This window comes from Cavia porcellus, unplaced genomic scaffold (assembly GCF_034190915.1).
Source record: "Cavia porcellus strain 051 isolate PalLab524CR breed Dunkin Hartley unplaced genomic scaffold, mCavPor4.1 scaffold_33, whole genome shotgun sequence".
Lineage (NCBI taxonomy): Eukaryota > Metazoa > Chordata > Mammalia > Rodentia > Caviidae > Cavia > Cavia porcellus.
Window position 1 is genome coordinate 25,427,926 of NW_026947516.1, and position 144,179 is coordinate 25,572,104.

At 42.5% G+C, this 144,179-nt stretch overlaps 3 protein-coding genes and 1 pseudogene across 5 annotated transcripts; 2 read left to right on the plus strand and 2 right to left on the minus strand.

The window, feature by feature from the left end:
* The first annotated feature begins 18,624 nt into the window (after positions 1-18,624).
* On the plus strand, positions 18,625-42,334 carry Prdx4 (peroxiredoxin 4). 2 transcript variants are annotated; one of them, XM_003466424.5, is made up of 8 exons: positions 18,625-18,942; positions 22,408-22,525; positions 24,450-24,566; positions 30,025-30,147; positions 31,773-31,903; positions 40,439-40,473; positions 41,983-42,029; positions 42,223-42,334. In XM_003466424.5, the coding sequence occupies exons 1-8, from the start codon at positions 18,705-18,707 to the stop codon at positions 42,224-42,226; spliced, it is 813 nt and encodes a 270-aa protein (XP_003466472.2). In that variant the 5' UTR covers positions 18,625-18,704; the 3' UTR covers positions 42,227-42,334. The 2 variants fall into 2 exon arrangements, with proteins under 2 accessions (XP_003466472.2, XP_005002253.1); XM_005002196.4 differs by lacking the exon at positions 41,983-42,029 and having other exon boundaries at positions 18,626-18,942.
* A 6,700-nt stretch (positions 42,335-49,034) lies between these two features.
* On the minus strand, positions 49,035-78,256 carry Acot9 (acyl-CoA thioesterase 9). Of its 2 annotated transcripts, XM_003466405.5 has the most exons (16): positions 78,066-78,256; positions 73,662-73,759; positions 72,688-72,714; positions 71,632-71,677; positions 68,926-69,096; positions 68,644-68,681; positions 63,864-63,947; positions 63,265-63,368; positions 58,102-58,175; positions 52,071-52,138; positions 51,382-51,493; positions 51,137-51,227; positions 50,875-50,960; positions 50,170-50,257; positions 49,874-50,024; positions 49,035-49,341 (listed from the first exon to the last, which is right to left on the minus strand). In XM_003466405.5, exons 1-16 carry the CDS (start codon positions 78,083-78,085, stop codon positions 49,253-49,255), a joined length of 1,347 nt encoding a protein of 448 aa, XP_003466453.1. In that variant the 5' UTR covers positions 78,086-78,256; the 3' UTR covers positions 49,035-49,252. The 2 variants fall into 2 exon arrangements, with proteins under 2 accessions (XP_003466453.1, XP_003466452.1); XM_003466404.5 differs by lacking the exon at positions 72,688-72,714.
* Positions 78,257-87,362: 9,106 nt separating this feature from the next.
* LOC100723712 (small ribosomal subunit protein eS1-like) lies at positions 87,363-88,709 on the minus strand (annotated as a pseudogene).
* Positions 88,710-99,852: 11,143 nt separating this feature from the next.
* On the plus strand, positions 99,853-102,746 carry Sat1 (spermidine/spermine N1-acetyltransferase 1). Its single transcript, XM_003466406.5, has 6 exons — positions 99,853-100,098; positions 100,261-100,312; positions 100,398-100,481; positions 101,866-101,967; positions 102,060-102,100; positions 102,226-102,746. The coding sequence occupies exons 1-6, from the start codon at positions 100,033-100,035 to the stop codon at positions 102,394-102,396; spliced, it is 516 nt and encodes a 171-aa protein (XP_003466454.1). The 5' UTR covers positions 99,853-100,032; the 3' UTR covers positions 102,397-102,746.
* Positions 102,747-144,179: the final 41,433 nt, after the last annotated feature.

Below are 144,179 nucleotides of genomic sequence, written 5' to 3' on the forward strand. Positions count from 1 at the left end.
GGGGAGAACTTCCAGTGTCTCCTGAAATCTAGGCCATGTTGGAACTTAGAACCTTGGGAACATAAGCAAGCAGCTTGCCTCCCTGGTTAGCAGTTGCAGTATGAAAGACTGCAGTGCAGCCCTTCCAGGGGGATATCCACGAGTGTGTCCTTAGATCACTGCCATGTTGGAACTTAGGGTCCTGGGAAACCAAGCAAGCAACAACTCACTTCCCCGCTATTTGGCTGTGGTGTGGCAGACTGCAGTCCTTCCAGGAGGAGATCCACCAGTGTCTCTGGAGATCTGTGCCATGTTGGACCTGAGGGCCCTGGGAGCCCAGGCAAGCAGCTGGCCTCCCTGGCAAGTGGCTTCAATGTGTCTGTCTGTAGCCCTTCCAGGGGGAGAACGACCAGTGTCTCCTGAGATACCAGCCATGTTACAACTTAGAACACTGGGACCCCAAGCAAGCAGCCCAATTCCCTGTTAAGCAGCTACGGTGTGGCAGACTGTGACCCTTCCAGGTTGAGAACCACTAATGTCTCCTGAGATCCAGTCTATGATGTAATTTAGGATCCTAGGAAACCAAGGAGCAGCTCACATCCCTGGTAAGCGGCAGTGGTGTAGGAGACTGTGGCCCTTCCAGAGGGAGAACCACCAGTGTCTCCTGATATCTGAACCTTGATGGAACTTAGGACCCTGGGAAACAAAGCAAGCAACTCCCCTCCCTTGTAAACGTCGGAGATGTGGCAGACTGCAGCCCTTCCAGGAGGAGACACACCAGTGACTCCTGAAAACCATGCCATGTTGAAACCGAAGACACTGGGAAACCAAGTGAACCGCTTAGTTCCTTGGTAGTGGATGCGTTGTGCCAGGCTGTGGGCCTTCCAAAGGGAGAACCATGAATATCTCCTGAGATCCGTGCCATGTTGCAACTTAGGACCCTGGGAAACCAAGCAAGCAGCTCACCTCTCCAGTAGCTGGGAGCAGAATAGGAGACTGTGGCCCTTCCCGGGGGAGTACCACCAGTGTCTGCTGATATCTGGGCCTTGCTTGAACTTAGGAGCCTGGGAAGCCAAGCAGGCAGCTCGCCTCCCTGGTAACTGGTGATGGTGAGGGAGACTACGGCCCTTACAGGGGGAGAACCACCAGTGGCTCCTGACATTGGTGCCATGTTAGAAATGGGGACCCTGGGAAAACAAGTGAGCAGCTCGCCTCCCAGGGAATTGGCTGGGGTGTAGCAGACTATATCCCATCCAGGGGGAGAACCACAAGTGTCTTCTGAGATCCTCGCCATGTGGGAACTTATGATCCTGGGAAACCAAGCAAGAGGATTGCCTCCCTGGTAAGTGGCACGACTGTGGTAGACGAAGGCAACTCCAAGGAGAGAAGGAGCAGTGTCTCCTAGCATCCATGCCATGTTTTATAACATAGAACCCGGGTAAATCAAGCAAATCGCTCACCTCCCTGGTAAGCGGCATTAGGGTGGCAGACGGAGGCCCTCAGGGGTAGAGCCACCACTTTTCTCCTGAGATCCACATCACATGGGAACATATTACCCTGAGAAAGCAACCAAGCAGCTGGCCTCCCCAGTCAGTGGCTGTGGTGTGGCAGTCTTTAGCCCTACCAAGTGAGACGTACCAGTGTCACCTGAGATCTGAACATGTAGGAACTTAGAACCACAGGAAACCAAGCAAGCAGCTCTCCTCCCTGGTAAGTGTTTGGGGTGTGGCAGACTGCAGCGCTTCCAGGGGGAGAACCACCAGTGTCTCCTGAGATCCCCACCATGTGGGAACTTGGGACCCTGGGAAACTAAGCAAGCAGCTTGCTTCCCTAGTAACTGGCTGTGCTGTGACAGACTATGGCATCTCCAAGGGGAGAATGAGCAGTGTCTCCTGAGACCCATGCCATGTTTTATAACTTAGGACGCTGGGAAACCAAGCAAACAGCTCACCTCCCTGGTAAGCCACATCAGTGTGGCAGCCTGCAGCCTTTCCAGGAGGAGATCCCCCAGTGTCTCAGATCTGCACCATGTTGGATCTTTGGGTCCTTGGAAACCAAGCAAGCAGCTAGCCTCCCTTCTATGTGGCTAAGGTGTGGCACACTGTGGCCCTTCCAGGGGGAGATCCACCAGTGTTTCCTTAGATCCCTGCCACGTTAGAACATGGGTCCCTGGGAAATCAAGCAAGCATCTGGCCTCCTTGGTAAGTGCCTATGGTGTGGCAGACTTTGGCCCTTTCAGGGCAAGAACCACCATTGTCTCTTGATCCATGCCATGTTGGAACTTAAGACCATTGAAACATAGCAAGCAGCTCGTCTCCCTGGGAAACAGGGGCAGTGTGGCAGACTATTTCTATTCCACAAGGACATGCATGAGTATCTCCTGAGATCCATGCCATGTTGGAACTTAGGACGCTGAGAAACGAAGCAAGGAGCTCACCTCTCTGTTAAGGGGCAGTGGTGTTTCACACTGCGGCTCTTCCATAGGGACAACCACCACTGTCTCCTGAGATCCGTGCCATGTTACAACATAGGAAACTAAGAAACCAAGGAAGCAGCTCTTTTCCCTGGAGAGCATCAGACGTGTGTCAGACTGTAGACTTTCCAGGAGGAGATCCACCTGTATACCCTAACATCCGAGCCATGTTGGAAGTGAAGACCCTGAGAAAGCAAGCAGCAGCTCCCCTCTCTGCTAAATGGCTTCCGGGTGGCCCACTGTCGCCCTTCCAGGGTGAGAAACACCAGTGTCTCCTGAGATACCCCCAGGATGAACTTTGGACACTGGGCAACCAAGCAAGCAGCTCCCCTCTCTGGTGAGAGGTGGCAGTGTGGCATACTGGGACACTTCCAGGGGTAGAACGACCAGTGTCTCCTGAGATCGTTTCCATGTTGGATCTTAGGAACCTGGTAAACCAAGCAAGCAGCTCATCTTCTTGTTAAGCAGCTGCATTGTGGGAGACTGCCACCCTTCCAGGGGGGATCCAACAGTGTCTCCTGAAATCCCAGCCATGGTGGAACTTAGGACCATAGTAAACCAAGCAGGCAACTCGCCACCCTCATAAGCGAGGGTGGTGTGGCAGACTGTGGCCCTCCAAGGAGGTGCATTTCCAATTCCTCCTTAGATCCGTGGCATGTTGGAAATTAGAACCCTGGGAAATTCAAGCAAGCCACTCATCTTCCTGCTAAGTGGCTGTGGTGTGATAGTCAGAGACCCTTTAGCAAGAGACCCACCATTTTTCTCCTGAGATCCATGCCATATTGAAGCATAGGACACTGGGAAATCAAGCAAGCAGCTCATGCCCCTGGAAATTGGAGGCCATGTGGCAGACATCGGCCCTTCCAGGGGAAAAGCACCAGTGTCCTGAGATCTGTACCATGTTGCAACTTAGGTCACTGGGAATCGAAGCAAGCAGCTCACCTCTCTGTTAAGGGGCAGTGGTGTGTCAGACTGTGGCTCTTCCATAGGGAGAAACACCATTGTCTCCTGAGATACGTGCCATGCTACAACATAGGACCCTAAGAAACCAAGGAAGCAGCTCTTTTCCCTGGAAAGCATCAGATGTGTGACAGACTGCAGTCCTTCCAGGAGGAGATCCACCAGTGTCTCTGGAGATCTGTGCCATGTTGGACCTGAGGGCCCTGGGAACCCAAGCAAGCAGCTGGCCTCCCTGGCAAGTGGCTTCAATGTGTCTGTCTGTAGCCCTTCCAGGGGGAGAACGACCAGTGTCTCCTGAGATACCAGCCATGTTACAACTTAGAACACTGAGACACCAAGCAAGCAGCCCAATTCCCTGTTAAGCAGTTATGGTGTGGCAGACTGTGGCCCTTCCAGGTTGAGAACCACTAATGTCTCCTGAGATCCAGTCTATGATGTAATTTAGGATCCTAGGAAACCAAGGAGCAGCTCACATCCCTGGTAAGCGGCAGTGGTGTAGGAGACTGTGGCCCTTCCAGAGGGAGAACCACCAGTGTCTCCTGATATCTGAACCTTGATGGAACTTAGGACCCTGGGAAACAAAGCAAGCAACTCCCCTCCCTTGTAAACGTCGGAGATGTGGCAGACTGCAGCCCTTCCAGGAGGACACGCACCAGTGGCTCATGAAAGCCATGCCATGTTGGAACCTAGGACCCTGGTAAACCAGGCAAGCAGCTCACCTCCCTTTTAAGCAGATTTGGTGTGGCAGACTACAGCCCTTCGAGGGGGAGAACCACAAGAGTCTTCTGAGATCCATGTCTTGTTGGAACTTAGAACACTGTGAACCCCAGTAAGCAGCTTGCCTCCTTGGTAAGCAGTGGTGGTGTTCAAGACTGCAGTGCTTCCAGGATGAGATCCACCAGTTTCTCCTTAGATCTGTGCCATGTTGGAACTTAGGACCCTGTGAAAACAAGTAAACAGCTCGCTTCACTGGTAAGTTGCTGCTTTTTGGCCTTTCAAGGGGAGATTCACCAGTGTCTCCTGACATCCGGGCCAGGTTGGAACATAGGACCCAGGGAAACCAAGCAAGCAGCTTATCTCCCTGGTAAGTGGCAGGCATGTGGCAGACTGCAGGCCTTCCAGGGGAGAAGCACGAATGTCTCCTGAAAGTAATGCCTTGTTAGAACGTAGGACCCTGGGAAACCCAGCAAGCAGCTCCCCGCCCCGGTAAGCAGTGGTGCTTTGGCAGACTGCAGCCCTCCCAGGGGGAGAACCTCCAGTATGTCCAGAGATCACCGCATGTTGGAATTGAGGACCCTGGGGAACCAAGCAAGCAGCTCACTTCCCTGGTAATCAGCAGCCATGTAGCAGACTGCAGCCGCTCCAGGGCGATATCCACCAGTGTCTCCTGAGATCCAGTCCGTGATGTAATTTAGGACCCTGTGAAACCCAGCAGGCAGCTTGTCTCCCTGGTAAGCGACAGCCAAGTGGGTGACTGCAGCCCTTCCAGGGTGAGAACCACCAGTGTCTCCTGATATGTGCACCTAGTTGGAACTTAAGACCCTGGAAAACCAAGGAAGTAGCTCGCCTCCTTGGTAAGCAGCTGCAGTGTGACAGACTGCAGCCCTTCCAGGGAGAGTACCACCAGTGTCTCCTAAGATGCATGTTTTGTTGGAACTTAGTCTGCTGGGAAACTCAGTAAACGGCTTGGCTCCCTGGTAAGTGTCTAAGTTGTGGCACACTATGGCCTTTCCAGGGGGAGATCCACCAGTGTCTCCTGACATCTGTGTCACCTGAGATCCGAACTGTGGCTAAGGTGTGGTACACTGTGGCCCTTCGAGGGGAAGATCCACCAGTGTTGCCTTAGATCCCTGCCACGTTGGAACATGGGTCGCTGGGAAATGGAGCAAGCATCTGGCCTCCTTGGTAAGTGCCTATGGTGTGGCAAGAACCACCATTGTCTCCCGATCCATGCCATGTTGGAACTTAGAACCATTGAAAACATAGCAAGCAGCTCTCCCTCCGAAACAGGGGCAGTGTGGCACACTATTTCTATTGCACAAGGACATGCATGAGTAACTTCTGAGATCCATGCAATGTTGGAACTTAGGACCCTGGGAAACAAAGCAAGCAACTCCCCTCCATTGTAAACGTCGGAGGTGTGCCCCACTGCAGCCCTTCCAGGAGGAGACGCACCAGTGGCTCCTGAAAGCCATGCCATGTTGGAACCTAGGACCCTGGGAAACCAAGCAAGCAGCTCACCTCCCTTTTAAGCAGATTTGGTGGGGCAGATTGCAGCCCTTCGAGGGAGAAAACCACAAGAGTCTCCTGAGATCCATGTCTTGTTGGAACTTAGAGTAATGTGAAACCCAGTAAGCAGCTTGCCTCCTTGGTAAGCAGTGGTGGTGTTCAAGACTGCAGTGCTTCCAGGATGAGATCCACCAGTTTCTCCTTAGATCCGTGCCAGGTTGGAACTTAGGACCCTGAGAAACCCAGCAAACAGCTCAACTCCCTGGTAAGTGGCAGCACTGTGGCAGACTGCGGCCCTACCAGAGGGTGAACCTCCTGTGTCTCCTAGGACGCATGCCATGTTGGAAATTAGGACCTGGGAAACCAAGCAAGCAGCTCATCTCTTGGTAAGCATCGGCAGTGTGGCAGACTGTGGCCCTTCCAAGGGGAGACCCACCAGTATCTCCTGAGATGCATGCTAGGTTGGAATTTAGGATTCTGGGAAACCAAGCAAGCAGCTCACCTCCCTGGTAGGCAGCAGTTATGCTGCAGTCTGAGGACCTTCTAAGGGGAGAAGCACCAGTCTCCTGAGATCTGCACCATGTTGGAACTTAGGACCCTGGGTAAACAAGCAAGCAGCTCGCCTCCCTTTTAAGCAGATTTGGTGGGGCAGACTACAGCCCTTCGAGGGGGAAAACCACAAGAGTCTTCTGAGATCCATGTCTTGTTGGAACTTAGAACACTGTGAACCCCAGTAAGCAGCTTGCCTCCTTGGTAAGCAGTGGTGGTGTTCAAGACTGCAGTGCTTCCAGGATGAGATCCACCAGTTTCTCCTTAGATCCGTGCCATGTTGGAACTTAGGAACCTGTGAAAACAAGTAAACAGCTCACTTCACTGGTAAGTTGCTGCTTTTTGGCCTTTCAAGGGGAGATCCACCAGTGTCTCCTGACATCCGCGCCACGTTGGAACATAGGGCCCTGGGAAACCAAGCAAGCAGGTCATCTCTTTGGTAAATGGCAGCCATGTGGTAGACTGTGGCCCTTCCTGGGGAGAACCAACAGTGTTCCTGAAAACCGGGCCATGCTGGAACTTAGAACCCTGGGAAACCAAGCAAGCAGCTTATCTCCCTGGTAAGTGGCAGGCATGTGGCAGACTGCAGGCCTTCCAGGGGAGAAGCACGAATGTCTCCTGAAAGCAATGCCTTGTTGGAACTTAGGACCCTGGGAAACCCAGCAAGCAGCTCCCCGCCCCGGTAAGCAGTGGTGCTTTGGCAGACTGCAGCCCTCCCAGGGGGAGAACCTCCAGTATGTCCAGAGATCACCGCATGTTGGAATTGAGGACCCTGGGGAACCAAGCAAGCAGCTCACTTCCCTGGTAATCAGCAGCCATGTAGCAGACTGCAGCCGCTCCAGGGCGATATCCACCAGTGTCTCCTGAGATCCAGTCCGTGATGTAATTTAGGACCCTGTGAAACCCAGCAAGCAGCTTGTCTCCCTGGTAAGCGACAGCCAAGTGGGTGACTGCAGCCCTTCCAGGGTGAGAAACACCAGTGTCTCCTGATATGTGCACCTTGTTGGAACTTAAGACCCTGGGAAACCAAGGAGGTAGCTCGCCTACCTGGTAAGCAGCTGCAGTGGGACAGACTGCAGCCCTTCCAGGGAGCGTACCAACAGTGTCTCCTGAGATCCATGTTTTGTTGGAACTTAGTCCACTGGGAAACTCAGTAAACAGCTTGGCTCCCTGGTAAGTGTCTGAGTTGTGGCACACTGTGGCCTTTCCAGGGGGAGATCCACCAGTGTCTCCTGACATCTGTGGTATGTTGGAACTTTGGACCCTAGGAAACCCAACAAGCATCTCCCCTCACTGTTAAGAGGCTGTAGCATGGCAGACTGTGGCCCTTCCAGGGGAAGAATCACCAGTGTCTCCTGAGATCCCTGCCATGTTGGAACTTAGGGCGCTGGGAAATCAAGCAAGTAGCTTTTCTCCCTGGTCAGTGGTGGTATCATGGCAGTCTGCGGCCCATCCCTGGGTGAGAACCACCAGGGTCTCCTAAGATCCACACCATGTTGGAACTTTGGATGCTGGGAAATCAAGCAATCAGTTTGCCTCCCTGGTTAGTGGTGGCAGTGTGACAGACTATGGCTCTCCCAGTGGGAGAACCACCAGTGTATCCTGAGATCCACGCCATGTTGGAACTTAGGACCCTGGGAAACGAAGCAAACCACTCTCCTCCCTGGTAAGCAGGATTCATTTGGCAGACTATGGCCCTTCCAGGGTGAGAACCACCAGTGTCTCCTGAGATCCATGCCAAGCTGGAACTTCGTACCCAGGGAAACAACAAAGCAGCTCAATTGCATGGTAAGCGGCAGCGGTGTTGCAGATTATGGCACTTCGAGAGGGAAAATCACCGTTGTCTCCTAAGATGCATGCCATGTTGGAACATGGGACCCTGGGAAACCAAGGAAGCAGCTCATCTCCCTGGTAAGTGGTGGCCATTTGTCAGACTGCGGCCCTTCCAGGAGATCCATCTGTGTATCTAGAAATCCATGACATTTTGGAAATTAGGACCCCGAGAAACCAAGCAAGCAGCTGGCCTTCCTGCTACGTGGCATTGGTATGGCCCACTGTGCCCCTTCAGGGGAGAGATCCACGAGTGTATCGTGAGATTCACACCATGTTGGAACTTAGGAAACTTGGAAAAATTGCAAGCAGCTTGCCTCCCTGGTAAGTGGGGGTGGTGGGACACACTGCAGCCCTTCCAGGGGGAGATCCACTAGTGTCTCCTATGATACAGGCCACGTTTGAAATTAGGACCCTGGGAAATCAAGCAAGCGGCTCACCTCCCTGGTAAGTGGCGACAGTGTGACAGACTGGCCCTTCCAAGGGGAGAACCACCAGTGTCTCCTGAGATCCTCACCATGTGGGAACTTGGGACCCTGGGAAACTAAGCAAGCAGCTTGCCTCCCTGTTAAGTGGTGGCGGTGTGGCACACTGCTGCCCTTCCATGGGGAGAACCACCAGTCTCCTGAAATCCATATGATGTTGGATCTTGGAAACCAGGGAAACCAAGCAAGCAGCTTATCTCCATGGTAAATGGCAGCCGTGTGGCAGACTGCAGCCCTTCCAGGAGCAGTTCCAACAGTTTCTCCTGAGAACCATGCCATGTTGGAACTTAGGAACCTTGCAAACCATGCAAGCAGCTTGCCTCCCAGGTAAGCAGGAACAGTGGGCACACTATAGCCCTTCCAGGGGGAGAACTGCCAGTGTCTCCTGAAATGCAGGCCATGTTGGAACTTAGAACCTTGGGAACATAAGCAAGCAGCTCGCCTCCCTGGTTAGCAGTGGCAGTGTGAAAGACTGCAGCCCTTCCAGGGGGATATCCACCAGTGTCTCCTGAGATCCCTGCCGTGTTGGAACTTAGGGCGCTGGGAAATCAAGCAAGTAGCTTTTCTCCCTGGTCAGTGGTGGTGTCGTGGCAGTCTGCGGCCCATCCCTGGGTGAGAACCAGCAGTGTCTCCTAAGATCCACACCATGTTGGAACTTTGGATGCTGGGAAATCAAGCAATCAGTTTGCCTCCCTGGTTAGTGGCGGCAGTGTGGCAGACTATGGCTCTCCCAGTGGGAGGACCACCAGTGTATCCTGAGATCCATGCCATGTTGGAACTCAGGACCCTGGGAAAGGAAGCAAACCACTCTCCACCCTGGTAAGCAGGATTCATTTGGCAGACTATGGCCCTTCCAGGGTGAGAACCCCCAGTGTCTCCTGAAATCCTTCCCATGTTGGAATTTAGGACCCTGGGAAACTAAGCAACCAGCCTGCTTCCTTGCTAAGCAGTAGTGAACCTACGGGTGCTCGGCCTAGTGTCAAACACCCCCAGTTCCCCTAGCCCCTTCTCCTGTCTCCCGGTAGCAATTGGGAACCAGATATCTGAGCATCTCTCGAGAGGTTGACCTCAAATAAGAGAATTTTCCTGGGAGAGAGCAAATAAGAGAATTTTCCTTCTGCCATCTTTTGAAGGCATATATTTTTATTACTGTTTTGCTGGATTCTGATTAATGGTACTGCTCTTTTAACTATTCTGTTTTGATAAGTTCTATAATGTTGTATGTTTCATTTTATTTTGATATACGTGATTGAAATAACAACTATTTGTAAAGAAAGCAAAATATTCTCTGATACCTGTTACTGTTTAAAAAAAAAAACAAAGAAAAAGGAAAGTGAAACAAACTGAGAAAAAATTTTCTCTGATACCCACAGTTCAGTGGTAGCGTCCAAGTCAAAGCCCAGATCTGTGCTGGGTAAACCTGCCAAGTCTGCGGTAGGATTAGTGCTGGGTCTGCAGCTGATCTTTACCTCCAGATGTGGGAGCTAGAACCAACACTCAGCCGGCGGCTTCCTGGATGGTCTTTCTGTGTCTCCTTACACTGATGGTCTCAGCATTCCTCTCCCAGTTGCTGCAGTGCACTCAGACAAAGACAGCCTGAGGTTACGCTCAGTCCCCTGTATAGTTAGGCTCCCTGGGACCTTGTGCAGCCTCTTCTGCTCCACACCCCTGGCTCCTCTCATGTTCTGTCACAGGGCAGTGGAGAGGAATGATGACCCTCCACACACTCCTTGTCCCTCAGCATCTAAGGCTGCTTGCACCGCTGGTCACAGGGTGGGAGGTGTACTGACTTCCCAGCCCAAGGCTGCTTAAATTCTGCTTCCTCAGTCTGTGTCCCTCTCTCCCACAGGTTGAGTTGGTCACAGGGCAGGAGGGGCCATGTTGTTCCACTCACTGCCCTCATCGCTGCTGCTGTGGTCCCTAACTATTGTTGCTAGAGGTTCCCATTAGCATTCATGGCACATACATAAAAACAAAAACAAAAAAATGGCCGCCTGTCTAAGAAGAAGCAGCTTCCTGGTCCCTTGCCCTGTGTATGTTGGCAAAATGTGCTGCCAGGCTGCAGTGTCTTCTGTTTGGAGGAAGGCAAAAGAGGCAAAGAGCCTTATGTCCCAGATCTACGCTGTGTGGCTTGAGTTAGCTGCTCTATTTCAGTCCGTCAGCTTTTTGGAAGTTTCCCCAATGGCAGGCCTGCTCCATGCAGGCCGGAGAACCACAAGCAGCCCTGTGGGCTGGATATTCACTTTATAAAGTCTTATGCTTGTTTTGTTTGGTCTCCAAGTCTCTTATTTCACACTGACTTTGGCTTCAAGATATCTGTCCTTCCCCTTCTTCTGTGCTTTTAGCTAATTTTCTCTAAGTATCTCCAACATGGTTCCTCCTCTATTCAGCCATGTTGAAAAAACTGAAGCTTATTTTAGGAGTAGGGCTTATATTACAAACATCCTGAAAAATCACACTAAGCCTTATTTTCCAGCTAGGTCCTATTTTTGGGAAGATATGGTAGCAATCTGATGTCTCTTTAGGAAGTTTAAAATATGATCATAAAAGAATCAAATCAGGGGGCTGGGGGTTTAGCTCAGCGGCATAAGCACCTGCCTTGCAAGCAAGCGGTCGTGAGTTCGATCCCCAGTACCAATAAAAATGAAAAAGACAAAAAAAAAAAAAAAAGAATCAAATCAGGATTTCCTCTGGTCCCAGATCCAATGCAACTTTGCCAATCATGCTGGCATGTATTGTTCTCTACATGTGCCTCCCTCCCCACATTAAGAGTGGTGGTCAAGGGACAAGGAGACAAAGACAGGAAAGGTAGAAAAGTTATCATACCCATCCTATTATCTATATACATACTCATCGCTAGCAGGATGACAAAACGCCAGAAAAGTTCCAATTTGAAGTAGGCGGAAATTCTTAGTATTCAGGAGCGTAGGGCTTTGAATGACATAGTACAGCAGACTCCTAACTGCCTGAGAGTGAGATCAAAATGATTAATTAAGAGTAAAGAAATGTTTAGCAGATCTTCTACCATTTCCTCCTATACCTGGAAAGACTAGATGGTTAAGGCACTTTTCATGTGTATGCAGAAGAAAATTAGGTTCTCTTTATGTTCACCAAAGGAAGGCTCAAACAGCTGCTGCCGATGACCTCTTCTGGAAAAAAGTTCACCTTTTAAAAAGCATCTTTCTTCTCTCCAATAATTATGAGGCAACAATAGCAAAGAAAAGTACCCCAAAAAAGAAATCAAGAAGGGGAAGCCAAAAAAAGAATCGATATGTATTATGTACACAACAATGAATGTAATCATTATGTACTGCAAGCATGTACTAATAAAATGTTAAAAATAAAAAAGAACCCAAACTGGATGCAGTTTACAAATTTATAATCTTAACATTCTGAGATATTGAGGTAAGAGGATTGCAAGACCAAGCCCAACCCAAAACATTTAGTGAGTTAACAAGAAATTGTCCCAAAATAAAAGGAATAGAAATGTACAGGGACTGTGTGAAGGCCTTAGTGAGACAGGAAGAGAAGGAAAGAAGGAGAAGGGAAAGAAAGTGAAGGGAAACGAGAAAGGTAGGAGGGAGGGAGGGAGGGAGGTAGGGAAGGAAGAAATCCTTCTGAGAAGACTCAGCAAATGTGGAGTGATAGCTTCTGAAACAGGAGATGATAACATCCCGCTTCCCAGCTATGATGCTCAAATGAGAGCATCCCACTTATGCCTGCAGGGTCTCACCTATATTTTTTTCTGTAGAATGCTAGAACCTCAGCAGCCTTCACTAGAAAGAAGTTAAACTCAGCCTATATTTCTAGCAGTTGGTATATGGTTATTTAAATATGAAAGAAAAAAGCCCCTTGAAAAACCCACTAGCCTTAAGTCCCTTGTTTGAAGTTGAGAAGGAAGCTCATCCTGGAGATGGTCCTCCAAGAACAAGGAAGAGACTAGCTCAAGGCAGTTACATACGTGGCGAGGTCCGTGCCACGAGGTCTGTGCTCAGAGAAGAGCAGCATGAAGAGACACTGGCTGTCTCTCCTCTCTGTGCTCTTGACTGCCTAGTTTTCTCTCCTGATCCTCCTGTTTCCTCCATTTTTCTTGATTTTCTCCTGTTTTCAAAATTCTCCTGCCTCCTTCTTTCTCTTCTTCCTCCTTTTCTTATCCATTTTCCCAAGGAACATCTACGAAGAATGCAATGATTCTCTGACTTAGAATGGGGCTCCAATGGTATAAGGCCATGTTCCTATGGAAAAACCTGGACTCATGGAGTTCTATCGCAATCCATTTCCCCATTCTCATCTTCCTCATGTACAATTTCATATAGTACTTATGCTTGCAAATGCTCTGGGTCTTGGGTATGTCCTACTTCCCTTCAATAACCAGATTCTCATTAATATTCCCAGTACTTATTTATTGATAATAAAGTACATGCCAGATACTTTGTTGCTAAAAATACTACTGTGAGCCAAAGAGAAATGGTGCCTTCCATTATTAAGTTCTTACCTTAATGAATATCTATCACATAATCATAAAAATATATAATTACTAACTTTGATATCCACTATAAAGGAAACAGACATGCAAAAATAACCAAATTCCCACACTTTACAAAAGAAACCCAAAATTCTCACCCACCACTAATCCAAAGACAGAGCGTTACAATAAGTGTAGAGCAACAGGGAACCGGAACACTGAACATCTGAACTCTAAGCCAGGCTCTACAGATTTCTACCTTAGTGCCCTTTTCTAGGCTTAAATTTCCTCCTTGCTCTAACTTATTCATGTTACACATTCCTTGGATCTCATCCAGATCCTAGGGTTTGCTTCATCCCTACCAATGTCAAGATTTCTATCTTATTCCCAGACATGGTGGCACACACCTGTAATCCTGGCGCTTGGGAGACTGAGGCAGGAAGGTGGGAAGCTTAGGGCCACCCTGGCCTACATAGTGGGTTCAGGAGTGAATTCAATGCCAGTCTGAGCTATATAGCATATTCTTCTCAAAAAAAAAGGAAAAAGATTTCCTCCTTATTTTTTTCTCACATCTAGGATGCTCATCTCCCTTCTTGAAACAAATGTCTTCTTCGCCTTGTTATACCCACCTTTTCTTCAGAACTCAAGAGTCACTTCCTCAGGAATACCTTCCCTGATCATTCACTCACCCACCCAGGCTAACGCCTGTGTTCTGTGCTCAGACACCTGCAGTTCCCTTCACTGCACTTACCAGTTTTCATTTCTCCATTTATGTGAGCACTGGTTTCAGAGCTAAAAGCACCACTGGAAGTATAGCTTGAAAATTGCAGGAATGTGTTGATTTTATTACTGTTGCCTCCAAATTGCAGTATCTAGCATATCGCACATGCTTAAAAAGTATTCTTGAAGTTAGGTAATTAGGACTAGGGTCCTTTTTTAGCAGCTACGTCTCTATGAGGGTGACCAGGTGCACCATGAAAGGATGACTCTCAAACAAGAGCAAACAGAGCAATGACAATGTTAGTAGCAGTAGGGAACATGGGTGAGGAAGACATTCAAGCATGGGTGGATCTTGTAGGAGCCACAGCATCGCATCCCCCTCGATGCCTGTGTAAACATGCACAGGACCCGCCTGACAGAGATACCTCTGATTTTTAAAACATTAAAGATTCTTAAATGTTTACATTTTTAAACATTAATTGTAGAAAACTACATATCTATGGCTTGTGAAATACACTTGAGAAAGGCTGATCACTCAGTGCTCTCATTTACTCTAACAAATGTAAATTAAGGTGGAAATTATGCTTGAAATTTGCAGGCCAGGGATATAGCTCAGTGGCACAGTGCCTGCCTGGCAGGTGCAGAGTCCTGAGTGTCATTCTTGGTACAAAATAAAAAAAGAAGAAGTGACATTTGGCTTTCTCTTATCTCCCCCCACTACCAAACCTGCCTACATATATACAAATTATAAAGCAATAAAACTACCCATGTTGGTCTAAGGGCTACTTTCAACACTTAAAACAATCAGAACAACTGATTAATGTTTTATGAGCCTTTGCTGACCACCTACATCATCCACACTCCTTTGAACTCCTACTTTTAAAACTGATTCTGATATTATCTAATACAAATGAGTAACAATGTTTTTTGCCAGGAACTGTACTTTTACTTTTACTGTAGCTTTACTTTTAAGGGCCTAAAATAGTAATAAAGGCGGGTTTGGTGGTGCACACCTGTAATGCCAGCACTTGGAAGGCTGAGGCAGGAGGATCCCCATGAGTTCAAGGCTAGCCTTGCTTACATAGTGAGTTCAAGGCTAGCCAGAACTATATAGTAAGACCATGTCTCAAAAAGCAAAAACACTAATAAACATTCATTAAACTTAGAGTTTCATATGGGTCACAAATTTAGAAATGGCCAGGGAGGGGGCTCTAGCCCCAAGCCTTTCGTGAGCTGCCAATGCAAGCTACAGTTACCAGAACCACCTGGAGCTGGAAGTCCTGCTTCCAAGATGGTACATTTACAAGGCTGGCAAAGCAGTACCGATAGTTCAGGGGAGGCCTCCATTTCTTTCTACATCGGCCTCAGAAAGGCTGTTTGAATGTCCTCATAACTTGGTGGAGGGCTTCTAGAATGAGGGACAAGTGTTGCAATATCATGACCTCAACAAAATGGTAAAAAATAATCTTTAGAAAGCATGGCTGATATCCCCTGCAAGTTAAGGATTATAGAAACTAGCAGTGGTGCACATGTTAATTTTTTATGATAAAAGATATTAATGTACAAATTGTTTTTTCTAAACTAAAACCTCAGTATTCAGATTTAATTGTAATGTTGGCACTTTGCAACAAATAAGTAGATTTTGGGTTGCAGTTTGGCCACACGTTCTTTAAAAGGTTTGCCATCTCTAGACTAGTGTTTGACTCCCACAGGAAAATCCAGAGGCCGGGGCTGAGGCTAAAACCTCTCTTGCCAAAAGAAACAATAAAATAGCAGTTTTATATTGATGGAATCAGGTTTTATATTTACCCTGTCATTTCAGTTTTACAACACAAGCAAAGTATTGCCTTCCATCTGCAGAAACAAAAACGGAGACTCTAAAAGGTTAAACACATTTCTCAACGCGTTAGTGTTAATAGTATAAAAGCTCAGATTCGAACCTACAGATGCTGACCCCCAAACCTATGTTCTTAACCGCCATTTGTGTTGATTATTTTTTGCTTGTTCTGCTGTTGTTGCTTTGGCTTTTTGAGACAGGGTCTCACTATGTAGTTCAGGCAGGACTTGAGCTCACTTTGTAGCCCAGGTTGGTCTCGAACTTGCAACAATCCTCCTGTCTCAGCCTCCTGAGTACTAGGATTACAAGCGTGTGCCAGCCTGGCTCATTTGTGGTGATTCTTAACTGTATTTGCCCACTGGTGAAACTAATAACAACCAAGGACCTGTGGGGTTGTGCTCTCTGTCTTTTTAAACTCCCTAAGTGTGCCTAAGGTGCACCCTGGGTTTAAAAGCACTCCTCTGTGTGACAGTTTTGTGTTATTAACATGAGTGTTTCAAACTGGATGGCAAGTATCTAGAGGGCAGGGGTCTCACCCCCACCCCCATGGATGTCACTGTGATGTCACAAAGTCTGCTCAAATTTCATTGGCTGAAAGGATTCACAGCAGGTGCCAGTCAGAGTGTCAGCAGCCAGGGTGCTCCAGTGGGCCTGAAGGGCACAGAGGTGGTGCCAGGGAGCTGGCCAACTTGGTCACTCTCCCCAGTGGGCAGGGGCTCCCTGGGGCCCATTTGGTGAGCAATCCCTGGTAACACCCGAGGCATCTCAGCTCGGCCCCAGGGCAAGTGGCGTAGAGACCTAGAGCTCTTCCCACACTTCCTTTCCCGGGCCAATCTCAGAAGCCAGTTCAGGGTCCAGAATTCAGGTTTGTGGCTGTCTATTCGCAGTCACCATGGATCACCGAAGCCGACCACGAAGCATAGGCCTGAGCCGAATCCCTGGGGCTCAGTCCCGAGCCACTCGGATCCCGATCCCCTTGCATGTGGAACAAGAGGCCAGGGAAGGAGAAGAATGGGAGCGAGAGCTGCCTCGCCAAAGACCTCCTCCAACCTACATAATCCCAGAAAGTGAAGAGCTGCAAGAAAGCGTTATGGGTAAGGTTCTGTTGTCCTTCCCTGAGTACAACGGGGTTGGCTTCATCCTTGGCCCCCAGAAAGCAGGGGCCGGGAAGCGGAAAGCAGAGAACGTAGTAGGCAGAAGCAGGGTGAGCATTGTTGGCAAAGGACAGATTTTCTATCTGCCTCGAAGGCTTATCACAAGAATTAAGGATATAACATATGAGAACAACTCGAAAGTGACAGAGGCTTCTTGGAACATTTGTAATCACTTCCGGGAGGCAGAAAGCCTGTCTCTTTCAACCCAGCTCTTTCAGGCGTGTGCTGTGTCTCTTCCCCCAACCCCCAAGTCCCAATGGTAGTCGATATGGGTGGCAGGTGGAGTAAATGTCGGAAGATGGAACAATGGTGTTCTGGCAAATGGGTTTTTCTGGGAACTTTTCAAGGTTTCTGTTGTATGTGCTTTTGGGGGTTTTGAGTGTTTTTGTTTTTATTGTTTTGTGGTTTGGGCCCTGGAGAATGAATCAAGCCTTGTGCACATGCGCTGTACCACTGAGCTGCGCTTTCAGACTCACAGGCTTTGACTTCTGCACGTACACACCTGAGACACGCTTATGTCTTCCAAGCTGCCTGTTTTCTCTGTAGTTTCTTTTTTTTTAAGCCAGTCAAATTTAGCAGTGGGGGGGTGGTAATTCTCTGTAGTTTCTATCTTGTGGGAAGAGAAGAAATGGTCTAGAGATACTGCCTTTCAGATTAAACTTTTTTTCTCAAATTTTCTCTAGACTGAACAGGATTACAAATGGAGAGGGGAATTGTGATACTGCTTACACAGAAAAGAAGAATAAATGTTTATTAAAGGAATAAAATGCAAGCCAGTAGTCTTTGGGAGACAATAGCGTGCAATGGGGCTTCTTTGTAGAAAGATGCGAGTCTATAACAGTGGTCAGGTACAGAGGCTAGAAGTGGATCACTTCAGTGGCAGGAAACCAGTCATGCACAAAGCTTTGTGAGAAAGGTGTGAGAGGAGGAGCACATCCAGCTGAGGGCTTGAAGCATCATAATACCCAGGGCACAGGCACTAAGTTAAGGAGGAAGGCAGGACTGCACAGAGGTGTTGGGGGACAGAGAAGGCCAAGGGTGATGGGATATTGTCAGGGGAATAACACTCTACTGGGAGAGTTTTCTGGGAACTTTGCAAGACTTGATTTTAAAAAGACACCCAAAATCGCCTGTTTGTTGTTGTCTGCTCTTACTTTTTTCCCAGATTTAAAAGAGCTACAACTAGAGAAGGGTCATGCCACGGTTTGCACCACTAAAAGGGGAAAAAATACTAAAATGTCTATTAAAGTTCTCAATGCTATCTTCCTATCTGAATTTTTGTAGCCCTTGACCACCTCTCCATACCTTGAGACCCACCCTCCCCACATTACCTTTCTTATCCTTCACTTCTCCCCTCTACTACCCTTCTTTTTCTCTAATATTCTCTTTTTACTTTCATGTTGTCTCTTTTCAATGCTTTTTCAAATCCCACATGAGAGAAAACATTCCCTATTTCACTTTGAGCCAGCATATTCGCTTAGTTTCAGTTCTATTTTGCTCTGGGTGCTGGGGATTGAACTCAGGGCCTTTGCACTGAGCTACAATCCAGTTCTTTATTTTATTTATTTATTTATTTATTTATTTATTTATTTATTTATTTTGAGACAGGATTTCGCGAAACTGCTAAATTGCCCAGGCAGTTTGAATTTTCCATCCTCCTGCTCCAGTCTCATAGGAAACTGGGATTACAGAGTGCACCACCACGCCCACTTTGGTTTGTTCTTGAGGAGATAATATGAACCCATTTTGTGAAAGAGATGGGCGTGGAGGGACAACAAGGATGATGGAATGGCTCCAGGGGATTAAGGATGCCTTTCCAAAATTGGGAAAGTTTGCCGAGATCGCGCTATGGGTACAGCGCAGGCGCAATCTGGGCAAAGAGGCGGGGCTAGCAGCCACTTGAGGGGGAGGAGCGGGGCGGAGCAAGTCTCGCGAGGCCGCGCCCTGGCTCGCGCGGGTGTAGTGCCAGAGGCGGGAGAAAACAGGCGCCCTGTGAGAGACGTGCGTGTGCGCTCGCGTGGTCATGGAGGCGCCACCACGGCCAGAAGCAGTGATGACTCCGGTCCTGGGCTGGAGCCGAAAACTGCTGCCACTGCTGGTCTTCCTGCTGCACGTTGGGGCTCTGCGGGGCTTGGAGACAGAAGAGAGGCCACGGACCCGCGAAGAGGAGTGCCACTTCTACGCGGGTGGACAAGTGTACCCGGGGGAGGTGTCCCGGGTATCCGTGGCAGACCACTCCCTGCACCTAAGCAAAGCCAAGAGTAGGTGGTGCCCTGCCGGGTGGGGGGAGCCTGGAAACACGTGGACACTGCTCTCTGAGGCTGTGAAGGTGGGGGGCTGGGTTGGGCCGGGCGTTCCCCCTGGGCTGCCTCCAGGCCTAGACCCTGCTTGCTTTTCCTAGAGGACTAGAGGATGGAGGTGGGGGAGGTGGGTTCCAGTTGTGAAGAAAACGATGGGTTCTACTGATCAGATTTTGGAAGAGTTAGTGGTTACCCCAAAAGCCACAAATGAGGCAAAGAAAGTGACCCTATCGGGATTGCAAGCATTGAGGGTGTTGTGCAAACAGAAACAACTTCCTGGAGCATCGTGAAGTGTCTTGCAGCACGTTCTCTTTTCCTCTTTTCCAATACTCTTTCGGGCAGGCATGCATTGAATGGCTGAATAATGATTCACAGAAAGTTTGATTAAACAGAAAAGTGTTGAAACAGTATGTTAAGTCAAATATTTCGTTTTTCTTTTCTTTCTTTTCCCCTGTTGATGTTGCTTTTTATAAAGAAGACTTATGAGCCATCCTCCCTAAAAGCTGAATAGTTCATTGGTATTTGTATTTCTGCAAATGGGTTATAGAATGTACTTTGGAGGGAAATGGGGGGGAGGAGGAAGGAGATTGGAAGTTAGCACATCTGGGTTGATGATAAATCCCGCAGCATATTTTTGTCCTGCCAGTTTGGCTTTTGATTATTTGCATTTCTGTCCAGTGTACAAAGCTACTGGCCACTTGCAGGAAGGACACGTCAGACTAAGTAGATAAGGAGAAAGCTGTGGCTTACTTCATCTGGACATTAAAGATAGCCAAAAAGAAGTGACCAGGAGAAGATACAAATAAAGACCATCCCCTTGATTGCTTTTGCCTAACCTACTTTTCCTACAGATCATTTGACATTCAGGTGTGTGCTTGGCTTTTATGGTAGTCACAGCACGTTTTGTGTCAGTATTCGATGGAGAAAGTAATGCTTTTCCACTAGGAATCTCCAAAGATAGATGGGATGTGTTTCTAAAAGCTAAGGAGAGGTGGAAATGATGGAGAAAAAATGCCTTCTTAAACGTTCAATTTTAGAAAGCAGTCTTGTACTTCAAAAGTCAGTATTTCCCAGTCCCATTGTTTTTAGTTGCCTGGAAAAATATTTTGAAATACACTAGCCAGTTAAGTTTTTACTGATACTGTATGTATTTTCCATAGGAAACAAATTCACTCCAAAGTTGCTTATGTAGGCAAGTTATTATAATAGGTTTCCCTGTACCAGAAAACTTTTTCATTGAACTATTTTCTTTTTTTTTTTTTTTTAATCGGTACTGGAGATTGAACTCTCCACCGCCTGCTTGCAAGGCAGGTGCTTATGCTGCTGAGCTAAATCCCCAGCCCAGAAAACTTTTTCAAATGTTATGTATTTGCTATATCAGTGTCAATGTAGACTCATAAAATTAGAAACATAAGGCCTTTTATTCATAAAATGGAATATTATAAAGCCAATAAGGCTATGTTTTCAAATCATCTTTAGTAACATGAAAAACTTCATACTTTACCGTTTCCTTTAAGAAAATTTAAAAAAATAAATAAATTAGAAGGACAGGGACATGATCTTGGATGTTTAAAAAAGACTGGAAAATATCTAAGTATTAATAGTTTTTAATGTCAGGCATGGTGGCACATGCCTGTGATCTTAGCACTCAGGAGGCTGAAGCAGGCAGATTGCTAGGAATTGGAGGCCAGCCTGGGCTACATAGTGAGTTCAAGGCCAGCCTGAACTACCTAGCAAGACTCTGTCTCAAAAAATGGTAAATTGGTAGGTGTTATAAAGGGATTTAAATATTATTCTTTATATGTCTCTGCATTTACCAGAATCTGTGTTAATTAATATTAATTAATTTATATTCAGGACAATTTTTGTTTCTTTTTAATAGATAACATTGCTTTTGGAATTCCATTTATAGATCTTAGCAAAGTGACTGCAATTTTTAAGAACCAAAATTATGCCTAGGAAAGGTGGCACACGCCCGTAATCTCAATACATTGGAGGCTGAGGCAGGAGGATTGATGTGAGTTCCTGGCTAGCCTGAAATGCACAGTGAAACCCTGTCTCAAAAAGACAAAAAAAAAGAACCAAAATCTCCAAAGTCAATTTTTTGAACAAAATTTATTTCCTGGCATAATTTTCCCAATATATTAAAATCTTTAAGGTCTGTCATTGTTACAGATCATTAGAATTATTGTAACCTCTCATGGAGTAGCATTTAAGATATATATGTATGGTGTTTAATACCCTTCTGTCTAATTCTCCCTCCTGTCCTTTACCTAATCAGATAAGGATTATTTTTGAGTTAGGGGCAGACTCAGGATAAGTAATCACGTTATATATGAACTTCACAGAGAAATTCATTTTCAGTTTATTCCTTTTTGGAGTGACCACAAATGCTAGCTGTTATACAAAAGTATAAGTTATTTTCTAGTAACTGTAGTCAAACTTGGAAGCAAATATTGACTTCAGTGTATGTAATGGTTCTGAAATTATAAATGCATTAACAGCACAAAGCTATATTATTCTCAGAGGGTGTTGGCTAGAATTACAGTATGCCCTTACTAGAGAGTAGCACTAACTATTCAGTTTCCATCAGGTCATTTGAAACCTGTTCAAGGAGGAGGTCTCTTTTTTCTAAGCCCTTTAGGAAAATTATCCCATGGACTAGGAATGTATATTTGCACATTTTTTCCTCCTGTAGGGTAGCCGGTCTGAGGCAGGTCCTCCCTTGTGTACATGAGAAACTGGACAAACTAAATTAGTACATAGGGAAAACTGCCATTACAAACTCATTATTTAAAATATAGAAGTTGATAACTTGAGGCTGTATAATGAAGTATCCAACAGGTTTCCTGCAGGCATGGAGTGTAGGGGGTGAGCCTGGATAAGGAAGAGGGCGTTTTTACCCAAAATGAAATTGAGCGTGTCTTCTCCTTATGGACATCGGCAGCGAAGCCCCACTAGCTTCAGCTGCACTCGCTTTTTATCTGTAGAGAATATGCTCACAGATACTCTCATGCTGTGTTGTAGTTACAGCAGTTGTCCTGAAACATTGCATCTACTCACCATTATCTTAAGTAAGTCATTAGATCACTGCCAGATCCCGTAGTTTCAAAGTGTTAACAAAAGAACACACGAATTGCTGTATCACTAATTTAGGTTTTATAATATTTTGATGATTGCATTTCAGTGTAATTGCGTTCTGTAATTCTCTGTACAGTATTTTATGAATTCAGTAACATTTAAGTTGTCAGAAGTCTTTGAGCTTCACCAGCCTACCATTGAAATCTGAGGGTGTAGCTCAGTGGTAGTACATTTGTCTAGCATGCACAAGGCCATGGGTTCAATCCCTAGCACCACCAAAAAAAAGCTTCATGCCATCATCAATATTCACAGTATCACAGAACATCGTGTCTTTTTCTTTCTTAGTTTCCAAGCCAGCACCTTACTGGGAAGGAACAGCTGTAATAAATGGAGAATTCAAGGAGCTGAAATTAACTGATTATCGTGGGAAATACTTGGTTTTTTTCTTCTACCCACTTGATTTGTAAGTAATACATGTAAATAGCGGCTCATGAAACCGCATTCTTTTATCATTCATTATTCAATAACATCAAATGGTGAGAGATTTTTATTTAGCTGTTGATTCTTAAAAAGGCAAGCTGAAATAAGGAATTTGTTTTTTAAAAAAGATAGCATTTTAGATGGAGAGTGGAGTTGGCAGATAGGAAGGATTTGAGGTTAACAGAGTAAGAGATGAGAGAAAAAATCTTAGAGATTTCCCAGGACTTGGAATTAAGATGAAAAAGAGGGGTACTTGGAGAAAACCTTGAAGTGATGAGAGAAGCAGAAAACAAAAAAAAGTCAAGGGAGACAGTTAAAGAAAGATGGCCTCGGGCAGGTTGTGATGGTACATGTCTAGAATCCCAGCACTTGGGAGGCTGAGGCAGGAGGTTCACCACTGAGTTCAAAGCCAGCCTGAACTACACAGGGACATCTTGTCTCAAAAAAAAAAAAAAGTCCACAGTGCTAAGGCTATAAAGATTTCAAAATGGAAGAAAGGTTTTGATTTAACACATTTTGTTTAGAAAGTAACATTTTTAAGGCAGACTTGAAGTCCCTGTGCTAAATCTTTAGTGATATTTTCTATAAAATTTGATACTTTGTGAAAACAGCATTTTATAACATGTTGTAATACAGTGTCATTTATGTCACTGGATTAGAGATTTCTGATTAAAGAGGAAATAACTATGGCCATCTTAAAAGAGAGATCTTATAAATATTTCAATTAAATATTCAATTAGATAATTGAAATATTTCAATTAAAAATTACTAATAAAAACTCTTACTGTAGAGAAAAGATAACATCTACCATGTATTTCAGAGTCATAACCCATTGACCTCTGTCTCAGTACATTATACTTAAGATCTATGTGATTGTGCTTTCTGAGTTCAATCTTCAGTGTAAGAAAGAAGGAAGGGAAGGAAACAGAAGGGGAAGGGAGGAGAGAAAGAAACCTGCCTGATGTACAGTTATTTCTCAGCACTAGCTGTTCAACACAAAATCCCAGCCCGAGTGAGGAAGACCCATGCTTGCTAGACACTTAGGTATACTGGTAGTGGAGAAAAGTTCTTTTATTTCTTTAAAGTGTTTGTTGGAATTCAGTTTAAGGAGTCCCTACCAGGCGTTGAAAAATACCGCCCTACGTAATAGTTGTTAGACATGTGCTTCTGATAGCATGATGGTATTGGTATAAAACCCCTGCTACACAAGGTGGGAGAGGACCTATATTATGTAGGAGGGTTGGGAGATTCCTAGAGAACATCACCTTATTCCCAAAGCGTAGGTAGCATAGCTGGGCATGGTGATGCACACCTGTAATCCTAGGACTCAGAGGCTGGGGCAGGATTACCATGAGTTCAGAGCCAACCTGTACTACTGAACTGCAGAGCAAGATCCTGTATCAAAACAAGCAAAAAAAAATACAAGTTAGATGCATCTAGCTCAGAAGACTAATAGTACAGGAATATATAAAACAATAGGAAATGATGTAAATTTGTAAAGCCATAAAGCCAGTCAAAATGAGAAGGGAAGAGGAAGTAAAAAGAATTAAGATACGTTCTATGCATGTACCAACTCTCCATAATGAATGTAATCATTATGTACTACAAACATATACTAATAAAAAGATCAAAAAGTGCTAATAAAATTGGAATACGCCTATAAGAGAGAATATTGGTTGACCTCTGAGTTTATTATTGAGCTATAATTGGAAACTCTGTAATATACGTTTATTAAATATTTGATCAAATGACAGTCTTTTAAGACAATTTCATCTTGAGAAGCCCCATATATAAAATTGTTCTTAGGGTACATTTTTATATAGTAAAAGTGTTTGTAAAAAATTAAGTTGTTTGAACATTCAGCTGTATTCTTGTTTTAGAATATTGAACTTTTTTTTACCTTTCAGCACATTTGTGTGTCCAACTGAAATTATCGCCTTTGGTGATAGAATCGAAGAATTCAGAGCCATAAATACTGAAGTGGTAGCATGCTCTGTGGATTCACAGTTCACCCATTTGGCTTGGTCAGTATTTTACACTGAAATTTGTGTAAAAAATGGATATATTTCCTTCTAAATCATGGGCAGATAACTCAAATGTGATAATGCCATTTATCAGGCAGTTGGGGAATCGATTTATTTGAGAGCAATATAATGAGTTGCTAGATCAATATAGTTATGGTAAAAATGCTTAAATGTTTTATCCATCTTTTCAAAATTGGGAAGGATTAAATATAACAGATATGATTTCCACAACAAAAACTACTAGATTGTATGATTACTTTATTATGATCAATTGAATAACCTTTCTCTGGAGGAAAAAAATCTTTAAAATATACTATTTTCTGCTGTTCTTGGGAATGGTAAGTCAGACCCACAATACCTTGTATACTTTTCAAGAAAGAATAATTTTTAAAAGTAATTATTGGCCAGAGATTTAGTTCAGTGGCATAAATGCCTGCCTGGAAAGCGTGAGGTCATAAGTTCGATCCCTGTACCAAAAAAAAAAGTAATTCTTGTTTAATCATGAAAAGATTTTTCTACCTGCTTATAAAAAATTGCAAATCTGAATGACAAGAGATTATAGGACTTTATCACAGTCCTAGCGCCTGATTGAGTATTTTTGGCACTCAATCTGAAGCAGGACAGAGAAAATGAAAGAGATAAGGAGACAAAAGTGGAGGCCTTTAATTTGGGCATGGCAGAGCTTCACAAAGCAGGGAGTATAGAGGCTTTCAAATGAGAACAAAGAAATGGGACTACTTTTATCAGCTTTGGCTGGGGGAGGAGTTTGGGAAGTGGGCAACGTGACATATTAACCATTGATTTGAAGGAGCATCTGCCTGTGTAAAATAGGAGACAGAAAGATTTATTGGGGGTTAGAGGTGGAGGCTTCGGTGGTTGTGGAGTCTTAGAATTGGAGAAGGCTCAGTGCATGCGCAAAAAGGGAGTGGGAGGTTTATCTCTGGAATGAGAAGGAGAACATAGAAGTTACTCTTAGAGAGAATAAGAGTCAGTTCTCTGGGTCCAGTACCAAGTTGGGAGGATGTAGCTAAACTCCAGGCTAGCAGAACCTATCAAGGCATTTCTCACTGTCTGACTGAGCAAGATTTGAAAGTTGAAAAGGAAGTAAAAAGAATTGAGATGTGTTATGTACATAAATTAGCTCCCCACAGTGAATGTAATCATTATATACTACAAATGTAGTCAAAAAAAATTTTTCTCTCACTTTTTTTTTGTCTTATTCCTTTTTATCAGTTCCAGGGATCGAACTCACAACTGCCTGCTTACAAGGCAGGTGCTTATGCCGTTGAGCTAAATCCCCAGCCCCCCCCCCCAAAATTTTTTTAATTGATAAAAATGCTTCTAATGTTGGCAAAAATTTAAAGAATGGCATTTATACACAGCGCTTCAGCATTTCAGGAGAGTAGTTCAGCAAGGTGTATCAAAGTTTATATATATGTATGTAAGTTTTTATTGGTGTCCATAATTTTTTACTTATGATTTTGTGCATAATAATCATTCAGAATTCTTTTGGAGTTAAAGCTTAATGTTTAATTCATTAAAGTTATAAATTCAAAATAAATTTTTTCTATATAATTGTATATACATACATACACATATGTGAGTGTATATAAAAACTTTGATTTGTTAGGGAACTGCAATTTCACTTGCTTAAGAAATTAACTACTGGACAGGATGCAGCTCAGTGGTAGAGCACTTGCCTGACAGACACAAGGACCCAGAGTATAATCCCAAGCATCACATGCACACATGCACAAAAAAAAAAAAACTAATTCCCTTTTCTCAGTTTTCACCTGGCATGGTGGCACATACCTATAATGACAGCACTTTGGTAAGCTGAGACAACAGGATCTCAAGTTCAAGCCCAGCCTGGGAAACTTAGCAATTTAGCAAGAGTCTATGTCAAAATAAAAAGTAATCTATAAAAATTTTAGGAAAGACCCAACCCTAATACTCCTCAAACTCTTTAATGAAATTGAAAGGGAAAGAGTACCTACGAAGTCATTCCTGGAAGCTAGCATTACCCTGATTCCAAAACCAGAAAAGGACATAAACAAAAAAGAGAAGTATAGGCCAGTCTTTTTAATGAACACACACACACACACACACACACAAATCCTCAAGATACTGGCAAACAATGCAATGGATCATCAAAAAGTTCATACATCATGACTAAGTAGAATTCACCCCATGAATGGAGAGATACATAAGCATACACAAATCAGTAAATGTTGTAGATCACATAAATGGAAGCAAGAACAAAAATCACATGATCATCTCTGTAGATGCAGAAAACCCCTTGGTAAGGCCTGGCATTGTGATACAGTCCTATAATCCCAGCACTTGGGAGCCTGAGGCAGGAGGATCGCTGTAAGTTTGAGGCCAGCCTGGTTATAAAATGAGTTCAAAGTCAGCCTGAACTGCATAGTGAAGCCACGTTTCAGAAAGACCAAAAAAAAAAAAAAAAAAAAAAAAAAATGGCCCGGGATTTAGCTCAGCAGCATAAGCACCTGCCTGGCAAGTGTGAGGTCATGAATTCGATCCCTGGTACCAAAAACAAAAAGAAAAAGTCATTGATAAAATCTAACATCCATTCATGATAAAAACCCTGAAGAAAATAGATATAGAAAGACCTTATCTCAATCTGATAAAAGCCATTTAAGACAAACCTACTGCCAATATCATTAAATGGGGAGAAGCTAAAAGCTTACCCTCTAAAATCAGGAACAAGAATAAGATGTTCATAATCACCACTTCTGTTCAATATAGTTCTCAAAACATTAGCCAGAGCAATCACACAAGAGAAAGAAATTAAAGGGCTATGTATAGAAAAGGAAGACATTAAATTTTGGTTTGCAGATGACATGATCCTCTCCATACAAGACCCAAAACATTCCCCCAAAAGACTCCTAGAATCAAAAACCAAATTCAGTAGGTATTTTAGTTACTTTTTTCATTGCAGAGATAAAATACCTCACACCCAAAATTATGAGAGGAAAGTTTCATTTGGCTCACAGTTTATAGAGGGTTCAATCCATAATCAGCTGGTTCCAAGGCAGGGTGGCATATGGGAGACAGGCGTCAAAGAGGAGGTTACTATTGCTTAATTTCTTGATGATAGCCATTCTTTCGGACTATGGATTAAACCTTCTACAACTGTGGGCCAAATGAACCCTTTCTACCTTAACTTGGCATGTCGGGTATTTTGTCTCAGCAACAAGAAAAGTAACTAACACAGAATTTGGTACAGTCATTTGCTGTGACTATACCTGACCATGAGGTTTAGAAGCCTTTAGAGCTGGCTTGTGGGAAGGAGGAAGCATTAGGAAAGGATTGGAGATGCTGGCTGAAAAAGTGGAGCTGGAACCTCTTAGGTGGTACTTGATGGGAGATTCTGGTCAGAGCTTAGAAGACCAGAAGGCTGATAGAAATCTTGCTGGTAAGGACCAGGCCCAGGAGGCTTCTGCTGGGAAGAAGGACTGCATTGGTTGTTGGACTCCAGATGATGTGTGCTATGGGTTGACAGAAAGTTTGTGTGCAGTTTGCTCATGTCCAGACACTTTATCTGAGATTGAGATTAAGGGTGGCAAACTAATTAATTTGGCAAAAAAAAAAATTCAAGACAGTCTAAGGTTGAGGTGGTAACATGGCTATGATGGGAGATTTTAGCAAGATCTATGTTGAAAATCAAGAGTAAAGAGCTTAGCAGAATGCTTTAAAACACTGTGAATTTGGCCAGAAAGGAAGCATTAGTAAAATGTGGAATGCAAAGATAAAGCAGAGATTGCTAGGAAAAAAAGGAACCCTTCTGCATTGGTGGTGGGAATATAAACTTGTATAATCATTATGAAAATCAGTATGGAGACTGTTAAAAAAAACTAAAACAAGTTTCATTTGACCCAGCTATTCCTCTTCTAGATAGCTTCATGAAAAAAATTAAAGACACGTTGCAGTGATACATGCATACCCATGTTTATAGTGGCACAATTCACATTAGCTAAATCTTGGAAGCAGCCTAGATAACCATCAACATATGAATTGATAAGGAAAATGTATTTGTACATAATGAAGTACTGCTCTGCCATAAAAATAAATGACTCATTTATAGGAAAATAGATGCACTTCAAGGCCATAATGTTAAGAGAAATAAACCAGACACACAAGTTGAAATGTCACATGGTTTCTCTTATATGAAAAAACATGAGCTGGGAGAGTTCAAGGCCAGCCTGAACTGCATAGTGAAACTGTCTCAAAAAGACCAAAAAAAAAAAAAACCCAGTACCAAAAATAATAAAACAAAACAAAAACCCACCATAATATAAATATAGAGCTAATAAAAGATAGAGAGTAAGAAATAGCTAGACAGATGTTTTGCATATGGGAAAGGAACCAAGAGATAGAGATGAGGAAAGAATTATGGTGCGTTATATATATGTACCAATTCCCCATTAGAAATGTGATCATTACATAGTACACATATGTATTCCTTAAACAAAAAAAAGCAAAAAAAAGGCTGGAATGTAGCTCAATTTAAGGGACCTGGTTCCATCCCCTCCCCCAAAAAAGAGAATATCTCAGTTTTCAGACAAAAATTTCAAATATTTAATTCCAGTAAGATAAACTCATGAATGTTAAAAGTAACTTAATATACAAATATTGACTCATCAGTTTGTAATACAAAAAATATTAAAACTAGGCTTATTTGTATCACTACTACTATGATTCTAAATCTTCATAGCATTAAAATATGTCTACTAGGAAAACTGAGGTCATCTCAGATAATTTGGGATCACTTTCGAGAATCTGGGGCTTGGTTCTCAGCTAAGTAGGTTTCATATCCACCAAGACATCTGTGTACTTAGATGGCAGATCCAGGACTGCAGACAGCTAGGACAGCATTGCCCTGGTCTCTCCATCCTGTGTCAGTGCCCTCTTTGGGCCGAAGCCCACAAGTTCTGTGGCCTCAGTTTACAGAACACTTCATTCTGAGGATGATGACTAACTTTTTCCACCTCTTCCCAATTGCATTTCTTTGTCTCACTAAATATTAAAACGTCTCCGTTCATACCCTGCCTGTCTCTCAAGGCTTTGTCTTATGATCATGTTTCTGAAGTTGTAAGTTATGCTGTTGACAGTGTATATGTCAAGTCCTCGTCTGGGAATTAGACAGGCATACAAGGATGTCTCTATGCTAACAGTTTACTGTCTGTCAGTAGAGATACACAAAATACAGTATGTCCATTCATTAAAATGTATTTTCTGTACCAATATTTAGTGCGTGAAAGAGATGGACATATTGTTAAGTGGGTAAAAGAAAATCAGTCATAAGCAATTAGTCTGTCTGTGTTAGAGAAAGACTGTATATATGTGTATCCACATATGTGCAGAGGAAGATTGCTGGCTGTTTTAATGCACACTGTTTACTCAGTTTTGAGAGAAAGTGTTCTGTGTGTTACAGGATTAATACCCCTCGGAGACAGGGAGGACTGGGGTCGATAAAGATCCCACTTCTTTCAGACCTGAACCATCAGATCTCCAAGGACTATGGTGTATATCTGGAGGACGCAGGCCACACCCTGAGGTACTTTTCTGTGGTTTATATTACGAAAAACCCAAATACACTTACAGTCCTCTGGAACTGAATGCTATTTCTAAGTTAAAAGATACAAATTTTGATCAGGAAGTATTATTGCTTCACTTGGCAGAAATGTTGTAGATGAGAACATGACCAGTGAATGCCCTAAACAACACTATTAGAGCTGGAAGGCTATTTAGAAGTCTTTGACCAACTCTGTCTTTTTACAGATAAAAGAGACAGATTCCGAGCCAAGCATGGTGGTACACACCTATAATCCCAGCACTCAGTAGGCTGAGACAGGAGGATCACTTAAAAGTTTGAGGTCAGCCTGGGCTACATAGTGAGTTTAAGGCCAGCCTGAACTATGTAGTAAGACCCTCCCCCAAAACATGAAAATAATAATAGTCATACATACAAATAAATATATTTAGCAAGACTGTACCCGAGGAATGGGATAAATTAAAGCAAAATCTTTTTTAGTTGGGGGAAAGGTTGAGACAGGGTTTGCTATATAGTTCAAGATGGCCTTGAACTGACCGGGGAGCCCAGGCTGGCCTCAAACTCATGGCAATCCTCCTGCCTCAGCCTCCTGAGTGCTGGGATTATAAGTGTGTACTATCACACCTAGCTGAAGCAATATCTTAACTGGCAGATCTCACTGGGTTATTTGAGCTAACAAATGCCAACATAATTTTTTTTTTAAAAAAAAAGATAGTTTTAGACTAATAGAGTCATAATTTTGTTATGATTCCATTTCTCATTTACTCTGTGGGCCAGTAGTTTCTTTAAATGTTTCATGTGAAAGTGTCAGTATTTTAAATCCTGTTTTTATGACAGCTTTATTCAGATACAGTTCACATGCCATACAGTTCACTTACTTAAAGAATATAATTCAGTGGCTTTTGGTACATTCATGGAGTTGTGTAATCAACGCCAGAATTTTAGACCATTTTCATTATTATGGAAAGAGTAGTCCTCCTTCCCAACCCTTCCCTCAGCCCTAGGCAGCTGTTCGTCTCCTCTGAGCCTGTGTGATAGAGTGGCACCCTGCAGCACATGCGCTTTGGTTGTCAGCCTGCTCACTCAGCTGTGTTCAAGGCCTGTCTGTCCTGTGTCATGCTGCTGTTTCTCTCTTTTGTACCTGCCAGGTCCCTCAGGGTTTCTCATTTCATTAAGTGTTACGTGTTACTAGATTAGTTCCCAAAGAGTGAGGATATCACTAAAAGGACTGACACAGTTTTAAAATTTGGAATTATTTGAACATTGACCACATAAAATTAATACTGTTTTTAGTTATTTGAATCTTATTTGAATTAAGTTTCTCTTTCAAACCATTCTGATTTCCAAAGTAGTATACATAGGGTTTTTCAAGTCACATAATCTTAAGCAACTGTAAATATTACAGTATATTTCATAGCTAAAACCAATTTGAAAGCCACCTTTGCACAGGGATCATTCCAGATCCCACAGCCAATGGGGGCAGAGGGTACATGTGCTAATACACAGGAAGCCTGCTGTTGGTTCTATGTAGCATCCCTCCATGTGAATGGTATAGGGATTCACATTAACTAATACTTGTCTTAACTCAGAAGCAGTAGCCTCACATCTGCCATGCTTGTGTTTCACAGAGGCCTCTTCATCATTGATGACAAAGGAATCCTGAGGCAGATTACTCTGAATGACCTTCCTGTGGGCAGATCAGTGGACGAGACCCTACGTTTGGTTCAGGCGTTCCAGTACACCGACAAACATGGAGAAGGTACCCTACCACTTCATAGCATGGCAGATAGTAGAATAGTTAGTTTGGATTCTCATCCTGAAAGTTATTTGGAAGATTCTAGTCATTTGACTGTTTTCAATATTGGATCCTTTCAGCAAACCAAAGTATTACTTAAAAGTGCTTTCAACAGTATTTCACTATTGTGCTTTCTGGATAAGAAGCAGAAGTACTTAGTATTACATAGTCATTTTGGATAAGCTCAAAGAAAAAAGTCTGTGCTATAATTTTTCAAATCATGTTTCTATGAACTTATAATGTGCCAATACTAATGTAGGTTTCATTTGCCCATTTACATTACTGGATTTTGCTTTTTAAGTAATGGAACCTTTGTGGTTACTCAGTTTCACACTGGTAATCTATGAATTCATCCTTCCACTCCATGTTTTATCAGTAGCTAAAAGGAAACAGTGAAATTTTGCTAAAATAGAACATGTATATTCCTTTGAAAAACACAACTCAGCGCCTGAGACAGGGTGCATCCTGCAGTCTCTTGACAGAAGAGCGTTGTTATGGGTACAAAGTGCCGCAGGATAGGAGACGGGCTTAGGAAAGTTGGTGTAAATTCAGAGGAGTGGTTGCTGTGCCTCGCCTTTTCAGCTCACGAGATTATCACACTTCCTAGCTTTGCTGCAGAGGAATTCCACCTAGTTTCTCATATTGAAAATGTAAATAGCAAAACAATGGATAGATAAGAGGTAACAGGGAGATAGATCCTTCACCAAAAGAAAGGTGACTGAGAACCAGGGAGAAGAGGGGATAAAAAGAAGATTAAGATGTGTTATGGACGCATGACCCAGCCCGCGGGTCAATCCGCGGGGTAACCACCTGGAGGAGGAACGGGGATTAACAAAGACAGGGCAAGAGACAAAGAGAGACAGAGACAAGTTGAGGAAGTCCAATCAAGTCTCGTTTATTGAGAAAGTGGTCGCAGCTTTTATAGGGCAAGGGCGGGCCAGTGGGACAGGAAGAGGCTAATCAGGAGTATGGCAGGCCCTGTGAGGACAGTGCCTGTCTTGGGTCAAGAACCTCTTTACATGAACCCAGCTGGGCCTTACCCGTCATGGGCTTGCAGGACAGCAGTTGGTCCTGTGCCTGTCTTAGGCGGCCGGTGATGTAGCATGTATGTCCTAGTTGCCCATCTCTGGCTGCCTGTCCATTGCCCCAGGGCAGTTAGGCCACGTCATCATTTGGGCCACTCATGGGAATTCTTTCCTGGTAGGTTTGTTGATCTGCCATCTCCAGCTGGTGGTAGTGTACCTGAATTGGCTTTGCCATAAACGCCTCTATCCGGCTATTAACAAGTGTCATGATCCTCTGAAAAATACAAGGACCCACAGAGAGGAGAAGCAACAAGGCAGCTAGGGGCCCCAGGAGGGGCGCTAGGTAGGGGAAGAGCCCTCCCCAGAGTGTGGAGAAAGGGTTTAGAGGCCATCTGTTGTCTTTTCAATTTGAGCCACTCTTCAATTTCTTGAAGTTTTCCACGTACGATGCCGGATTGGTTAACATAGAAGCAACATTTTTTCTGTAAGGCAAGACAAATTCCCCCCTGTTCTGCAGTTAAAAGGTCTAGCCCTCGTCTGTTTTGGAGGACCACCTCTGCCAATGAATCTAGTTGATCTTGGAGGATCCGTAAGGTGGCGGACAAAGCCCGGACATCTTCTGACAGCTGGTTGGAGATCTCATTGTACTTATCTAGGGTGACACCCAATCCAGCTATACTGGTGGCCAGTGCCCCAGTGACACCCATTCCTATCAGAAGTGGGACAAGAGCCACCACTCATTTTTGGTGGCCAAAGATGTAGGTAAATTCTGGTATGGGTATAGGCTCTTGTCCAGGAATTATATCAATATCAGGCAAAATGGCAGCTAGCATACATATTCCTAACCAATTGGATGGGAGAAAAGGGTAAGCCAGATTGGCCCCACATATAAACACTTGTCCCGGGGGGGAAGAGGGGCATAAGGGATCAGTGTAATAGGCGGTTTGAGAGCAATTGGGGAACGTGAGGGGGCCCACATCAATGATGGATGAGTCATTTTTAAGGGATCCCTGGATACATGGGACAGATAAATTGGTCATTCCCACCAGCTGGACAGGAAATGGCTGAGCAGGTGTACAGGTAGGGGGGTCTCCTAGGGGGATAGGTGTTGAATTGGAGGGGATAGCTATTGGCATGGGGGTGCCTAGTGCCATGCATAGTCAGCAGTCTTTAGCCAAGTTAGGGTTAGAGATAAAATTAAGTACCTTTTGAGTGGCTAAAAGGATGGCATAAGTTTGTGGGTCTAGGTCCACTCCCCGAGGTTTGGGGAGTGCCAATGGGTGGTAATTGATCTTTGGGAATAAGCTATCATTTTTTGTAGTTGTTGATTGACAAACTCTTGTCTAATTTAATCTTGTGGGCCGCCTCCATCAGATACATGGATGGGAGCCTGTGTAGCGCAACACATGGATGCTCCTAGGCTACCAGTGCAGCCTGCCTGTTGATAATGGTGATGGGAAGACAAAGGAGGGCGGAGGGCCACTCCGGGTCAGGGTGGCTGTGAAATAGATCTGGTTATTTGGCCCTACGCATTTAGAAACTGTTGTATAGCAGGAGGAATGCATAGCCTCTTCATAGGAGGAGCAAGAGCAGTTTGGCCTGGCTTGTGGGTCAATTGGCACTACCTGGCACTTGGGATGACATTGCCAGAGCCCTTGGGAATACTGAGTGAGGTTTAGGTGGGCTAGCTTGCTACCACAATCGACCGAGAGGGGGCCCTGCTTTTGTTTTGAGGGCAGTCCCAGACAAAGTGTCCCAATTGGTCGCATTTAAAGCATGTACCATTATTTTTTGGGGGCAAGAAAAATTCGTTTGACCATGGCGGCCATGGCTAGGCCCTGGTGGTAGGCGGGACCTATGTCAGTGCACAGGCGTATGTAGCCAGATAGATCCTCTTTCTTTTTATGAGGCCAGATTGCAGCTTGGCAAGCTGATGTTGCATTTTCATAGGTTAATTGCTTAATTAGAGCCGTGTCAGTTTCTGTGCTGCCAAAAAGGTGTTCAGCTGCCTGTACAAGGCAGTCGATGAAATCAGAGAATGGCTCTTCTGGCTTTTGTCTAATTTGGGTGAGGGAGGAGGTTACATCACCCCCCCGGAGGGAAATTTTCTCCAAGCCCTGGTAGCGGCTGCATTAACTTGTGCAAGGAGACCAGGATCATATTCCATTTGGGCCTCTTTGGTGTTAAAATCCCCAGTTCCCATTAACATGGGAAGGGTCCAGGGGTGTTGTCTAGTGGCATTATCTCTAGCAATATTTTCACATTGTTCCATAAATTCAGACTTCCAGAGCAAATAATTGCCCCTGGAGAGAGTAGCTTTAGCTAAATCCCTCCATTCATTTGGAATGATCCAAACTTGGGTCATAGAATCTAAAACAGCAAGAGTGAAAGCAGCTGTAGGGCCGCCACTGTGAATGGCGTATGGGTCCTGATGACCTGTGGTGCTGGTGGCACAGCGCTGTCTTGCGGCTGTGCGGCACCATCTTGGGGAGGCACATTTGTCTCCGTCACCGGAAACGGCATTTTGGGGAGGGGCCCACCCTGATGTGGCGGAAGTGAGGCAAGCGCCATTTTAGAAGCTGGCGCCATCTTAGGGGTGGCGTCCAATTGGCCCGTTTGTAAAGTTTGGAGTTGCAGAATGAGTCTTTGTTTTTCTTGTTTTAATTGGAACTGTTGTTGCAAGTCATGAAACTCTGACTCTAAGTCGAGAAGCGCAGTAGAGGGGCCAGACAATTTGGGTGTCTCATCGTAGCGAGGGGGTGGTTTTATGGAAATGGGGGCTACAATAGGGTCCAAGTGATGTCGGCTAGCTTCTTCTGCTAATTGTTCCCAATCGACCTCTTGTAAAAGAGCGAGGTCAGGATAGAGAATTGTGGTGGGCCTCGGGTGATAGGGGCTTGGGTGGCGGCAAGCTGCCATCTTGGAGCCTTTTTAATATATCATTTGCCTCCTTGTCGGAGGGGCAAGAGACTTCAGATTTGTCTCCTGAGGGGAGCGGTGTTGGTACAGCAGAAGTGCACAGGGCGGCTTCACCGTGGGTGATTGTTTCATCAATTTGAGGGTCTCAGCAGTGCTGTATAAGTAGCTCCAAGATTAGGTTCCAGTAGGCAAAGGCCATAACCGGGACCTTTTCAGGGCCAAAGACTCAATAGTAGGAGACCAGAGAACATGGCGGACAGACAACAGCAACTACCAGAGGCTCTCTGAAAGGTTCGGCTCAGAGGCCAGAAATAATGCGGACTAGGGAGACACGAATCAGTAGAGATATGCTCTGCTGACTCAGGAACGAACTGGGCTGAGAGAATCCAACTTGGAATACAGTCCTGGCGCTAAAATAGGAACAGAAAAATCTCGGTGTGGAGGCTCGACTCCGCGCCATCGGAAACCGGTTTGGATTTCCCGCCGTGCGGCGGCCGGCTATCTCCACAGCGGCTCAGCAAGGAGAGACGCGCCGAGCTCTGGGAACGGGAGAACGGAGTCGAAAAAAAAAAGGACGGACAGAGGTGTACACGAAAACTGACTGGTGGCGAGGTGAGTGAGAATCTGACCCCCCACCACAGTTTGACTCTAGCGGAGATCTCTCTGGGCGCCATTCCCCTCTCGGACGGGATTGGAGAAAAGTGCCTGGCCTGAGTGACGCTGCTGGCGGACTCTCTAGGCTAGACTAGCCTAACCCAGATCCCAGAGCCGGACGATGGCCCGGAGGAGCGACTGACTTCCTCGTAGGCTGCCTCCTCCGACTCCCTGGTGCGCAGCGGTGGGCGGGAACAACTAGCCAGCGCAATTTGATCAGGCTGTGGCTGACAGGCAGGGAAGCCGGGCCTCCTTTGTAAGATTGCATTTTATAAGGAACAAAAAATATGGGGAAGGGAAGCAACAAAAAAAGCTCCTCGGCCCCCAATCCTGAGAAACAGGCAATAATGGACGCCGCACCAGTATACATTAAGCACCATATTGAGAGCCTCATAGACCAATTCAGGAATGAAGTTATCAATGATCTGAAGCTAGAAGTATGCAGAATAGTTAGAGAAATGCTAAACACCACCCAGGAAAAAACAGATGGTGGAATGGAAGAACAGAAAAAGAGGGGAGAATTGCTTGATGGAGAAAACAGAGAAAGCATTGAGTATGTGAAGCAGGTTCAAAGGGACTATCAAGAAATTAATAAGTCTATACAAGACTGGCATAACAGCTTGAAAGAAACTAAGGACAGACTATCTGAACTGGAGGGCAGACTTGAAATATGGGAGAATGAAATGAAAAACTTCTTAAAAATAACAAAGAAACAAACAGCAATAATACAAAGACAAGAAGATGATAAGAGGAGCCACCACTTAAGGATTAAGAACATAGAAGAAGAAGTAGGGACACAAACAAATGAATTACAAAAGCTACTCACAGAAATAATCCAGGAGAATTTTCCTAATTTAGCAAAAGGTAAAGATACTCAGCTGTATGAGGCATACAGGACCCCAGCTACCTACAACCCTAACAGAGAAACACCCAGGCATATAATAATAAAAATCCCAGAAATTCAATACAAGAACAGAATATTAAAAGCTGTAAGAGACAAGAAACAGATCACTTACAAAGGAACACCCATCAGAATTACAGCAGATTTCTCTTCACAAACCATCAAATCACGAAGAGCATGGGGGGAAATAATTCAAGCTTTGAAAGATAATAATCTCCAGCCAAGATTGAGATATCCTGCACAACTGTCCCTGGAAATTGATGGAAAAACGAGGTGCTTCCAGGATAAAGAGGAACTGGGGGAATTTGCAACCACCAATTCAACTCTACAGAAAGTATTGCAGGATATTCTAAAAAAAGAAAAATACAAAGAACCCAGAAATAGTGGCAGGGAGGCCACAACGAATGGAGCAGAGAACAAAATGAAGAAGACAAACTGACAGCTACTGACAGAAAAAGAGCTCAACAGAAATGAGACAGAGAAGATTGGATGATAGGAACAGCTATTTTTGAGAAAATGACATCTTAATAGGTAATGCTGATTCAGTACCATCTTGTTTTGAAGTCTCATCTAGCTTTTGTTCTTCTGTCTCCAATGGTCTAACCAGGTTGTATCTTATTGGATTTTGTTATGTACGTTAGTATAAGCAAAAACCTTTTAAAGACAAGGAGATTATACAGAGACCATTGTTCATTTTCTGTTAGTCAATTCCAAATACTCTATAATGCTGTCATTCTCTTAAATGGTTTTACATTGTTTTGATATACTTAATGCTACAGTATATGAAGTTGTACTCAAGGACTTCAGGGAGGGAGTCAATATGGTAACTATTTTTAAGTCGGAAATATCTGGTGGTGAAACACTATTCTGCTTAAAAGGTTATGTTTTGATCTGCCCTGTTTCGCTGTTATGCCCTCTTTTTCTTTTTCTCAATCTCCACTCCATTATATACTTTTTTATTGTTATCCATTTAATTAAAGGGAAAAATATAGCAGGATATAATATAGTAACCCACTTTGACTTTCTATTTTCTCGATTTGAAGCCCTGTATTACTCTCACCATCTTGTTTTTGACTGAGGTTCCTCTATTCTGTTTTGCTGAATAGTATCAGGTTCGAAAGTTTAGGCATCAGCTGAGAAGATAATGAGATTCATTATAACGCCCATTCTCGTTGACTTCTATCTACTTTTGAAGACCTACAATATCTCCAATGTTTTGGTTTTGTCGGTTTTATCCTTTACGGTTTTGTTCAATAGTATTACAACTAACGATATAGGCAATTCTATTAGAAATAGCGGGAGGCATTAGGGTAACCATTGTTGATCACCTTGTATTATGTTTTTATATTATCTATTATATCCACCCTTTTGACTTGACCGATTCTGTTCTGTCATGTCACATTTGGTTTTACTCTCTTCCAAAAAAGCAATAAGAACAGTGGGAGCAATGAAACCCAAAATGTGTAATAGTCACTGTACAAAAGAGAGGAAAAGAAAATGCTCTAAACTATATAACTGCATGTATATTTAAATGTATAAGACAGAAAATGATATCACAGAGTTCTAATGGATCATTGAACAGAACTGTTTGCAGTATCATTGCTGGAATGTCCACTCTACAAACTTTAATTCTGTGACTTGAACAATTATTTCTAAGATGGCAATATGTAATCTATTAACTAGTGATTTCCTACTGCGCATTTTTTTTCTTCCGTAAATCTGTATAACTTGTACCCTTCACTGTTTTTTTTTCTTTTCTTTTCTCCTTAAATAAAAATTTAAAAAAAAAAAAAAAAAAAAAAGACTCAATAGTAATCTTTTAATGCATCTCCTACTCTTTCCCATCTTTTTGCATCAATAGAACCCTCTAAAGGGAACCAAGGGCAAACCTTATGAATAAATTGAAAATATTGTAGTAAATCTTTTTCTTTAGCCTTAATCCCTCTTGTCTTTAACGCCTTACTTAGGCCTCCCATGAAAAGTTTGTGATCACTTAATGCTTGACCCATGCCAGAAAAAAAGGGGAAAGGATCACTGTCCACTTACCGTGACTCAAGTGGCATGGCAGGCTCCCACGTAATGTTGGTCACAAAACTCTTAGTTTCCTTTTTACGCGTGTGTCCCTGGACGGCTTATTCATTGGATCCTCTGTGCCAGGTGCCCCACGATGGGCGCCACTTGACCCAGTCCAAGGGTCAATCCACGGGGTAACCACCTGGAGGAGGAACAAGGATTAACAAGACAGGGCAAGAGACAAAGAGAGACAGAGACAAGTTGAGGAAGTCCAATCAAGCCTCGTTTATTAAGGAAGTGGTCACAGCTTTTATAGGGCAAGGGCGGGCCGATGGACAGGAAGAGGCTACGGGGTGATCTCTGATGGGTCATCGTCATGTCCATGTACATGATGTGAGCAGGAGAGGATTATGGTTGATGTAGGTGCACTATGTGCCCATATAAGGGAGAGGCAGGGAGACAGCAGCGGGGTGGTCGCGCAGCTCCCTATAGACGCATACTAGTTCTCCGTGAGGAATGTGAACATAATGTACTACAAACACCTACTAATAAAAATTTTTAAAATAAAAATATAACTAAACATAACTGGTAAAAGTAGAAATAGATTAGCTACCTACTAATCAGTTCCATGACTAAAATTTCCTCATGTGAACAAGCAAGTAACAGAAGTCAAGTGCTAGCCAAACATAATGATTTGGTACTGTGGGATGCTGAGGTAGGGTTGCAAGTTTGAGCCTAGCCTAGGCAATTTAGGGTGATTCTGTCTCTAATAAAAAGAAAGGATTTGGTACTTGTACATCAATGCAGAGGTCCTGGGTCCAGTCTTCAGTACCTCACCCAAAAAACAGACAAGTGCTGGATAGTCTGGAAATGTTATTAATATAGTCTGTTACTTTCAGTTTGATAGAGAAACAAAAGTACAAGAATTGCTAAAGAAAACTATATTCTGTTGTTAAACTGTCTTTTGTCCATTTTTGTTCCTTTTAGTCTGCCCTGCTGGCTGGAAACCTGGTAGTGAAACGGTAAGTCATATTGATTTTTCCATTAAGGGTATTGGCTAGAGCCCAAAATACAGTATGCTGACTTTAGGATAAGCTTTCCTTGTCATAGAATTGTCTTGATTTCATAAGTGAAGTAACATTGGTAAGCCATGGTCTTACAGTACAGACATTCTCTGAACTGGAGGAAAAATGTATGAAACTGGAGAGCACAGAACATGAGGTTTGGTGCTATGAATTTTAAGGCTAAGTATCCAGGGAAATACACTCTTCCAAAAGACAAAAACAAAGGGCAGAGTGGAGACTTGGGAGACTATTTTATGGAATATCATCTGATTTTATGATCCAAGAAAACAATCACAACCAAACTTTCCTATATGTAGTAAAAAGCTCTTAAGAAAATCTGGTTTAAATAACATTGAAACTAATAATTCTCTCCTTGTCATGTGAAGAAAGAAAGCATTGAAACAGGTACACTATTTTAGGGATGCCATATAATTTACAGACAAACTCAAAAGTGGTCTCTGGCCAAAATGTAACTTGGAAACACACTTAAACATCCTTAAGTTGCTATCTTCTAAACTTAAAAGTTTTGAGGCTGAAGATACAACTCAGTGGCACAGTGTTTGCCTGGAAAATGCAAAGTTCCTGAGTTCAATTACCATTACCGAATAAATAATTATTGCTTTAAAAATAAAATCAAGGCTGGGCGTGGTGGCTCACGCCTGTAATCCCAGCACTCGGGAGGCTGAGGCAGGAGGATTGTTGCAAGTTTAAGACCAGTCTGGGCTACAAAGTGAGCTCAAGGCCAGCTTGAACTGCATAGTGAGACCCTGTCTCAAAAAGACAACAAACAAACAAACAAACAAAAAAGACAAAACAAAAAAATAAATAAATAAAATCAAAAGTTTTTGCCGGTATGGTGGTGCACTTATAATCCAGCACTCAGGAAGCTGAGGCATGATGAACTCTGTGAGTTCGAAATCAGCCTGAGCTATATAGTTCAAGGCCAGAATAAACTGCATAGCAAGACCCTGACTCAATACGTTGTATATTAACTAGAAAGTAACATAATGTGAAGTCAAGTCATATTAAAAATGTTAGTTTAAGGTTTCTAAGGCTATGATGCTCTTAAAATGTTCTTTTAGTATATTCATTCACTAATTGTTAAAGGTAATATCATTTCTGAATTCTTGGTTTTGGGGTGGTTTTTTTTTTTTTTTTTTACTCCCAAGCAAGAGTAGGTGTTACTCCAAAGCTGCGTGTGGTGGTGATGCCTGTAATCCCAGCACTCAGAAGGCTGAGGCAGGAGGATTGTTGCAAGTTTGAGACCAGTCTGGGCTACAAAGTGAGCTCAAGGCCTGCCTGAACTGCATAGTGAGATCCCATCTCAAAAAGATAAAAAAAATTCATTTGCTGTCCCCTTAGTGAACATGGCACTCCCTTTTCAGGCCACCATGATTTAATCAGCAAATGATTTTCCATATACATTAACATCTGTAGCCTTGCTCTCAATGTGTTTGATTTAACCAGATCAAACCCGAAGATGCCATGAAAGCCTGGTGGCCAAGAGAAGAGCTGTAAGTAAATTTTGTGGTGCTTGAGTACAGATGTTAATTTATGAAAATTATTTGCATTTTGGGACCATTGAGATTAGTAGGTAGGACAAATGTATTTTTGTCACTAGATGGGCAGATAATGCCAGACTACTAGTGACACACTTTGATTTTTAAAATGAATAATTTGCTTTTGTCTTGCTTTTGTTTTTAACAGATAATTCCAGATCCAGCTGGAAAACTGAAGTATTTTGACAAGCAAAACTGAAAAATACTTCAGCAAGTTACAAGGCTTTAGGGTCCTCAATAAAAGAAGTCACTGCATTGTGTTACAGTAGTAATTTCTTGGAGAATATAAAAAAGCCCATATCACACTCCACAGATATTTCCTGTTAAAGGTAGACAAGAGCTGTCAGATTAGATCGAAGTGGGAATGACAGTAGTAACTGACACAAAATGCATGCCATGGGCCAGGTGTTGGGTTAAACAAGTTAGATGCGGTTCCATGTAATCCTCAAGCAGCTCTTGGGGTTCTCTGTTGTACAGATGAGGAAACTGATGCTCAGATAGCTAGCAAAGGTGAAAGAGGACTATGTAGACAAGCTCCTTCTAGTTTCTGAGCTCTTCACACCCTACTGTGATTCACCTCTCCATACATTTCAGGATGGCCATAGAGAATGGGTTTGATCGACTAGCTCACTGCTGTGTCATAACAAACCCCTCTGGGCCCTTTTCAGATTTACATATTTAACTGACACCAAATTTGTAAGTACCAGGTTGTGTGTTTTTCATTTAAGAAATAAAAAAGTGAGCCCCTAAGTACATAGCTAGCTCCTAACATAGGGCCATCCACAAAGTGGAACTCACAGAAAATCCCTCTCCCTGGAGAAGGCCATCACTAGAAGTGGCAGGGCATTAACACCTCTGTAATGAAATAATTGTGACATAGGGCAGGTGATCAGTAAGGCATCTGTGGGTGGACAGAGATGGAACTGCCATTTATATAACCTTTCTATAGCAAAGTATGTTCTAAATGCTAGTGTACAGTCAAGAATTTAGAAACCAACCTATTAGTAAAGTTGACTACTAGTACTCTTGATGTTTAAATGGGTTTATCATCATCTACTAATCAGTACATTGGAGTTGGAATCCTGTTCTCAGATTTCTGTCCCTTATGTCATATCCAGCCCACTGGAATTAAGGCAGGGCAGTGTCAATCTAATCTGTAGACTGATCTAGCAATAGGTCACTCCTAATCCCAGCATTGCACACTATAGATTCAGCCATCTCTGAAAAGTCCTATGACTGCATGAGGCTTTGAGGGCACATGGAGACATAAACCATAACCAAAGTTAAGAATTGAATCTGTAGTCTTGATTCATTAACTTCAACCACTGGCCATGTGCACATTTAGTCAGGATATGAGAAACAGGAATTGCCTGGGAGGCTGAAGCAGAGGGATTGAAAATTTGAACGTTGCCTGGAAAACTTAGACAATTTAGCAGGAACCCTGTCTCAAAAAAAAGAAAAAGCATTAAAAAGGGCCAGAGCCCAGCATGAAGGCCCTGGATAGGAAGGGCTCTCCCTAGTACTGAGGGGTGAGTGGGGGGAGGGGAGGAGACTTTGCATTAAAAGGAAGACTGCACCAAAACCCAAAGGCCACAAGATGGCAGCCAGCACAAGAAAATCAGTGACTTTGCACATTCTTGAAGCCCTTTGAGGCTAAACAAAAAGAAAATCAACTCTTAAATGGCTTTTTTAAAAAATCTAACTTCAAAAAAAGTAAAACTTAAAAATTCAAAACTAAGTACAACTTAGGTAGGCATCATAATCTGTACTGAACATACTCTAAACTGAATTTGTACTGAATTTTTTGACTGTCCAAGTTAGAAGAATCTTTTATACTGTCACCTAGTACATGCACCATGCCCATTCATAAAAAGTGGCACACAACTCTTATTATTACTACCTATGATGCTGCATTCTGATACTTTTTCATGTTCATACTCATTCATGTTCATTTTGACCCACTAGTTACTAATTTCAAAGCCATAATCTGAAAATACATCTTGCTCCATATATACATACATATATGTAAAATCATGTCTATACTCAAGATACAGTAATGCCTGATGTGTGTAATTTTCATCTTATTACCATTGTGGTTTTGTCCATTTGTTTTATTCATATACTATTCCCTCTATCAATGGCACACGATTTCTGCAACACAAACAAACTCTATCTTTTCTTTGGTCGCTAAAGTCTTTTCTTTCCAGTGTATTAATTCTTTCACATCTCTGGGTTAATGAGTAGTTTTCACAAGGATTTGTTTTGTCTACCTAAGTTACTAAATTGCCCAGGTTGGCTTGAACTTGCAATCCCCTGCCTCAGCCTCCCAGAGCACTGGAATTACAAGCATGTCACACCATACCCACATCCAAATCCCTATTTTTAATTCTTCTCTATTGTTACCTGTTTTACAGTAAATTCATTATTTGTTACCAAAGAAGAGGAAAGAAAATAAGGCCAATTCAGAGTCAACCACAAAAGATAGTGAAAGTTTTACTTTACAAGAAGATTAAATGGCAAAAATATTTTAGCCATCCTTCTCTATTATGCTTGAGACCCAACCACATTACATATATGTATGTGCATGTATATATAAATATACATATATAAATATATATGCATGAAGTAACACTACCCTAACAGCAGAGAAAATATGTAAGAAATGTGGCAAAAGGGCAGGATTCTAGACCTCGTTTGGGCCTAACCCACTTAGACAGAGGGTTGGCTTTGGGAAGCTACTTTTCCTCTCTAACCCTCAGGCTCCTCACCTGCAAAATGTAGGTGACCATGGTATTGACCTCAAAGAGCTACTGTAAGAGATAACAAACTATAATGTCATTAGCACAGTATCGATATAGTTAGAATCCAACACATTAGTCTTAGAGAAAGTCTTACTTGATGCCGATCACATTGTATAACTGATTTTTGTCAAGTCTGTGCCACTTTTTATTAGCATACAAGTTACCACAAAGTTCTGTAACTGAACAATCTCAAATTCCAGATATTTTCATACTCATATTCATAGTATTAAATTTTAGCTTGACACTGAAAGAAAAAACATGTATATGTGTATGTGTATGTATATAAAACTAAAAATATAGATAAGATAGTTATATTACTGATTTCTCTGAGTTCACTGAAGAGAAAGACTTATCCTGGTATTGTTGAAACAATTGAATGCAGATGTCCTGTGCCCTGGGTGAATGATTTGGGGATGACAATGTGCAATATATGTACCAGTGCTGCCCCCTGAAAATAAATAAATTAAGTAATGAAAAAAAATTTAACTTGGCAGCACTCAAGAAGCCGAGGCAGGAGGACTGCAGTACATTAAAGGCCAGCCTGGGCTATGCAGTGAGTTCTAGACAAGCCTGGACTACATGTGAGACCTTGCCTCAAAATGGTAAAAATAAATGAGAGAGAGAGAGAAGAAAACAGAAGACAGCAGAGAAAATGCAGGCACCTGTGGGAATATGGGATTCCTACAGAAAGACTAATAGCATCATGAGGACACATTAATGTACAAAACTATGTTTAATGCTAAAACCAACTTCTTTCACCCTCATAGTATAATCATTGAATCTAGTGCCTCCTAGGCAAGTGCTCTCTCACTGAATTACCACCCTAGACCCTTTGGTTTTTAAAATTTTGAGCCAGGGTCTCACTGAGTTCCCAGCTTGGCTTCAAACTGAAAATCTTCCTGCCTCAGCCTCCCAAGTAGCTAGGGTGACAGTTGTGCACCACCATGCCCCAGTTTAGTGGACCAAGTGCTCCTAAAGAAACCAGAGATAAACCAGGAGGCTGAGACAGGAGGATCCCAAGTTTAAGCCAAGTCTGGAAATTTTAGCAACACCCTGTCTCAACATTAAAAGGGCTGGGGATGTGGTTCAATGTGAAGGCCCAGGGTTCAATCCCCAGTTCGGGAGGAGTGACAAAGAGAACAACTGTCAGGCCTTTCATCTCAGATACTTGACAGTCTGACCCAGGGGAGCCCAACTTGGAGCCCAGCCCAGGCAACCGAGGGACTTTGCAAAATCTCATCTCCCAAAAAAAAAAAAAAAATTCTTTTAAAGGCACATGCTGGAGAAGTAGCTCATTGTAAAAGCTCAGGGTTTGTTCTGGGGTTTCAGAAAAACAGATTTCCTGAGCAGGGCTGACGTCAGAGGGGACAGGGCGGGGGCGGGGCGATTACCAGTGCTTTCGGAAGCCCTGAGGTCTAGCAGATCCGGCGCCATAGCAACACTAAGACGCATGCGCTGTGAGTCCTCGAGCGTGGCCTCCCCTCCCTCCCTCCAGCGCCCCACCCTGGAGGGAGAGCGGAGCAGAGCGTGGCCTTATGGGGCATCAACTTTGAATAATCCTATCTCCCCCCAGAAACACCAAGTCCAAAAGCACTGTATCTTCCTTGTCCAGCGGCAGTGCTTGAGCTGCTTGGACATCCCGGTGGAACCTGCCACCCTCCCTTGTAAGCCTCACAGCCAGGATGAAGGAATTAATGCTGTCCCTTCTGCTGCCTCCGATCGCTTGGAGGGCACAACTGCACATAGCCTGTCAAGATGGAACTGTAGGGGACAATTCCAAACCACTGTCTCAAGGAATGCAGATTCAGCCTCTGGGGAAGAAGCGGTCAGTCGGTCAGTTCCCCAGTTAAGTCATCCTGGGGGAGTGGGCAGGGTGGGTGAAGAGACGAAGTGCAGACTGGCGGAGAAGACAAAGCCAGTGACCAGTACAGAAGTTACTGGCCAAGGAGGAAGGAAGGAAGAAGCCAAGCAGGAGAAAGGCCACTCAAGATAGAACAGCTGCCAAAAGGGTGCCCAGGCCGGAAAGCTAATACTAAGGCTTCCTGTGAGGGGGGGATCTCAGCTTCTCATTTTGAATTCCAGAATCTGATGTAGTCACAACCTCATCACCAGACAAATGTGAGCACCAACAAAGAAATATTGAAGTCTAAGCAAGACCAAACTGCTGCGATAGTTAGATGTCCCGCATCTAGCTCTAACTGGAGGTCCTGCGCTAGAGAAGCTGAGCCTAGAGGCAAAATAGAGAGGAGGAACACGCTGTTATCAAGTATGACCCAGAAAGCTGGAAACATTAAGCAGCCGAGAAAGAAAAGAGAGCCTCAACACCTGATCAGAATGATAGTGCCAAAAGAAAAAGCCAAGCAGCTTCCTTTGAAGCACCACGGATCCATGCTTTTCTGCCAAAGAAGGGACATGTTCCCATTTTCCTCAGGTGCATGGGAAATAAGCCTACCCCCAAACTAATATATTCGGAGCATTTATTTTTTGAGCAACAGAAATAAGCAGACAATTTATTTGCAATCCAACTTCAGAAACAGATAAAGGTGCAAAGCCCTGGGTTCAATGCCCAGCACCACCAAAAAGAAAAACAAAAAGAGGGCGAGGATGTAGCCCAATGGAAAATCTTTAGTGAGGTGGTGGGTTCAATCACAAGTACCACAAACAAAACAAAACAAAACAAAACAAAACAAGAGGGCCCGCAGAGCTGGAGCTGGGAAGTAGGGCACTTGCCTAGCGGGCATGAGGCCTCAGGTTCCACCCCCAGCTCCCTTAAGGGAAGGAAAACCCACAAGAGAAAAATAGAAATGTACTGCAGGAGAGTTACACCACAGTACACTATGCCGTGGAACCTGAAACGCAACCACAAGTTTCTTTCCTTGGGGTATTTTTTATACTGACTTTTGTTTACAGACACGAAAACAAAAGTCCAACAGGTGAAGTTTGCCACGTCTTTCCTTGAACATTAAATCAGAAGCCAATGGTTTCATTTAGTGAAATTTCACTTAGAGACTACTGATCTTTTGCTTCATTAATATAAACGTTTAACAAGCAGAACTTTGTGTTGGTGCCTAATCATCCATCCTTTCAATGTAAAACTATGATTAACTAGCTAGAGCTAATTTTAGTTTACATTTGTCAATGTTTTGTGTCATTAAGATTTTTTTCTCCCAAATTTGTATCTGAGATTCTGTTAATCTTTGCATACTTGATGGCAGAAAGATAGATAGATAGATAGCTTGGGTAGTTGTGGGGACAACTGGGTGCTAAAATTTAGTGTCGCCAGGGCTGGGGATACAGTTCAGTGGCATAGCACCTGCCTGACAGGCACAGGGTCCTGAGTTCAATTCCTAATACAAAAATAAAACTTTAACTTCCCCTTTGGAAAAAAGTGATTGCCCTCTGTGGTAATATGAAGTATAATCAGGAACCAAATACATCTAAACCAGACTCTTCATAGAATCACTATCCATTTAAAAGCAATTTCACTTTGTTTTAGGACAGACACTATACTGTTTTGTTTTTTTTGTTTTTGAGACGGTCTCACTCTACAGTTCAGGATGGCCTTGAACTCACTATGTAGCCCAGGCTGACTTAAGTCTCACCCATCTACCTGCCTCTGCCTCCCAAGTGCTGGATTACAGGCGTGTCTTCATGGTATTTTTAGACCTAAAGCTTCCCACCAATGTTTATGGATGCCATATTTTATGTTGAATCCCTTTACCCCAATACTTTGTCTACCCTCTATTAAAAACAAAAACCAAGAAATGGAAGCAAAAATACAATCATGTAGGGTGAATGAGATTTTAGACGAAAAAGGGGAATTGGTTACCCAAACTGGGCATGGCAGCACTTGCCTGTATTGCAGCACTCTGGGAGGCAGAAGCAGGAGGATGGCAAGTTGGAGCCCAGGAAGAGCAACATAGCAAGACTGTCTCAAAAAGAAAACAAAAAAGACTGGGATGGAGCTCAGGGTGAAAGCCCTGGGTTCAACCCCTAGCTCTGCAAACAAAAGAAAAAAATGAAAAAAATGTTTCCCAAATGCCCTGGCAGGAAACCTTGTATAGTGACAGTTACAATATAAGTGAGAAGGGAATGTGTCCAACTGGGTGAAAGGGTATTCTGCCCTAGTTCCTCTAGTAGACAAGAGCAAGCTGACAGGTTCACAATGGAACAGCTCTGAACAGATTTATTATTGAGCAACACTGTCCCCTCAGCCCCACCGGGTCACGGTCTGATTCTGCTTCTCCAACCATCCTAAAAGCCAAATACTCTCTCCCAGAGGAGGACGAAAAGCAATGTAATGCTGACACATCCACTTGGCCTTCATCGCACATCAGTAGTCACTGTGGGTGGAGGCTGCTTCACAAGGGAGGTTTCCTAGGGATCCACAGGGTGCTCCTTCCTCAAGATCTCCAGAGCACTCATGGAGTTGAAATGCCGCTGCCCGTCTAAATACAACATGGACTCTGGAACACAAGAAAGATAACCCTGGAGAACTGTGCAGGCTTTGGAAAATCACATAAAGTTGACTATTTGGGGACAGCAGTGAACATGCGAAACTGGCAACAGGGATGCACTGTTGAGGCTCGGGGGTGCAGGATTCCCAGGGCAGCGGGATATACCTCCTTGTCCTTTTCCTCTGGCTAGACTGGTCCTGAACCAGGACCGATGCCCCTAACACTAGCCCTGCAGACACCAGTCAGGTTGGGCAGACAGCAATAGCAGCCCATCCCCCAGAGGGGTTTTTGGCTTTCAGAGCTGCAAAACCTCAAAAGCCAATTCTCCTAGAGACATATTCTCAGGCCAGCAAGCATAGGCAAGCTTCCTGTAGCGATTTAGAAAGAGGACTGGGGATGGAGCTCTCTGGGGAGCACTTGCCTGGCACATGCAAGGCCCTTGGTCTGATCTTCAATATAGTACTGACCCCCCACCAAAAAAGGAAAACATTTCTTTAGAATTTGTTCCCTTCATCAGAAAAACCCAATTATGGCCACTTACCTCCATATGTTTTGGGGAAAACCATGGGCACATCTTTTTCCGACATGAATGTAAAATGAAAGACATTGGTGGTTGTGTGCTCTTTACTCTGGAGAGAGGCCACTTCACTGTGTACTCTGACTTGAATGTAATTGTTGTGAGTAAAGCACACCTAAGATGACAGACAGCACTTAAGCAGCTCATTTGGGAGGGGGAAAAGGCAGTCATAAGAGAAACAGCAGCTTCAGAATGGAAACCCGTCTTCTACAGCCAAATGACAAAACTAAACAGTTTTTCATCTCCCATCACACACCTACCTGTGAGGACAGAAAGAGCAATGAGCCAACGTCAACAGGTTTCTGAAACATGATATCATCCACGGCTACCACAAATGCTCGGGAACCACTATTGAAAAGAGGCAGAATTTGGAAAGAAGTTCAAAATTTGGATGATCTCAATTTTTTCCCTAACATTCAACTGAGTCAAAACAGAAATAAACAAAGAATAAACTTAGAGAAGGGAGAAATGATCAGACCAGTGATGACTGGGGAAAGATGCTGCATGTGACCACACAGGGCCAAAATCACTATCTCTTTTTCCTTTCTTCACATTATCTCAGTGGGTTTCTCTTCTAAAACAGATGTCAGACCCAGCTGATATCAGTGTAGTATTCATTTAAAAAATATAGCCCTTTTCCTTCCTAGGGGTGTAGCTCCATGGGTACAGCACTTGCCTCGCATGCTCAAGTCCATGGGTTTAATCACTAGCACTGCAAAAATAAATAAATAAATAAATAAATTATGGTATTCTCAACACAGCCAGGCTGGTCCAAAATATTCCCTTTTTAGCAAAGTGGTACAAATTGCTCCTCAGAAGTTAAGACTGCCTTGGGGCTGGGGACTTAGCTCAGCAGCATAAGCGCCTGCCTTGCAAGCAGGCAGTCGTGAGTTCGATCCCTGGTACCGATAAAAAGGAAAAAGACAAAAAAAAAAGAAGTTAAGACTGCCTTAAATCTAACTCACCCGAAGCTACAAGCAGTAGCCCATGCCAGTTCATACGCTTTCCTCATCAGGAAACCACCAAAGATCCGATTGAAAATGTTTCGCTCCTAGAGGATATAAATAAGTACTGTTAAATACAAGTGAATGGCCACCTTTATACACAGAACAAAGGGATTAATACTACTACAAAAAAGAGGTCAGTTTAAAGGTACATCAGATCTCGGACGAATATTATGAAGGCAAAACTACCTATTCAGACGATCTTTTCACTCAATTCCATTACCTGAGGGTGGCAAACTTCCAAGCTCTTCAGCTTTGTAGTCTCCATCCACACTGCGCCAGGGGGCAAAACTCGACTCTGAAAACTTATAGTCCTGTACAAATGGAGATTAATTTTACCCCACTAATAGCAGGTTTCACCACCAAGAAAAAAACTTTTCAAACAACTCTCAATATATTCAGGCAAGTGTGGCTCTGGAGAAGGCCAAGGCTTCAGTGCTTTCCCCAACTCTCAGCATCCTAACTTACTTTGGGTCCAGTGTGCTAAGAAACATCTCGTGTATGGTGGTCCTCTCCTGGGCACTGGGAGCCACTTTCAGTAAGGAGGCAGAGCTGAGGGCAATCCTCCTTCCCTTGTTCACTGGGACACGAGAGAAGGAGCCATGAGTAGGAGGTCACACTACAACATAGGGCTTACCCTGGGGGGCCTTGGAGCCCAAAAAATCCCATGAGAAATTATGTATGCATCCAAGAAAGGGCTGCAGAGATCACCAAAAATTTCCGGTGAGGGGTTCAGGGTACACTTCAGTGGTAAGAGCCTGCCTAGGATGCGCAAGGCCTTGGGTTCCAGCCCCAGCACCACCACCCCAAAATTTCCCATGAGTCTTTGCTATCAGCTGGAAATGTGATTGGCCCAGTGTAAGATCACTTTGGTATCACACTCATCGAGAGACCTGACCAGCAGTTATCCATACAGACAATTCCCAGTTCAGTAAGAATGAGGAAACAATTGACTTAATAAATTTTGACCCTTAAGACTGTTCAAAACTATGAACTACAAAGAACAAAAATATGGTATTTTTTACTTCCAATAAATTTTCAGCATGAATAAGACATTTGACTAGTATGAAGAGTCCATATATAATCTTAAATAATCTCTTCTGAAGTGTAATTGATGTATTCTAAGATTTTCTTTTAGTATAAACAAATCAATATACATTCTCCTTGTCTAAAAAGCTCTTCCTCCTCTGGGGTTTCAGGGATGAGTTCATTTACAAATGCCGGCCTAAAAAATAAAAAGAATCCAGTTTAAGATAAGGTGAGTCATTTATCCAATAAAAATTGAAGATCAACAATTACTAGTTTTAAAATACTGTGTCATTTATTTGGGGTAATAATTCCTAGCTACCTTACACATAAACACTGGGACTATGGGAGCTTTCTGGTTATAGACATTATCTGTATGTTAGAAAGTTCACATTATAGGGGCTGGGGATTTAGCTAAGCGGCATAAGCGCCTGCCTTGCAAGCAGGCAGTCATGAGTTCAATCCCCGGTACCGATAAAAAGGAAAAAGACAAAAAAAAAAAAAAAAGAAAGTTCACATTATAAAAAATTTAAAAAATAAACAAGACACTGGTGCTTACCAAAAAGCCTAATCTGATCCTAATCATAAGAAAACAAATACTGCAAAGGTTGTATAACATTCTACAAGACAATTGGCTAGAACTCTTCAAAAATGTGAATGCCAAAACCAGGCATGGTGGGACATGCCTGTAATCTCAGCACTAGGGAGGCTAAGCAAAAAAAGTATCTCAAATTTAAGGCCAGCCTGGGGTGCACAGTGAATTCAAGGCCAACCTGAACTACATCATGAGATCTTTTCTCAAAAAAAAAAAGCCTTAAAAAAGAAAATCACAAGGGGATTCTTCTAAAGAAATATAAGCAAATATAATACAAGATCCTTGGCTGGCTCCTGAATCAGGGGAAAAAACTATAAAGGATATTTTAAGAACAACTGGTGACATCTGAATTGATCACACACTAGGTAATATAACTGATAATGTCATTTTTAAATTTCTTTGATATAATAAAGGAATTTAGGTTACACAGAATTACCCTGTTCTTAGAAGATATGTGTTGAACTATTAATGGGTGAAGCAATATCAAACTTAACTTACAAATGATTTTAAAAAACTGTGACTGTGTAAATTAATAAAAAACAACAGAGTCAGGCAAATGTAGTATAAAGTTAATGGGTGAACTGAGGTGAAGGAACATGAATTAGTTACATTAGTCTTTCTACTTTTCCATAAGCATCAAAAACTAAGGGAAAAGAGAACACTGTGACAGAATCCAAACGTCTGGCCAGGCATAGTAGCTCATGCCTAAAGTCTCAGCACTCAGGAGGCTGAGGCAGAAGGACTATGCCAGTTCAAGACCAGCCTGAACTGCATATTAAGATCCTGTCTCAAACAACCCAAAAATAATAAATTAGTAAAATATCTTTTTTAAAAAAGACTCCAAAGATCTGACTAAAGACTAGGGAATAGAAGCTGTGCTTGGTGGCACATGCCTATAATTCCAGTACTTGGGAGGCTGATACAGGAGGATCACTGTGAATTTGAAGCCTGCCTGAGCTACATAGTGAGTTCAAGGCCAGCCTGAACTTCATAGCGAGACTCTGTCTCAAAAAAAAAACAAAACAAAGAATAGTGGAAATAAAAGAACTTAGATGGTGGCTTGGAAAGCTGAACTGCATCACTTGGCAAAGAAGCCTGAAGCGGTGCCTCAGAGGTGGAAGAGGAGCTGCAGGCCAGCACTCAGCTGGGGCTGGAAGGAGGAACGAGAGAAGATTCCCTGTCCGCATCAGTATCATCAAGGTATTTGTCAGTCTTGACTTGGTTTTCTAAGCAAGCTTTGCATATTGCAGAAAAGAATTCTCATTGCTGACTCCTAAATCAAGTTGCTAACACTAGTGAGATTTCTCCTAGGCCGCAGATTCTGTCCTGTGCTAAGAGCAATTGGTAACACTCCCTCCCGCCCCAACCCAGCTCCACAGTTACTTGTGCTCAGTCTGGATGCCTTGGATATAACTGTTACTGGGAATCAATAACTCAATTTCAGAGAAAAAAAGAAAATATAAAGTCAAATAAGGTAAAGTCTATTTGGTAAAATTTCACTTGGAAATGACACATAAACTCAGGAGGTTTTTGTTTAACATACATCCTGGCCCTGTGCACTGAGAAGGCCTAGAGAAAAAGGACAAAATAAGAGCAGTAAATAGTTCCAGTACCCAGAGTTGGATCTCTATACCAGTTCCCACTAAAAGGAACCCCAGGGGTTCCTTGGGGGAAGTGGCTCATTCTAGGATTGGCAGGAAACGTGTACAATAAGCCTAAGGTACCTTGTCCTATTGGAAAGCAGATGTCAGAGATCAATGGGGACAGGTTCCAAGGACATGGGCGCCCCCACAGACAAAAGGTGGCACACTCTGAGCATCAAGAGCCATGACTATAACTTACTGAAATAAACCGTGGATTCACAGATACCTTTTCTAAAAAATGAAAGAAAGGTGGGAAACCATGTCACTAACTAATGAACCAATTCTTTATTCTGAAAACATATAAAGAAAGGGCAAAGCCAGAACAGTGATCTGGACTTTCGTTTATAAACCAAACGGCCCTAAATTGAAAAGGGAAAGATCCTTTTATATAATATCAGCTAACAAGTATAAAAGAAATGACAGAATAGGAGAGCTACATTATACACTCTAATGAAAATGGTTACAGCAATGATTACCCACAGACGTTAAAAGCCCTGGAACAAGACTGACGGGGAACTGGCTGGTCACAGACTAACAAAGTACATCCTATACTTATTGTGGATCACAGGAAGAAAAACTGAACTTCACAAGCTGTCACTACTTTTTTTGAGCCAGAGTCTCACTATATAGTTCAGGCTGGCGTTGAGCTCACTATGTAGACCAAGCTGGCCTCACACTCACAGTGATTCTCCTGCCTCAGCCTCCCAAGTGCTAGGATAACAGGTGTGCTCCATCACACCCAGAAAGTTGCCACTATTTGAATACACACATCAATCTTAGCATCACTGTGAGTGGGACAACATGTACCTTTTAAATGATATGATCGGACCTGAGATATGCACAATATCACCAATGTAGTACTCTTACCAATCTGCTGAATAGGAATCTAATACAAGGCTGAGGATCTGACTTAAGTTTACATGATACTCCAGGAATAGAAAATCAAGTTAAAAAAAACCATGAAGAGACAGTAAGACAAATTCAGAAAGTAGGGTATTATATGGGACAACTAACTCAGCCTTTTAATAAGCTAGTGATATGAAACACTAAGAAAGCAATAAGAAAATAAAACCATTCTGGATTAAAACAATTTAACATTTAAGTCTCCACAATCCAGTGAGTACACCAAAAGCCATTAAACTGCACACTTTCCATGGGTGAACTGTGTGACATGTGAATTATTTCCTAAGAAAGCAAACCAGATGTGGTGGTGCACGTCTATAATCCCAGCACTGGGGAGGAGGCCAAGGAAGGAAGATCACAGCTAGTTCAAGGCCAGTGTGAACTACATAGCGAGACCTTATCTTGCAAAAGAAAAAAACCAATAACATATCTCAATAAAGCAATTAATAACAAAAACAGGGCTGGAAATATAGTTCAGTGGCACAGGCACTTGTCAAGTGCAAGGTCCTAAGTTCAAGCCCCAGTACCACAACAAAACAAAGCAACAACTAAAATAACAATTTAAGAGACAAAATCAAACATAATGTATACCTTATTTGAATCCAGATTTGAATAAGTCATTAAAAATATATTTGGAAAAAACAATATAAACTGAAGATTAGAATATATTTATGGTTACTAGTATGTTTATTTGGCATGATAATGGAGCCTAGGATTTTGTCTTGACCCAAAGTCCCATGCTTGCTCTAGCACTGAGCTATGTCTCCAGTCAGTAATGTAATTGTTTAAGAAATACTGTGTTTGGCATCACATTACCTGACTTTATGACATACTACTGAGCCTTTGTAAGCAAAACAACAAACACAAGGGCCAATGGAAGAGGACAGAAACCCAGGAAGCAAACCTGCAGCCAACTGACTTTTGACAAATGTGCTCAAAAAAAATCATGTGGGAAAACTGGATATCCACATGCAGAAGCAGTAAACTAGAACCCACTCTCTCACCAATCACAAAAATCAACTCAAAATCAATAACAGATTGTTTTTGTGTTTTGGGGGTTTTTTTGAGGCAGGGTTTCACTATGCAGTTCAGGCTGGCCTTAACCTCACTATGTAGCCCAGGCTAGCCTTGAACTTGAGGCAATCCTCTTGTCTTAGCCTCCTAAGTGCTGGTATTACAGACGTGTGCTACCATGCTTAACTTTTTTCTCTCTTTTTTTTAACTCAAGGCTTTTGCATTGAGCTACATCCCTAGCCCTTTATAGTTTAATTTTAAGGCAGGGTTTCACTAAATTGCTAAATTTCTGGGCTTGAACTTGTAATCCAACTGCCTCAGCCCCCCCGCAGAGAGCTGAGATCACAGGTGTGTACCACCATCCTTAGCTGAGCAAAGATTTTATGGAAAATGCTCCCAAGAGGACAGAAAACAAAGCAACAACAGACAAATAGGACATCAAACTAAAAGCATCTGCACAGCAAAGGAAACAATCAATGGAATGCAGAGACAACCTACAGAGTACAAAGAAAGATTTGCGAACTATACACGTGACAAAAGGTTAATATCCAGAATACACAAGGAACTCAAAAACTTTTAACAAGCTGGGTGGGGCGGTAAACACCTGTGATCACAGATACTCAGGAAGATGAGGCAGGAGAATCTCAAGTTCAAGACTAGCCTTAAAAATTTAGTGAGCCTTTGTCTCAAAATAAAAAGGGCTGAAGATGTAGCTCAGTGGTAGAGTGTTTGTCTAACATACACAAAGCCCTAGGTTCAATCCCTAGGCAAAAACAACACGAAGACTTAACAAAATAGGAACCCATTTAAAAATGGGCAAATGATATGAATAGAAGAAATCTCAAAAGAAAAAATCCCAAAACTGGGCATGGTGATATACACCTATAATCCTGGTACTTGGGAGGCTGAGGCAGGAGGCTCACCTGGAGTTTTGAGGCCAGCCTGAGCTATACAATTAGTTTAGAGACAGCAAAAAAATACAAATCAAAACTACAAGAAGGTATATGCCTGTAATGTGAGATATTTAGAAGGCTAAGTAGAAAGATGGCAGCATGGGCAATTTAGTAGAACCTATCTCAAAAATAAAATGAAACAAGGTTATGGAGGTAGCTCAGTGGCAGAGCAATTGCTTAGCATGCCGAGGTCTTCGGTTCAATACCCACTACAAAAAAAAAAAATGCCATCAACGATATGGAGATAAAGGAACACGTATGCACTACTCCTAGGACTATAAATTCAGCTATTATAGAGAACATAATATATTTAAAAAAACAGATCTACCATGGAACTCATAGAGCTCACTTCTAGATTTACAGCCAAAGGAAATGGAGCCAGCGCAGCAGAGATACCTGCACACCCACATTTACTGTGGCACTATTCACAACAGCTATGACATGGAGTTAACATAGGAGCATGTCACTGTATGAACACATAAAGACAATGGGTATAAACACGAAGGAGTATGATCCAGCCATGAAGAATAAAATCCTGTTATTTGCAAGAAAATGGATGAAGCCAAAGGACATTATGTTCAGGAAAATGAGCAAGAAATAGAAAGACAAGAAGCTTAAAAAAAAAAAACAGTCGACTGAATGTACAACAGTGGTCACTAGAAATTGGAAAGGTTGGGTAGGAAGAGGGTGGGTAGATTATATATGTACAAAAATACTACACTGAACCCCACTTAATGTATACAATTAATTGGTGTTAATTAATAAATATATGCAAATACCTTCATTTGAAAAAGATGTCTACACTGAAGTATTTAGAGGTAAAATGGCATTATACCTGAAATCTGTTTCAAAATACTATTTCTTTTTTAAAAAAAATAGGTGAAGTAAATTTGGCAAAAATGTTAGTTAAAGCTATTAAGTCCAGGCAATGGGTATACAGAACTTCAGTGTTCTGTATTCCCATTCTGTATACTTCATTGAAACCAACTTCTCTTTGGTTTTACATAACTTTGAAATTATTCAAGATAAGGAATTATGAAAAAACAGCCATTACCCTTTATTGCCAGAATCACGAGCCACCATCACAAATGTTGCATCCAGAACAGGACAAAATTCATCACCATGCAACTAAAGAACAAAGGAAAGACAATGCAGATATAAGAAGTGCATTTATGGGGAAAACTCAGCACCTCTGACAGCAGGTGCACTCTGAGAAGGTTCCAGAACAGGGAGAGGAGGCTCACTCGCACTGATGGCCACCTGCTGAGAGTGCAGCACACACCAGGCAGCAAGGCGCTCCGAGGATGAAGACAACTCAAAACCCAAACGTGTGCGCCAAGGTCACACACAGACCTGTGTCACGGCCCCCAAAATCTGTCCACATCACATAGAACCTGGGCTTCTTTTGGGACCATCCTTTCTCCTGGTGGCACATTTACGCAGGTGACCTCAATACGGGGACACAGTGTCTTCAGGGAACTATGATGGCCAGTTACCAGCAAGTGTTTATGTCTCCTTAGCCAGGTCCATGAGAGCTCCCAGGACTCCCAAGAACAGGGAAGATCAGTAATGATCCTGTGGGTTAAATTCAATGTTTCCTTTGCATAGCCCTTTGAGGTTTTAGAGCGTTTAGCCCCATCACAAGCCTGTACCTCCTGCTGGGTGTGGTAACACGTTTGTAATCCCAGAACTCAGGAGGCTGATGAGGCAAGAGGATCACAACAAGTTCCAGGCAGCTGGGTCACCGCCGCCCCTGCCCTTGCAGTGGGAACAGTCTCACCAACCTTGACATGCTCTCCCTAGTCAAGCCTTTCTTTCCCCCTCCCTCCCACCAATTCTTCCTCTTTTTTTGATTCCAGGCCTTGGCCTCCATGCCTAGGAGTTCTTCCTTTCTGCCAGGACCTGGGCAACCCTTTAACAGGGCACACGAAGTGCCCAGGATTCCTCTCCAGTGTGCACCGATGCTGTCCCCCCACCTGTGCCTCCGCCCCGTGGCACAGCTAACAACCAAGAAGTGAGAGACACAGCAGGCTCAGCTCCCCACAGCCACATCTTGGCTGGACACCTTCCTCATGGGCTGCTGGCTTCCAGCCGTCCTCCTGCACAAAATGCCAACAGTGTCCCTACTGAAAAATACTACATAATAATATACCATAATCATTTAAGTGGCAGTCACCTGACTGCATGGTGAGTCTGTGTGGACAAAGACCATCTTTCTTCACAGCTGCATACCTAGAACTCAACACAAAGACTGGCACATAACAGCTAGTGGCTGTCTGCCAATGAATGAATGAGGCAGATCATCACGGAGCACTAGAGGGCAAACGCTGAAAGGAAGGAGCTGTATTTGCTCACTGCTATCTGCTAAGCACAGACTATGTGCCCAATGAACAGTTGCTAAGTGAATGTTAAATCAAAGATGGCAGGAAGTGGGCTGAATGACTCACACCCAGGTCCTGCTGGGAAAGAGTGTACAGTCTAGTGCCAGAGAAAAAGTAAGTTTCCACACAGCTCTGCAGGACAGAGGGGCAGGGGCTTGGACAGAGTTCAGACAGCAGGCCCAGGCAGCTCTCTGGGGAAGGAACAGGAACCATAAGCTGGGAGGCCTGGGAAGGGATAAAGCATGAAGTGATATGAAAGCACAGAGGGACTATGGCTATGCGGAGCCAGGGCACAGGGAATTTCAGGAAGAGGAAAAAGAATAAGCAGCGAGACTCACTTGCTCCCAATTTCTTTTTTTTTTTTTTCATTTTTTTTATCGGTACCAGGGATCGAACTCACGACTGCACACTTGCAAGGCAGGCACTTATGCCACTGAGCTAAGTCCCCAGCCCCCCCTTGCTCCCAATTTCAATTATGCTTCATTACAAGGAGCGTTCCCGAGTGCTGAGACTGGGAGTGTGAGGATGTGTAACTACTCCTGAGTATGCAGCTCGGCTGTGCGGGGCCAAGCTGGGGAGTAGACAGGAAGGCGAGGAAGGGCCTGGAAAGGTAGGTGGAACTGGCTTATGGAGTACCTGGGACCTGAACTAGTCAGAGAGGTTTTGATCTTAATCCACAGAGAACGGGCATAGAAGTTTTACAGGTTTTTTTTTTCTTTTCTTTTTGTGGTACTGGGAATTGAACCCAGGGAGCACTGAGCTCCACCCCTAACCCTTTTTCAATTTGTTTTTAATTCTGAGATACAGCCTCTCAAGTAGCTGGCTTTACAGCTGTGTGCCCCCGCAGCCCACTAAGGTTTTTGAAAAGGGAGTATGGGGATTCAAGATCAGCTTTGGCAGATTCATCTGGTAAAAATGGGTAAAGTCCACAGAGATCAGAGGCAGGCAGATGAATGGACAGACAAGGCACTCATGCAGGACGCTGTGAGGGCTTGAATAAAACACAGGGGCCACAGAGACAGGGAGGAGAGGGGTGTAGTGAGTGGCTACAGGTGGGTGACAGACTTCGAGGACTTGGCAGAGGGCTGCCTGGGGAAGGGAATAATTAAAGTCATCACAAAGGATTGGAGCTGGGGACAACGGAGGCTGGCAAGGGGAGACTTGGGCTCCGATGCTCGCAGTTTGAAAGGCACTCAACTTGAGGTTGAGACAGCACATCGAGGAGCAGAAAGTGAACAGGCAGGAAGGGGAATGTGAAGGTCAAGCTTAGAATGAAGATTTGGCGCTGCCTCAAAGGGGCTGCTAATAAATTCACATTATCATCAAGAGTGGTCAGTGTGTGGCACATACCATACCAGGTACTTCCTATGAATGGATTTGTCTTCATTTCACCCTTCCCACAGCCACCTAACATGGTACTCTATTTTCACCCTACACTTGGGAAACAGGCTCAGCGAGGGTAGGTAATTAACCACAGTTACAGAACCAAAAAGTGGCAGAGCCGGGAATAGAAGCCATGTCTACCCAAATCAGAGGAAGGGGGCTAATCTCCTGGCCATCTCTCTGGAGCAGACAAGATCACTCCAGTCACAATTTATTAATCAACTGGCAGGTGAGGAATGTAAATTTTTTTTTGTCTTTTTCATTTTTATCGGTACCGGGGATCGAACTCACGACTGCCTGCTTGCAAGGCAGGCGCTTATGCCGCTGAGCTAAATCTCCAGCCCCCGAGGAACGCAAATTTAAAAAAAAAAACTTTTACTTGTCTGATACTGATTTTCATGGGTTCTATCTCAATCATTCCTGTATCTTTTTTTCAACCTGTTTTTCCAATATTTAAATGGTCAAGATTCCTTAGAAGACAGGTCTCTAGCCGGGCAAGGTGACACACACCTATAACCCCTATAACTCGGGAAGCTGAGGCTAGAAGATTAATATGAGTTTGAGACCAGCCTGAGCTACATGATGAGTTCAAGGCCAGCCTGAAGCACATAGCAACATCCTCTCTCAAAAAATAAAGAGAGAAAGAGAAAGTAACTGAGCCAGTAATGTGCTCTGTGTAGCAATGAGCAAGCTCAGTATTAACTCAGAATACTTTTTAAAATCCAATCATAGAATTAACCCCAACAACTTCGCTACATTTTATTTTAAAACAGTATTACTAAAAAAAGACAAAAAATTAAACAGTATTACTGTCAGTTACATCAACATGAGAGGCGAAGGATTCACCTACTCTGATACAGTATAGAATTAAAAAATACTTTCACAAATAACTTTACCTCATGGCAAGTTTCAAGCTTTTTATGAAAGCAGAAAATTTTCTTCCACCAAAAGGTAAAATGCTTCATAACTCCCTGGGATAAAAAAAGGCATCTGAATGATGGGTCTTGGCATAACTGAATAAGTCATTCTTAAACAAGTTTTCCACAGTGAAGCCAGATGTGGTGACACATGCCTATAATCCCAGCACTTGGAAGGCTGAGGCAGGAGGATTGCTGCAAGTTCAAAACCATCTTGGGCTACAAAGTGAACCAGCCTAGGCTAAAGTGAGCCCAAGGCCAGCCTGAAATGCATAGCAAGACCCTGTCTCAAAAAGACAAAAAAAAAAGTTTTCCACAGTGAATCTTGGAATACTTTGAATATTTAATTTCTTAAAACAGATTTGGGAAAAAAAGAGTTAATCACTAGTTTAAAAAACAATATTTAATTTTTGTACTATTATTTTCTCTGGAGCACCTGTCAAATTTCATCATTTGTTTATAAAGTTATTCTTAGTTCTTCTCACTAGAGGAGCTTTTCCTGCCACCCAAACGACCGTTAAAGATTACATTGTAAGGGGCTGGGGATTTAGCTCAGCAGCATAAGCGCCTGCCTTGAAAGCAGGCAGTCGTGAGTTCAATCCCCGGTACCGATAAAAAGGAAAAAGAAAAAAAAAAAAAAGATTGCATTGTGCCCCCTGGTAAGATATGTAAAAGTCTAAACCCTCAGATACATGAATGAAAATGAGGCCTTTACAGTTCAGAGGAGGTCATATTGCAGTAGGCTGAGCCCCTGGATTAGGGGCTTCAGAAGACACATGGCCCTGCCAACACCTTAACTTTGAACTTAAAGCTACCCAACTGAGACAATAAATTTGTTATTTTTATGCCTCTGGTTGAGAGTACCTTGTGTACAGCATAGCAAGCGTAAGAAATTAGCAGTGATCAATCCTATTTCTGTGGTTATGGTTTAATTCCCGGGCATAGCCCAAGAGCCGCATGTGCCAACCAGGCTGTTAGGAGGTGCAGCCTGGTTGGAGGCAGGTCACTGGGAGTGTGGCCTGGAGGAAATAGCCTCACTCTAGCTCCACCCTTCTCTCACTGCTTCTTGGCCACCAAAACCTCAGCAGCATTCCTCCACCCAGGCCCTTCCACCATGCTGTTTCTGCCTTGGAACCGGCTGCCCAGGGACCAAACTGTAAGCCTAAATCAAATAAACCTTTCCTACTTTCAACTGTGGGTGCTGGGTATTGTGTCTTAGCAACTATGACTAAGACACATATCTCGCACAACTCAGACTTTGGTGAAATCCTCCTCGGGAAAACTAGAAATAAGCACCTTTAACATGGAGTTGTATATGATTAAAAAAAAACAAGTATTAAAAGATAAACATCAAGTATTGTGTCAGTCTTTGTCCAGGAGGAGGATGTTAACCTACCTTGACCTGAACATTCAATGATTTATCTAGAAGTGATGAGCTACATACCTGTCTCTGAACAGATATGTAAATAAACTTTTCTCCCACTGAGATTATCTGGTTGCGTGTGAGCAGCGGACAATATTCAGATGCATATATACCTGGAACATCTGCATCTTCACTTCCATGGATGTCTTCCCAACCCAGCTAACATGGCCACTGAACTTAATGTCCTGTTCTGGGCTTAAGCTCTTCTTACACATATCTGCAGAAGAGAAAATCAGTCTGTGTCCAAACCATAGCAAAAACTTTCTGTGCTGTAAATGGACAATATCACCCAAAAATTTGGCAAATTCCACTACATTTCTATCTTGGCTTCAAAATAAGATTACTTTTTTGACAAATAAAACAAATTTGCCATGTCATTTCAAAAAATGTAGACAGTGCAAAGACTATAAAAAATAAAACCAGAATCATGCAAAAGTCCTTCCACAGGGACTGGGGATTTAGCTGAGCGGCATAAGCGCCTGCCTTGCAAGCAAGCAGTCGTGAGTTCGATCCCTGGTACCGATAAAAAGGAAAAAGACAAAAAAAAAGTCCTTCCACATAATTACATCTTGATATAACACAATTCTAGATATTTTCACACACACCTACACATATACATTAAAATTTTCCATAAAGAGGAATGTTTCATCTAATCTCAATATCTTTTAATTACTAAAAATTCCAAGTATGCATAGAAATTGATATTGCTTACCAATCTTGTCCACCAGGGCCGTAACTATCGATAAAGGCGACATCTTAGTTGCATGGTTTTTGGTGTGCATGTAGCAAATAAGAACTGCAGGAAACCAGAATATCAAATAAGAGAACAAGCAAGATCATCTCTCAACATTTGAAATTTTCTCCCTGAAATCCATTTTAAAAATCTTGTCTTAAAGACCAATCCCTTTAACTTTGAAGACTTAACAACAACAACAAAAAAAAAAGACCAATCCCTGATAATTCACTAGTGATCTTCTCCTAGAAACGAGGACTTTTATAAACTGAAGTACTATAATCTGGAGATTCTACCATCTGACTGCTCTCTCAAACCAAAACCCAAAACCCAGGCCCACCATGTGGCTTGTCACCACCCCACAGAGACACAGGACTTCAATCAGACTAAGAATCTAGCATGAATCTGACAGTAAATGTTCAAGAAAGAGTAAATTCCAAGGACTCAGCTACCTGTCCTCCTCTTGACTCTTTCCTAATCATGAAGCAGTTGTATCTCTCCTTCCCAACACCACTCTGCGCTCCCACTCTGTTCTGTGGTACTCTGTGTCGTTTGCTCCATCTTAACAAACATTTATATGTGCCAATATGGTTCTATGCACATGGTTCATTCAAACTTAACATTTCTTCCTCCATAGTCCACTCGAATGTATATCATCTACCCACAAGACAGGGTATATGTTCAATAAACATTTGTTTAGTGACAGCAAATCTTTCCCTCCATGTACCTGCTAAAGGACACAGAAGTGAAAGGCAAGAAAGTCCAATCAAAAGCTTTTCTGAGCTGGGCATAGTGATGCACACCTGTAATCCTAGCACTCTGGGATAGAGGCAGGACAGTGCGGAGGTAGAATTGCAAGTTCAAGCCCAGCCTGAGACACCGAGCAACTTAGTGAGACCCTGTCTCAAAATAAAAGATGAAAACACATAGATATGTTGCTCAGTGTGAAGGTCTAGGTTCAGTCCCCAGTACCAAAAACATAAAAAAATAAAGCTTCTCTCATGCTTAGAAAAGAAATCACGTGAGTCTGAATTATAGCAGTAGTACTGGAAATAAGACTACTCAAGAACTAAGAAGAAAATAGATTCAGCAAGATTTAAAAAAAAAACCTGTCTTTCTTGCTTGGGTCAGCAAAAGGCAAAAATCATAAAGAATACAATAGGCCATTCCCAGTGTATTGACTTTTTTGCAGTTCATGCTAGGAATCAAACTTTTTTGCACATGCTAGGTAAAAACTCTGCCTCTGAGGTATACTCCCAGTCCAACATGCTGAATTGAAAAAGGGTAATGGTGTTTCCAAGTGAAAATATCCAATAGGCAAAAAGATAAACCAGGTGTGGTGGTGCATGCCTGTAATCCCAGCATGCAGGCTGAGGCAGGAGGAACATAAGTTTGAGGCCAGCCTAGCCTACATAGTGAGTTCAAGGCCAGCCTGAAATAAATACTGTACATAATGAGACCTTACTGAAAAAAAGCAATAGACGGGAGACAAACTGATTTTAACTTGGAAAAGCAGGCCAGAAAACACAGCTTCAAAAGTGACAGGGAACATTTCTGTAAAAGTTTATAAAATGGGGACAAAACAGAATAATACTGATTCCTTATGCTTCAGGCAAAAACAAAAAGTATTCAGCATACTGACAGCAACTGAAATGGTTAATATAATAAGTGTCTTAAGGAACGAGAACAGAATCAAGTCAATAGATAAAAGGGAGTGGCCATTCACAGGAGGCAGTGAGGAAAAGAGGGTAAGGGGAGCAGAGCTCGTGCACACAGGGACACCAAGGTAAACCCAAGTCAGGCAAACATACATGTGTGCATGTGTAACCTGTTAAAGCCAGTCATTTCTGAACAGGTTTATTTTTTTTTTTCTTGAGACAGGGTCTCGCTGTGCAGTTCAGGCTGGCCTTGAGCTCACTTTGTAGCCTAGGCTGGTCTCGAAATTGCAGCAATCCTCCTGCCTCAGCCTCCCGAATGCTGGGATTACAGGCGTGAGCCACCACACCCGGCATGAACAGGTTTATTTAATTTGGAGGAAAAGGTAGCTAGCATCAGCCTAACCATGGGCTCAAGGGAGCCGTTGAAGCCAGAGACTGATCACACGTGTGGGGCTAAAGCAAGGCCAGCCCTGAAAACACAGAGAGCCCAAAACCAGCCATCTAAACAAGCTGTTCCAGCTCCAAGAAGGCTAGGGTCCCTGTCAGCCAGCCAAACAAGTTGCTATGCAGCAGGGTTGAAACTGACATCTTCCTCTTGAGTGTATAACTCAACATGATACAGTAACTGAGCAGTTCCTTCTCTCCCATCAGGAGAGAAAGGGCTCCACCTGACCCCAGCTTTTGTCTCTTCCGTATTTTCTTATCCCCTTGCAGTCCTTCACCCCCAAAAACCTCAAGAGCCACATGGGTTGTGACACTCATGCCTGTATTGTAGAAGTTGTCAGAGTGTCTTGGAACCCTTGCCCAGCAGGCCAGCCCCAAAGCCGTGAGGTAGAAGCAGGCAAAGCACTCTGGAGCAGAGCAAGGAGGACATCTGTGCAACAGGGTGACAAGAACAGCCTAGCACACTGCAGCGTGAGCATAGCAGAGGGAGACCCCACCCAGGGCCCAAGAGAGGGCAGGGAGCAACTGTGAGGGGCGAGGGCTGGGAGCAGTGTCCAGGCAATAGCTGAAGCACTACAGAACTTGCTGGAGAACGGGACTGTAAATATTCAAGTGAGACTCCTGTGGCGTAGAGCTGGAATTGGAGCTACCAGTACAAAGCCAAGGTTTTCATACTGATGTAGAACAAGGAAGCAGGCAGATGGAAGTGTGCACACAGCTATCTAAATTCCCCAGCTCTTCCACCAAGAATGCAGGCGAACACTGACAGCCAGCAGCAGCAACCACTCCACAGATCTGGTCTCTTAAATATCGCTCTCCAGTGAAAAGAACCAGTTGGCTGAGTGGAGGACTAAGCTAGGGAAAGCACAAAAGGAGCCTAGAGGACCGGGGATTTAGCTCAGTGGTGTCACTGCAAGGTCATAAGTTTGATCCCTGGTACCAAAAAAAAAAGGAGCCTAGCGTATGCCACTGCCAGAAAGTGAAGAAGCACTTCACTTTGATGATGATAGGGCTGTATGAAAAAAAACAGAAGCTAGCTTGAGGCACTGAGATGGTACTGGGGTGATTTGAACATCCAAACATATGATAATAATATATGATCCACTCGTTAAAATAGCAACCAGTAGCTGGATGTGATGGTGCGTACCACTAATTCCGGCCCAGGCTACACAGCAAGTTCAAGGTCAGCCTGGACTACTTAGTAAGACCCTGTCAAAAGAGAGAGAGAAAGAGAGAGAGAGAGAGAGAGAGAGAGCGAAAGAAAGAAAGAAAGAAAAGCTGAGTCTACAATGATTTAAAAAGAGTAACCAAGCCAGGCATACTTGCTGCTCACACCTGTAATCCCAGCATTTTGGGAGGCTGAGACAGGAGGATCACAAATTTGAGCTCAGCCTGAGTTACTTACTGATCTTACTGATTCAGTGAGATTCTGTCTCCAAAACACAAAAGAGCTGGGGCTGTATTTCAGTGCAAAGCACTGGGGGAGAAAAGAAAGAAGGAAGGAAGGAAAAAAAGAAAAGGAAAAGGAAAAAGAGAAAGAAAGAAAGAAAGAAAGAAAGAAAGAAAGAAAGAAAGAAAGAAAGAGGAAAAAGAAAAAAGTTGAGGGGCTGGATATGAAGCTCAGCAGGCACACATCGGCGTAGCACACACAAGGCTCTGGGTCCAGCCCTCATCACGGCAAATAATAATACCAATAAAAAACAAAGTGTGATGAGGAGTGGGGCACTTGTAAGGTTTCACAGTACCTCCCTACGATGAATTTATGTATCACAAAGGGAGAAAGAATATAGAAATCTGGCACATATCACCTTCATCAAGTAACCAAAGTTTACATACTCAGTAATGGGATGAAGACAACTCATGCACCACTTGGTGGGAGGCAGTGAGTACAGCACAGCCCTTCCCTGCCCAAGATGAGGATTCAGAAGCTCAGCAGGACAAGGCAGCAAACGACTCCAAATAGAGGGACAATCCACCAAAGGGTTGTCCTGTGGCCTTTGAAAGTATCAAAATCATGAAAGTCAAGGAAAGATTAAGGACCTATGCCTAACATGACAGTTAAATGCAATTTGGGACTCTGAATAGGATCTTTGTGTGATAAAGGACTACTGGTGAAGCTGAGCGGAGTGTGAGGGGTTAGATGGTGTAACACATCAGTGTTGAGCTCCCGACTTTGACGTCACTACTATGTTTATATAGGAGAATGCCCTTCTTTATAGGAAATACACATTAAAATATTGGAGAGTGATGTGGCATCATGTCAGTAACTTACTCTCATGTGACAGGGAAAACAATTCTTTACATTTGCAACATTTCTGTAAGTTTAAGACTGACAAAATTATCAGAGAGCTGGGGGTATAACTTAGTGTAGAACACATGCTTAGCATGCATAAGGAGCTAGGTTCAATTCTCAGTACCCAAAATAAATTTTAAAAAAATAAAAATTTAAACTTATTCAGATTACAACTCCTTAAATAGGAATCTATATTTACAGAAAAAAAATTAAGACAATTTAAGGGTAATAGAAGTCTTTCTTTTTCTGTGCTTTTAGAATACCCTTGTTCGTGCAGCTTAAAGAATAAAAAGGACCTTTCCAATCACAGGTTTCAGTGTGTAACTAGATGTATTAGGAATACCATTAATAATAATACCAGTACCTCCTAAGCTGTCAAGATCCTCAAGAATCCTGCCAAACCTGTGAAATAAAGCAAACTGTGAATTAAGTGAAAATCATGAGGATATTTATCTAAAAATAAATCATGCACTTTGTGGTGAAGAAAATACCCTAAAATTGATCGCGGTGATGGTTGCATAACCCTCTGGATATACCAAAACCACACAGAATTGCACACTTTAAATAGGTGACTTGTATGGATTACATCTCAAAGTAGTTATTCAAATAAAAACAAATAACACAAGTAAAAACAGTGCCACATTACCTCACAGTGTTTTGGACTGTCAAATATTTCTCTCGTAATTCAGGCTCGCTGCCCAGAGGCAAGAGAACTTCAATATAACTGTCCTTCATTCTCCTAGGGGGCAGGTCTTCCTGGGACTTAGCCAAAAAACTGTGAAGTAACTTCCTTTCCTCCATCACCTTCACATGATCTCTGAGAAGAAAAAGAACTTCATAAAACAACAGCAGTGCTAGCCCACAAGTCTAGTGACCCCCAGGCCACTCAGACACCATCAGAGAGAGGAAAGAAGGGGTTTGGATCAACTCCATCTTCTGTTCCTTCCCTCTCTCTGACTGCCACTTGGTGACACTGAACATTTCTGATGACATTTCTTAGGGTTGCAGATAGGAAAAGCAGAAACGATATAGCTATTCCTGAATGGGCCATATACTCACTTTGATCAAAGAATAGTCAAAGAATAGGGTATTTAAAATCAAGTTTAAAAAACACAGAGATAGGCACAGTAATACGTAAAGAACGGCCTGGGGCTGGAGGTACAGCTCAGTGGCAGAGTACTTGCCTAGTGTGCACAGGGCCTTGGGTTCAACCCTCAGTGCAGCCAAACAAAAATGAACAAAACACAGCCTAGTTCCTGAACTCCATGTTCCTTGTTTCACCCTGACAATCCTTCTCTTTTTTTTTTTTTGTCTTTTTCCTTTTTACCCCGGTACCAGGGATCGAACTCATGACTGCCTGCTTGCAAGGCAGGAGCTTATGCCGCTGAGCTAAATCCCCAGCCCCGACACCCTGACAATCCTCAGAGTCTGTCCAGCTCACTTGTTCACTCCCTCCCCCTCCCCCTTGCTGTACTTCAGGAAAGAGAGGCAGAGGAGGAAGAGGGACCATATCCAAAGAAGTACCAGACTGTGCCGCTACACCCATTACCTATCTTTTTAAATTAAAGGCAGAATGAAAGGTGAAGGAGAGAACAATGAAAAGGAGACAGAAAGGAGACAGAAAGGAAAAGGGGAAGAAGGTGAAAGAGAAAAGAGAAACAAAGGGATAGGGATCTAAAATGGTGACAGTATCACTAAGATGTCTAAGCTTACTTTATGAAGTAGTATTCCCAGAAATGTTTAGCCTACCAAAAATACAATAGATAGATGGACAAGTTAAATGGTACCAGACAAATCCAAAATATGAAACACTGTCAAGACAAACTGCTTGGCCTCTTAAAAGGCAAACTCAATGGGGAAATGGGAGGAGAGAATTTTCAGTTGTTCCAGATTAGGCAGGATTAAAGAGTCATAACCACCAAATGCATCTATAAACCTATACTGGATTCTGATATTCTTTTATTTTTAGGTACCAAGGATCCAATACACGACCTCACACTTAGCAGGCAGGTGCTTATGCCACTGAGCTAAATTCCCAGCCCCCCAATCCTGATATTCTTTAAAAAGATATAGAAGACACTTTGGAAATAGCTGAGGAAATATAAATATGAATGAATAATATACACTTAGGAGATTAGTGTCAATCTCATTATATAAGAGAATACCTTATTCAGCAGATACATGAAGGCTGACTTTGTTATGTAAAAGAAAGTGTTTCTTTCTCTGTAAACACCACATTATTTCTCTGGTGTGAGAAACCAAAAGTGTAAATAAGAGCCAAAATGTATAACAGAAATTGTGAAATAGGAAGAAAATGTTCAAATGGGGAGGGGAACAAGGAAGACAGGCAGGGCAAAGGAAAGAAGGGAAAAGTAAAAAGAAAATAAGAAAAGAAGGCAAACATGGAAACAAAGCTTTTGTAAATGGGGAGGGCAGGAACGGTTAAAGAGAGGTCAGAGAAATGGGAAAAAAACAAGTTATATCATGTACAGGTACAAATTCTCTGATGAATGTGATGATTATATATATTTAAAATGCTCCAGTAAAATCTGATTGAAAAATATATAAATAAATAAATAAATGAAAGACTCCACTAAAAAAGAGATAAAAAGTGTGTCTTTACTGGAGATGCATGCTAAAGTGTCAGGATATCTATAATTTACCTAGAAATAGTTCAATGAATATGTGCATAATGGCAAATATGGCAAAGTGTTAACAAGTATTAAATTCAGTACCTAGATATGACGGTATCTAGATATTCGTTGTACTTTGCAGTAAATTGAAGTGTTTCATATAAAAGAGTTTAAAGTGTGTCATATAATTTGCATACCAACAATAGATTGTTGTATGTCTAGTTACTTGTCCACTCTCTTTTATCTCATTTGAGCCTCAAAATCCTGTGCACAAAGAAGGATATGATTTTGTTTTTCAGCCAAGAAACACTGAACAAAATAGAAATATGGGAAACCGGGGTGCAAGAGGTAATAAAGGTATCAAGTTACATAAAATAGAAAAAAAACAGGAGACTTGCGTTCAAATCCCAAACTCTGACTCTCAGTTTCAGCTTCATGTATAAAAACGAAAGAGGAACATAGGCTGTAAGCATGTCACAAGGTTTGTGATGAGAATCAGTGACGTAACACACCCCAGTGACTTTGAAAAATGCAGAACATGCGTAAATCATGGTATTTTCTGACAGCACTGTATCAATCAATACGTATATGGAAATGTTGCTCTTTTCTCCCATGGAAAAATAATCTCTCGACCCTCTCTCCAAACACAGTTATCCATGCCCCCAACTACTGCCCCAGCCAACACCTTGGGGCTGGCAAATGAACACGCGAGTGCATACCTCCAGTTTGTGGATGCGCCTACGATCTCTCGCAGTTTATCTCGAACTGCAACAAAAATAAAGTGGTCACTCTATAAAACAAAGACAGAAGAACTGGACTACTGCAGTGAGCTCAAGCTAAGAAAAATGATACAAGTGCTCAGATTTTAAGACTCATGCATTCTCATTTGTAACAAACAGCTCAGAAAAAGGATTGGGCCTCAGCTTCCGGAACACCCAAGATGGCTATAAAGCCTCCTTAGTGCAAATGGAATACCTTTTTGTCACCCACTGGAGTTTATCTAAATGAATAAAAAAGAATGTGCAATTATCCATTCAATGTGAGTGTTAGGAGTTGAGTCTGTTTTTTCTTTCTTTTTCAGCACTGGGGATGGAATGTAGGCCCCTGCACGTGCTAGGCAAGTCATCTGTCACCAGTTGTAAGCCCTGTTATGATGGAGATAGCGTGAACAGGATTTCCACCATTTTTTTTATAAAGTACTGGGGATTAAATCCAAGACCTTCATACCAACATACATCCCCAGCCCTTTTTGTTGTTTATTTTTAAACAGTGTCTCACTAAATTGCCTAGGCTGGCCTCAAACTTTTGGTCCTCCTGTTTCAGCCTCCCAAGCCACTGGGATGACTACTGTGTGCCACTGCACCCAGAATTTTTATGTTTTTATTCTGAGACAGGCTTCTACTAAACCCACAGTTAGGCTCCTCAGCTGATAGCGATCCTCCTGCCTCAGCCTCCCAGACTTCTGGAAATACAGATGTATACCACCACACCCAGCTCCTATCCATCTTTTTATAAGCAATATTAAATCGAGTTACTTGGCTTAGGGAGTAATCTTAATATCCAAATCCGAGTCTAATCATAATTGTTCTCTCATGTCTATACTACCCTAATTGTTAAAAGAGCTTAAGCTAAAAAAAAGACCTAAATAAACATAAGACAAAGAATACAATTTTAGTTAGTGCCCACTATGCAAGAGTGAATTAGCGTTAAACAAAATGCAAGCATTTAACAGAAAAATTGATACTAAAAAAGCTGATACTAATTACCACACACACCATGATTCACATGTATAGGTGAACATGCTATAAGAATAAAGGGAAAAACCAATTAGATAATCAGCAGTAATTCATGACTAAAAATAAACCTCACTATATTTCAACCAGTGTGTTACCTTCACATTTTTTTCCTAGCATTTCAAAATATATATTCCAGTCATGGGAAATTAACTATAGCTACCCTTATATGGTCCTATAACAACTAAATAATTAAAACAAAATATTGTTAGCTTAACATGCACTTCTATCCAAAATGGCTGACTTTTTATCAAACAATTGTGTATATACCACAAATACGGTGCACACCCGTAGTTAGTTACATCATAAAGAGGTGCAAAAAATAACCATTAGTAAATTATTCTTATTTCTACCTTTTCCTACTGTATGCCTTAAATAAAAGGATGGACACAAAATACTTCTAACTGTAAGACGACTACTGGTGCTTGTAGACATAAAATGATTGTGTGAGAAGAGAGGCTGGTATTTAGAACCAAGAAGGAAGTAGAATTTTAAATTTTATTTACATAGATACATACATACACACATATTTATTTGGATCCTTTAAAACGCCACGATTTTAATTATAGTGAATACTCCAAAATTGATAAAGCTAATCCATAATTTTTGTCTCTTAATAGCAAATGAAATCAACTTCAATTAAGTATAGATTAACAGAACCATGGACTAGAGTATTTAGCTGGTACAACCGACAGGCTCAGCTTTTCTCCATGCTGCATCCTTCCCTTCCAAACCTAAGCACAGGAAGCGGACGGCACTTTACTCAAAGAGCTCTCAGTTCCCAAGGCCCCAGAACAACAGCTCAGACTCTGAATGCGATTCCTCCCGAAGTTCCCCAGCTCTTAGGAGATAGGTAGGTTTCATTATCCCCAAAGCAGCATTCAATGACGCTCCCAACCCAAAGGAAAGCAGGACTTTGCAATACACAGGTATGAAAGGGAAACATCCATACTTGCCTTCCTGGATGTGGAAGTGTCCCTGTTTCCTGGGGTCCTGGGGTCCTTGAGTCAGTCCTCTGCCAGGAGGAAGCAGTCCCTTGCTCAAGGCACAAAGCCTATAAAACAAGACAGAACGCCCTTCAGGCTGACTCCCTGGGGATGCCGCAGACCAACGTCTCCTCCAGAGTATATGGGCATACCATCCCCTTATTAGACTGTCTTTTTTGTGTGTGGTGGTGGTGGTGATACTGGATACCAGGGACTGAACCCAGAACCTTCACACTGAGCTACATCCTCAGCCCTTTCCACTTCTGAGACAGGCTCTCACTAAATTTCCCAGACTGGGCTCAAACTTGCAATCCTCTTGCCTCAGCCTCCCAGAGTGCTGGGATTACAGGCATGTACTACCATGCGCAATAGTATGTCTTACACAAATCTGTAGTTGTTTCTCAAGGGCATATATATTGCATGTAAAAGTATTCCAAAAATTCATCTCTCCTCTAGAGTAAACATTACTTGAGAGCAGAGATCAATTATACAATTACCTATAAAAATAAACAAAAGATATGAACCAGGTTTAATGGATCTAATCTTGTTTTTTCTACTTTATGGGTTTCAGAAGTCTAGAACTGACTTAGTAAACAATTTGACAAATGAATTATGAACATTTAGTTTGTTTTTTATTATCACACCTCATTTCCTCAATAAACCAGATAACCCGATTATAAATTAACTATTTCTAAACACTGAATTAGCCCCTTGCAGATTCAAAGAAGTATTTATTAGACTTAAGCACACTTTTCCTACATTCCTAATAGATAGATAAAATAATAGTTATGTGCCAATCTACCCTCTCAAAATAAGTTGTTTAAGTTGAATTTGGTTCACTACTGCTTAAGTATTGACTCCTAAGCACACATCATCGTATCAGGTGGAACACACATATATTAGGCATTAACAGCCAGATCCGCGACAACAAGGCTAAAGAAAGCGAGGTACTGAGGGGGTCAGGAACTCCAAGTACTGTCCTTCATTGGAGCTCAAATTAATAGTAAATTCTTACTACTTAGTGCAGGGATAATGAGTAACCAACAACCAATTGCCTGGCTTCGTGGTGCACAGCTGTAATCCCTGCACTCAGGAAGCTGAGGCAGGAGGATCACCATGAGTTCCAGGCCAACCTAGGCTATAATAGTGTAATCCTTTCTCCAAAAACACAATCAATCAGAAAAAGTCGGTAAAAATATTTTGTAAAACCTCTGACTACTTTTAAGAGAATAAATCCTTACCTTCTACCACACCAATTAACCTAACTGCAAAGAATACAAAAAATGTGAGCCCTTGCTCAGTGGTAACTGAATTCTGTGGTCATCTGGTCATCTCACTGGGCTGTGACACAGTAGCTGCTGGTCCACTAGGATCAAAGTGCTCACTAGTGGGCTTTGGGTTTGGGTTATAGGTTTATTCTTCAAATGCATGGCTAACAAGCCACAATCTTACTTTGGCTTTATTTTTTTCATTTCTATACTTTTGTGCCTAGATTAACATTCAAGTCTTCTTGTTCTTAGCCTTCTAATTTGCATTTTCTTGAAATGGGATCTGAATTTTCTTTTTTCAAAATTTCTTTTTTTTTTTTTTTTTTTTTTTGGTTTTTCCAGACAGGGTCTTGATATGTAGTTGGGCTGACCTTAAACTATGTAGCCCAGTCTGGCCTCGAATTCATGTCAATCCTCCTGTCTCGGCCTCCCAAGTGCTGGGATTATAGGTATATGCCACCACACTCAGCACCTTCTGTACTGTCCATAGGTTCAAATCTCTTACAGAGAGAAGTAGGCTATGTATCTCTGCATCCTGCATTCTGCAAATGAATATATATTCACTTTTTTGTTTATTGGAGGTTTTTTGTTTTTTGAGACAGGGTCTCATTCTATAATTTAGGCTGGCCTCAAACTCTCTGTGTACCCAGCACCAGCCTGGAATTCACAGGAATTCTCCTTCTCGGCCTCCCAAGTTATATTGTTTTGGGTTATTTTTTTTTTTGGTATGTGAATCAAAGTCATGACTTCACACTTACTAGTCAGGCACTGAGTTATACCCCCAGTTTATGTGATTTTAAGAGAAGGTGTAGAGGAATCAATTAGATAACACACTGGGGAAAAGCTAATCTCTTTTCATTGCTACTATTCACTGAAAGAGTAAAAACAAAAAATCATGCAAGTTAATGATTATAATAGATACAGTAAATTTGTACACTGTAAGAAACAATGAAAGCTAGTCATGCTGGCGCACACCTGTAATCCCAGCACTCGGGAGGCTGAGGCAGGAGAATCACCATGAGTTCATGGCCAATCTGGACTACATAGCAAAACCTTGTCTCAAAAAATGAAAAGAGCTCACAGAATAAGGATTAGCAAGAAAGAAAGATGCTAAGCATTATGGCAGACAGCCCTAATTCCAGCTATTTTGGAGGCTGAAAAGGGATCACAAGTTTGAGGCCAGCCTGGGCAACTCAGTGAGACCTTGCCTCAAAATAAAAATGGATAATGCTTTAGTTAGCACTCCCTGGGTTTTGCTCCCCAGGAGCAAAAAAAGAAAAAAAAGAAAGGGACATTTCTGCATAGCTGTACACTGTTTGTTCGGTTGGTTGGTTGGGTTTTTTGGTACCACGAATCAAACTCAGGACCTTGACCTCACTAGGAAGACACTGTGCCACTGAGCTATATCCCCGGCCTGACATCATTGTTTTAAGTTAACTGATTAACCCAGTGCAGTTTGCAATAATTCACACAAGTTCCATTCATTTTAAGTATATTCTAGTATATATTTTTAAAATCTTTTATACTTCTTGATACAAGGTCTTTATATAGCTCAGGCTGGCCTTGAACTCACTGTGTAGTCCAAACTGGCCTCAAATTTGCATTCCTCTGAGCTGACCATGGTGGTGTGTACACCTGTACTCCCAGCATTCAAGAGACTGATGCAGGAGGATCACAGAAAGTTCAAGACCAACCTGGGCTACACAGGGAGCTCAAGGCCAGTCTGAACTACATGGTGAGACTCGGTCTCAAAAAAAAAACAATTTTGCATTCTTCCTGCCTCAGCCTCCTAGGAACTGGGATTACAGGCATGTACCATCATGCCTGTCTAAAGTAATTTTTGTGAATCTGGGGAGAGAAATTATAGAAGCTGCCCACCAAAGAACCTAATCATCTCAGATAGTCTGGATTCACTCACAAACTCTCTCACTAGACAGAGGGAGACCTGCTCAAAGGACTCAGACAATACAGGGTCATGGGAGGTCAGCACCAGGGAAGCTTCCAAATTGGGAAAGAAGCCTGCAGGGCAGGTCCTGTTGGAGAGGTGTGCCCAGGATCATGGGGCTAGAAAAAGCCTTTCACCTCACATCTAATTAAAACTAACTAAAGTCCACTGTGGCCCTTCTTACGACTTTAAACCTGTCTTCAAATATTGTAATGTTATGGGCTAGGGGTTTAGCTTAGTGGCATAAGCGCCTGCCTGGCATGTGCCAGGTCGTGAGTCTGACCCCCAGCACAAAAAAAAAAAAAAAAAGCAAGAAAGAATGGAAACCCAAATGATTGGTTCTGAGGCCCAAATACTGTAATGGGAGTAATAATAGCAAGGTCCCCAGGATCTGTGAGAGAGATCCAGGCTGCCCAGGGGAGTCAGTAGCAGCCAGAACCACTGTGGGTGGCATGCCCAAGAGCAGCAGGATGGCTTTAGAAACTAGAACAGGTGTGAATCCCAGAACCCAGCCAAGCTCTGAAGCCCTTGGAAGGGCGGCAGCAGCGAGCCAAGCATGCGCTGGCATCTAAAGCCCTCAGCTCCTAGTGTGCCAGCTGCGGAGATCACACATATCCGACGCCATTCTTCCTGCTCAAGTGGCCCAGTCAAACCACCTCCCTGACAAAGGGCCTGGCTGCTCCTCAAATGTGAAGCTCCAATCAGCACCAGGGCTCTAGTCACAGGTCCCCAAGCCCAAGAGCCAACAGGGATCCCGCATTCTTTGGCCACGTTCCGGTACACCTAAGTCACATCCAAGTGTGTCAAGCACGCAACCCTAAAAAGGTTCTTCAAGGAAGGGTAAAGGGCAGGACAGAGCTGCCCCCCCCCACACACACACAATTTCCAACCACACCCCTGATGAGCAAAGAGAAAGGAATTTGGGGGAACTTCCTTCCTTGAAAGTGCTGCTTTGCTTTTACTACAGAATCCCATGTGGATGTCGCTAAAATGGGGTGAGGTGTCCTCATCCTACAGAGGGCCCCGGCTCCTGGCGCCCTTTCGCGCCCAGCCCAAGGCCCGAGGCTCCGGCGCCACCGCCCAGGGGCGCTTCTCCCGCCCTCTCCGGGCTCCACGGCGGGGCGTGGCGCCGCCTGACAAGCCCTCCACGCAGCTACCTACCGCAGTGCTGCCCGCCTCATCGCGCTCGGCGGCCCGGCACGCGTCTGGAGAACCCAGCCCCGCGTGGTCAGCCGAGGGAACCCGAGGCGACAGAAGGGCAACAGTAGGGCGCGGGCGCTGGCACTGACGCGAGAAACACACTTTCCGCGACCGCGCCGTCGCAGCTCCGCGGCCCGGGCCCCGCCTCGCGGGTGTGAGGGCGGGGCCACACTGCCGGAGGGGGCGGGACCACCTCACTGTGCCCATTCCCACCAATCATCTTCACGGGGCGTGTCCCCGGCTGAGTTCGGGCCTTTGGTTTTGCCCGCCTTTGTGGAGCAAAATGACCCGCAGCCTCAGGGTCTGACATCCGGGCGCAGCGAGGTGTGGCCTGTTCTCGTCTGTACCCGTGCGCCTCTGTGCCCAGTCTGTAGGTTTTGCCTTGGGCTGTATGTTGGAATCCTCAGAGCAGATTTCTGAAATAGTACTGCCAGGGACCCGCCCTCTGGAGACTCGGATTTGGTCCTGGGTGCGGCCTGGGCTTTGGGATGACTCCAGCGTCCCAGGTGATGCTAAGGTCAGCTAAGGCTGAGAACCGCTGGCCTAACGCGGAAAAACCGGTTCGTTTTTTGAATCTCTGCCTGCCCCCTCGCCTTTGATAGTTGAACGCCTTGGATGAGCCAGACAGTTTCAAGGCAAGAGAGTTTAAAATGATTATCAATAGGCAACGACCTGATTTTCCACTTCATTCAATGATTTCTTATTGAGCTATTTGCATTGTGTTGTGCACTCTTGTGTATACATTGGGGACACACAAATAATTTTTATAATGACAAATATCATTATAATGACAAATATCACTGGCATTAGGCAGTTCACATTACAGAGAAGATAAACCAGCAAACCAAACCTGATAAAGCATGTAAAGAAGAAATAAGCAAGGCAACGAGAATACTTACAAGTCTTGCTTTTTTTTATTAGTACCTGTTTGTGGTGCATGAAGAATACATTCATTAAAGATAGTGATTTCCTAGGAGGCAGGAGTTTCATGTTTGGTTTTGCCCACCCCCCACCCCCCATGCTTAGTATTTATTTGAATCATACTAGCTGTTTTTAATCACTTCTGCATTTCAAAGGGAATGTGGTCTTTTGCTTTCTCTTTCCTCCCTACTTAAGTGTCTCTGCTTTCTATTAGTCCCATCCAGAAGGACCCCTTTTCAGCCTGCAGGGTTACCCCTTCATATTGCCTGGACCTTTTCAGTGGTTGTTTTGTTGTGCTTAGTGTCCACTATACTTCTTGGAGGATGGGTTGGTTTTTTGAGGCAGGGTCTCACTATGTAGTTCAGGCTGGCCTTGAACTCAGTGTATAGCCCAGGCTGGCCTCAAGCTCACAGCAATACTCCTGCTTCAGCCTCTTGAGTGCTGAGATCTTTACACTCTTAGCACGTAGTGTAATAAATACGGTATTGAATCATACTGTTTTTACTTGAATTTTCCGTTAAAGGAATAAGAAAGTTAAGGAAAATAAAGTTCATGAGAATTTTTCAGGTTACATATATGGTATAATATAATTCTTGTGCCATTAAGTCCCCTTCCATAGATAATAGCAAACAGAGGGGTAGGACCTTTGCTGAGGCTGAGGCTGGGGGATTTCTAGGAGTTCAGTGCCAGCCTGGGCTACATAGTGAGTTCAAGATCAGTCTGAACTACATAGTGAGACCCTGTCTCACAAAACCAAAAAATAAATAAATAAAATGCACCTAATCATTCATCGACAGACATATAAAATGTTACCAATGTTATTGTTACCACAATAAAAATCAAATAACAAAACCTAATAATACATCAGTTCAATCTTATATTGAGTGAAAAATACCTAGTAATATTGGGCTCCAAGCCATATATAATTTTTGAACCATATATGATTTTGGATATCTGCTTTAGGTAGAGAATGTGCTTGGAAAATTGTCATTGACTTGAAAAAAGAAATTTATTTAAGCTGATTTCATAGAGAAAAACTACTTTTTAAAATTAGCTTATTTTTGGGCAACCCATTTGAGACCTTTCCTGTCTTTCAGGAGCTATTCCTATTCCCCATTCCTTTTCTCCTATAAATTTTCCTACTCAACCTCCATTATTCCTTAGAATTCATTGTTTGACTTTGAAGAACATGAACCCCACATATCTGACTTCTAGCATTTCACCTATGTCATCTTGGGGGCCCCAATGAGATAACTTGGAAGGAATGAGGTAAGACAAGGAGGAAGAAAGGAGGAAGATGGGGAAGGAGGGAGAAGAGAAAAGAGAAAGAAGGATGAAAAAGAAGAGGAAAAAGGAGGAAAAGACGAAAAGAATTCATCATAATGTGGCCTGCAGAACTGTCTAGGCATTCAGAATCATATAGACACCAAAGTCTACAAGACCAGCCCAACTTTTGTTTGATTCTTGTGCCCAGGAAGCAACACTCTGATACTTAATGCTATTTTCTGGTTGCCTAAATGTTATGGTTTGTGTCTAGATGTCCCCCCTCCCAAAGCCTCATGCAGTCTTAGATGTGGCTGAATCAGAGGTGACTGAATCTAGATAGAGTGTATGATGCTGGGATTAAGAGTGAGTGATTACTAAATCAGTCCACTTATGGTTTAGCACCATCCTAATCCAGGTAGCCTAGATAAATTATAAAAGGGCAGAAAGATGCTTTTAAAATCCCTTGTTGCTTTTGTTGTCTTCCAGTGCCATGGACTGTCACCCCTCTGCCATGTGCCACACTGCCTTGGAGACAACTGATTATGGGCTAAAACCTCCATGAACTGTGAGCTAAATAAACATTTTGCCCCTTAAAAAATTATTTTATTTCCTTCCAGGAGTGGTGGCACATGTCTATAATCCCAGCGCTCAGGAGGCTGAGGCAGGAGGATCCCTGTGAGTTCAAGACCAGTCTAGGCTACATACTAAATTCAAGGCCAGCCTGCACTATGTTGTGAGACATTGTCTCAAAAAAAATAAGATTATTTCCTGAAGGATATCCATAATACAAAAGGATCCCAAAATGAGAAAAAAATGGAAAAGAATTTTCCCCTAAACATGATACAGTTTTTTTTGTACCAGGAATCACCACCTCATGCTCACCAGGCAGATGCTATGCTGCTGAGTTATATCCCCAGTCCGTAACATGATACAGTTTTGACCAACATGTACAATTAAGGGTCTGGAGCAAAGCTGAGATGTTTGACAGAAGACAGTTCAAATATGGAAAGCCCATAAGATACTAACTCAGCTGGAAGCAGGACTAAAACAATAAATAATAATACTAATAATGTAGATTCAGAATGTATCTTCTATCGGTTCTATCTCTGTAGAGGCCACACATTACTCATAAAGATCCCATATTGACTAAACTTGGCCAACAGGGAAACCACGTAGCACTGGGAGTGGTGGCGCATGCTGGTAATCCTAGCAGGTGGCAGCTCTTGGCACCCAGTTGTGTGGGAGGCTGTGCCCAGTGAGTGGAGCTGCCAATGTTTTAAGAGAAGGTGGAAATCTATTTCTTTTGTGAAAAGTCTCGCTTCTTAAACATTTGCATAATTTAGAACACACTGCTAAATTCTTTATGCTTTATGTGCTTCTCTGTCTCTCCTAGGTCTGACAATTTAAAAAGATAAAAAGATCATTAGGCAGGTAAACAAAAACAAAACAAAGAAAGAAGGAAAAAAACAGGGTGCATTGTTAACTTCCAGGAATTCCTCACCTAGAAATGTAAACAGGGCTGGCAGAGGTGCCATACCTGTAGTCAGTCCCAGCACTCTGGAGGCTGAGGCAGGAGGATCAATGTGAGTTTGAAATCAGCCTGAACTACATAGTGGGACCCTGTCTGAAAAAGAAGAAAACAAGAGAGAAAGAAAGACAGAAAGGTAACCAAATATTCCAGTGAATAATGTGGGCTCGGAAGAACAGCAAACAATTCCTTCTAGCGGGAAGGAACATGGTAGGAGGCAGACTATGGGCTGCCAGCCACAGAGAGGAGGTAACATGTGAACAAGTTTTTCCCTTAAGGAAAAAGAAACAGAATGACTCAAACTGGATTTTCCAGGTTTATAACCTTTAAGAAGCTAAGAAAATCTTTCAAAAAATTAAAGAGAAATGTTTTATTTGTCCTTCTGTCTCATGTTACCCCATGTTAATGCCTGGCTAATTAAACTGTATCCCTTTAATTCAAGACACTGGGGAACTTGGCCAGGTACCATTGTGTCACCAGTCTAGGTGACCATCTCCTGGTGACAATGTCGTCATCACCACCAACCCAGATGAATCTTGTGCTTTGTGTCCTCAGCGGAAGTGAGTTTCCAAAGCAACAGAGAAGTGATTTCCACACTCAGGGAGAGCTAACGTGCTTCCCTGAGGATGACTCTGCATTCAGTCACGCCTTCCCGAGGGAATTTCCTATCTGCTAACATGAACTGTGTCCTTGGGTACACAGTCCCCACACCATCTCTTCCATGTGCTATTTTGAAGCCTGCCTACTGACGCTGAGAAACCCTAGCTACTAGAGCCAGAGTCAGCGTGTAGTTCGGTGGTAGAATGCTTGTGTACATGCCGGAGGTCCTGATGCAGAAGATAGGGTGTGGCAAAACTGGATGCACAAGAGCCCAGGATAGCGCCAAATAATTCCCAGGGTCCCACCAAATAATTCCCTAGAACCTGTATGTGGAACTTCTCCCGGGCTCCTAAGAGATATGGATGACGTATAAGGATACAGATGGCAGGAAAAGCTCATTGTCTAGACTCCTGCAGGTAATCTGCTTTGTGTCTTCATTGCACTTTTATTTTTGCTTTTATCCATTCCTCTTTGTTCAGTCCACGATCACTCTGCAGAGCCAGTTTTTCTCTTACCGCTTCACCCCAAACAAAGAAACTTTTGGCATTGTTTTCAGCTTGTCTGTCCAATTCTTTGCTTAGGAAAAGAAGGATCTGGAATACTTTTTTTTTGTTGCTTTTTTTTTAGTCAGTACCGGGGATCAAACTCATAACTGCCTGCTTGCAAGGCAGGTGCTTATGCCGCTGAGCTAAATCCCCAGCCTGGACCTGGAATACTTTTATTGGTGAGTCATCACTAAACGAACTACCTGACAACAGTCATAGGTTCAATGCCCAGCACTGCCAGATGATAGTTGGATGATAGATGGATAGACAGACAGACAGACAGACAGACAGACAGACAGATAGATAAAATAGTCAACTCAATAGTTCCTGTTGTGTGGGGCTCATGCCTGGCTTCCTGACCCATTTCACTGATTGAAGAAACTGAGCATCTGAATTTTCTAGTTCCTTCTTCTGTTCTGGTTATACTGCATTGCCTTCATGGGGTCCCTTCCTCCATTCATGTATTTTCAACACCCAAATAAAGCCTAAAAAGATTTCCTGACTCTTGTAATCATGTTACCTTTTACTTTCTCTAAATTATACTTTCGCAAACTCTGTACCTGACAGTTATCACTTAATCTTCTTTGCCTTGCATTATTTCTCTAATAATTTGAAGTGTTTATTTTGGTACTCCAGTAATATTGCAAACTTGTGTTTTTTCAGTACTGGGGATTGAACCCAGGACCACATTCCCAAGTGTTTTTAAATTCTTCATTTTGAAAACAGGTCGGGGGCTGGGGATTTAGCTCAGCGGCATAAGCGCCTGCCTTGCAAGCAGGCAGTCGTGAGTTCAATCCCTGGTACTGGTAAAAAGGAAAAAGACCAAAAAAAAAGAAAGAAAAGAAAACAGGTCTCTCTAAGTCATTAAGTTGCCCAGGTTGGATTTGAATTTGTGATCCTCCTGCCTCAGCTTCCCAATTGCTGAGCTTACAGTTGGCCAATTAATTCTTAAAATGCATTTAAGATTTAGTTGATTTGCAACCAATAACAAATTCTAGAGGAGACTTTTCCACTGTTGGTGGGAGTGTAAACTGGTACAACCACTATGGAAATCAGTGTGGAGATTCCTCAAAAACTAGGATTACTGGTTCCATTACACCCAGCTATTCTCCTTCTGGGTATCTTCCCAGAAGAATTAAAAACATCATACCACAGTGATATATGTGCACCATGTTTATAGCAGCACAGTTTGTAATATCCGGGTCTTGGAAACAACCCAAATGCTCATCAATCAAGGAATGAATAAAAAAGATGTGGTATTTTTATACAATGGAGAACTATTCAGCCATAAAGAATGATAAACTCTTGGCTTTTATAGGTAAATAAATGTAACTTGAGACCATACTCATAAGTGAAATAAATCAGACTCACATGTGTAAACATTGTGTTGTCTCCCTGGTGTGAGAAACTGAAAGAGTAAAGTCTAAAATGTACCATAGATGCTGTGAAATGGAAAGAAATTGTTCAAAAGGAAAAAGAAACTAGGATGAGTGAAAGGGGAAAGGTCAGTAGAGAAATGGGAAATAATGCAAGTCAATTATACTATTAGTGTCTCTTAGTTCACTAAAAAGGAAGGTTTGTGCTAATAGCTATTGGAGAAATTTTTATGCCCATATCTTGTACCCTGAGCAACTACTTAAAGATAACAACACGTAATGTATTAACTATTGTTATTCTATTATTGTGTTATGAAATCTTGTTTTACTTTTTTTGTCACAAAATAATTTTTTTAATATTTAGTTGGCTTAGATGGTGGAAACCAGTTCTTGAGCAGGCTGGCAATGGAGGGAATAGATTGGTAATCAATGCTCCCACTTTCTTTCTTTTTTTTTATGCTCCCACTTTTAAAGGCCAGCTTGATCCAAATCCAGACTTCAAATTCCAGCCAGATAAGAGTATAATATAAAAACAAAATGAACTATGGTGTAGCTCCATGGGCAAGTGTTTGCCTAGCATTTTCAAAGCCCTGAACTCGATCCCCAGCACCACAAAATTAAAATTTAAAAACAGGATTCAAATTACATAGCACATTCACAATTCATCCAGTGGAAAATTGGGTCCACCCCCGTGTCACAAAGGTTGACTGTGATTAGTGTCAACCTCAAAAGCCATCTCTGGAGCACACCAAATTTAATTTATTTCCTGATTACCCATGCATTAATTTGAACCCTTGAGATCTTTTTCAATTAAAAGTTACTTTTTCTCTTTGTTGGTGTAAAGCGTTCTCTTCCCCTGCCACCCATACTCTTGGAGTCCGAGGCCAGCTAGGGCAGCTCATTACAGGAGCGGCATTGAGGTGGCACAGAGGAGCCACCCACAGTGCTTAGTGCAGGGAGAACAGTGCAGGCAGTGGGCATGGCCCGCTCCTGCAGCTAGGCCTCAGCGAGCGAGGTCTCTTGCTTTCCTTCTGTCTTCCACTTACCTGCAGGATCAAAGCCCAGTGAAATCCTCAGTGTTCTTTTGCTCTCTGGCCCACCTCCCCCAGGGCAAACTCCTGAGGGTCCCATCTTTTCCCTGGGCACTAGGAAAAGACAAGGCCCCTGCTGTCTCCAGGACCTAGTGCCAAGTCCAGATGGATGTTTTTAGTCTGTGTTGCATCTATATTTTTTCCTCCTGTAATGGTAAAATTTTTCCCCTGACAGTTCACTCTTGTTTTGTTTCTGTTTGCTTCTTTTGCAGAGCTGGAGACCAAAGCCAGGGCCTTGCCCATACTAGGCAAGTGCTCCCCCAGTACTTCCACAGGACTTTCTCTCCTGTACCTGAGGTTTTTCTGCAAAAAAAAAAAAAGCTGAAATCTCCCTTCTAAACCTATCCACATGGGGCAAAGTCTTGATAACCCTCCTTCTGCGTCTTACACAGAATTTGGTATGGGGAGCAAAAAGGCATCTGACGATGATCTCTTTCTTTAACAAGAAGTATTTTTTGGTTGCTTGTTGGTTTTTGTTTTGTTTGCTAACCAAGTGCTCTACTATTGGTCTGCACCCCAGTCCAAGGAGAAGACTGCAACAAAGAGGCCCAAAGAACTCATAACAGAAAAGAGTCCTGTTAGTAGAATCAAAAAGTGTACCCAGAGTCTTGAAGGTTCTGCCTAATTTACTGCTGTGGCTCTGATACCTGACACAGTGCCTGACACACTATAACTACATATAATAAGGATGAAGCCAGTTATGGCGGCACACATCTGTAATCCCACTGCTAGGGAGGTGGAGGCAAGAGAAACACTGCAAGTTCAAGACCAGCCTGGACTACATAGCGAGACCTGTCGCACAATAACAATAATGATGATGATAATAATAATAATAGAACACATAGCAGCAGTGAGAGCTGCCACATGTTCAGTATTTAGGGCAGTACCTAATATGTTGAAAATACATGATAAATATCAGGCATGGTGGTACACACCTGTAATCTCAGCACTCAAGAGGCTGAGACAGGAAGATCATTGTGAGTTCAAGACCAGCCTGGGCTACAAAATGAGCTCAAAGCCGGCCTGAACTACATAGTGAGACTCTGTCTCAAAAAGACAAAAAAAAAAGAAAAAAAAAAGAAAACACATACTAAAGATATTGAATACATGAGGGACTAATACTAGAGATAGTAGTATTTATTGAGCACTTATTTTTCAGTGATCTTATTTAATCCTCACAGAACCCATAGGAAGTCAGCATTTCCATTATTTCCATTTTTTTGGCTGAAGTCTTTTATTAACTCATATATAATTAATTACATGTCTCTGGTTTGTTGACGTAGTAAGTGAGACAACACTTGCCACAGTACTGTCTATCAAGGTGGCTGGTCATGAAAACTCCAGCACTTGGCCAGGTGTGGTGGCACATGCCTGTAATCCCAGCACTCTGGAGGCTGAGGCAGGAGGATCGCAGCAAGTTTGAGGCCAGCCTGGGCTACATAGTGAGTTCAAAGCCAGTTTGAACTACATAATGAGACCCTGTCTCAAGAAAGAAAAAGAAAAAACTCTGTATCACATTCACCTGAAGGGCATTCCCAACAAAGATGACTAATTTTGCCATTTTCATCCTCCTTACAGTATTTCAGGACAGCCAACATAATCTTCATTCTCGTCTGCTTAGTCTTGGGAGTGGTGTAAGACTTCTTCCTTCCCTTAGCACCACCATGGAGTCTCAACACAAGACAAAGCCTAGACTCCTTTTTAATGTAATCCAAGTGTGCTGTCTTCCAGTTGTTTACTAGTGAAGAGCAGCCTTTGCCGAGCAGGAGGAATTCCTTCCTTCTCACGGATCTTGGCTTTTACACTTTCTATATTGGCCGAGGTTTGACCCTGCAGCGTGACACCCTTCCTCTTAAGGATTTTGTCCAAAATCTGCATCTTCGAGTTGGTTTCCACCACAGAAGGTGGATCTGAAAGGGCAATTGCCTCGCGGGCTCACGGACTATCCGGACCCCATTCTCTCCATTTTGTAGATTGGGAAACCATGGATGAAGGACAGCAAGTAACTTTCCAGGAAGCCCATGTGGCCAGGGAGTGGTGGCTAGGTAGCATTTTGCAAGCACCTGCAATGATGCCATAGCTACTGTGCCCCTCCCCACCATTTAGGGCGACCTCTGCTGGAACCAGGGGACACTACAGAGGAGGGGGAGTTAGCCTAAGTGATCCCCCCCCCCCATAGACTTTTATTTATCACTGTTTAAAATCTAGATTATTTGGGGGTTTTTGTTGTTGTTTGCTTGTTTGTTCATTTGTTTGTTTGTTTTTGAGAGAGTCTTGCTCGGTAGTTCACATTAGCCTCCATCTCACAGTGATCCTCCTGCCTCAGCCTCCTGAGCACTAGGATTACATGTCTGGCTAAAAATCTAGATTTTAAAGAGACTTTTGGACTTGTGGTTCAGATCCATCAGCTCATTCAACTTTATCACCAGCCTCATCCCCAGTGCTTTTCCAGGGCTACTCCCTTCCCTATGAAATACCATGAGTGTCCTCAACTCAAACTTGGTCTTCTATTTTTACTTTGCCAATGAAGACATCAGGAAAAAGATAAATAGATAGACAGGCCTCTTTCCCAATGCTGTCTAGAATCAATTTATTGAGAACTTCCTTTAGTTCATTTGTCTGCCCCTCATGGGCCAACATTTCCATCATCTTTTTCCGGATTAGGCAGGCCCATTAGTGCTGAGCAGAAGTCTTCTGTATCTGATTGCTGTGATTGGTTAGTAAAAGCAACGCAGCACAAAGGAAGCAAATAACCATCAATACTCATGACATCAACCTGAGCTTCGATCACAGCCTGCCATTTTTTGACCATGGGGCACACTTCGTCGCGGGTAAGACCATGCTACGAAAGCGAGGTAGACAGCTTATGCCCTGCATGTACTCAGTGATTAGCCTGAACTTTCTAAGTGCAATGTCATCATCCTGCAGATTAGCAAGGTGCACTTCGCACGTATGACCTTTGAACCCAATGGATGCAGTTTGGGTTCCTCGTGTTCTGGTGATGAAGGTTTTTTCCAAAATGTCTTGTGTTGAACATAGCCGGTGCAGTCACATCATACCAGTTTTCTGAGAAAATGATCAACCATTTTCTTCCTGGCTCCCTTTTTGACACCTTTCATAAGGTATCTGTTCCAGCCTCCCACGTGGCGCTGCTTGGAGAGCTCAAAGTGATGATTGTGAGGCCTGAAATTGCAACCCCCCAAGCTCCCTCCTCATGTACATACTCGGCATCTCCAAGCCATCAGCCCCCATTCTCCCTGTTCAGTTTGTTTCCACATGGAGCCTACTTTTTTAACTTTAGTAAATTATAAAGTAATGAATGACACACAGCTTTGGCTTAGTTATCATCCAATGGATCCTCTATATATTGCAAAAAAAAAATCTTTAAGATTGATGTGTCAAAACCTTTGGTCAAGGCAGGCAAGGCAGCATTCACCTGCCTGCAATCCTAGCACTTAAGAGGCTGAGGCAGGAGGATCACCATGAGTTCAAGACCAGCCTGGGCTACATAGCAAGACCCTGTCTCAAAGAAAGAAGAAAAAAGAAACAAAACCAAAAAGACCCTTGGTTTGCATTTACATTGTCCTAACCTAGGACTCTTTTCTGCCTCGAACCAGCAAATAAAGAAATTCTATTTCCACTTTTTCTACTGTACTTTGAGAAAAACAGATTCCAAACTTCTATTTCATTGGTTCCTTTCAGGTGAATCTAAATCTGTCTCACTGATGGGCCAGAACTTTGCATGTGTATCATTCTTACCTGTGCAAGGAAATAGCAGGTGAGGGCGGGCGAAACAAGCCTGAAATCGCAACCAGAATGGCAAGCGGGGAGCTGCTTCAGGGCTGCAGGGCATTTCCAGTCTGCAAGCAGAGTTGCCCTTCCCTTCCTAGGTCAGTGACACAGGACACTGTAAGGCCAGAAAGGAAGATTAAGTGAAAAAGACATAGCACATAAATATTTACAAAAATAAAGCTGTATTCATGGTATTCGTTTCATTAAAAACATTCTTTGGACTCAAAACCACCACAAAGATTAAAAGTCACAAACACAAAAGGAAAAATTTTCCAAGAAAAACATGAAAGCTCTGAACTTGCCTGTACTCAACAGCAGAGTCTTCATTAAAAATGAATTGATAGCAGAAAGAAATGAAATGAAGAGAAGAAAAGAAAAGGAAAAGATAAACATGGAGAAAAGTTATGAACTAGTATTTCACTGAAGAAAGACATGTGGGCTGGGGATTTAGCTCAGCTGTATAAGCACCTGCCTGGTAAGCGCGAGGTCATGAGCTCCTTTCCTGGTACAAAAAAAGAAAAAGACACATGGTGTGGTGGTGCATGCCCATTATCCCAGCACTCTGCGAAGCTGAGGCAGGAAGATTTCAAATTTCAGCCCAGCCTACACACCATATCCACTTTAGTGAGATACTGTCTCAAAATACAAAAACAAAAAAGGCGGGGGATACAGGTCATGCAAAGGCCTTAGATTCAACCCCCAGTATAAAACAAATGAACAAACAAAGATATTGACATCTCATTAGCTGAATTCAAATGGAGGTAAGATACTATTTCATACCAGCTGTTGGTGATGAGAAAGAAAAGGAAGAATTCTCATTCTAGGGCAGTGGTATAGCCCAGTGGTACAGTGCTCATCCTAGGTTCAATCCCCACAACTATAAAATTGATCCACTGATTGATCTCATCCAACTGCTAGTGCAAATCACTACAGTCACTTTGGAGAGCAAACCAGCACTATTTCATGAAGTCCAACACATGTGGATCCTGGAATCCAGCGCTTCAGCCCTAGGTAAATACCCTATCAAGTCTTGCTCCTGGACAAGGGCCATGTGCAAGAATGCTCATAACAGCATTGTTTGAAATGGAAAAAAGAAGAAGCAAGCTAATTGTCCACTAATAGTAGTTTTTAGTTTTTTTTAGTACATGTTTGTGATACATAATGAATTCATTTCTTGTGGGGAGCTGGCGCATATACATGTGGCATCTTAGTCTTTATTTCCTATCTCCTCCTCTCCTTCTCCTATCCCTCCATCTTTTCATCCCTTTCCCATCTACAAAAAGTCTACCTCCCTGCTTATCTTTGATTTTGCTCTTTAAATTACTTATATTTTGAGCTCATATAAGAGAAACTATGTAATATTTAATCTTCTATGTCTGATTTATTTTTATTTCTTTTTTTTTATCGGTACCGGGGATTGAACTCATGACTGCCTGCTTGCAAGGGAGGTTCTTATGCCACTGAGCTAAATCCCCAGCCCCCTATGTCTGATTTATTTCACTGAGCATTGTCATTTCCAGGAGTGACCATTTCCCTATGAATGACTCAAACATATCCTTCTTTATGGCAGAGATGCACTCCATTGTGTATATGCCACCTGTTCTTTATCCATTGAACCTATTGAATCCACCAAAAGGAATTTTTTTAACCTTGCATCCTTAAGAAATTATTTTTAATCCTATTAGATGCTTTTTCAAAATAAAAAAAAGGCCTGGGATATGTGCAAAGGCCCTGGATTTAATCTTTAATACTGGAAAACATATCTAGCCTGGTATGATGGTACACACCTGTGATCTTAGCACTCTGCAGGCTGAGGCAGGAGGATCATGGTTAGTTCTATGCAAGTCTGAGCTACATAGTAAGTTCAAGGCCAGTCTGCATTATGTAATGAGACCTTGTTTCAAAAAAACAAAAACGTCTAGGTTGGGTTTGGAATGTAACAGTTTGTGACAGTGCCTAGCATGCACAAAACTCTGGGTCTGATTCTGGGCATCCAAGGTAAGAAAATGTCCAGGTTAACAGTGTTTTATTTCAGTGCATTAAAGATGCCACTCCCCTATTTCTGGTGAGCTACATTGTCAGTCCCTTCTTTAAATCTGCAGACGGGGTCTTGCTGAATCACTAAACTGCCTGGGCTGGGCTGGAAGTTGTACACTGTCATATCTGGCTTCTTTTTGGTTTTGACTAAGACTTTAGAAACTAGGAATGAAAGAAAGCTTGGGCAATTGTTCCATCTGCCATCCTGCCCAGAATGGAAGCACTATAAATGCATGATTTCCAGCCCCCATCTGGCACTACTGAAAATACATATAAAAAGGAGAAAGGAAAGAAGTGTGCTTTGACATGTTCCTTTGCAACATTTTCTCTACTTTCATCTTTTCCCTACTCTTTCTCCTTTAAAAAAAAAATCTCCAAGTGTGGTTTAAAGTTAAATGTTATTAGGTTATGTGTGAGGTCTAGCTCCTTATTTCTTTTCGAGTCACTGTGTCACTATGTAGCCCAGGCTGGCCTTGAATTTTTGGTAATCTTCCTGCCTCAGCCTCCTGAGTTCTGGGGTTACAGGCATTCACTACCATTCCCCGCTGAGTTCTACTTTGAAAGAAAGAAAAAGGTGTAAGAGGTTTATCCTAGGTGATGGACCTTGTTCACTTGATATCTGGTCAGGTAGATAACCTGCTCTAAGCGAAGTGCAGGAGGAATCACACCATTGAGTACCAGTCCCTGTGAGGAGTCCTTATTCCGTGTCCCCTGGAATGGACGTCAGTGGTTGGCAAATATCAACGAGAGTCACTGCAAAGCCAGGAGTACTAACATGGGCCAGCTTCTTGGGAGGCTGAGGCAGGATGATCACCATTTGTTCCAGGCCAGCCTGGGCTACACAGTGAGTTCAAGGCCAGCCTAAATTACATAGTGAGACCCTGTCTCAACTAGAAAAAGAAGGGACAAGAGGGTGGGAGAGGAAAAGAGGAAGAAAACGAGCCTGAATCAGGATAAGATAAAACAGGCATAGACACAAACCCTTTCCCCACTAGGCCATTCACAACTATTCTTCCTAATTCAGTTAGCTGTAATTCTTACATGACCAGGAAGCCAGGAAGGAACAAACACTTAAAGGATGCCTCCTATATCTAAGCACTCTACAAAGGGCTTTACAAGTGATTGAACAGTCACAACCTAAGAGGTGGAAACTATGATCACTAACTCCATTTTACACAGATGCACACTGAGCTCAAGAACCTTGTCCAAAATCATGTAGCTAATAGCTAGCAGCGGTGAAATTTTCATCCAGATCCGCCTGGCCTCAAGATCCCTGCTTTTGTCAGGTGTGGTGGCACACAGTTGTGATTCCAGCACTCAGAAGACAGAGGCAGGAGGATCACTGGGACTTTGAGGCCATCTTAGGCTACATAGTGAGACCCTGCCTCAAAACAAAAACAAGACATGGACCAGGCCGGGGATTGAGCTCAGTAGTATGCATGTTCAGTCAACAGGATAATACACAAAACAAGCTGGGCATCATAGCACATGCCTGTAATCCCAGCACTTGGGAGGCCGATGCAGGAGGATAGTTGGAAATTCGAGACCAGCAGCCTGGGCTACAAAGTGAGCTCAAGGCCAGCCTAAACTGCATACTGAGACCCTGTCTCAAAAAGACAAATAATAATAATAATAATATGCAAGACATGTACTAATGAAACTTCATCTGTAAGTAGAACAAATGTTTTTTTTTTTTCTTTACCTTTGGACAGAATTTGACAAAGTATCTCTTTTTCTATTTACCATTTTTGCCATGGGACCCATGAAGCCGGTAATTACATAGTGGCGTAGGAAAAGGCTAAAAGGAGACGCAGTTGTACTTCTTGTTCTAGCAGTGTAACTGTGTAACTATGCACAAGTACTTTGGCCTCTCTGGGATTCCGTTTCCTTAGCTGATAAGGATTTTGGATTGAGGAGCCACAAGGAAAGAAATCTCAACAACAGACTTAAAAGACACTGAAGGAAAAAAAAAAAAAAACCTCTTACACTTCCCGGGCTTTCAGACCAGCATTATTTTTTATTTTTATACCTTTTTTGGTTTCTGTTTTTTTTTTTTTTTTTTGAAATAGTGTCTTGCTATGTAGTCCGGGCTAGCCTTGAATTCAAGGTGATTCTCCTGCCTCAGCCTCTCAAGTGCTGGGATTGCAGGGGTGTACCACCACACCTCGCCAGGACCAGCTTGTTTTATTTATTTATTTATTTTTAGATCAGCTTTATTTAAATACTGATTTTATTCTTAGATTTTCCTTACGTGTACAATGGAAAAGTACAATCAAGGTTTGGGGGTTTATTTTGGTGGTTTTTGTTTTGTTTTGTTGCATTATGCACCATGTATTTCTTTTAATTTAACAGAATCTAGATAAAAAAAATCCAGGCATGGTGGCACATGCCTGTAATCCCAGCACTTGGGAGGCTGAGGCAAGAGGATCACTTTAAATTCAAGGCCAGCCTGGGCTACAAAGTAAGTTCAAGGACAGCATGAACTACACAGTGAGGTCCTGTCTCAAAAAAAAATCCCAATAAGAAAGTTTGCCATATGTCAAAACAATAAGTAACACCAGATGAAAATTAAAACTAGATAAAGTTGGGCATGGTAGTGCATACCCATAATCCTAGCACTCAGGGAGGGCGAGGCAGGAAGATTGCAAATTCAAACCCAGCATAGCCAATTTAGTGCCTTACACATACCCTATCTCAAAATAAAACACATTTTTTAAAAAGGCTGGGAATGTAGCTCAGTGTGAAGGCCCTAGGTGCAATCCCTATTACAGGGTGAGGGAGGCTAAATAAAATCACATCTGTAGCCAGGCATGGTGACACATGCCTATGATTCCAACATTTGGGAGGCTGAGGCAGGAGGATTGCTGCAAGTTTGAGGCCAGCCTGTACTAGATAGCAAGACTTTGTTTCAAAAAAAAATCTGCAAAGTGCTAAGCAAGGGATCCCATTCATGGTAAGCACTAAGAAATTCTGGTTTCTGGGATCTGGAGAGAGCATTTATCCAACACCTACAAGAGTCTGGGTTCGATCCCAACACTGCAAAAATTAAAAAATAAAAGAAATGCTAGTTGTATATCTCCTTTCTTCCTCTGCAGCAGCCTACCAAATGAACATTGCTTGCACTGGGGTCAGAACATGAGAATAATCCTTGTTCTTCAGGCCAGACAGAGGCTGTGTTATGATGTTGGAAGGTGAGGCCTGGTGAGAAGAGGTGGGTCACTGGCCTGGGGTCAGTGGGGCAGTGGCCTGGGTTTGTGCCCTTCCTCCTCCTTGATTTCTCTCTGCCTCCCACTAGCATAATACAGACTGTTTCTCCTCAGTGATGTCTCTGTGCCATGCCACCTTGCCTTGGAGCCAAAGGACTATGGACTGAAACCTCTACAAACTATGAGTCTAAATAAACTTCTCTTCCTTAGAGCTGCGGATGATGGGTATTGTGCCTTAGCAATGAGAACGTAACTAAGACAGGCTTCTTGGATAGAGTTTACACTCTTGCATTTCCTTGTTTGAAGTATTCTGTGCTTCTGGGTTTTCTGTTAATACTTTATTGCCAGCTTGCAAATGGCACAAAGACTGATAGACTGAATGGTGAGCTTTCAAATCTATTGCATGGACCCAGAGGCCATAAGGAAAAGTTGAGGTGTCTTGTACTCTGAGCACTAACAGGCAGTTACTTCCTATAATACTACTGAGTAACCACCAAACCCAGATTCAACGGGTTGATAGTTTAGGAGGCCTAAGGATGGCTGACTGAACTTTTCAGGTCTCTTAAGTAACTATGAGATATTAGAGCCTTGCTCCCTGAGCAGACTGCTGGATGCCAGTCTGAGTTTTTTGTTTGTTTGTTTGTTTGTTTGTTTGGTTGGTTGGTTGGTTGGTGTTTTTTGTTTTTGTTGTTTTTGTTCTTGGTACGGGGAATTGAATTCATGACCTCGTATTTGCCAGGCAGGTGAGCTATATCTCTAGCCCAGGATGTCAGTCTTGGCTTAAAACTATAAGGCGGGGGTGCAGCTAGGAGGAGGTCAATCACATTAAATGAGTTTTAAACTGTGTATTTTGAAACCAGGAATGGTGGTACACACCTGTAATTTCAGCACCCAGGAGACTGAGGCAGGATGATTCCTGAGAGTTCAAAACCAGCCTGTATTACATAATAAGACCCTGTCTCAGAACAAAACAAAAATGGTGAAAATGATAAATTGTACATTGTATGTTTTCTACCATAATGAAGAAAATGTAAAAAGACACTATTTTGCTAACAGACTCCCTATTGTGAATTATTATATATGCTTGTTTGTTTGTTTGTTTGTTTGAGACAGGATCTGTGTAGCTTGAGCTGATCCTGAACTCGCTACATAGCCCAGGCTGGCTTCCAACTCACAGCCATCATCATCCTCCTGCCTCAGCCTCCCAAGTCCTCACCTGGCTCTGTAAACAGCTCTATAGTACTGGGCAAGGCCACATATCAGCACAGGCAGGCCAGCTCCAGCCAACAGCCAGCAGAAAGACAAGGCCTTCAGTCAGAAACTGAATTCCGCCAGCATCAACAGCTTAAGAGCTTAGAGGCCCAGACTGCACAGGAGGATGTGGCCCAGCTGCCATCTGAGCAGGGAGTCCAGCCAGGCCTGGACTCCTGACCCACAGAGCCCACAGGACCAATGTGCAGGTAACTAAGCCTCAGTTATGCATTATGCAGCAATAGGTGAGCAATACAGAGGGGAAGATAGAAGACAGCCTCACTCGAGTAACTCTGGTGGCATGGAAGAAGGGAGACATCATAAAAAACTTTGGCTTTGGGGCTGGGGATTTAGCTCAGTGGCATAAGCACCTGCCTCACAAGTGTATGGTCGTGAGTTCGATCCCTGGTACCGATAAAAAAGAAAAAGACAAAAAAAAAAAAAGCTTTGGCTTCAGTGGAACCTTGAAAGAAAAAGTATCCAAGGTGGACAGTGGCGGTCCCTGGGCTAATACCACCAACCCCAAACCAGGCGTAATGGTGTACGCCTGTAATCCCAGCCCTCTGTAGGCCAAGGCAGGAGAATCACTGTGAATTTGAGGGCAGCGTGGGTCACATATCAAGATTGTGTTTCAAAAACAAAAACAAAAAAAATCCTACCAATCTTAAATTGTAAATGTTCATAGCTGTACACTTCTTAGCTTTGACAATTTTGTAACCCCTGTGAGTCTCAGGTTTTCTAAACTGAAAAGATCAAGCTAACAGCAGGAGATGAGGTTGCACACCTGTAATCCCAGCTGCTCAGGAGGCTGAGGCAGGAGGACCATAAGTTTGAGGTCAGCCTAAGCAATCTACCAATACCCTTTCTTAAAGTAAAAAAAAAAAAAAAAAAGACTAGAGAAATAGTTCACTGGTTAAGTGTTTGCTTAGTCCTCATGGGGCCCTATATTTAACATACAGCACTACAAAACAGAAACTGTAAGACTCAAACAGACAATGGATGCATCATGTGGTGGTTAGCTCTCAGCAAAATAAGGGGCAGAACCTTCAGCAGCAAATTTCCCCCAAAGCAATCCTGACTCAGCAGTCATAAGATAATCCACTATCCCTCACCAAAGCAACACAAGATAAACCAGGCATGGTAGCATGCACCTGTTAACCCAGAACTCAGGAGGCTGAGGCAGGAGGAGTGCCATGAGTTCGAGGCCAGCCTGGCTGCATAAACAAGTTCAGGTCAGTCTGGACTGCATAGTGAGACCCTGTCTCAAACAACAACAGCACGAGATAACAATAAGCCTTTCTGCCCAGTGCAAGGTCGACATACAACTTCAGTTACAATGCAGACGTGCTGAATGATTAACAAGGCATGCTGAAAAACACACTCCTGAGATATCTACATTCAACATAACCTTTCCCCACATCTTTAATCCTTTATGAAAACCCCAGCCTCAGGCGGGGCATGGTGGCATTCCTAGCACTAGAGAGGCAAAAACAGAAGGATTACCCTAGTTTGAGGCCAGCCTGGGCTACAAAAATGGAAATACATACACATATGAATCCCAGCCTTAGCCAGACATGGTGATGTATACCTGTAATCTCAGCACTCTGGGAGGCCGGCCAGGAGTAGCTCAAGTTTCAGCCAAACCTGAGCAATTTAGCCACTTAGTGAGCCTTTGTCTCAAAATAAAAAATAATTTCAAAAAGCACTGAGGATGTAGATCAGAACAAAGGCCCAGGATTCAGTCTTTGGTACCACCAGAAAAAAAAGTCAACAAAACCACCTCTTCCCCCATCTTTTGGAGTAGCCTGCTGCTCTTCTGCAGTGAATCAGTAACTCCTTCATTGTCTATCCTGCTGAGTGTTGGGAAATTCCTCTACCTCCTGGGCCAAGGGCCCTCCACCCTGTCTCACCCAGCACAGGACACTAGGCCACCCTGCCTCAGCCTCCTTCTTCCTCCTACAGTCCCCCTCCTCTTGCCTCAGCTATAGCAATTCTTTCTCACAGAGGTTAGGCTATGCCATCCTAACCTACAAACACACCTGGAAAAGTAAAGTACATCTCCAGGGCTGGCTGCAGAACTCAAATACCTAGCACAAGGCTCACTAAATCCTTGACCTTGGTGGGTTTTTTTTTTTTTATCGCTACCGGGGATCGAACTCACGACTGCCTGCTTGCAAGGCAGATTCTTATGCCACCGAGCTAAATCCCCAACCCTTTTTTTTTTTAATCCTTGACCTTTGACCCATTAGCCAATATGATTTTTCCAAATCCTAGGTACACTGTTTAAAAATCTTAACCCAAACAGAAAATGTCTTTACCCTTTGCTTCAGTTAGGCAGCTGACATGAGTACCTAATTGCGCAGGTTTCATTTTGCGCTGTCAATACGTAACAAAGCGCTCTGTGTTTCAGACAGAGACAGAGCCAAGGGGGTTAGGGTCTGCAGTCATCCAGGAGCCATGGCCCAAGGAGTCAGGAAAAACACTGCTTTCAATAACCCAAGCAGACAAGGATCAGTGGTTTTTAAATTTTTGTTTGCTTTTTGGTTTTTTTGAAGTAGGACTTCACTCTGCAGTTCAGGCTGGCCTTAAACTCACTATGTAGCCTCCCAAGTGCTGGGATTAAGGCTGTATGCCACCATGTCTGGCAGTGTTAGTTTTAAAGACCTCTGCAAAAGCCATTTCCTAAGCTCCTGCAGGGACTCACTAGGCCTGAAATCCCCAGAAGTGGGAGAAGTAAGAGAAGGTACTTCTCTCCTCCACATACTGGACACTGTCACCCGAGACAGAGAGCACCTTTTGGATGGCAGCAGTGGTCACTGGGCAACAAAACTCTCATTCTCGCACTAAGAATGCCGTGGGCCCCTTTTATTCCTTCTCTTCTTGTGGAAATCATCCTCTGGCTCATTGCAGAAACTCAAATCTGTCTGGAAAAAATGGGTTGTGAAAGCAGTTGTTCCTAGGAGGCTTGAATACTGGCTCAAGCAAGAACAATCTAGAAATAACCAGCCTCTAATCCAATTGTTCCTGAACATTTGGGTCTCAGGACATTTAAAACTATTGAAGAAGCAGAAGAATGTGTACCTTCAAACTTTCTGGAAATGCAGTGCACAAGGACATTGTTTTAGTCATTAGTGTGATGACACCTTCAAACACCTTGTAAATGAACAATTTATTTCAAAATTGAAAGGCAAAGCACCCAGGAGGATAAGGCAGGAGAGTTGCCACTAGTTAAAGGCCAGCCTGAGCTACAAAGTGAGTTTCAAGGCCAGCCTGAACTGCATAGCAAATCCTTATCTCAAAAAGACAAAACAAGGACAAAAAACTACAACAAAACCCCTATATACAGGGAAACAAATCCTTCAAGAATTCTGCAGTGAATTAAAATACTTAAGTGAGCAAAGGGAGGTCATTTGAAAAAAATCAGACCTTCCTTCAAGATGATTATGAGGAAGGGATCTCTCCACAAGAAGGAAAAGAAAGTAAAGAAGCAAAACAAAGTGAGGAAGACATTTCAATTCTAAAAATGACAAGTCTACGGGAAAGAAATGACTGAGGAATCCAAAAGCTTGCCTTAGGAAATCATAGGAAACAAAACAGACAAACGCACACTCCTTTGAGTCATGAGAGTGATGACAACGTCACGCCCCACAGGCTCTGGAAAATTCCATCAAGAGTGAAAAAGCCAAGTGACCTCAAGACACTCCCAGAGGGCCTGGGACCACGCTTTGAGAACGGCTGCTCCAAACCTTCGCCCATTGCGTGAGATCGGGCCTTTTGCGTTTGCTTCCCTGTCTGACGGGGGTTGCAAAGAGCATAGTCACTGGTCCGGAATATGGGTCTCCGAGGAGGGGATTCTTCTTTCCCCAAAGGTCACTGCAGAACGTGCGACACCCAGGTCGCGTTTCCGGGGAGGCTGTCATCCAAGGCGCCGCCAGAGGGCGCTGCTGGAAAACCTCCCCGCGCACCTCGCCGCTGACCCTCCTCCCCTGCTCAAGCCTCAGGGTTCACATCAGCGCCCGGAAGAGAGGGCAGTGCCGGGAAGGGGCGGAGCCGCGACCTCATTGGACGAGCTCCTTCAGTCTCACGGCCTGGGGCGGGGCTTCTTCGAGGTAAAAGCACGCTCCGCTGCAGCTCCCGCACACAGCTCGTTTTTTGCAGCTTTGAACGATTTCCGTCACTTACCGAGGTTCGCCAGGTCATGGTGCCAGCCTGACTGAGAAGAAGACGCTCCCGGGAGACGAATGAGGAACCACCTCCTCCTGCTGTTCAAGTACAGGGGCCTAGTCCGCAAAGGGAAGAAAAGCAAAAGACGAAAATGGCTAAATTCGTGATCCGCCCGGCCACCGCCGCCGACTGCAGTGACATCCTGCGGCTAATCAAGGTAACGGGAGGCCCACGGTTGCCCTGGGGCAGAGGGTGGCCGCGGCTTGAGGTCCTTGCTCTGTCCCCTCCCCCGGGACCTGATCGGCGGAGCCTCCCGGTTCCCCGCCTCTGAGCTGGTCCTCATTTTCTTTTCTCCTCTCTTCTATGTGCATCGCTCCAGGAACTGGCTAAATATGAATATATGGAAGACCAAGTGATGTTAACCGAGAAAGGTAACGCCTCGGTGGCGGGGTGGGGTCCGGTGGCGGTACCCGTCACCAGCCCGGAGGCCAATGCTGCCCCTGCCACTTCTTGCAGATCTCCTAGAGGATGGTTTCGGAGAGCACCCCTTCTATCACTGCCTGGTTGCAGAAGTGCCCAAAGAGCACTGGACTCCGGAAGGTAACCCCTCGCCCTGCCCGGAAGCGGAGAGAGCGAGTGTTGTGTAAAACTTGTAGCGCCTGCTGTGTAGAAGCCCCGAGCACATCGGCTGAGGTCACTAGACAAGCTGGCGGGGAGTCCTCGCCAGCTGGTGTTCAGGTTACTAAGGAAAAAACTGCTATGCTGTATTTTATAACAGGGCGGGTTAAAAGAGCTGTTTAAGTAAGCCTTGCTGTGGAGACCCGGAAGAGTTAGGTATAATGTCATTTGTTGTTGTTCAGTTTCATAAAATGGTTTCTTGTTTGACCCTAACCTAACCTTTTTTTTTGTAATCGTGTTAAATCACATTTTTTTCTTTAATTTGTCCCAATCTTCAGGTTACAGTCTCTAGCTTCGCCATGTACATGGCCCTTCCGTGTACATGGATGGGCGGGGAGGTAACTAAAAGATCCTTTACACAATAAAGTAGATGATCATGATAAATGAGGTAAGGTCCTATTATCGCACACTTAAAACACGGTAGATCAGAAAACCCTATCATACTCGCTTCCTGTCTGTTTGCAAAGAGATATAAATGGCTAGAAAGTTTAATTTGAAACCTTTGCCTTCATTTGGAATTGTGGACACCTCATAAGAGGTACTTTTTTTTTCTGGCCCCTGTTGACTGGTCACAAGACAGCTAAAAGGGGAAGTTTGGGTGGGTACACAAGTTTCTTTATGACAGCTGTTCCCCAAGCTAGAAGAAATGAGCTGGGGCTAAAGAGGGGCACCATGTTTTTTTCGAAGTACGTGGATGTTACATAATACCCAGTTCTGGGTATTGCTTACTTCTTCTGGCTTAAAAACTGGGGAGAATAAATCAAAAATATTTAAATTGGAAGGCAAGTTCTGAAATTAAACATTGTGCTTTTGGCCTGATGTTCTGACCTTAAGGAAGCAAGAGTTGGTAAACTCCCAAATGTTTACTATTCTGAACTGCCGTGTAAACCCGACTTATTCCCAAGTCAGCATACAAGTATATTATTAGGATGTGAATAATGTGTGTGCTCTGTAGTTTAAGACCGTAGCACTTTTGCTCTGGCAAGTAATGAAAGCATTCTCACTTCCTGAGTGTGAGGCCCAGCTGACCACAGAGTAGCCAGTCCCCAGTTGTAGCCTGGCTTCAGCTGCCTCTAATGTGTGCTTTTTGCAAAGTTGTGTTTAAGAACAGTGAGCTCCTCCCACAGTGGCCTGGACTGCTCTAAGGTAAAGGTCAGGAGGCAGCCCAGCAGAGTGTCTTCTTGTCTCTGTAATGTTACATGCATGTGCATTTCTTTAAAACCTACCATAGGCCTCTGATTCTGCAGCTACAACTGTATTGGATTGTTTTTCTTCCCTCTGTCTCACCTACATGCTCTTATTCCAGGACACAGCATTGTTGGTTTTGCCATGTACTATTTTACCTATGACCCATGGATTGGCAAATTACTGTATCTTGAAGACTTCTTCGTGATGAGCGATTACAGAGGTACACAGTTGTGATCTGGACTGTGGGGGGGGCGTCTAAAATGAACCTCTTAAGTCCTTACAGTAGTTTTCAATTGCCCTTCTTCCTTTTAGGTTTTGGTATAGGATCAGAAATTTTGAAGAATCTAAGCCAGGTATGGCCTACTTTTTTGGGTTTCTCAATTTGGAGGGGTGACTGGGTGATGTCAGTGACTGACTCAAAATTGGTTTTTGGAAAGCAGGTGAAATGTCAACCAGTTGGTATTTTCTCTCCCAATAGGTCGCCATGAAGTGTCGCTGCAGCAGCATGCACTTCTTGGTAGCAGAATGGAATGAACCATCTATCAACTTCTACAAAAGAAGAGGCGCTTCTGATCTGTCCACTGAAGAGGGGTGGAGACTCTTCAAGATTGACAAGGAATACTTGCTAAAAATGGCCACAGAGGAGTGAGGTGTGCTGGTGGAGCGATTACAACCTCCATTCTATTTTAGAATATATTCTTGACTTACTTTGCTTTCTATCCTGTTTGTAGTGAAATAATAGAATGAGCACCCATTCCAAAGCTTTATTACCAGTGGCGTTGTTGCATGTTTGAAATGTGGTCTGTTTCAAATGGTAGTCATGTATGCAGTTTGGAGTCAAATTTCTCCTTTAACATCTTTTGATAAACAACAAGGTGGTGTGATCTTTATATGAAAAAAAACTTCATTCTTGTGAGTCATTTAAATGTGTACAATGTACACACTGGTACTTAGAGTTTCTGTTTTGATTCTTTTTTAATAAACTACTCTTTGATTTAATTGCTTGTGGAAGCACTTTTACTAATCTTTCCATCTACATACATTTTCCTTGTTGAGGAATGTAAAATAAAAATGATCCAAACATTAGATAACAAAAATCACTTAAAGACAGTCTTGAACCCAATTTATAATTTTTATGGTCACATTGAATTCCAAAGTTTGTAACAACATACGAAACTTGACTTTCCTTCAATAGCACTGTACACATCATCTGACAGAAATTTTCAAGAACATGGGTTCAAAAAGCCAGCTTAGAAAAAAGGCCTACGATGAGAAAGTCCAAGTGGAGGAAGAATTATGAAACAATGAAAATCAAAGGGAAAAATCCCATCCCACATAAAATGCTTGTTTCATTTCTGATTTCTTTTATTGCTGCAATCTGGAGATGAAACCCAGGGCCTCCCACGTGCTAGGCAAGCTCTTTGCCCCTACGCCACACCCTACCTCCTCACAGCCAAGATGGCACATTCCTTATGGGAAGTTAGGGAATTAAAAGGAAACTTGCAAATGAAGTGTGACACAGGACAAATCTGATAAGTTCACAGCACTGTGTTAACAGAACAGGGCTTCTATAGTAGAGAAACAATAAGTGAGCTTCAAAGTACCAGGGAGAGGAAATAAAGGCTTTATCAAGGGCTGAAAATGAACAGAAGAGGCAAAGAAAAAGTTTTCCCCTTAGACATGTGAACCCTTTATTACTCATGTTGACCTACATTCCTAAACCCACTAATTTCTACAGTAATGATAATTGATAAGAACCACTGTAGATCAATGTCTAAGAATAAGGATTCCTGAGAGAGTTGTAAGCCACCTGAAAGACAATAGCTCCCTGTTCCCCAGGAGAGGACTAACTGGGCTTTCCAGGTTCCTGCATTCCTATCAGCATCTCTTCCGGCTTCCTAAGTTAGGAGGCAGCTCCTGGAAGAGTGGGGTCCTATAACACAGGAGGACTTTGGGATTTATGGTGCAAAGAACATACCAAGAAATAGGTTTACATGGTCAGCTCCCATCTGGGACCCTGCTAGCCCAGCAAGTGACACAGGAAGGATGGCAAAAATGATGAAACACAAAGAGCCTTGTAACAGAAGCAAGATATTTGGAAAATTGTGTTTGGGGAACTGGGCCTTTTAGAGGAAAACAACTGTATGCTGACTATGTTTAAATACAGTATTGAGTAACTTAACTGAGTTACTACGTAACTATTTTCTCATCCTTCTTAAGAGTTCAGCCTTAAAGGCCCAGTGCTATCAAGAAAGCTTTTTTGTTTTGTTTCTTGAGACAGGATCTCAATATGTAGTTCAGGCCAGCTTGAACTCACTATGTAGCTCAGGCTGGCCTCAGACTTCCAGGAATCCTGGATCTTCCTGCCTCAGCCAAGTACTAAGGTTACAAGAGTGTGCCAGCACTCCTGGCAAGAGGAAAGCTTTCGTGAAGCTTTTCTGTCCACTTTGGAGAATGCTTTGAGTGTAAAGTGTGGAGGCGGTTGTGAGTCTGGCTGTGCAGTTTGAGCCTTTCTCTGAGCATTGCGAGCTGGAGGCCAGGCCTGAGACCTGAACAAGATCCTGTTCTTTGTGAGCCCCTGAGGTACATTCCATGCTCCTGCACCACAGACTCACAATACGCATAGTGCCTCTGGCCTTGGGCTTTGGGACAAGTTGACTTCTTTGTCCCTAGATGGCTGGCTACAAGGACTGCCCTGCCCTGCTACCCTGATGAGAATGAACTATAAGGACACAGCTGGAAGCCAAGCCACCCACAAAACAAGCAATTGTGTGGCCCCAAGCACGTCCCCTTGGGCATGTCATTGGCATAGGTGCCTTTAGGCAAGATTCTGGGGTGCCATCCAGAAGCCAGCGGGGAGCCAACCCAACAGAACATGCTGCACAACATCCCAACCTGCCCTGTTTACAGACAGGACCAAGAGAGAGGCAAGAAAGAAAGAGCAGGAAAAGAAGACAAGAGCAAAGGAAACTAGAAATGAAGGGACTGCGGGAGTCAAGTAAAAATTCCACTGAAAACAAGCTGCCAATTCTGACCAAATCTGCCAAGAAGTGTCCTTGGAAGAATGGTGGCCAGCTCCCTCACTAGCACTGATGCAGAGCTTTTAGAGAGCTAATTTCTATGGATTTAAAAAAGCATCAAGGCCAGACATGGTGGTGCATGCTGTAATCCCAGTACTTGGGAGGCTGAGGCAGGAGGACTGCTGAGAGTTCATAATGAGACCCTGTCTCAAAAAAAAAAGTCAAAGTTTTTAAGCGATGAACTATCATGTCTATTGATGGACATTTTGAAACTAAAACTGTAAAGAAACACAAGGAAACCATTGCTATAAAAGGAGTACCTGCTTTGGGGGGCAGTTGTTATTGCAACTTAGCACTTGATGGGGCTCCTGAAGGGGCAGGAATAGTTGTTTTTTTGTTTTATTTTACTGGGAATTGAGCCCAACAATGCTTTACCACTGAGCTACACCCCCAGCCCTTTTTATTGAGACAGGATCTCACTAAACTGCCCAAGTTGAGCTCAAACTTGGGATGCTCCTGCCTCATCCCTCTCAGTAGCTGGGATTCCAGGTGTGCACCTCTGTATGCAGCACAATTTCTTTTTTAAATCAGATTTTATTGGTGCATTTTAGACAGACATAATGATCACATTCATCATAGAGAATTTCTACCTGTACATAATATATCTTGGGTTTTTCTCCATTCCCCTACTCTCCCTTCACTCCCTCCTCCAACAGTTTTTTCTTGACCTGGGCAATAGAGTCGGAAGGGTGTTTCTTTACTTCTCATTATTTTTTAAGAAATAGTCTTTTGGGGTGGGGGTATAACTAAGTGGTAGAGCACTTGCTTAGTATGCATGAGAGCCTGTGTTCAGTCACAAACTGAAACAAAAACAAGCAAACAAATGTGGTATCACTGTTACCAAGGCTGGCTCCACTCTTGGGCCTCAAGGCATCTTTGCCTCAGCCTTATGAGTAGCAGGATGTTATAGTTTACATCTAGATGTTCCCCCAAAGCCTCATGCACATAGGTGGGATTTCTAGGAGGTGACTAGATCATGGAGGCATGATTCTCTTCAGTGCATTTGTCCACTGATGAGGTTATAACTAAATGTGATGTTGGGAGCTGAAGCCTGGTGGGAAGAGGTACGTCACTAGGTGTGTGCCCTGGAAGAATGCATCTCCTTCCTCACTCCTTGATCTCTCTCTCTGCTTCCTGCCTACCACACTGTGGACTGTTTCTCCTCTGCAATGACTCTCTGCCATGCTGCCCCTCTTCCCCTCTGTCATGTTGTCCTCCCTTCAAGCCAGCTGACTATTGACAGAAACCTCCACAAACTGTGAGCCAAAATAAACTTCTCTTTAGAGCTGTGGGAGTTGGGTGATAAGAAAGTAACTAACACACAAGGGACTAGAGGGGTTCCTGGCCTTCCTTTTTTTAAGTTATATTTTGGTTTGTGTGACTGTTTCATTGTAAAAGATTGGGACTAAGCCTTGCTTAGTGGCTGTAATGGTTGACACATTGTGTCAACTTGAGAAGTTTAGAAGTTTTTTTTTATTTAAAGGGAAAAAAAGAAAGGACATAAAAAAACAAAGCAGTAAAAAGGTACAAATAATACAGTATTTCAAGAAAAAAATATACAGTAAGAAATCACCAGTTAATAGGTTATACACTATCTTCCCAGGAACAGTTGTCCAAATTACAAAATTAAAGCATATAAAGTGGACATTCATACAGTGAAATTGGAGACAGTTCCGTTCAATGATCCAACAAAAGCTCAGTAATACGGCTTTCCATCCTACACACTCGAACGTACCTGCGGTTGTATCCTTAGTCCACCTTCCTTTCCTCTCTTTTTTACAATAACAATTAGACTTTTTGGGTTTTATTACTCTCCCGGTTCTTATTACTTTTTTTGAAGAGAATAAAACCAAATGTGACTAAGCAAAACAGAATCAGTTAGAACAGAAGTTTAGAAGTTTAACTAAGGGAGTCAGCAGGGAGCCTAGGTCCTTACTTTGTAAACATCCTCATCCTGTGCAAAAGGAGGGCACAGAGATTTTGTGAGTGCTATACCAGCTCTGGGGTAGGGATAACCTACTTACCATATAAGGGGGAAAAGAGACTTGTTCTTCCTCCCTTTTTTGCTCTTGTTGCTTTTGCTATCCTCTGCCACCATTAACGCTTGCCCCTGTGCCTTGGAGCCAGCTGATTATAGACTGAAACCTCCACAAACTGTGAGCTAAATAAACCTTTCCTTCCTTAATTTTGGGTGTCAGGTATCTTGTTCCAATGAGAGAAAAGTAACTAAGACAGTGGCACATGTCTATAATCCTAGGACTTGGGAGGCTGAGGCAGGGGTATCACCATGAGTTCAAGGCAAGCCTGGACTACATAGTGAGTTCAAAACTAGCCTGAATTTCATAGTGAGACCCTATCACAAGACAAAACAAAAGATTAGGATTAAGCCAGGCTTGGTGGCATATACCTATAATTCCAGTACTCAAGAAGATGAGGCAGGAGGATTTTGAATTTGAGATCACCTAAACTATACAGATCACCTAAACTATACACCCTGTGTTTAAAAAATGGTCAGAAATAAAAATATTTTTAAATAAAAAAGTATAAAGTTTAGAACCTGAAATCCCACAACATTTGCCCAATAAAGATGCAAATCAATTACGAAAACACCTCTTTAAACACTGAACTGTAAAGTAGGGCATGGACATACATAGCAGTAATCCCAGCATTTCAGAGACTGAGGCAGGAGGATTGCTCCAAATTTGAGACCAGCCTGGACTACACAGCCTGCCTCAAAATACCAAAGGGGAAAAAAAGAATTTGAACTCTGAAGCAAAATCTATATAGCTTGAAGTCACCAAGAAGGACATATTATAGGTAAATTATGTAAAAAGAAACAACAGTGATAAACCTGGCAAAGAAAATCAATCCATGTGAGCAACACCCCTGGAGAAATAGCTTTAAGATCACTATTTTACTAAAATATTATGTCTGACATAATCACTTGGGAGCAATGGTATTTCAAGACTGAAGACTTGCCAATTATTACATCAGGATATTTTGGATTACACTCTTTTTGTTTTTAAAAACAACTGTTACTTGCTAAGTCTAGGATGTCCCTAAAAGACATGAATCAAATTTTTGACACTGTTAAAACAAGCAGTAACTAGGTGTGTCCATGTGCAGTCCTAAGACATCCTGCTATTGATATGACGACAGGGTTGACAGTGAAGCCATGATCTGTCACTGTCCCAACCAGAGCCCAAGATCATCAACCGCTTAGATTTCAGTGGGTGCCAGTCTTTCTGAGGAAAGAAAGCAGGGTAGTAAAGCTGGGTGTGGTGGCATACACCTGCAATCCCAGGGCTCTGGAGGCAGAGGCAGGAGGATTGCCACAAATATGAGGTCAGCCTGGGATGCATGATGAGTTCTAGACTAGTATGAACTACAAACAAACAAAAAAGCAGGGTGTTTTTCACAGAAATGCAAAATAAACAATCCAGAAGAAACTTAATGATTTGGTGATGCCTTAGATCCATTCTGTCAATACTAGGGAGTCTTCTTTGTACCAGGTACTCAGCAGGGGCAAGAACAAACAACTGTAGTAGGCTCTAGAACAGATGTCATTGTTCCTTAAGGCAAATGGCTGCCATGCCCTGGGAACCAGCCGTGCATCCCTCCTGGCCTGGTAGGCAAGGCCTTATTCAGCCTCTGCCGGTGGCCACGTCTGCCACCAGAATCTCATCTGCTTGACAGGCGCCATCTTTGTTTTTTCATTCCTTCATTATCTCTTCCTGAGCTGTCACTTCAGGTGACCCTATGCTTCATTCTCTTCCTTTCCTTTGGAGTGTCCAGTCTGGGCTCCAAGCCAGTCAGCTGTTACCCGCAGCTCAGATTGACAGGCAGCCCACATCCTCACAAACCCACTCATCATTGCTTTTGTTGTCCCCCCTATCAAAGGCCACCACATGCCCTTGCTCTAATATTTTCCCATCAGCTCTTTCTTTCTGTGGTTTTTATCTGGCAAGCAGTGTTTTGGTAGCTTCCAGATGGTTATCAACATAATAGCTAACATTAACAGCTAACGTTACCGGAAACTTGGGCCTGTTCCCAAAAGAGCTAAAGACACCATGCTACAGGGATACCTGTGTCCTCATGCCTGTCGCAGCACAGTTCAAAATAGGTAATCTCTGTAAACAGCTTAATGCCCTTCAGTGGATGAATGGATAAAGAAAATGTGGTGTTTGTGCCCAAGAGAATTTCATTCAGCCATAAAGAAGGATAGAAAATGTAGAAAAATAGGTCTTGAGACCATAATGCTAAGTGGAATAAATCAGACGAAGAATATTAAATACCTCAATAAATTAAAGAATAAACTGGCCACATGTGGTGGTACATGCCTGTAATCCCAGCACTTGGGAGGCAGAGTCAGAAAAATTGCTGTGAGTTCAAGGCCAATGTATACTGCACAGTCAGACTCTGCCTCAAACAAAATGAAAGAATTAAATGAAGCCAGACTTTTTGAAGATGGAGAAGGGGAAGAGAGATGGTGGTTTGGGAAGGGGATCAAAAATGATCAAGATTAGTTATATATATGTATCAATTCCCTAAAACAAATGCGAATATCATGTACTGCAAACATAAACCAATAATAAAGAAAGCATGAATTAAGTGTATAATAATTTATATACATTATTGTCTCATTCTAACTCTAGTTGCTGGGACAAAATACCTGACAGCTACAATTTAAGGAAGGAAGGGTTTATTTAGGCTCACAGTTTGTAGAGGTTTCAGTCCATAGTCAGCTGTGTCCAAGGAAGGTCAGCATGGCAGAGAGGGTGGCACAGGAGAAGTAACTCATGCCACAGTGGCAGGAAACAGAGAGGGCTCAAGGGAGGAAGAAGAGGATACATATACTCTCCAGGCCACACCCCAGTGACCCACCTTCTCCCAGCAGGCTTCACCTCCCAACATCACACCCAGCTTTAAACCCATTGCAAACTAATCCAGTATCACACATTCATGATCCACTCACCCCTCCAAAGCCCCACCAATCAGTGCATGTGGTTTGAGGGAGACATCTAGATACAGCCATAACAGATACTGCTATCAATTTCTTTCTGGGTGTGTGTGTGCATGAGACAGGGTCTCTTTATGCATTCCAGGCTGGCCTAGAACTCTCTTTGTAGCCCAGATCTGCCTTAAACTTGTGATTCTCCTGCCTCAGCCTCCTGGGTCCTGGGATTTCAGGCATGTGCCACCAGTATGGCATTTTTTTGACACAGGGTTTCACTATGTGGTCCAGGCAGCTCTCAAACTCACTATGTAGCCCAGGCTGGCCTTGAACTCCTGGCAATCCTCTTGCCTCAGTCTCCAAATTGCTGGGATTATAGACATGCACCACCATGCCCGACTGGCACTTTTTAAAAAAATACTGAGTCTCACTATGTTGTCTAGGCTGGTTTTGAACCCTGGACTCAAGTGATCCTCCAGCCTCAGGCTTTCAAGTAGCTGAGAATACAAGCACATTCCACCATGCCTAGTTTCTAGGTTTTTTTCTATTGAGAAACTAAATCTCAGACACATTAAATTGTTTAAGGCCACACAAGCTCCAAAGCAACTGCATTGTTGCTGGGGGATTCCTGTTTCTCAGACGACTTCAAAACTCTATAAGAATGACTGAATGTTGTGTTTCTTTCAGCTTATAGACTGAGGAATAATCAGTATAAGCATTTTCTGAATCATCGAAGTCAGTGATCTCAGGACTGGCCACACACTAGAAACATTTTTTATTGTCTTTTTGAGACAGGGTCTCACTATGTATATGTAGTTCAGGCTGGCCTTGAGCTCACTCTGTAGTCCAGGCTGGCCTCAAACTTCCAACAATTCTCTTGCCTCAGCCTCCCAAGTACTGGGATTACAAATGAGCACCATGTCACTGCAGCTAGAAACATTTTGAAAAATCCTAATGCCCCACCCTGACAGCCTACTCATGTGCATTCCAAAGTGAAGCAGGCTCCAGAGTCACTGTCTGGAGAATCCACAGCTCACCCAGGCATAGTGCAGTTCCCAATGAGCACTTGGCAAGCAAGGATCAGGTGGTCCACGGGGCACTGCATGCAGGGGAAGCGTCTTTGGATGAGTTTTTGAGATGGCCTCACGATGCAGTTCAGTCTGCCCTTGAATTCACTATGTAGCCAAGAGTGGCCTTGAACTCATGGCAGTCTTCCTTCATGGCAAACCTCCTGCCTCAGCCTTCAAAGAACTGAAAGGATAACTGTGTGCCACCATTCTCCAACCATATAGTGAAGCGTGGTTGGAAGAATCATCATCCTACTCCATGCTGTGCAGAAACCAAAGAACATCCACACTAACTGGGAGTTCTAGAGTCCTTGCAAGGGGGCAATTTCACTTCAGCGGAAGCCCTCCCCCCAAAAAAGCAAACAAAAAATACAAAAGAGGGGGATGGGGATTTAGCTCAATGGCATAAGCACCTGCCTTGCAAGCAGGGGATCGTGAGTTCGATCCCCGGTACCGATAAAAAAGAAAAAGACCAAAAAAAAAAAAAAAAAAAAAAAAGCAAACTTCAGTGGAAACCTCTCCCCTCCCATGAAATCAGTGCTGTTTGAGCTTTATTAGTTTGGAAGGTTCATATTTGATTTGTAATAATGTATTGGTTTCATACTTGTATAGAAGCAGTAAACATAAAAAGTGTTTGCACCCAGTTGTATGTTTATTAGTAATATAGTAAATGTAATTTCAATCACCACCAGGGGTCTGAGAATCCTATTTTCCTTAAAAGGGGTCCAGAAAATAAAAATAATAATTAAAAGTTTACATGTTACTTAAGTTTAAGAAACACTACTCTAACCATTATGCAATACTGTCTCCTGTCTGATTTTTTTAAGTGCCATGGAGCACACACCTGTGATCACAGCACACAGTAGGCTGAGGCAGAAGGCTCACTGGGAGTTCAAGGCCAGCCTGGAATGCATAGGGAGACTCTGTCTCAAAGACCCCCCAAAAATTAAAATAAAATAAACAGTACCACAAAGCTGGGGATATGCCTCAGTGGCAGAGCACATGCTTAGAATATACAAGGCCCCAGGATCAATTCCCCACACTGTGTGAAAATAAAAAATGCCAAAGGTTATCAGGTAAGTGATTTTTTTCCATCAAGAGGTGAATGGGTAGAGGTCTGTGCTGCTATTGGTTAATAAGAATATTTAGGTCCATCAACTCATTAGGAGTTACAGAATAGTGATATTCTATTTCTCTTTTTTTGTTTGTTTTCTGAGACTGGATCTCGCTATGTATTCCAGGATGGCCTGGAACTCACTGTGTAGTCCAGTCTGGCCTTCAACTGGTAGTGATCTTCCTGCCTCAGCGTCCTGAGTGCTGGAAGTATAGGTGTGCATCACCATGCCCAGCCTTATTTCTGTTATTTCTTCTTTATTTATGAGCTAGGATGCTTTTGCAAAGGGAATTTCTTATCTTCGTTTTTCATCCCTGAGACACAATACCCCAAATCCACAACTCACAGTTGGTAGAGGTTTCAGTCCATAGTCAGCTGGCTCCAAGGCAGGGTGGAATGGTAGAGGTGCATCACAGAGGAGAAATAGTCCATGGTATGGTGGCAGGAAGCAGAGAGGGATCAAGGAAGGAGGAGGGATATAAACCATTGCAGGTCACGCCCACCATGACCCACCTCTTCACACCAGGCTTCAACTCCTGTATCACACCCAGCTATAAACCCATCAATGGACTAATCCAGGATCACATCCACAATCCAGTCTCCCCCCTGAAGCCCCACCTATGAGTACACCAGGATTCAGGGACATCGAGGTGTAACCCTAACATCATTCCCTACAAAAGATAGGCTAGATGCCTAATTCTTGTTTCCTGCCTTCAAGAGAATGAATTGGGTTCACAGCATCTTCTCCTTAGGCCATTTTTCTTTCAAGTAACATTATTAACTCATGGCCTCTTAGCATTTCCTGTGTCTTTATTTACCACCATTATTTTCCTTATTGAAGCTCAGATTTACCTAATGTCCAGTGAGGGCTGCTTCAAGTTGGCTCCAGACCCCTTTGGACTCATCAGCTTCCCACTGTCAAGTTGTCAAAGGCTTGGCTCATCCACTTCCCTCCTCAGCTGATATTAAGGACTGGGTACTTCACAGCTGCAGCTCAGAGGAAGTGTTTATTGAAAACAGGTGACGTTTGTTCCTTCCAAGACTCTGTTTTGATAATGACACGGGCATGGCATGGGCACGGCACAGAGATCCTTTGAAACAGGACAGAAAGTGGAGGCACTCACAGCAGGCTTGTGCCAGAGGGTAGCACCCACTGTGGGCCAGCCTGTGGCTGTCTTCCACCTCCTTGCTTATCCATTTTCTTTCAACAATAACAAGAAAGAAGTGCTTGCAGTGCAGCTAAATCCACAACCATACTGTTTGTTGGCAGAGAGTTAGGGTCCAGAGCCAGTTTGCATCTGCAGAGTACAACCTAGAGTCAAAGGACACTTAAATTTAATATGGGCTCTTTTTCGTTCATGAAAATAAAAATAAACCTCAAACCAGGTGTGGTGGCACACATCTGTAATCCCAGCACTTGGGAGGCTGAGGCAGGAAGCTCACTGTGTGTTTGAGGCCAGCCTGGACAACATATCAAGACTCTGCCTCAGAAAACAACCAAACAAACAAAAAACAAAATAAACTTCTTTTCTAGGATTAAAAATAAACTACCTCAGTTGCTTCAAAGACATGAGATTATGAATATGAACGTGTTACATAGACTATATATCAGTTTATTCCATGTGATATATTTGTAGTGACTATCTTAGTTACTTTTTCCTCATTTCTGGGACAAAGAACCCGACACCCAAAATGAAGGAAGAAAAGGTTTATTTAGCTCACTGTTTGTGGAAGTTTCAGTCCAAGGCGGGGTGGCATGGCTGGGGCAACACTTCAAGGCATCAGCCAGAGCAAAAGGGGGAAGAGCAAGCCTCCTTTCCTCTCTTATATTATACACAGGCCATCCCCTCTTCTCCTGGGAAAAGTGTAGCACTCACAAAATCTCTGTGCCCTTCTCTTGCACAGGATGAGGATAATTACAAAGTAAGAATTCTGGCTTCCTGCTGATTCTCTCAGTTAAACATCTAAGCTTGTCAAATTGACACAATATATCAAGCATAACAGTGACCCTATGTCACTATACACTCTGTGCCAGGCACCAGCTTTATTTCATTAATGCCCATAATGATATGGTATGGTAGGGGTAATCTTTCTGAGGGGGAAGGGTTTGAGACAGGGTCTCACTATGATGTTCAGGCTGGCCTTGAAGTCACTATGTAGCCCAGTCTGGTCCAGAACTCATAGTGCTCGTCCTGTCCCAGCCTTCCAAGTGCTGGAATTACAGATGGGTGTCTGTACTATTTAAATTCACAGTGACTAATTTATTCATGCTTTGGGCATAAGTGGGATCAAACCAGGCGTAGTGGTACATGCCTGTCATCCCAGCACTTGGGAGGCTGAGGCGGGAAGATTGCCACGCATTCAATGCCAGCCTGGACTACATAGCAAGACCCTACCTCAAAAAAATGTGACCAAAAAATGTTTATTTTCCCTAACTGTAAACATCCTGGGGCAGGACAGGCACCTTATGCCGTAATCTTTATTTCCTCAAGGCTTTACTCTGTGCTTGGGGCACCATGTGCACTTAATAAACAGATGTGAAATAAATGGACTAGCTGGCCTGCCCTTCACAGTAGCCCACCCTACACTGCAGATGTGGGTCTTTTCCCCCCTTCTTTCACTCTTTTTATTTGGCCTCAACTTACTCTCCAGAGCCTGTTTTTCCCTTACTCTTGTTTTTTTCCTATCATTAATAGACATGAAACTTTGCCACCATAAGTAAATAAATAAACAGAACAAAGCAAGCCCCAGTTTTAGGGAAAAATAGAGACAGAACTCAATTCCAGTACCATCCTTTACTTGTAATGGACCCTTGTTTTGGCTTATTTTTTTTGGTACCAGGAATTGAACTCAGGACCTCACACTTGCCAGGCAAGCACTTGTGCTGCTGAGCTACACCTCTGACCCTGGACACCCATTTTGACAAGCACTATTTAATTTCTAAAAAGCCAAATATTATAGAGTACTTCATAAACCCCACATGTTCCACATGGATCATGCCATTTAATCTTTAACACAAAGCCATTTTTTTCTTTTTTAAAATTATTTTTACACAATGACATCATTTATAAAACATTCAAAAATACAATATTAAACAAAATACTAGTTTTAGAAAGTGGGAGGAAAGTCTAATATAGAATGTCCAATTACTTATACCGGATGGTAGAAACATATTACTTTTATATATAAGTACGTATAATATGTTAAATATATAAGCACATTTACTTCCTTTTCTTATTTGTATGAGAGATATTCTGATAAATATATTTAATCTTTTTTAAAAAAACCAAACTCTGATCTAGATTTTCACATCTTTTAGTCCCATCATCTGATGGGGAGGGGTGTCACAGGGTGTTTTTGAACTTATTTCCAAATTTATTTACACTTTTATCCAAAAATACCCACTCATCCTCTTTGTCACTGTGGCCAACAGGCCTGAGCTGAGGTCTTCCCCCAAAACCAGAGCGATCTCCAGCCCCAAGCTTACCTCCAGACCCAGTTCCCACAGCCCTCTTTTTTTTTTCTTTCTTTCTTTCTTTTTGGAGACAAGGTCTCATTATGTAGTCCAGGCTGATCTTGAACTCACTATGTATCCAGACTCTCCAGGAAATCCTCCTGCCTCAGCCTCCTTATTGCTGGGATTACAGGTGTGTGTCATCATGCCTAGTTTAAAACAAAGCCATTCTTTTGTGTCTGAAGAAGGTATGGTATAGGGACGGAGTCGATTTATTTTGTGAACAATGCGACCAGATCTCCACATACATTCACAATCCATAGTTCACTGTCTGATTGAACCTCACGCAGTGGCCTTTTCTCATTGAATACTGCCAATGCTTTAGGGCTGAGACTACTTCTTGAAATCTGAAAAGGTCTCAGATGAGGCTGGAGAGGTCAGGGGTTCCGTGGCCTTCCTATAGCCTGCTCCATACTTTCAACACTTCTCAGTTAGCTCTGCAAGACAATTCACCTTGTCCACAAGACCAGCTCATGAGCAAGGCAAGTGGCTTGGAACTATCCCACTTTTTCTTTTCTCTTCCTTGAATGATATCTGAGTTCTGTCCCTAGAAACAAAAATTTTGCTTTCTTAAACTTTCCACACAAGCCTCCAAGGAGTTAAAAAACAAAAATCATTTTCCAGTTTCCCTGGCTTCCAGCCTGGTTCTCCAATGGGCTCCGTCCAAATGCCTGTGGGCGAGGTGGTCATTATGTACTCTGGCAAGCGGTCCAGGGCCGTCTTGAGCAATGTTGTTACGGCACCGTGTTCTAATTACACCGGGCCTTGTTTCCCGCACAGCTCGCAGATGCTTATCTGCCGGCAGGGTGTTAGCTGACAGCCACTCCAAACAGGCCTGGACAGAGAAATAATAGCGGTAACCAGAGGAACTTCTGAGGGAGCGGACAGCTAAGTTTCGAGAATGTTCTACCAGTTCACGACTCTCTTCCCAGCAAGGCTAACATCAGGCTGTATTTCTACCTTTCCTTGGTTTGCCCTTGGTCTCTCTGTGCTCTCTTGTCCTGTCCAAAACAATGTCACTTAATTCCTCGGAAGCTTGAATTTACATGGAGACTTAAGAGGCTGGAACTGAAGCTCAGTGATAGAGTATGTGCTAAGGCCGTGGGTTGAACCCCATCACCAGAAGAAAAACAAAATAAAGTAAAACATGAAGATCTGAGGCATGAACTACTAGGGGAAATTCTCACAACTCCTCACTCCATCGTATTCCCACCCTCCAGAAAGGTTAATACCTAAAGGGTGAGAGGCCTGCTGGTGACTAGAACCCTTCACTCCAGCTCTCTACCCACTGTCCTCCTAGGTGTCCCCTGAGATAGGAGGGCAAGGGTTGTGCCTTGGTCACACACACTGTAGTCTTAGCCAAAGCAGATGGAATTCTGAGAAAATACTCCCACCAGAATCCAGGGAAGCAGGGAGGAGAAAGCTCCCAAGGGAAGACTAGGTGGTGCAGTGTGTGGTTTGTGTGTGTGTGTGTGTGTGTGTGTGTGTGTGTGTGTGTGTGTGTATTTAAAAGAGGTTTCCGAATAGGTTTTAATTAACCTCTGGATGAAACTTGTTAAACAAGTTGTGCAACCCAGATAATTGTGTTAGTATTTTTCCAGGTGTTTTGTTGAAGGTTTAAATTTCATGAAATTTATTGTTCTTCTAACTAAAACTCAGTGGAAAAAAGCAGGGTGAACCTTTTGAAACCTAGGTATTTGTTGGCTAGCAAAGAATGATACCTTCAGCCGAACATGGTCAATTCCAACACTTGGGAGGCTGAGGTAAAGGATCCTTGTGAGTTCCAGACCAGCGTGGGCTACAAAGTGAGTTTAAGGCCAGCCTGAACTGCATATCGAGACCCAGACTCAAAAAGACAAAAAAGACAAAAAACAAAAAATGAATGACACCTTCCTATGATTTGGACCACGAGGAGAAGGAAGAATTTAAAGTTGTCATTTGCAAGAGGTAAAGGGACAAAATCACAAGTATAGATTTTTTGTTGTTGTTGTTTTGGGGTTTTTTTTTTTTTTTTGGTACCAGACATCAAACTCACAACTTTGTGCTTGCCAGGCAGGTGCTTAGACCACTGAGCTAAATCCCCAGCCACATGTATAGTTTTAAAGAATATGGCTTTCTTCTAATGAAATGCACACTCTTTGGGTTCAGATAAGACTTATTTAAGATTTAGCTTATAAAATAAACCTTGTGCCATGCCTGATGGTGCACATCTGTAATCCTAATATTCAGGAAGATGAGGCAGGAGGATCTGCATGAGTTCAAGGCCAGCCTGGACTAACACAATGAACTCGAGGCCAGCCTGGACTACCCAGCAAGACCCTGTCTAAAAAAACTAAAAATTAAAACAAAGTAAGCCTGGAGGTTTCATATGCCCCAACTTTCAGGGGACCAATCCAGAACAGTTTGCTTCTTTCTTTTAGAACCTGTTCTTAATGATCATCATCTGATCTTTCTGGGACAGTAACCACTGAATAAAAATCGTCTTATCATCCTCAGGGAATGGCTGAGAAGAATGGACTCTGGAATGTCATCTTTCTTCTTCTCATACTCTTGTGATAAAAGTCAGGTTAGTGAGAGAAAAGCAGAGCAAATCTATGTAATAAAAGTTGGTTGGGTGTTTTGTTTTGTTGGTTTTTCAAAACAGGGTCTAGTTACATAATTCAGGCTGGCCTTGAACTCAGCATACAGCCCAGGCTGGCTTTAAACTCTTGACGATCACCTGCCTCATCCTCAAGAGTGCTAGGATCACAGGAATGTGTCCCCACACTCACCTCAAAACTTCCCGTGCACATGAGCCTTGCTTGAGAAATGAAGATCCACAGTCGCAGAGGAAGCTCCTTTTACATGAAGGCCCAATGCAGCATGAACAGCATTCAGAGCTGAGGCAGACAGAGGGCCTCTGAGCCAGAATACTAGCCTGATGGAAAACAGCAGGCCCTGTCTGCCCAGATGGCCTGGCCTTTTCTGAGTACGGGCTTCCTCCTCCGCAGGCCCTGGCTGGAATGAGTCTGCTCCCACATAAGGGACGGCAGCAGGTGTCTGTTCCATGAGCAGTTGTGACACAGGTAGGTGGGAGCAGAGAGTGGCATCACTAGGGTTGAGGGACAGGGACTGGCTTTGGGGACAGGGACTCAAGTGCCCCCAGCCCACCTGGAGAGGCAGAGTCCAGTTTCTGGGGCTTCCCTGAGGAGACAGGCAGCAGGGGACAGAGAAATAGGAAGCAGTCAAAGAGTCTTTGCCTTGGAGCCCTTCTCGGGCCTTCAGTTCAGAGGATGCTGTAATGCCTGCTGTGGGGCGGTGCACTGAGCCCAACAGAGGAGGCTTGGGGGGACCGGGGTGCTGCCACAGAGGTAGGAGAAATCTGGGGCCCTTGGGAGCAATCAACAGGAACTCTGGTGAGTCACTCAAGAGTTCTGTTGTTTGTTTTGTTTTCAGAGAGGGTCTCCTTACGTAGTCCAGGCTGGCCTTGAGGTCACCATGTGGCCCAAGCTGGCCTCAAATTCCTGGTGATCTTCCTGCCTCCGTCTCCTGAGTGAGTGGTACAATCACAGGCATGGGCCACCACACTGCCTTAGAGTCACTGATATAAGCGTCTGCCTCCCACATGAAGGGTCATCTAGTCTAGGGACATCCAGCTGGGAGACATTCGCCACTCAAAGTATATGAGAACTTCCTATGGGACTGAATTTTAAGGGACTCGAGTTCTATACTGCAAGCTTGTCTGTACTCTTTCTGGAAACAATCTGCTCCAGAGGGAAAGAGGCCACACTGGGCCCCCTGCCCATGTCCCCTTGCACAAATACGCTCTCTCACTTGACAAAAGAAAGGTGAAATCTAGCCAGATGTGATGGTGCACACCTGTGACCCCAGCACTTGGGAGACTGAGGCAAGGGAATTGCTGCAAGTTCCAGGCTAGCCTGGGCTATATAGCAAGATCCTCTCTGAAAAACAAAACAAAAAGGAAAGGAAGGAAGGAAACAAAAGAGAGAGAAGGAAAAAAGAAAGAACCATTGACCATCCTGAATCTTAACAGTATAAAAACCCCTGAGCTTTCAACCAAACAATACCCCAGGAGTTTTCAGCCTCTAGAGCATAGTCCCTGAGAGCTAAGCCAGCTTCTCAGATGGACAAGAACACACACCACAGTTTGGTTTGGTTTTGTTATTGGAAACAGGGTTTTGCTATGTTGACCAGGCTGGCTTCATACTTCTGGGCTCAGGTGATCCTCCTGCCTCAGCTTCCCAAATAACTGGGACCACAGGCATGCACCGCTGCACAGACTCACAGTTGTATTTTAAACTCCACATGGAGAGAGGCTGCTGAATAGGCTGACTGATGATTCTGTAGTGCTGAAGATCCAGGTTTCAACAAGGGAACTACTGGTTACAGTGTGTCAGTGGCCAGTCAGCTGAGGGCACTCCAACTTTCCAGAAAGATTACTCAAGCATTTTATCATGGTGGCCGATTGCCTCTGAAGACCACAAATTACAACAGACATAAAACTTCTACTGGCCTAGGTTTGGAACAATTTTATTTCTCAAGACATGAAAAAAAAAAAGAACTTTGGTTAAAAAAAACGTTTTTCAAAGGAAATTCCAATATATTTTACTTGGGTGACAAACTGCTTTATGTAGGCATTGAGAGTAGAAGTGAGGAAGCCAAGTGCAGTGACACACATCCTAGCACTCTCGAGGCTGAGGCAGGAGGATCCTAAATTCCAGCCCAGCGTGGGCAATTTACAGATTTAGTGAAAGCTTGTCTCCAAAAAAGGCAGCAGAGGATGGGACTGAGGTGCAGCTCAGTGTGAAGAAAGTGGGTTCAATCCCCAGCACTGAAAGAAGCTGTTCTAGGGATATATGAACAAAAATATTTGAATGAAACTGAAACAATACAATCGCTGCTCTAACACTGGACTCCTTTTGGTGGCTCCTGGGCGGGACACAGTGAGTGACTGGAGATCTCATCCATGCAAGCAAGCTAGAGTAGAAAGCTGTCCTCCCACTGTCTCCCTTCACTCCCACATGCCCTTTCTTCTGCCCCCTGGAGCCTGAGTCACCTCTTGACCTTGGAGCCAGCTTTTGTGACTCAGAGATGGACAGGTCTGGTACCTGGTCCTTCCACCACCATGCTTCAGGAAATGGAATTTCTGGGCACGACACCATCTGTCTTAGAAGCTCTCCGTCCCCAGCACTTAATTAACTCCTACTCTTCGTCAGCTCTTAGCTCTGCCTCATGCCTCACACCTCCACACCATGTTTCCACTTTCTTTGCTTTGCCATTTTTGGTGGTGCGGAGACTGAACCCATGGCCTACTGCAAGCTAGGCAAGCACCCGACCACTGAGCTGCAGCCCAGCCCAGCACGTCCGTTTTCTGTGTAGGGAAGAGAAAGGGAATGGATTTTTTAAAAATAGCCTTTCCTCACATAGTTTGGCCTTTTGATTTTAGAGCTGAAGAAAGGCATCTCTACACCCATTCACCTGCATCTCATTGGCTGAAATGTGTCACATGGCAAATCTAGGTTGAAAGGAAGCCTGGGTACTTTAGTATTCTGCTTTCTAGTTTCTCTAATAGAGAAAGCCTTGAGTGTGATGTGAGTAAAGTGATAAGTCATACATTGCAAAAATTGCAAGCTACCATTTAAAAAGTACTTTGGAAGACTGTGAATTAAGCCAAATAATCAACTAATCAAGTAGTTATTTTAAAAACAAGACAAAGGCTGAGCGTGATGGTGCACACCTTTAATGCCAGGACTCAGGAGGCAGAGGCAGGAGGATCAATTCAAATTCGAGGCCAGCCTGGACTATATAGCAAGAGCCTGTCTCAAACATAAATAAAAATAAAATAAAATAAAAATAAAAACAAAATATGTGCTGGGCTATAGCTCAGTGGTAAAAACAAAAAAAAAAATGGCTGGGTGTTGTAGAGTATGCCTGTAATCCTAGCACACAGGAAACTGAGGCAAGATTGCAAATTTGAGCCTAGCCTGAGCAACACTGTGCTTCAGAACCTGTCTTAAAATAAAAAATGAAGCTGTGTGTAGCACCCCATGTATGTAATCTCAGGATTGGGGAAGCTGAGGCCGAAGGATTAGCTAAATTGAAGGCCAGAGGGTTACCATAAATTCAAGGCCAACCTGAACTACATAGAAAGACTCTGTCTCAAAACAAAACAACCAAAATAAAAGATAAAAAAGGGCTAGGGATGTAGCTCAGTGTGAAGGCCTTGGGTTCAATCCCCAGTACCCCTCCACACACACACACACACACACACACACAGACATACACATAATAATAACAACAAAACTAACAGCTTTTGACCCTAAAAAATGTTCACAGAAACTGCTGAGTCTCACTAACCAAAGTGGCACATGACCGTAATCACAGCATTTGAGAGGCTGAGGCAGGAAAATCAACTAAAGTTCAATCAAGGCCAGCCTAGGTCACGTAGTGAAATCAAGGCCACTCTGCACTACTTGTCTCAAAAAACAAAAACAAAAAATGCTGAGTCTCAAAAAATAAAAGTAGCAGATACAGCTTGGCTTTACTTTGTTCTTAAAATTGTCCAGTAAAAAAAATTGTTCAGTACCCTCTCATCCCACTTTTAACTCCAACTGTCCTAATCTCAAAATATCAGATGATCATAACATGCTTGTTTTCTAAACATCATGTAAGTCAGAAATTCTTAAGATATATTTTAAATTGTGGATCACACCATTACATGACTTGTCTATAAAGTAATCAGATTTTTAAAAGGCAATTTTATTTTAAAACCACTTCCACAGAAATGTTCAGTTGATGACGTTTAAGACAATTCTCTTCCGGTGAATCAGTAAGATTTCTTCATCAGGTTAGGTTCTTTGCTTTGTGTAACACTGGCAGTTTCATTTCCTGTTAAACTAGTATCATCCAGAACCCAGATAAATCTTTCCTTTACTGTTTGAGCAGTGAATATAAACAGAAAATGAAATATAAGCACTCGGGAAACCGAGGCAGGAGGATCGTTGTGAGTTTAAGACCAGCTGGGCTAGGAAGCAAGCTCAAGGCCAATCTGAACTGCATACTGAGACCTTGTCTCAAAAAGACAGACAGACAGACAGACAGACAGACAGGAAGGAAGGAAGGAAGGAAGGAAAGAAAGAAAGAAAGAAAGAAAGAAAGAAAGAAAGAAAGAAAGAAAATACACATGTAAAAAATACATGCATACTTACAGAATAGTATATTAAATATGGTCTCAGTATTCTTTAAAAAGTGAAGGGAATTATTTGTTCTGACTGAAAAAAATTCTTTTTTGAGACAGTAAGTTCAGGCTGAACTTGAACTCACTATGTAGCCCCACCTGGCCTTGAACTTGTGGTGATCCTCCTCCCTTGGCCTCTCAAATGCTGGAATTACAGGTATGCATCTCCACGGCCAGAAAAAAATTCTCAATACAAACATTTGTATGGAAGACTTCTTTTTGAAGCTGTTCTGGCTGATGAAACTGGATTTATGTCTAACCTGTTTCTTTTTAGAAAAGAAGAGCTGTATCACACACTCCACTATCCTTTCTCAGGAAGTCTAGAGTGGCCTCGATTTCCTCAGAATATGCTCATACCATACCCTAACAACTTGTAGGAGAGGTTTGCATAACTAGCATTTGGATTTAGAAAAAGTCCATATCAAGACATGCTAAGAATGCTCTACAACACTGAAGATGAACATTTAAAAAACAATCATATGATTCGCAAGCAGGGTTAGGGAAGAGAGCAAGAAAAAACAAAGGAGTTGGGCAGACTGCACGGAAACCATGTGGAGAAGCTGGCTGGGGACGCAGGGTCATCTGCCTGCCCGGTCACCTTGCTCGGGGACCAGGACAAAGCAGGAGAATGGGGAGATGGGGTTCAATGCCCAATGATGAACACTTTTGGAAGTTTCTGCCTTAGAGCTGCTGGGACAACGACCTGAATACAACACCCTGCAGGCAGTACGGGAAGCTCCGCGTGGTGCATCTGCCTTCTGTGTATTGTTTTTGTGGAAAAGTTTACATTTTCAGTTTTCTGTCTGGAGAGCCAAGAGCTCGCCAAATACCTTGGCCCTGGAGGCAAGAGCCTTTGCCAGCTCCTGCCCCACGTCTCTTCGCTTGCTCATTGGCTGGGCATCCTGCCAACCTCATGGTGCCTGGAGGCACAGGGTCAACCCCATGCTTGGCCCCTCTCTGAGGCCCCGCCCCCCACCCTACCCCCACTCCACCTCCTACCCCACAGTAGTTGGCCCCGCAGTTTCCAAAAGTTCAGAAACTGGAGCCGCAGCCCTCCACCTTTGCAAGACGCCCCTGTGACAAGCATGACTTTGAACTTAAAAGCACCTGAAGAACAGACGACGCAAGACAGGCACTCAGATCTCATACCTCTGTGGCACACGCTTGCTTAGTCTGCACCAGACCCTGCTGCGGTCCCCAGAACCCCCGAAAGGAATCGTCAATTTGTCCCATTGATCACCTGTTTCTTTTGGAAAACAAGATAAAACCTTGCTTCTGAAAGATGAGATGAGGGCTCTACCAGTAGAAAACAAACATTCCTCCATGGGCGTCCTGGCAGGGAGAAATCTATATAAACAGACTTTGTTCGAATAATTCTTTTCCTCTGGCCTCCGCACATAACTTAGTTACTTCACAACCACCTCTTTGTTCCAGCTCAAACACAAGCACGCAGACCCTGCAACTTCTTCGGGTCTTTGTTTCCTTATGTACAACTTCCGTTAAATGTGCCTGTTCTCCCCCGGGTTGGTCTACTCTAGGCCAATTTAATTCTCAGACCAAACCTAGGCCCTCAGAAGGGAGAGACCCTTGGGAATCAGCGCCAGGCACAGAGATTCACTGCGCAGTGGTTTGTGAAGTGTCTCCCTCCCGGGACCCTATCCAGTTCTCAGCCCTTGAACCTGAAGTTCGGTTCCACCCTAGGCCACAGGGATCATTCCAGCTGCAAATGGAGTCCCTGTTCAGAAAGTGCCTCTTGTTGCTTAACAGATCACAAGGCAGCCTTGCCCCCTGCTGAGTCCTAAAGGCTTGCTTAGCAGTTCAGGTTATGTTTTTGTTTCTGTCTTTTAACTTACACAAACACATGCTTGGCATGTAGTGGATGAGACTTGGGAAATTTGATTTTTGTTTTTTGAAACAGAATCTTGTAACGTAGGGTCCAGAATTCACTCTATAACCCAGGCTGGCCTAGAACTTACAGCAATCCTCTTGCCTCAGCCTCCTTACTGCTGGGAATACAGATGTGTGCCATCATGCCCAGCTGATTCTTTATAACAAGAAGTATAGTATCATAAAAGCAGGATATTTTTTTCCTATGCAATCACATAGGTGCTGCTCAAAGAATGCCATTTATTGTGCATGACTTACATTATCATATTCAATGGGCACCACCAACCGGACGTGGTGGCACACACCTGTAATTCTAGCACTTGGGAGGCTGAATGAGGCAGGAGGATCATCAAGTTTGAGGTCACCCTGAGACACTTAGTGAATTCAAGGCCAGCCTGGACTACATAGTGAAACCCTGTCTCAAAAAAGCAAAAAAATCTGCACAACCAACTTGTGAGATTCAAGTTTATGACCTAGGGTCTTGAACTGAGTTATAAAGTCAAATGAAAGCACAAATCTCTGACTCCAAATGAGGCATAAGAAAACAACTACCAACAAGACCTCCCCTTCACCCCTCCCAATAACCAGTAAGCAAACTTGTATCCTATTACTAAATCTGCAGTTGCAGGGGTAAGGGCATTCAAGGACAAGGTCATACGCACTGCAAAAACTGGGACAAATTCTCCACCTGAGGTTTGTCAACTACGTTTCCCAAGCAGTAAAATATGTGCTTCAGCAAAAGAAAAACGAATCTCGGGTGCAAACAACACTAGGCCAAGCATAATATCCTGCCTGTGAAGGAGAGGCCTCCATTGCGGGCCTGGGCAGAGGAAGGACAAACCACAGCTGTGGCCCTGCAAAGGACAGCTGACCTGGGCCTTTCATTCTCTTCCACCTCATGCGTGCATTTAATTCCAGAGTTGCACATAACAGGAAATGAACCACAGCAATAGCCAGTGAACATCAAAGGTAGAAGGAGACCAAGAGGCAGACTGTTAAAGAAATAAAAGGGGGAAGCATAATGTGAGTCACAAGCATTCAATAGCCAGGAGAAGGCAAAACTGCGTGGGAACTAACAGCCAGGCACCCCAAGGAAGAGCGGACTTAGAGCCCTTGAAAAAGTGTAACGTTCTATACAAATTTAAGAGACAATAACTAAGCCATAGTGAGGTCACACAGTCACACCAGAGAAATGATTTTGCTCATGAAATTCGTGGAAATTAATTTGGGACTGATTTGCAGTGGACACTGATCTTTTTTAAAGTGGTAGAGGTCAAATCCAGAGTTGCTCTACCACTGAGTTAAATCCCCCAACCCTTTTTATTTTTTATTTTGAGGCAAGGTCTCCCCCTAGGTTGCCCAGGCTGGATTCAAACTTGTAATCCTCCTGCCTCAGCCTCTCGGGTAGCTGTGATAACTGCCCGGTTCACACACTGTTTTGATTTTGTCCATTTGTTTTTTTTTTTTTTTTTTTTTTGGAGAAAGAATGATCCTTGTTCCAAATCGGAAATATCATGGGTTATGTGGAACTTGAAACTCCTCCCCTTTTTATTAGTATAGTGGTACCTTAATTCACGAACTTAATACTTCCCATATCTCTGATTGCAAAACCAACTGGATGAGACTGAATTGAATTCAATGGCTAGTTCAGTATTGATGTTATGGAGAAATTTAATTCAGTTCTCGTTCAATTTGGTTTGCAACCAGGAATGCGGAATGAATTAAGTTTGTGAACTGAGGTAACACTGTATATGTTTGTGATACATAATAAAAACAGTAAAAACTTGGTTTGTGAACATAATTCATTCTGGAAACATGCTTGTAATTTAAAGCACTTGCGTATCACAGCAGGTTTCCCCATAAGAAATAATGGAAACTAAGATGATTCATTCTACAACTCAAGTGAGGGATTCCTCCACCCTTTTCTCTTCCTCCTCTGCAGACAAGATCTCCTCAATAACCTCTTGCTGTTGGGAGGTGATCAACTACAATCCCACAATGAGATAGAGAAAGAAAGAGGCAGAGAGTCAGAGAATGACAGAGATTGAGTTGTGATCATGTGACAACTACTTGCAAGGCATCACTCACTTACCAAGTTAAAATTTATCAGAAATATTTCCCGTCTTGCAAAAAACTTCCTGAACAAGTTACTTGCAATCCAAGGTTTGACCATATGTTCATCATTGTGCACTGGGGCGCATACATATGGCATCTGGGTCCTTTTAATTTCCCTTTCCCCTCCCCCTCCTGCTCATCTACCTGTTCCCCCACCACCTCCACAGGCACTTCATTTTTGCAATGGAAGTTTGCATGTTTTTTAAATTTTTATTTTACTGATACATTTTAAATATAATGATTACATATATCATAGGGAGTTTATATCTGTGCATAATATATCTTCTTTCTTTTATCCCCATTCCCCACCTCTCCCTTCTAATTTCTTTTTTTTCCTTTTCCCTTTTTTCCTCACCCACCCTTTATTTATTTATGTTTTTGAATCAGGGTCTCAGTATGTATCCCAGGCTAGCCTCAAACTCATCCTCTTGCCTCAGCCTTCTCCATGCTAGAATTACAGGTGTGTGCTACCATGCCTGGCTTCAATTCCTCCTTGTTCCCTTTCTTATTTGAACATTTTCTTCTCATTTCCCAATATCCAGTATAAATTTTGTTCCTTATTTACACTTTTGGTATCTCACACCAGGAAACAAAGTGATATTTGAACATGTATGTCTGATGTATTTCACTTAAGACAATGACCTCAAGGTGCATCCATTTACCTAGAAATGCCTCAACTTTATCCTTCTGTATGGCAGCATAAAGAAGATGAGCATTTGAACTGTTTCCAAGATTTAGCTGTCGTAAAATGTGCTGCTATAAACATGTCTGTGCATATATCTTTGTGGTATGATGCTTTAAATGCTTTTGGGAAGCTATCAAGAAGGGAAATACCTGGGTCGAATGGTGCCTCTAGTCCTAGTTTCTCGAGGAATCTCCAAACTGATTTCCACAGTGGTTGCACCAGTCTATACTTCCACCAGTAGTGGAGGAAGTGTCCCTTTTTCCCCACAGCCTCTCTAACATTTGTTATTGGATGATTTCTTGATGATAGCCATTCTTTCTGCAGTGAGATGGAATTGTTTTAATTTGCATCTCTTGAATTATCAATGATATTGAACATTTTTTCATGTGTTTACTGTTTCTTCTTCATTTGAGAAGTGTCTGTTCATTTCAGGTGACCATTTATGGGTTGGGTCTTTAAATCTGGGACATCTGCTTTATATAATTGGGGTTCTTTATATAATCTAGATGTTAGTCCTTCATCTGAGGAAGATCTGGAAAAAAATTTTCCCACTCTGTGGGTTGTCTCTTCACTCTGTTGGTGGCTTTTTGTTCTGCAAAAGCTTTTGAATAAGATGAAGCAAGGCATGGTAGCACATGGTTGTAATCCTAGCACTCAGAAGGCTGAGGCAGAAGGACAGTTATGAGTTTGAGGCCAGCCTGGGCTACAAAGTGAGTTCAAGACCATCCTGAACTGCATAGTGAAAATTTGTCTCAAAAGACCAAATAAATAAATAAAATGAGATCCTAGTTGTTGATTCTTTGTGTTATTTCCCATGTGATCAGGGTTTTGTTTATAAATTCTTTAGCGTCATGAATATTTTCAAAAGTTTTACCTATCCTTATCTTCAAGCAGACTTAGTGTTTCTGTTTTTTTTTTTTTATTTAAGAGGAAAAAGAGAAAAACACAAAACAAACCAAAGCGGCGTAAGGGTTCACGCAATACAGAACTACAAAAACAAAACAAAACAAAACAAAACAAAAAAACATAACAGTAAGAAATCACCTGCTAGTAGATTACACACTATCTTCTTGAAAGTAGTTCCTCAAATCACAGTATCAAAGAACACAAGGTGGACATTCAAACAGGGAGACTGCAAACAGCTGTGTTCAATGTTCCAAAAACATTGATAAAGTCAGCTATTTAACACCCCTAAACACACTTGCTGTTATATCCGTTAGAGCTCTTTTTCTTTTTTTTTTTCCCTCTCTTTTTTACAACAAAATTTACACATCTTGGATTTTATTACTCCTTAGTGCTTATTACTTTCTTTGGGGGGGAGGGAAGAATACAGTCAAATATGGCAAAACAAAGCTGTCAGTCAATACCAAGGATAGACATAGCACATGGTGTAGAACAGAGTACAAGTTTATCAACAATGGTTATCAACGTTGTCCCTTGTTTCCTTAAAAAGAATTGTCTATCTTATTAGATATTATAAAGTTGGACAAAACAGTAGAGAACAAGACCAATAAAACTTAGGCATTGTAAACATTACAGGACTTCCAAAGAAGACAATAGTCAAACCAGAATGGGTATCTTAGTGAATCTTATTGTCTTCAAAGTAGTTGCCTATGTCTTCAAACTTGATACTATCATATAGAATAGAACAGAGTCTAATCAGTCAAAACAAGATCGTGGGAGTACTACAGGACTTCAAAACAAGTTAATAGGAAATCGAAAAGAGTTACTATTTATATATCCTAATTTTTTTGAATTTTTTTTAATTAAGACAAACATAAGAAATGACTAAATAATTTTTTTGAAACAATAAGGGGGAGATTGAGATAAAACAGGACATAACAATATAACAATAGAAGTCACAGCATGACTGTTTCAACAACCTAGTACTTCACCACCTTATAACCTGACTTAATAGTAGTTACCATAGTGTCTTTTTCCTTGAAATATTTGGATAAAACTTCATATACTCTAGCTTCAAATATTTTCATATCAAGAAGCCCAGAATAAAGCCTTTCTAATTAATGAGTGAAAACTTTATAAGGCTTCAAGGCCACCTAATGGGGAATCATGATTACCACATATTTTTATATATTTGAATCATTATTTACATTAGGGAAACTATTCGGTATTCACACATGCGAGATTGATTTATTTCACTAATGAGTATGGTCTCAAGCTGCGCCCATTTATTGATAAATATCTCAATGTGATCCTTCTTTATAGCTGAATAATACTCCATTGTATAGAAATACCACAACTTTTTTATCCATTCCTCAGTTGATGGGCACTTGGGTTGTTTCCAAGATCTGGCGATTACAAATTGTGCTGCTATAAACATAGGTGCACATATATCACTGTGGTATGATGCTTTCAGTTCTTCTGGGAATATGCCTAGAAGTGGAATAGCTGGAATAAATGGGATTTCCAGTCCCAACTTTTTGAGAAATCTCCAGACAGATCTCCACAAAGGCTGTACCAGTCTACACTCCCACCAGCAGTGCAGGAGAGTTCCTTTTTCCCCACAGCCTCTCCAGCATTTGTTGTCGGTTTTCTTGATCCTGGCCATTCTTTCAGGAGTGAGATGGTATCTCAGTGTGGTTTTAATTTGCATTTCTCTAATGACCAATGATGATGAGCATTTTTTCATGTATTTATTTGCCATTTGCATTTCTTCATCTGAGAATTGCATATTCATCTCAGATGCCCATTTTTGGATTGGATCTTTGAATTTCGGAGGTCTGAGTTTCTTTAATTCTTTATATGTTTTAGACAAGAGGCCCTTGTCTGAGAGAGAGTTCACTAAAATCTTTTCCCAGTTTGTGGGTTTTCTTTTCACTATGCTGGAGATTTCTTTTGACATGCAGAAACTTTTTAATAAGAAGTGGTCCCAGTTATTGATTCTGGGAAGTATTTCCCGTGCAGTTTGAGTCCTGTTCATGAATTCTTTACCTACTCCTATGTCTCCAAGGTTTCTACCTATTTTGTCTTCCAATAGATTTAGTGTTTCTGTTTTAATATTCAGATCTTTGACCCATTTACATTTTAATTTAGTACATGGTGATAGACAGGGGTCTAGCTTTAGCTTTCAGCAAATGGAGAGCCAGTTTTTCCAGTACCATTTATTAAAGAGACTGTCGTTCTTCCAGTGAACCTGCTTGGCTCCTTTATCAAAAATAAGGTGGTTGAGTGTGTTCGTAGTTGTGGTTGTATCTTCTAATCTGTTCCACTAATCTTCAGCTCTGTTTTGATTCCAATACCATGTTGATTTTACTACTGTTGCTTTGTAGTATAACTTCAAGTCAGGGATTGTGATGCCTCCTGCTTTGTCTTTGCTGCTTAGAATTAATTGCCTTTGCGATTCTAGGTCTCTTCTGGTTCCAGATGAAATTTAGGAGTGATTTCTCTAGATCTATAAGGTATGTTGATGGTATTTCTATTGGGATTGCATTGAATCTGTATAACAGTTTTGGGAGAATGGCCATTTTCACAATGTTTGTTCTTCCTATCCATGAGCAAGGGATGTCTTTCCATTTTCTGAGATCATCTTCAATTTCCTTTTTCAGTGTATTATAATTTTCACTGTATAAGTCTTTCACTTCTTTTGTAAGAGTAATTCCTAAATATTTCATTTTTTTGCTTGCTAATGTGAATAGTCCAGTTTCTCTTATTTCCCTCTCTGTAATTTTGTTCTTCGTGTATAGGAATGCTATTGATTTCTGAGTATTGATTTTGTATCCAGCCACATTACTGAATTTATTTATTGTATCTAAGAGTATTTCAATGGAGTTTAGGGGGTCTTCTATGTAGAGTATCATGTCATCTGCAAACAATGATAATTTAACTTCTTCTTTTCCTATCTTTACCCCTTTTATTTCTCTTTCTTGCCTAATTGCTCTGGCTAGTACTTCCAGTACTATATTAAATAGGAGTGGTGATAAAGGACATCCTTGTCTTGTACCCGATTTTAAAGTAAAGGCTTTCAATTTTTGGCCATTTAGTATGATGCTGGCTGTTGGTTTGTCATAAATGGCCTTTATTATATTGAGGTAAAGACCATTTATTCCAATTTTCTGTAAAGTTCTTATCATGAATAAGTGTTGGACCTTATCGAAGGCTTTTTCTGCATCTATAGAGATGATCATGTGATTCTTATTTTTGGCTTTATTGATATGGTGGATTACATTTATTGATTTGCGTATGTTGAACCATCCTTGCATTCCTGGGATGAATCCCACTTGGTCATGGTGTATAATCTTCTTGATGATTTGCTGGATCCTATTTGCCAATATTTTATTGAGGATTTTTGCATCTGTGTTCATTAGGGAGATCGGTCTATAGTTCTCTTTTATAGTTGGGTCTTTCTCAGGTTTTGGTACTAGAGTAATATTTGCTTCCAGGAATGACTTAGGAAGGATTGCTTCCCTTTCAATTTCATTGAATAGTTTGAGGAGTGTCGGCATTAGGTCTTCTTTATATTTCTTGTAGAATTCTGCAGTGAATCCATCTGGGCCTGGGCTCTTCTTGGTGGGCAAGGACCCAATTACATTCTCAATTTCATTAGCAGAGATTGGGTTATTCAACAGTTTTATATCCTCTTGATCTAGCTTTGGTACTTCATATGCTTCTAAGAATCTGTCTATTTCTTCTGTGTTATCAAACTTTTGAGAGTAGAGGTTTTCGAAATAGGTGTTGATGATCCTCTGTATTTCTATTGGGTCTGTAGTGATTTCTCCTTTTTCATTTCTTATTGCATGAATTTGAGCTTTTTCTTTCCTTTTTTTTAATAAGGTTGGCTAGGGGCTTATCGATTTTATTTATTCTTTCAAAGAACCAACTCTTTGATTCGTTGATTCTTTGGATTGTTTTCTTAGTCTCTATTGCATTAATTTCTGCTCTGATTTTTATAAGTTCCTCTCTTCTTTTGGCTTTGGGCTTGACTTGCTCTTCTTTTTCTAGCTGTTTGAGGTGTAGCATCAAGTTATTTATTTGTATTCGTTCTGTTTTCCTGATGTGGGATCTCAGTGCAATAAATTTTCCTCTCAGAACGGCTTTCATTGCATCCCACAGATTCCGGTAAGTTGTATCTGCATTTTCATTTTCTTTTAGGTATTGTTTAATTTCTTCTTTAATTTCTTCTGTGACCCACTGATTACTCAAGAGTGTGTTATTTAGTTTCCATGTGTTTGCGGAATTTTTGCAGTATCCTTTGTCATTAATTTCTAATTTCAGAGCGCTATGATCCGATAATATGCAAGGGATGATTTCAACTCTTTTGCATTTGCTTAAATATGTTCTGTGAGCTAATATATGGTCTATTTTAGAAAATGATCCATGTACTGCTGAGAAGAATGTGTATTCTGATGTTGTTGGGTGGAACATTCTGTATATGTCTATCAAACCCATTTGTTCACAGGTGTGATTCAGTTCTGTTATTTCTTTGCTCATTTTCTGTCTGGTTGATCTGTCCCTTGGTGTCAGTGGTGTATTAAGGTCTCCTGTTACAATTGTGTTACTGATAATTTGAGTTTTCATTTCTGTTAATAATTGTTTTATATAACTGGGTGCTCTGGAGTTTGGTGCGTATATATTTAAGATAGTTATCTCTTCCTCTTGGAGTTTTCCCCTTACGAGTATGTAGTGACCTTCTTTGTCCTTTATGGTCATTGTTGGTTTAAAGTTCACGTTGTCTGCAAACAGAATGGCTACTCCTGCCTTTTTTTGGATTCCTGCTGCATGAAGAATTGTTTTCCATCCTTTGACTTTCAGTCTGTGAGTATCTTTCTGGGTTAGATGGGTTTCCTGTAAACAGCATATGGTTGGATTTTGTTTCTTGATCCATTCTGCTAGTCTGTTTCTTTTGATTGGTGCATTGAGACCATTTACATTAATGGTTATTACTGTTAAATGCTGGTTAATTGTAGGAATGTTATCTCTCTGCTGTTGCATCTTTATCTTTCTGTTCTGTTTAATTATTTGCTTTGCTTAGTGGTTTTTTCCTTTGTGTATCTAAACTGTCTTTCAATATTTTTTGCAGGGTTGGTTTGGTGTTCATGAAGTTCTTCAGCTGTTCTTTGTCATGGAAGTATCGTATTGCACCATCTATTTTGAATGATAGTTTTGCAGGATATATCAGTCTTGGTTGGAAATCATTTTGCTTTAGGATCTGGAATACTTCACTCCATGCTCTTCTTGACTTTATCGTTTGTGCTGAGAAGTCTGCTGTGATTCTGATAGGTTTTCCTTTATAAGTGATTTGTCTTTTCTCTCTGACAGCTTTTAATAATCTATTCTTGTGTTGGATTTCTGGGATAGTGATTATTATATGTCTGGGTGTAGTTTTATTTTGGTTATGACTGTTTGGGGTTCTATATGCTTCACTGATCCTGATGTCAGTTTCTGATCTCATGCTTGGGAAATTTTCAGCTATTACTTCTCTAAATATCCTCCTGACGTCCTTCATGTTGTCTCCCTCTCTTTCATTAATCCCTATCATTCTTATGTTATTCTTCTTTGCATCGTCTTGCAGTTGTTGAATTGTTGTTTCCTGGTTCCTTGTTATTTTCAAAAGATCTTTCCTTTCCTGTTCACTAGCTGCAATCCTGTCTTCAAGGTCTGAAATTCTATCTTCACTTTCATTAAGGCGGTTTTTACAACTTTCAGTGGAGTTTTTTATTTCCTGTATATCTCTGTGCATCTGCATTATGTATTCTGTTTGTTTCTTATATTGCTCGTCTAGGGATTCTATCTTTTTGTTTAGTTCCTCCAATTTTTTATCTGTGTTTTCTTTAGATATATTTAGAATCTCTTTCATTTCTTTTATCATTTCTTCTTTTATCTGGGAGATTATTTCAAGTTTGAATTTCTTTAAAGCTTCCTGGAGTTGCTTGTCAATTTCAGTGGCTATTGTGTCCGATATATGAGGTGGATGGGATATATTTTCTTCTATATACATCGCTCCTAGGGTTTCTTGAGATGGGCTGGAGGTTTGAGGTTGTAATTTGGTCTTTCGTTTTGTCATTTTCCTATATTTCTGTGTTTCAAGTGTTATTTGAAAGCTTCCTCAGGATCTGTTGAAAATCCCCTTCTATGTTTGGAGCTACTGAGACTCTGGCGCCGCGCTACCCCAAGCCATTAGGCCTACAGAACCAGTGGCCCTCCTCTGCCTGCTAAGAACTCCGCAGTTCCAGACAAGCTGGGCCTCAGGGACACTGTGCGCCCACCTGCCCCTTGGAAGCTCCACAGTTCTTCAATCGCAGCCGGGTTAGGGTACTCACCACAGGCCACAGTGCTTCAGGAACCTGTGGACCCTCCCTGGTTGCAGAGATATCCACAGTCCTCCAGACACATGGAGAGGCCGATGCAGGCACCCCAAATCTGCCCAGCTCCTCCTCTGCAGACCAATGGCCAGGCGCGGCAGCTAAACAGGCTGGGCTAGGCTGGTAGTGTGGGCCAGCCCACCTATCGGGAGCTCAGCAGGTCTCTAAATGAAGCCGGAATGGGGAGGCTGATGTGGAAGCCTCAAACCCACCTCTCCCCTTCACTGCACCTGGAAGCCTGAGGGAACTCCAGCAGTCTGGGCGCAGATATCCAGAGTCCTCCAGACACGCAGAGAGGCCGGTGAGGGCACCCCAGATCTGCCCAGCTCCTCCTCTGCAGGCCTATGGCCAGGCGCGGCAGCTAAACAGGCTGGGCTAGGCTGGTAGTGTGGGCCAGCCCACCTATGGGGAGCTCAGCAGGTCTCCAAGTGAAGCCGGGAATGGGGAGGCTGATGTGGAAGCCTCAAACCCACCTCTCTCCTTCACTGCACCTGGAAGCCTGAGGGAACTCCAGCAGTCTGGGTGCAGATATCCAGAGTCCTCCAGACACGCAGAGAGGCCAGTGAGGGCACCCCAGATCTGCCCAGCTCCTCCTCTGCAGACCTATGGCCAGGCGCGGCAGCTAAACAGGCTGGGCTAGGCTGGTAGTGTGGGCCAGCCCACCTATGGGGAGCTCAGCAGGTCTCCAAATGAAGCCGGGAATGGGGAGGCTGATGTGGAAGCCTCAAACCCACCTCTCTCCTTCAGTGCACCTGGAAGCCTGAGGGAACTCCAGCAGTCTGGGCGCAGATATCCAGAGTCCTCCAGACACGCAGAGAGGCCAGTGAGGGCACCCCAGATCTGCCCAGCTCCTCCTCTGCAGACCTATGGCCAGGCGCGGCAGCTAAACAGGCTGGACTAGGCTGGTAGTGTGGGCCAGCCCACCTATGGGGAGCTCAGCAGGTCTCCAAATGAAGCCGGGAATGGGGAGGCTGATGTGGAAGCCTCAAACCCACCTCTCTCCTTCAGTGCACCTGGAAGCCTGAGGGAACTCCAGCAGTCTGGGCGCAGATATCTCTGCAGACCTATGGCCAGGCGCGGCAGCTAAACAGGCTGGGCTAGGCTGGTAGTGTGGGCCAGCCCACCTATCGGGAGCTCAGCAGGTCTCCAAATGAAGCCGGGAATGGGGAGGCTGATGTGGAAGCCTCAAACCCACCTCTCTCCTTCAGTGCACCTGGAAGCCTGAGGGAACTCCAGCAGTCTGGGCGCAGATATCCAGAGTCCTCCAGACACGCAGAGAGGCCAGTGAGGGCTAGTGTTTCTGTTTTAATATTTAGATCTTTGATCCATGTTGATTTTAGTTCAGTGCATGGAGAAAGAGGTCTAGTTTTAATCTTCAGCAAGTGGAAAGTCAGTTTTTCCAGTACCATTTATTAAAGAGGTTATCTTTAAAAATGCAAAAAAGAGGCTATCTTTCTTCTACTGAAAGTGTTTGGCTCCTTTGTCAAAGATAAGATAACTGAATGCATTTGAAGTCATTTGTGCATCTTTTAATATGTTCCATTGAGTTTCGGGTCTGTTTTTTTGTCAGTACGTGCTGTTTCAATCATAATAGCTTTATAGTATAGTTTCAGGTCAGGGATTGTGATCCCCCTGCCTTGCTTTTGTTACCCAGAATTGCTTTTGCTATTCTAGGTCTCTAATGGTTCCAATCAACTTTTGTTTTCTCTAATTCTGTAAGATATGCTGTCAGAATTTTTACTAAGGTTACATTAAATCTATATAACAGTTTTAGAAGTATGGCCAGGTTCACTATAATGGTTCTTCCTACCCAAGAGCAACAGCTATTTTTCCATTTTCTGATATCCTCTTTGATTTCTTTTTTCAGAGAACTGTGGTTTTCAATGTAGAGATCATTTACTTTATTTGTTTTATTGATTCATAGTTATATCATTATTTTGGATGCTACTGTGAAAGGTGTTTCCCTAATTTCTCCCTCAGTGAAATTGTTATTCATGTACAGGAAGGCTACTGAGTTTTGAGTACTGACTGTATCCAGGTATAATGCTGAATTTCACTATTAAATCTGGAAGTCTTTTGTTGGAATTTTGGGGGTCTTCTATGTATATTACCATGTCATCTGTGAACAATAACAATTTTACTTCTTCCTTTCCTATCCTTATTCCTTTTATTTCTCTCTCGTCTAATTGCTCTGGCTAATATTTCCACAACTATATTGAATAGGAGTGGTGATAGTAAACATCCTTGTCTTGTTCCTGATTTTAGGTAAAAAGCTTTCAGTTTTTATTCATTAGTATGATGCTGGCTATTGGTTTGTCATAGATGGTTTTTATCAAATTGAGATAAAGACCATGTATTCTAATTTTCCATAGGGTTTATTTTTTATCATGAATGGGTGTTGGACTTTGTCAAACACTTTTTCTGCATCTTTTGAGCTAATCACATGGTTTTTGTCTTTGGCTCTGTTAATACAGTGTGTTAAATCCTGCATCCCTGGGATGAATCCTACTTGGTAATGATATATAATCTTCTTGATGATTTGCTGCATGCTGTTTGCCAGTGTCTTCTTGAGTATTTTTGCATTTATAATCATTATGAAGATTGGCCTATAGTTTTCTTTTCTTTTGTTTTTGGTTGAATCTTTTTCTGGTTTTGGTATCAAGGGAATGTTTGCTTCTAGGAATGAATTTAGGAGTACTGATTCCCTTCCAATTTCATTAAAGGGTATAAAGAGTAGTGGCATTAGATATTCACTAAATTGCTTGTAGAATTTAGCAGTAAATCCATTTGCACGTAGGGCTTACTTTGTTGCTAGATTTTCAATTATTTTTTCAATTTTATTGACTGATACTGATTTATTTAGAATTTTTATATCTTCTTGATTCAGGTTTGGTAATTTATATGGGTCTAGGAATCTATTGTGTTCTTCTCTGCTTTCCGTGTTATTAGAATACAGGTTCTCGAAGCAGGTATTGATGATCTCCTGGATTTCTGCCAGATCCATTGTGATTTCATCTTTTCCATTCCTAATTCTGTGGATTTGAGTCTTTTCTTTCCTTTTTTGATAAGGTTAGCTAAAAGTTTATCAATTTTATTTAATCTTTCAAAGAACCAACTCTTCATTGATTCTTTGGGGTTTTTTTTTTTTTGTCTTCATTGCATTAACTTCTGCTCTGATTTTATAATTTCCTCCCTCATATGAGCTCTGGGTTTGACTTGCTGTTCTTTTTCTAGAGTCAGAGATTCAACATTAGGTTATTGGCTGGGAAACCAAGCAACCCGCTCACCTCCCTGGTAAGCAGCTGTGGCTCGAGCAAGCAGTGGCCACCCCAGGGAAAGAACCAGCCAGCATCTCCCGAGATCCATGCCATGTTGGAACTTAAGGCGCTGGAAACAAAGGCAACCCGTTTGCCTCCCTGGTAAGCAGCTGTGAGCATACCAGCATGTGGGCTGAGAATCAAATATCTCTACCCCCCCATCCTGTTAGCAAATGGGAGCCAGAGGTCTGAGCATCTCTTGGGAGGATGACCATATCAATATAGCAAATATGGGTGATTTCCTTCTACCATCTCTTTGGAGGCAAATATTGTGATCACTGTTTCATTTTGTTCTGATTAACTGTATTGCTCTACTCAATATTCTGTTTTGATAAGTTCTATAATATTTTGTGTTTGGTTTGATTTTGCAATACCTGATTGAAAGAACAACTATTGTGAAGATAACACGTTATACTGTGTTACCTATTACTGTTATCCTGGTAACCTACTGTGATGTTCTGTACTAATTTCACTGCATTATCTCAATTGGCTTTGTTCTGTCTTGTTCTATTGTATTTTACTACCTTCAGAATAATAAAAAAATTTTAAAAACCACTAGGTTATTTATTTGAACTTGCTCTGTTTTTCTAATATAGGAATTCACCACTATAAATTTCTCTCGTGAGACTGCTTTCATTGCAGTATGTTGTGTTGGTATTATTGTTTAATTGTTTAATGGTTGAGACTGTCTAATTTCTTCTTTAATTTCATCTGTAATCCATTGGTTGTTCAGGAGGGTGGTGTCTGTTTGTATTTGCCAGGCAACTTCTGTGCCATGAGTTATATCCCCAGCCCAAGAGTGTGTTCGTCTTAGTTACTTTTTTACTCATTGCTGAGACAAAATACCTGAAGCCCAAAGTTGGGAAAGGAAAGGTTTTTTTCTTACAGATTTTGGAGGTTTCAGTCCATACTCAGTTGGCTCCAAGGCAGGCTGACATGGCAGGGCCGCAGTTCACGGCAGCTGCAAACAGCAAGGCAGAAACCAGCAAAAGAGCAAGACACACCTTCTTCCTGCCATTACATCACGTCCTGGCTCCACCCCTTCGTGGGTATAGCACTGACACCATCAATCCAAGCACTAGACAATGAACCAATCACAAATGCGTAATGCAAATGCATAAGGCCTGGGAGCCACAGACATAAACCATGATAGTGTTATTTAATTTTAATGTGTTTATGAAGTTCTTGTTGTTCATTTTGATTAATAATTTCATTATCAGGGCTGCTAGCAGGGATAAGTTCCTGCACACCATCCCGAGCTCCGGAAGAGTTTAAGATCATCGCTCCCAGTGGTCAAGGGGCTGCCCAGCTTCCAGCCACACTAGACTGGGCTCTGCAGGTTTCGGGGCTGACTGGGCCATGCCCAGTGACCTTCTTTCAATCCGGGGAACTGTGCTGCCGGTGAGGGTGTTTCTGCACACCATCCTGAGCCCTAGGAGAGATTAAGATCATCACTCTCAGAAGTCAAGGACCTGACCAGCTTCCAGCCACACTAGACTAGGCTTGAGTGGTTTTGTGGCCTGACTAGATTACATCTAGGGCCTTTTTCAATCAGGGGAGTTGAGAGCACGTGACGTGAGTTCCAGCACATTGGTCCTTGCCTGGGGAGAGTTTTGGACCATCATCTACAGTGGCTAGGTGCCCACCCAGCTTCCTGGAATGCTGGAGGTGGCATGGAAGGTCCTATAGGCGTCACAGAACCATGCTCAGCAACCTCCATTCAGTCCCAGGAGCCAACAGTATAATAGACAATTTCCAACATGCCCAGGGGAAAACTTGCAACAAAACTTGAAACATGGAAATATAAGAAAATGACAAAATGAAAGACCAAAATGCAATCTCAAACCTCCAGCCCATCCCAAGAAAGCCTAGGAGCCATGTACATAGAAGAAAATATATGCCATACACCTGAAATACCTGAAATAATAGCAACTGAAATAAAGCAATTCCAGGAAGCTTTAAAGGAATTCAAACTAGAAATAATCTCCCAGGTAAAAGAAGAAATGATAAAAGTAATAAAAGAGATGCTGAACACGTTTAAAGAAGACACAGTTAAAAAATTAGAGGAACAAAACAGAAAGATAGAGTCCTTGGATGAACAATATAAGAAACAAACAGAATACATGAAGCAGATTCAAAGAGATAAAAAATTCCATTAAAAGTTGTCAAAACCACCTCAATGAAAGTGAAGATAGAATTTCAGACCTTGAAGAAAAGATTGCAGCTAGTGAACAGGAGAGGAAATATCTTTTAAAAATAACAAGGAATCGGGAAATAACAATTCAACAGCTACAAGACGATGCTAAGAAAAACAACATAAGATTGATAGGGATAAATGAAAAAGAAGGGAACAACACAAATGATATCAAGAGGCTATTTATAGAATTAATAGCTGAAAATTTCCCAAATATGAGAATGGAAACTGACATTAGGATTAGTGAAGCATATAGAACCCCAAATAGACATAACAAAAATAAAACCACACCCAGACATATAATAATCACCATCCCAGATATCCAACAAAAGAACAGAATATTAAAAGCTGTTAGAGAGAAAAAACATCACTTATAATGGAAAACCTATTAGAATCAAAGCAGACTTCTCAACACTAACAATGAAGTCAAGAAGAGCATGGAGTGAAGTATTTCAGATCCTAAAGGAAAATGATTTCCAACCTAGACTGAGGTACCCTGAAAAACTGTCCTTCAAAATGGATGGAGAAATAAGATACTTCCATGACAAAGAATAGCTGAAGAATTTCATAATCACCAAGCCAACCCTGCAAAGAATACTGAAAGACAATTTAGATACACATAGGAAAAAAACCACTAAGCAAGGCAGACAATTAAACAGAGTGGAAAGATAAAGATGTAACATCAGAAAGATAACATGTCAACAATAAACCAATGTAACCATTAATGTAAATGGACTCAATACACCAATTAAAATAAACAGATTGGCAGAATGGATCAAGAAACAACGTGCAAACATATGCTGTCTACAAGAAACCCGTCTAACCCAAAAGGAAACTCACAGACTGAAAGTCAAAGGATGGAAAACAATACTTAATGCAACAGGAACTGAAAAAAAAGTGGGAGTAGCTATTCTGTTTGCAGACAATGTGAACTTCAAAACAAGAATGATCAGAAGAGATAAAGAAGGTCACTACATACTGGTTAGGGGAAAACTTCAAGAGGAAGAGATAACAATCTTAAATATATATGCACCAAGTTCCAGAGCACCCAGTTTACAAGGCAAATATTAATAGAAATGGAAAATCAAATTAGCAATAACACAATTATAACAGGAAATCTTTTTTTTTTTTTTTTGGTCTTTTTCGTTTCTACCAGTACCGGGGATCAAACTCACAACTGCCTTCTTGCAAGGCAGGCGCTTATGCTGCTGAGCTAAATCCCCAGCCCCTATAACAGGAAACCTTAAAACACCATTGACACCAAGTGACAGATCAGCAAAACAGAAAATCAGCAAAGAAATAACAGAACTGAATCACACTTGTGAACAAATGGACTTGATGGACATATACAGAGTGTTCCATCCAAAAACATCATAATATACATTCTTCTCAGCACTACATGGGACATTCTCTAAAATAGACCACATACTATCCCACAGAACATATTTAAATAAACGCAAAAGAGTTGAAATGATCCCATGCATGTTATCAGATCATTGCACCATGAAACTACAAATTAATGATAAAAGAAACTGTAAAAACTCCACAAGCACATGGATATTGAATAATACACTCTTGAGCAATCAGTGGGTCACAGGAGATGTTAAAGAAGAAATTAAATAATACCTAAAAGCAAACAAAAATACAAATACAACTTACCAGAATCTGTGGGATGCAATGAAACCAGTCCTCAGAGGAAAATTTATTGCACTGAGTTCCCACATCAGGAAAATTGAATGAATACAAATAAACAAACTGATGCAACACCTCAAACATCTAGAAAAAGAAGAGCAAATCAAGCCCAAAGCCAAAGAAAGGAGAAAATTATACAAATCAGAGCAGAAATTAATGCAATGGAGACTAAGAAAACAATCCAAAGAATCAATGAATCAGAGTTGGTTCTTTGAAAGAATAAATAAAATTGATAAGCCCCTAGCCATCATTATTTTTAAAAAGGAAACAAAAAGCTCAAGTTCATGCAATAAGGAATGAAAAAGGCAAAATCACTACAAACACTACAAAGTCCTTACCTTCAAAGAGCCCAGGCCCAAACGGATTCACTGAGGAATTCTACAAGAAATACAAAGAAGATTTACTGCCGACACTCCTCAAACTCTTCAATGAAATTGAAAGGGAAGCAATTCTTCCTAAGTCATTCCTGGAAGCAAATATTACTCTAGTACCAAAACCTGAGAAAGACCCAACTAAAAAAGAGAACTATAGACCAATCTCCCTAATGAACACAGATGCAAAAATCTTCAATAAAATATTAGAAATAGGATGCAGCAAATCATCAGGATTATACACCACAACCAAGTGGGATTCATCCCAGGCATGCAGGGATGGTTCAACATACATAAATCAATAAATATAATCCACCATATCAATAAAACCAAAAGTAAGAATCACATGATCATTTCTATAGATGCAGAAAAAGCTTTTGATAAGGTCCAACATTCATTCATGATAAGAACCTTACAGAAAATTGGAATAGTTGGTGTTTACCTCAATACGATAAAGGCCATCTATGACAAATCAACATCCAGCATCATATTAAATGGCCAAAACCTGAATGCCTTTTCCTTAAAATCAGGCACAAGACAAGGATATCCCTTATCACCTCTCCTATTCGACATAGTACTGGAAATACTAGCCAGAGCAATTAGACAAGAGAGAGAAATAGAAGGGGTAAAGATAGGAAAAGATGAAGTTAAATTATCATTATTTGCAGATGACATGATACTCTACATAGAAGACCCCCAAAACTCCATTGAAAGTCTCCTAGATATAATAAATTCAGCAATGTAGCTGGATACAAAATCAGTACTCAGAAATCAATGGCATTCCTATACACTAACAACAAAATCACTAGCAGATAAATAAGAGAAGCCACACCCTTCACACTAGCATCCAAAAATATGAAATGCTTAGGAATTAATCTCATGAAAGATGCAAAAGATCTATATAGGGAAAATTATAATGCCCTGAAAAAGAAATCGACAAGTGTCTCAGAAAATGAAAAGATATCCCTCGTTCATGGACAGGAAGAATAAAATATTGTGAAAATGACCATCTCCCAAATCTGTTATGCAGATTCAATGCAATGCCAATGAAAATACCATCAAGATACCTCATAAATCTAGAGAAATCATTCCTGAAATTCATCTGGAACCAGAAGAGACCTAGAATAGCAAAGACAATTCTAAGCAGCAAAAGCAAGGCAGGAGGCATCACAATCCCTGACTTGAAATTATACTACAAAGCAACTTTAATAAAATCAACATGGTACTGGAATAAAACAGATTTGAAATCAATGGAATAGGTTAGAAGATACAACCACAACTACAAACACACTCCACCTCCTTATCTTTGATAAAGGGGCCAAACATGTTCACTGGAAGAACGACAGTCTCTTTAATAAATGGTGTTGGAAAAACTGGCTCTCCATATGCCGAAAACTAAAACTAGACCCATGCCTATCACCATGTACTAAACTAAAATCTAAATGGATCAAAGATCTGAATATTAAAACAGAAACACTAAATCTGTTGGAGGACAAATTAGGTAAAAATCTTGAAGACATAGGGGTAGGTAGAGAATTCATGAACAGGAATCAAACCAAATGGGAAATACTTCCCAGAATCAATAACTGGGATCATGTCTTATTAAAAGTTTCTGCACATCAAAAGAAATCTCCAACATAGTGAAAACAAAACCCACAAACTGGGAAAAAATCTTAGTGAACTCTCTCTCAGACAAAGGACTTCTGTCTAAAACATATAAAGAATTTTTAAAAATCAAAACCCCAAAATTCAAAAATCCAATCCAACAATGGGCATCTGAGATGAATACATAGTTCTCAGATGAAGAAATACAAATGGCAAATAAATACATGAAAAAATGTTCATCATCATTAGTCATTAGAGAAATGCAAATTAAAACCACACTA

Coding starts and splice junctions, on each gene's coding strand:
- Sat1 (XM_003466406.5), top strand. CDS start 100,033: ATGGCTAAATTCGTGATCCGCCCGGCCACCGCCGCCGACTGCAGTGAC. Junction 100,099..100,260: donor ACATCCTGCGGCTAATCAAG/GTAACGGGAGGC, acceptor GCATCGCTCCAG/GAACTGGCTAAATATGAATA. Junction 102,101..102,225: donor TTTTGAAGAATCTAAGCCAG/GTATGGCCTACT, acceptor CTCTCCCAATAG/GTCGCCATGAAGTGTCGCTG.
- Prdx4 (XM_003466424.5), top strand. CDS start 18,705: ATGGAGGCGCCACCACGGCCAGAAGCAGTGATGACTCCGGTCCTGGGC. Junction 18,943..22,407: donor GCACCTAAGCAAAGCCAAGA/GTAGGTGGTGCC, acceptor TTTCTTTCTTAG/TTTCCAAGCCAGCACCTTAC. Junction 24,567..30,024: donor CAGTTCACCCATTTGGCTTG/GTCAGTATTTTA, acceptor TGTGTGTTACAG/GATTAATACCCCTCGGAGAC.
- Acot9 (XM_003466405.5), bottom strand. CDS start 78,085: ATGAGGCGGGCAGCACTGCG. Junction 71,678..72,687: donor ACCTATACATGTGAATCATG/GTGTGTGTGGTA, acceptor TTTTTGTTGCAG/TTCGAGATAAACTGCGAGAG. Junction 51,494..52,070: donor GCTTTTTAGACAAGGAGAAT/GTATATTGATTT, acceptor CTCGTGTCCCAG/TGAACAAGGGAAGGAGGATT.